This window comes from Electrona antarctica, assembly GCF_951216825.1.
Source record: "Electrona antarctica genome assembly, chromosome: 9".
Taxonomy (NCBI): Eukaryota; Metazoa; Chordata; class Actinopteri; order Myctophiformes; family Myctophidae; genus Electrona; species Electrona antarctica.
Window position 1 is genome coordinate 8,658,633 of NC_136790.1, and position 118,883 is coordinate 8,777,515.

General features: G+C 43.3%; 3 protein-coding genes across 8 annotated transcripts; 2 read left to right on the plus strand and 1 right to left on the minus strand.

Moving 5' to 3' along the window:
- The first annotated feature begins 1,415 nt into the window (after window positions 1-1,415).
- On the plus strand, window positions 1,416-85,953 carry cita (citron rho-interacting serine/threonine kinase a). Of its 5 annotated transcripts, none has more exons than XM_079510095.1 (49): window positions 1,416-1,555; window positions 1,816-1,947; window positions 3,011-3,152; window positions 3,569-3,744; window positions 5,679-5,780; window positions 9,005-9,147; window positions 9,351-9,444; window positions 9,550-9,756; window positions 11,072-11,225; window positions 12,681-12,873; window positions 17,168-17,273; window positions 17,519-17,662; window positions 21,135-21,254; window positions 24,626-24,796; window positions 25,276-25,329; window positions 25,741-25,794; window positions 31,193-31,330; window positions 31,712-31,837; window positions 32,212-32,307; window positions 32,449-32,565; window positions 34,972-35,081; window positions 40,764-40,938; window positions 41,308-41,505; window positions 43,825-43,878; window positions 45,318-45,515; window positions 45,904-46,097; window positions 47,202-47,337; window positions 48,429-48,533; window positions 49,151-49,291; window positions 52,183-52,296; window positions 52,923-53,115; window positions 56,962-57,132; window positions 65,520-65,657; window positions 67,100-67,280; window positions 68,629-68,720; window positions 69,755-69,859; window positions 70,441-70,613; window positions 72,809-72,889; window positions 73,509-73,644; window positions 75,340-75,479; window positions 76,101-76,193; window positions 76,460-76,568; window positions 79,152-79,280; window positions 80,137-80,217; window positions 81,865-81,943; window positions 82,083-82,268; window positions 83,887-84,274; window positions 84,618-84,696; window positions 84,853-85,953. In XM_079510095.1, the coding sequence occupies exons 2-48, from the start codon at window positions 1,837-1,839 to the stop codon at window positions 84,693-84,695; spliced, it is 6,426 nt and encodes a 2,141-aa protein (XP_079366221.1). In that variant the 5' UTR covers window positions 1,416-1,555; window positions 1,816-1,836; the 3' UTR covers window position 84,696; window positions 84,853-85,953. The 5 variants fall into 5 exon arrangements, with proteins under 5 accessions (XP_079366221.1, XP_079366222.1, XP_079366223.1 ...); XM_079510096.1 differs by having other exon boundaries at window positions 70,441-70,604; window positions 84,853-85,952; XM_079510097.1 differs by lacking the exon at window positions 84,618-84,696 and having other exon boundaries at window positions 84,853-85,952.
- A 9,043-nt stretch (window positions 85,954-94,996) lies between these two features.
- LOC306929544 (myosin regulatory light chain 2, ventricular/cardiac muscle isoform-like) lies at window positions 94,997-100,208 on the plus strand. Of its 2 annotated transcripts, none has more exons than XM_079510115.1 (8): window positions 94,997-95,078; window positions 96,470-96,594; window positions 97,807-97,899; window positions 98,641-98,716; window positions 98,965-99,069; window positions 99,195-99,273; window positions 99,429-99,477; window positions 99,833-100,208. In XM_079510115.1, exons 2-8 carry the CDS (start codon window positions 96,475-96,477, stop codon window positions 99,935-99,937), a joined length of 627 nt encoding a protein of 208 aa, XP_079366241.1. In that variant the 5' UTR covers window positions 94,997-95,078; window positions 96,470-96,474; the 3' UTR covers window positions 99,938-100,208. The 2 variants fall into 2 exon arrangements, with proteins under 2 accessions (XP_079366241.1, XP_079366240.1); XM_079510114.1 differs by lacking the exon at window positions 94,997-95,078 and adding an exon at window positions 95,763-95,849.
- A 9,567-nt stretch (window positions 100,209-109,775) lies between these two features.
- Window positions 109,776-115,193, minus strand: LOC306929539 ((E3-independent) E2 ubiquitin-conjugating enzyme UBE2O-like). The gene is made up of 2 exons (XM_079510108.1): window positions 115,049-115,193; window positions 109,776-113,040 (listed from the first exon to the last, which is right to left on the minus strand). The coding sequence occupies exon 2, from the start codon at window positions 113,024-113,026 to the stop codon at window positions 109,922-109,924; it is 3,105 nt and encodes a 1,034-aa protein (XP_079366234.1). The 5' UTR covers window positions 113,027-113,040; window positions 115,049-115,193; the 3' UTR covers window positions 109,776-109,921.
- Between the last annotated feature and the right edge of the window lie 3,690 nt (window positions 115,194-118,883).

The window sequence follows — 118,883 nt, forward strand, 5'->3', positions numbered from 1 at the left end:
TGTTGGGGGCAGCGGTGGCCGAACGGTTTGCGGAGCGGTCTTGTTATCGGAAGGTCGCCAGTTCGAATCCCCGGACCGGCACGTTAAAATTACCACCGCTGAAGTGCCCTTGAGCAAGGCATTGAACCCCTACCATGAAATGTTCTATGAGCAGGGTCTGGCTGTAAACAAGCATCTCGAGCTTAGTCCATTCACCCTGGGTAAACAAAGAACTTCGCTTTGCTTTGCTTTGTTGTGTGTACCAGGAGGGACATGACAAGGACTTCAGCTGTAAAACATTACAAAATAAATCTCATGCGCTGCTCCCATATACTGTACATTTGTACACCCCTACCATTGTCGGCTAGCGCCGGCTCTGATGTCAAATAAAAACAGCAAAGAAACTAAATCATCCCTGGAAAACAGCAGCAAAGAGAATGTGCTGTTGTCAGCAGGATACAGTATTATAACCTAATATATTACAGCAGTGGTTCTCAAAGTGGGGTCCGGGGACCCAAAAGGGTCCTTGATGGGTTTCCAGGGGTCCCCAGTAAATTGAGGAACAATGTATTGTAAACACATTAACTGTATTTTGTAATCTGGAATAGGTGTTTGTTATTTATTGTTTTGAAATGTTTTCAGTTCAAGTTCAACTAAAACAAATTGTCTCGGGGTCCCCAGGGACTCGCTGGCAATCATATTTTCAAGTGGTGATATACAGCCAAATAATAGGCTATCAATTTGGGGGTCCTTTCCACGAAAACGTTGGAGAACCACTGTGCTACAATAAACTGAATTAGACTATCAGCAATGGAAATACAGTCAGTGTAATGAGTACAGTAGGCTACATAATTAAATGTAGCCTACGTTTAAATTTACGTTACAGCACTGTTCGCATTGAGCTGAGCCGATATACAGGTAGGCCTATGTTTTAGCTTTTCTTTTTTCTTTATTGCTCTGTAAGGCACATCATGCATTTCATGTCACATATATCCCCCTATAATAAAATTGTTCAGACAATATTTTAGGCCAATAAAAAAAACTATACCAAATTTTCCACTTTAAACAAAAGGAACCTGTTTGATGCTGGACTAAATAAACATAGATCACATCTAAATTTAAACTGTAAATAACTTGTATAGAACTCTCTTCGTTTTGGATTTGTTGAAAGCCCACAGTACCACCATGAAAAACGTCGCCGTCCCTGGGTGGACTCGAACCACCAACCTTTCGGTTAACAGCCGAACGCGCTAACCGGTTGCGCCACAGAGACTGTGCTGACCAACTGTGAAGTTCAACAACACACAAACGTACTCATTCATCATCACATTCACATGTTTCTGTATCGTTTACATTCTACCACTAGAGGTCAGTGTTGGGCCATATATGTCTCTGTGTGCAGCTTGGAGACATGGGCGGGGACGAGGGCGGGGAGCGCGCAAACATTTGAAACTTGTCCGGAAGCAACGTTAGGGAAAAGAATACTGAACGGGTTGTGTGTGTATGTTTTGTTCATGTTTGTCAATGTTTCATTTTTAACTGGAAAGGAGAACCTTAAAGTATACATGACGCTCTGGTAAGTTATTCACTTTGGTGAATCGTTCTTATTTTGCGCGAGCGGGTGTGCTAACGAACAAGCTATACGCTAACGCTACACAAAGCTGTGTAAAAGATGTTAATGTTTACACACCATGCTGGGCTTCCTGTCATTTGAAAACACTATCTGGGAACACATCAGCTAACTGAAGTCTGAAGATAATAGACATTATACCCGCCCCTGCTATGTTTTTTTCCGCCTTTCTTTTTAATATAATCTGGTGCATGTTCTCTGTTCAGGTTGCCTGTAATACAAGAATCATGTTAAAGTTCAAATTCGAGAGTCCACTCAGTCCAGGAGGCATGAAGGTCCCGTGTTCCTCTGAAGACCCCATCACGGGTCGCATCTCCAGACTCAACCTGCTGTTCCAGGTGAACCTTCATCTTATGTCACATTCCCATGAATCTCTGATGTTTTCATAATAGAGATATTAAACATATCATTATTCAATTATTCTACATTGTTCTAATAATGAGTCTGACCATATATCTACTATATAATAATGAACACATGCTGTATAATAAACATGTACATTAAGTTTGACAGTTCAGACTTGATCAACTATTGATCCAAGGATAATCTGCTATATAATAATAAACATGTTATTATGCTGTCAGTGATTTCACAGACTCCCAGTTTGATATTAATTAGCACACATACCCCCATTTGATCCTGATACGGTTTTTATCTCTGGGACCCCAATCTATACTGTAAAATAAATCATCACTGTTACAATAGTTACCAAATCCAATTGTTTGCAGCTCTACAGTATGTCTGTCACAGGGGGATGTTAAGACTGAATGTTAATGACTGTATTTTAGTGATGCACCAAATATTCGTCCGCAGAAAATATTTGGCAGAAAATGGCTAAAAATGCATTTTCGGCCTATTCGGTTTCAGCCCAATTAGGCAGAAAATATATCACCAAATAGTGTATGCAATTAATGCATTCAAAAGAGCTGAATAAATGTTTTATGGACCCACAATAGTGATTATTATTTAAGTTTTGCCATAACCATTTATTTTGCCATAAATCAGGTAGCTTTAAGGTACGGCCATAACAGCAATGGTAGGAAAAAATATATATAATATTAATCATATTCGGTATTCGGCCAACTGTTTCCTATATTCGGTATTCAGTTTCGGCCAAGAATTTCCCTTTCGGTGCATCCCTACTGTATTTTCATTTCAACTGCCCTCGATCAATTGTCTCATTGCAAATGTAAGCTGGAGCCCAATCAGCCGAACCCTTTTTGCAAAAATAATGGCAGAAGATATTGTATTTAACGTTCAGTCTTGAAAACATTGTATTTTCTTTCGCGGTGTTTTATGATATTATGATATTATAAAAACCGTTGGAGACTATTCGCATTGTTGCTGCTTACAGTACGTGACTTCCTCATCATCCTGTGTTTGTGTGTTGTGTGTCCCAAGGGTCGGGTCAGTCTCTGTGGCCTGCAGGGAGGAGGTCATTTGGGCAGGGAGGAGTTGCTGGATGCTCTGGTCCTTCTCTACCAGGAGTGTAGCTCCCCACAGCTCATGAAGATAGAACATGTTGCAAAGTTTGTTAACAAATGTAAGTGTACCTTGTACTGTATATTGTATAACACATCGTTTCCCAAACAGTATATATATATATAATATATAATTGTTTTAAGAATAAAGAATTTTGGAGTTACTTTGAAGTTACAAAAGGTTTATAGGCTATAGGAGGGGGACATTTCTGATTTAAATTAATGAATATCTAAATATTGAATAAAGAAACTTGTCTGAGTAAAGCCAGAGTAAATGTCAAAAAGTGTTTTAATGTGAAATATGTGTGTGTGTGTGTGTGTGTGTGTGTGTGTGTGTGTGTGTGTGTGTGTGTGTGTGTGTGTGTGTGTGTGTGTGTGTGTGTGTGTGTGTGTGTGTGTGTGTGTGTGTGTGTGTGTGTGTGTGTGTGTGTGTGTGTGTGTGTGTGTGTGTGTGTGTGTGTGTGTGCGTGTGCAATAGTTTCTGAGGTGTTCTCAGAACTACAGGACTTGGTCCCTGGTCCTAATGATTTTGAGGAGCGTGCAGTGGTGGGTCGTGGCCGCTTTGCAGAGGTGAAGGTAGTCCGGGAGAAGGCCACTGGGGATGTATGTGCCCTCAAAATCATGGAAAAGACAGTTTTGCGTACACAAGAAAATGTAAGTATTGTTTTTGTGTACATGATATTTGAACATTGTAACTAGAGTTCTGATCGCAAAAGTTGCCGATACTGTCTAAAATGCTGGTTTCCGTATCCGCGAGTGTGCTATGACAAGCACGTCATTTATCCCATGATAATATTTTTACAGTAATATTTTGAATTCTTCGGCTGATGTCGCACAGCAGTTTTTGACTCTTATGGTCCCTGCACACTGGCTGCGTTTTTCGGATTTTTTTCAGAGTTTTCCCGTCGGTTTTCCGAAAAACGCGTCCAGTGTGCAACCACCTTTACTGTACTTTTTCCATTATTATTTTACTAACTAACTTGTAACTGCACTTTAACAAGTATTAATTAATGGATCAGTGGTTCTCAAATCTTTTATTACATTTTTATTTTTATCTCCCCAATTTAGTTGTTAATTGCCAATGAATTCCTCCCCACACACATTTCTGCGTGATATCGTATCCTACTGACGCACCTGCCAGTGAGGAGCCCCCACCAGGAGGAAGTACTAGAGCCTTCGTCCTACTCCTCCCGCCCAAAACTCATATAGAATTGTGTAGACTAGACGCCCGGATGCACCACGGTGGTTTCAAACCCACAACCTCCGTGGTGGTGGGCAGGGACTTCACCACTGCCCCCCCCCCCCCCAAGCGCTACAAACGTTCTAATTTCAAGGACCCTCATAACTCATAAACTGAGATCATGGATTTCACAATGCCGCGCCAGACTTCCCGATCCTACATTGCCATCCCCAGTTACAGATGCCCTTCCTAGTTTGAAAGTCCTTTTTAGAAGATGTATTTTACTTGTAGTCATCAACCCGTTTCAAATGAGTGTTAAGTGTTTTGATAATGTGGTTATTGTTGGATTCGCATATATATACTTATTCAGTTTTTGTCTCATCAGGCACACACGGTCACTGATTATGTAAGTTGTAAATTAATTTAAAAAAATTGACAGCCTAATATTATATAAGTACTAATTAGTAATTAAACACCAATCTACTCGGCGTACATGCATCATATCATCGTATATTCTATTGTTTTGAAAAACTGACATAGAATTTTGATTAACGGCTTTGTTTTGATTCCTTAGAATTTTCATGTCTGTTTCATTAATAAGTATTACTTTAATATCTTCACATTTGCACAATGGTATGCAAACACTGTCCCATTGAAATATCAGCTTGGCTTTTAAAAGAATACAAATAATTCACCCCTGAAAGTGAAGACATCTCACCCCTGGTGAGTTGTCTTCACGTTCGGGGTGAGTTGTCCTGACAACTCACCAAAAGTCTACAGTCTACTCCTAAAGTGAGTGTTTGGCAGTGGATTCTTCAATGTCTTTTATTATTTTGAGTAAAAATACAAATCAACAGTAGGGGGTGATATAGGCTTAGGGAGACCAACAAAACACAAGTACAATCTCAATGCACATTGCACAGTAGTTTTCAGCCATGCGATAAATGGAACAAGCGATATCAGTCAGAGTAGTTGATGCTGCAACATTGGATCTAAAGACTGATAAAACTAAACTGGTATGGAGAGGAATGCCTTCATGCACCCCTCTATGACCACATTTGCTTAATGTTAAAGGCATGCCTCCCAATTATAATATCCAAAAGTGAAATTTGGTTCTAAGAAGCAAGGATATGTTCATGTGCCAAAAGGCCAAAAGGCACACAAAGGCAAAATGTCATACCTCTAGTTATGCCCATATCCCCAATATCGCAATAATTACAATATGACTATGGATTCATACTTATTTTATATTTTAAGTGTAGCAACAGTGAAAACCTAACATTATTATTAGTTTCTTAAGTTTTAAAGGTTTTAAACCGTGTATTTGTAACTTGCAATTCAAGGTTCTTTTTGAGTAAAATCTACTTTTATTCTAATGTAAACTGTGTCTTTATCTGGTTCTTCTCAGGGGGTGTTCCACGAAGAGGAGCGGAGGATCCTTTCCCTGAACAACAGTCCGTGGATCCCCCAGCTTCTATATGCCTTCCAGGACAAACGGCACGTCTATCTGGTACGCCCATGACCCGTTCCCTGGAGACATAGGATACAAATGACTGTTTAACTTCAACATATGTTGTTGAACCAACAACAACATATCAACATATGTCGTTGACCAGACGGTAACAAGACAACTCACCCCTTTTGCCTCTTTTGGTGAGTTGTCAGGACAACTCACCCCGAACGTGAAGACAACTCACCAGGGGTGAGATGTCTTCACTTTCAGGGGTGAGATGTCTTCACTTTCGGCCACTTTCGGGGTGAGTTGTCTTCACTTTCGGGGTGAGTTGTCTGACTGAATATGTAGCCTTTGAGCTCTTTTATATACTTTACTGAATATTGCACAATAATACTTTACTGAATATTAGAACTGTGATTGATTGATCATACATCATTATGATGTTATTTCACACTAGGGTACATTTCAAACAAAAGCAGACCAAAAAGCACTAAGACTTGTTTACATTAGGGTCTTTCGGTTTAAATTTATCAGAACATTTACAGACGTAAAGATATACACTTCTATGAAATGAAAACAGGAAATCATCATATAAAGAACTAAATAAATAAAGGGAAAAATGTATCCAGTAATGGAAAAAAGACGTGAATTTAGAACTAATGGTGACATAGTTCCTATTGGATATTGAAGTAGTCTATTTTCAGAACTTTACAACAACAACAACAATTTCTACAATAATATATAAGTATAATTAAGTCAAGGCATGATAGCATTATAATCTGTACTTTCGTGGAAGATGGCATTTAAAAATAACAAACTATTTGTGCATGTTGAAGCGGTATGAAATGTATCAAGGCATAGCACGAGAGTGTAAAATAATTGTAACTTTTTTTTGCCACTTCTTGGTACAGTTAAAAAAAAAAAAACATTTGAATTTTTACTTATTTTGACACCAATATAATCATTTAATTAGAATGCATTGGTGGAAGATAAGAATATAGACATGATAGCGATCAGTCCCCTTTGGATAGGAATTGCATACTGGAGATTACGGATGTCTAAATCCACCCTAGTGTGACATGCCTCCTGTCAACTGGAATGACCCTGTGCTTGTATTGTACAGTATGCCATATAATAAGTGAGCATGACTTGCAGTGTCCATCTTTTCCCACAAACAGCCAGCACACACACACCAGCTTATCTAGCAGAAAAGAACAACAAAGACAAATAATTGACATAAATCGCAAATGTCATCATGATGACAGGAAACATTATTTTAATGCCTGTTTTAAGCCATAGTATTCGCATTGCCCCAATTTCCCTCTGAGCTAAACCCATCTGTACATCTGTATTCCCCCCCCTCCCCTCTTGCATTTCTCTTTCCCCTCTCTCTCCATTTCTCTTCACATCCTCCTCCTCCACTTCCACCCCCCCCCCCCCCCCCCAAGCCCCTCTTCTTCCTTACTGGGCATGGTAAAAAAAAAAAGAATCCATCTCTATCTAAGTGTCAGAGAGGCGCCCGGTCGCTCTGTTGCTAGGTAACACTGGAGAATGCTGCTGTTCATTCAGACTCCTCGGCCATTCATGCACCAGGGGCTTGCCTGCATGGCTGCGGCCGTACAACTCTCTCCTCTCACTAGCGTGCGTTCAGAATGCAGATAGCAATGCTAAGCGAAAAAATAAAAAGCATGTCCACTGAGTTATTGAATGAAAGCACAGGCTTATGTGTAATATATATATACATGGATAAAGATGTGAAACAATTTCACCCCATGTGTCTGCATAACTCTGTGGTATCTAAAAGCGTTTGACTGCAGAATCAGATAAATCTATACTAACAGTGTTACGTAACTGAATAATTGGAGAACAGCCCTATGTCTTCAGCAGTTCTAATTCAAAGAAATGCAACAAAACTTGCGATAACATTTTATGTCTTAACGATCAACTTTATTCAAGGGCTTGGAGAGTTGTGAGTCTCTTTTCTTTTCTTTAGTGAGAAAAAAATAGAGCATATAATTTGAAAGCTTATTCACACAGAATAGCCTATGAATTCTTAAAACTTGGCGATGCACACGCACGTCAATGGGTCTCGGGGTGTGTGTGTGTGTTTTTGTACAGTCACACACACTTCATGAAATTCCTGGAAATGGTTTTGATTTGGTTAATAAAGACCAAAACATGTATATCATTCCACAATATGTAACATAAGTTGTTTTGGGCTACGTGATTGCAGTCTAATGTGTTCCGGAAATGACAAAAAGAATAGGATGGGTTGTGTAGCAAACTATTTGGCATGAAATTTGGAATGGAATTATACCATTCTAAATTCCAGGGGTTCTCAACCCGTGGGTCGCGACCCCTTGGGGGGTCGCCAAATTATTTTAGGGGGTCCCCAAATTATTACAAAAATTATAATAATAATAATATTTTCACGATTTTTCAAAAATAGCAGACCTACAAGCTCATAGCGCGCCACTCGGTGGCGCGCTATGAGCTTGTAGATCTGCTATTTTTCAATAGCTAAATTATAACAATGCTTAAAACACCAAAAGGGGTTCCCGCCCAAAATGGTTTAAGGTTATTGTAGCAGTCAATTTATATTGGGGGTCGGGAGGGCGCGGGGCGGGGGTCCCGAGACATTGCCAAAATGTCTCGGGGGCCGGGGGTCCCCGGCCAAAAACGTTGAGAACCCCTGCTATATTCTATGCTTTATTTTTGCTACGTTGCCATTGTCTTTGGTCATTGCACATAGGAGTAAGAGACTTCATATATATATATTTACAATTTAGGCATTTAGCAGACGCTCTTAATCCAGAGCGATTTACATTAAGCAAGAACAAAAAAGCATGGGAATACATCACATATATAAAAAGTATTTATCGTATTTATCATGAAACATGCGTAAGCGTATATAATGAAACTATACATATAAACTATACATATATACTATACTATGCATATGTACTATGACGTGCTATTACTACATACAACATACAATGCAATTATAGTGCTGTCTACATAACATGCTATAAGTCTGTATCAAATGCTATCTAAGTCTACAGAAGTGCTATCTAAGGGGGTAGAGTAAGTGCTATGGGCCATGATGGAGTCTGAAAAGGTGGGTCAGACTATATATATATATATATATATATATATATATATATAATAATTATAATTTTTTTTAATATGGTGTGTGTGTCAGTCATGGGTCGGCTTATTTTGTACCCACTCAAGTAAAAAAAAAAACTCTTCCGAGACAGTTTGTGTTTCTTTACTAGGCAATGGAGTACTTGCCGGGCGGTGATCTGATGTCCTTACTGAACAGATATGAGGACCAGTTTGATGAATCTATGGCTCAGTTCTACCTGGCTGAGCTGGTAGAGGCTATACATGCTGTTCACCAACTGGGCTACGTTCACAGGTACTAACAACACCTTTCAGACCCTTTTACAAAGGCTGAAAGAACTGGATTAGGTAGAAAGTAAACGGTAACTGGAACAAGTTGTATCTCAGACACACAGATGGGTTCTATTCATTTCATTGCGGTAGACATTTTGTGATACATTGTAAACAAAAAGCAGTGTAAAAGCAGTATCATGTTTCCTCTAATCTATCCACTTGCAGAGATGTCAAACCAGAGAACGTTCTCATCGATCGGACCGGCCACATTAAGCTGACAGACTTTGGCTCAGCTGCCAGACTGACTGCCAACAAAACAGTGAGAGGATTTATGTGGAATCTGCTGTATAAACCTACGTAAATAAACTTGACCCATGTGTGTCAGCATGAAAATGTCATGCTATTTTGATTACGTGTGTCTCAGGTGGTGGCTGCCACAGACCCACTGGGAACCCAGGATTTCCTTTCCCCTGAGGTTCTGGCAGCCATAAATGGGGGCCCTCACAATACGTACGGGGCAGAGTGTGACTGGTGGTCCTTGGGCATCATAGCCTACAAGATGATATATGCCAGATCTCCCTTTTCTGATGGCACCTCTACCAAGACCATTCAGAACATCCTCAACTTCAAGGTACACAGCTGCTCACTGTACTGTACTAGTCACTGTCTGTAAACACATCTGATTTTTGTATGGCTGGGCACATGAGTGAAGAAATAAAGAATTGGCTGCGATAAACCAGTGACAAGTTGACAACAGATGGTTGATATGACTTAAAGCTGCTATAAGCAATTATATGTCAAAAGTTTAATGACTTTGTTTTTTATTTATGTTTTGGTATTCAGACAGCCAGCAATGAGTAAAACACTAAAAAAATTGAGGCTCTGTGACACATCTAAGGGCCACAATCTGCATTCAAAGATGTTCCTAGAAGCTTTGTCATTGGTCGAAAAAAACCCGGTTAAAATGACTAACCAATCAGGAAGTAGACAGGCAAATCAACCAATGGCAAAGCTTCTAGGAAAATCTTTGAATGCAGATTGTGGCCGCTAGATGTGTCACAGAGACAAACAAAAAATTGGGAGCGTTTTACCCATTGTTGGCTGTCTGAATACAAAAATAAATAAAAAGGTCATTGAAATGTTGATATAATATCAACCAGATTTGACTGAGAGCCTGCCATCGCGCAAATTCCAGCTTTTCACCAGAGGAGAAAAACTTTTTTTTTTCTTTTTTTTTTTTTTAAATGAGTTAATAGCACAGTCAGACTCTTCACATACTAGAGCATGTCTGGAATAAATGTCAGAGCTGAAATCGACATGAAATAAATGCCAAACATGTAGCTAGGTGTAATGTTAGAGACCACAGAAGTGAACCTTTCAAGCCTGTTTTCTCAACTCGCTGTTTTCTGCAAGACATTACTCTATAAGCCATATCTCCAAAACTGGTGGGTCAAACTGAACAACCAATATGTCAATTTGAAGCTATGATTCCCTGCTTTCATATGACATGAAAACGAAAATTCAAAAAAATCCAATGGCAGTCCCTCAGTCAAATTCACTATTATTGCTTATAGCAGCTTTAATATCTGATGAATTTGTCTTATCAAGTTAGTTGTCTACACAACTGAACACAGCACCTCCATGTATTAATCTTTTTTGCAATCTGAGGTATGAATAATGGGTTTAAAATGCGAAGCAGAGAGATAAAGTATGATTGAGGTGAATTATGTTGAATATTTTGATATTGAATTCAATCTGTGTTTAGGTCAAACTATGTCTATAGTTTAACTTAAATAGTTTATATAGTAGATAATGAAATAGAATTTCCCAGTACTACTGGTGACTGGCCAGTTCCCAGTTTATTAATATGCTCTAATTTACCACAATGATTGCCTGTTAAGGCCTGTCCGCTTTAATCAGTCGCTATCCACATTGTTTCCTCTCAGCGTTTCCTTAGGTTTCCTGCAGAGCCGCAGAGCAGTAAGCAGTTTGTGGACCTGGTGCAGAGCTTACTGTGCGGAGCCAAAGAGCGCTTGGGCTTCCAGGGGCTGCGCTGTCACGCCTTTTTCTCCAGCGTGGACTGGAACAACCTGAGACAAGGTGAGGGGAATCCCAGTATGCTCCTCTGAACTTAAGCACTGTTCTCAATTCTCATGCCCTTGTGGTTGTCTGATGATTCTCACGTGGCTGTGACTGGATGGACAGATCATAATTATGCCATTGGTGGACAGATTTTAATGTACAATCTAATCAGTGGGGAGAAAATGTACACAGCATGATGTGTGCTCCCTCACCCCACACACACACACACCACACACACACACAGACACAGACACACACACACACACACACACACACACACACACACACACACACACACACACACACTCATACACTCATACACTCATACACACTAAGCAACAGCTTTGCTAGTGGTGGTTGTGTGTGCATTGGTAAAATAATGAGATTCTCCGTGTTGCTGGCAACAGGCCAGTTTTTTCCGGAGGGGAGAGAGAGCTTAAGAGAGGGAGACCGAGGTAAAGATCTGCAGCTCATCTCTCCCTCCCTCAGTAGACGCAGCAGAAATCTTTTACGCTAGCGACAGACACGCTTGCTGTAGGGGGAAATACACGTGCGTTTGTTGAATCCCATTGTCACCCACCCACCCACCCAAACCTCAGACTCTACCGACCCACCCACCCAAACCTCAGACTCTACCCAATGAGATTATTTTGAATTCTAATTGTGACATGAATCATCAGTCATTATTAGTGATGCACTGATTAATTATGGCAACGCAGATATTTATTTACAGAAAGGCATATAGAAAGGAAACAAACCATAATAAATAAATACAAATGTTTAGCTAGTAGATTAAATAAATAATGCATTATTTTAAAATGCTTTGCTTGGTGGTTCTTCTGTACCAACAGTAGATGTTTGTTTAAAGCTATTTGAGTATGGCTTGTCTTAGTATTAATAAATTCACCTGTTTTCATTAGGTTCCATGTGTTTAAGAATCATAGACTATATTGATATGTTTGGTCCTTTTTGCGTCGGTTTGTCTGTGCATGTATGGGTGGGGTGGACGATGGGTCAATGGATTTATTGATTTCCTATGTGTCATAAATTAAAAAAACTACAACAATTCACAAAATGCGAAAGAATAAATAATAAATGAATATGTGTGTACTGTGGTGTACTGTACTGTGTGAGCGTTTCTATTATAGACATGCCATGGTTTGTTGACATGTTTGTAGATGGAGCTTTATGATTCAGGTTTGGCTCCTGCTGATTAGCTTGTGCTGCTGCAGTGAGGGAGAGAGAGCGAGCACATGTGTGTGTGAGAGAGAGAGAGGGAGAGAGAGGCAGGAGGGAGGGACGGACAGAGGCAGCATGTGCATGAGCGCGCGACTTACCGCACTCTAGGCTCACACCGCTCTGCTCCGTTACTCTCGCCTCCCTTTCTCTTCCCTTTCCCCCCTTGTTTTTCTACTGCTTCATACCCATCTGGACTCCCTTTTCTTTCCCTCCTTTAACTGTCCTCTCCTGCAGTCCTCCCCCCTTTTGTTCCTGCGCTCGGCTCCGAAGATGACACCTCTAATTTTGAGGAGCCGGAGCAGGCAGCCCCCCGGCCAACCCCAGCAGCCCAACGAGGAGCTCTACCACCGGGCTTCCAGGGCCAGGATCTGCCCTTTCTAGGCTGGTTCTACAGCAGGGTCTTGACAGCATTGACTATTAAGGCTGAGTAAGTACCATCTGCTTAATATAAGCAGATTTACTTCATTTAAAGATACCCTCCACAATCCCTTTCTGCTAGTCAGCCCCCCCCCCCCCCTTTTTTTGTCAATTGGTTAGAGACCCTCCGTTACAGGTGGCAACATCCTTGCTCCTAGACTCCTCATTGCCACGGCAACAATATCCAGGCAGTTTTGTTCCAGGGTACCTACCCGGGCCATTTGGTGTTGCGTCAGAGTGACATTGGTGGTGGTGTCTGTGTCTGTTGGAACTCCAGTGGGCTTGGCCGTATGCTGTGTCAGACCAGGAGGGAGGGGAGGGGGATGTCCCCCCCCCCCTTGTTATGTGGCTCTCCATTGAATTAAACATCGAAAGCCTTCATTGTGTTTTATTTTATTTTCTTGATTTACTATACGGGATCAAACGTGGCATCTCTCGGCGAGTACTGTGTGAGAAGGATCCCATAGATCAGTTGAATGAGTTGAAGGATATAAGGCAGTGTTATCTTCTTTGCCATCGGTGCTGATTGGTATTCCTACTGAGTGTGTCACAGAGGCTTTCTGTGAGGTGGAACCCCAGCACATACATTCATGCGCACACCCTCCCTGCTGTTAATGCTGTTATTGTGCTCGCCCGCTACTGTGTGCAGTATAATGGGCTTGTTGTGAGTTTTATTGCGCTGGCTTCGGAGCCATCATTTTACCAGAGCAGACTTTGGCGTCTCAATAATAATGCGTGAGGATGGAGCGTCATCTGATCTCTGTAGCCCTTGGCACTGCTCCCGCAGGTTAATTAAGCCACAGACTATGCGCACCACCATAGCCAGACGGCAGGAATGGAGGAGGAAAAAAAGCATGATCCCATTAGACGGTGAAAAGGATGATCAGAGCATTGGAAGGAGAGAATGTATTTCTAAACCGTGATGTTTTTCTTTTTCTGGTCCTCCCCCACCCCCCATCTTCACCCCTCTGTCTCCACTCCTCCTCGATTTATTTCCAATGTTCTCCTTCCAATCTCACCGTTCTCCCCAGAAGCATTGTTTTTAAATGAAGCCAGTCATTTTCCTTTTGTGCACTTAATGAAATGAAGATCCAAGCTAATGGCCTGTGTGTGTGTGTGTGTGTGTGTGTGTGTGTGTGTGTGTGTGTGTGTGTGTGTGTGTGTGTGTGTGTGTGTGTGTGTGTGTGTGTGTGTGTGTGTGTGTGTGTGTGTGTGTGTGTGTGTGTGTGTGTCAGACAGACAGACAGACAGACAGACAGACATGAAATCCTAATTGTTTTGGTGTTTCATGGCATTCTTTCTTCACTCTGCATGTATTCATTTCTCTGTCTTTCTGTCTCTACTTTATTTGTAAAATGAAACAATCCATCAACAGATCTACTAGGGGGCTGTTTTCTTAATGGTAATTTTCATATCGGAAATGGTTTACTGAAGGTGTGCGCTGTGTTCGTTCTTCCATATGTGTGTGTTTGTACTAAGTCTGCACAATATATTGTTATCGTATCGTTATCAAGGTATGAACATGTGCAATATCAGTATCGCAAAAAAGACAACGGTATCGCGATATATTGTCCACTTCTAAAGCCAGCATCATCCCATCCATGCTATAGTTTTCACTTACACTTAAAATATAGAATGTGACATTTTAATGGTGGTATCGATATTGCAATATTTGGCATAAATACTGAGATATGAAATGTTGTCCATATCGTGCAGCCCTAGTGTGTACTGTATATGCGTATGCTAGTCTCTATGAAGTCTTGTGCAGCTCTGTAGCACAGCAAAGTCAGGTCTTTAAATCCCATCGTCAATTATATCTGTCAACATCAAAATATATATACTTTATAATTATTAGCCTGCCTAGTAAAAATGTTAACTTGTCGGTTAGTAATTAAGTAAAGTTGTATTGGGTGAATAGAACAACTGACTCAGGTAACCAGTCTACGCCTAGTCAAATCAGTTTGACAAAGTCTCCTATGTTGTGGTGACACATTGTTGGCTCTGATCTTAGGAGTCTCTGTTTGGGTTGTGATATTCATTAAGCTTTTAAATTCTTGGGTTGTCACCAAGCCATTTTATGACAGTTTGATCATGTGTCAATAACCACCAGATCTATCTAATGGCACAGTATTTTATTTAATCCCAATGATTTTATTGCGCAGACTTTGTGTATTGTTAAATGGATTAGAGTTTCAGTCTTTACCTGAAGACTCAACCTGCGACTGCAGTGCATGCTCAGCTGTAAGTAGAGTTTCAGTCTTTACCTGAAGACTTAACCTGCGACTGCAGTGCATGCTCAGCTGTAAGTAGAGTTTCAGTCTTTACCTGAAGACTTAACCTGCGCCTGCAGTGCATGCTCAGCTGTAAGTAGGTCTTAACCTGCGACTGCAGTGCATGCTCAGCTGTAAGTAGGTCTTAACCTGCGACTGCAGTGCATGCTCAGCTGTAAGTAGGTCTTAACCTGCGACTGCAGTGCATGCTCAGCTGTAAGTAGAGTTTCAGTCTTTACCTGAAGACTTAACCTGCGCCTGCAGTGCATGCTCAGCTGTAAGTAGAGTTTCAGTCTTTACCTGAAGACTTAACCTGCGACTGCAGTGCATGCTCAGCTGTAAGTAGGGTTAGGGTTAGGGTTAGGGTTAGGGTTAGGGTGCGACTGCAGTGCATGCTCAGCTGTAAGTAGGCGTACTGCAGTAGCATTTCAAATTGCCACCAGAATTGAACAGTCATTTTCATTGTTTTTATTTATTTATTTTCCAGAGCTCTGCAGACTTTGCAAGTCTGCTTTTAAGTAAAAGGGCAGTTATAGGGATAGCAGTGTGTTTGGATTGTGAATAGTTTCTAAGTTTCTGTGTGAGTTTCTCTGCGCTGTTTGCCGAATGCTCTGTGCGCTCTATGTGATGCGAATTTGGAATGGCAACATGTACAATTTCCAATGAGCCATTCTTGGGGGACAAATCATTAAATATCAACTGCAGTCTGCAGCAGCAACGCTTGGTTCAGGGACACTATGTTTAACATTATGACAGTCAGACACAGTGTATTTGTAGACTCATTCATACAAAGAAGATACTTCTCTCACAACCTCGATTCAGAAGCACCTTTTTGCTCGGCAACACAAGGACACACAAATTGTACTCTAAACAGATTAAATATGCCTGAAGGATGTAAACAATGTCACAGCACATTACAACCTCTACAGGCCTCTGGAGGCAGACTCCTTGTAAAAGTACAGGGTATCGGTCAAAAACGGCATCTGACCAACCATGCTGTTTTGTGCCATTTCAGTTCTAGTATGTTGAAATTGTATGAATGTATTTACAATTTAGGCATTTTAGCAGACACTCTTAATCCAGAGATATTTATAGTAAGCAAGGTAAACAGGGAAAGGGCGGCTGTGGCTCAGGAGGTAGAGCAGGTCGTCCAATGATCCCTGGGTCGGCGGTTCGAATCCCGGCTCCTCCTGTCCACATGTCGAAGTGTCCTTGGACAAGACACTGAACCCTACATTGCCTCCAATGAGTCTGTTGGTGTGAGCTTGCCACCATTGGTGTGTGAATGTGGGAAGTGAGGACGCTGGCGTCGACTGTTCGCCGCTTCACCTCCCAATGTATGAATGAATGAACCATTGTAAAGCGCTTTGAGCACTTGGAAAAGCGCTATAAAAATGCAATTCATTATTAAACACAAGGTAACACATCAAATGCATAGGAATAGTAATCTAGGATCATAGGTTAACCAAGAACCTGTCATCAGTCTACAGTTAAACAGCAGTATAATATCAAACACGTGGCATCCACTCACTTTACACACACATTTGCACTTTTGACAGATTTGTACAATACATGTATGTTCATGTTTATGCACTATAAACATGAACATACAATCGTCAGACAGTCAATCATCTGACAGTATTTGATTTGTTGGGTAAATTGAAGTTACAAATCTTTAAGATGCTGTTCACAAAACAGTCTGATTTTGTCTGCAGATAAGCCGTTTTTGAAACCGCGGCGATTAGGTTTAATACTCTTTTTGTAAGAATCGATATCCTCACCCTCAGCAAATGCTTCTCAAAGTAAATAAATGTGTTTGAACATTCCCATCTGTAACCTTTTTCTTGTGTGTCTTGTCTTTATCAGCAATGCATCCATTATGACAGTACTAGGACATATTGAATGTACGGTATCTATTTCATCGATTATAGAAAATAATCGATAATTGATACTACCTGACCCTTGTGCTCTAACTGGTAATCCTTCACTAAGTACAATTATATAAATATCAATATCTTATGTTGTTGCTCCCAGGTCAGTGTCTGCAGGCCTCAACTCTCCTGCGAAGACCAACTCCATGGAAAAGAAGCTACACCTTAAAAGCAAAGAACTACAAGAAACTCAAGACAAATGTCACAAGGTGAGGGCTTTGCCTCCGGTTCCGTTTTCAGGAATGACGCTTATGTGTATGGGAATGCACTTGCAGTTCTGACTATATTCATACATATAGTATTCATAAATAATTAATACACTCTAGTCGACTGAGCTAACTCAACCCAAACTCAGCCCAAACACGCATGCAACAGGAGCATGGGGAAACTCAAAACTGTAAACCCTCATCCTGAACGGTCAGCTGCTCTCTCTCTCTCTCTCATCTGTGATCAGATGGAACAGGAGATCTCCAGGTTCCAGCGTAAGATGACTGACCTGGAGTCAGTGCTCCACCAGAAGGATGTGGAGCTCAAGGCCTCTGAGACCCAGAGGACCATCCTGGAGCAAGACCTTGCCACCTACATCACTGAATGCAGCGTGAGTCACTTACACTACTGCTGTGTGTGTTTGTCTGTGGGCGTGTGCTTGCATCTGTCTATGTATAATGTCTATATCTGTCTATGTTTGCAAGGCAAGCACATGTTTGTACATGAAAGAGAAATGTTAATTCATGCAAGGTCCCCCACCCCCCGTCCCCGTCTAACACCGGGGCTCCACCGGGCGCGTCAGCGTCGCGTCTCCATCACCGTCAGGGAATGTTCCCTTTTTAATCAATGAAGGGTGGCTCCACAGCCCGTGTTGCGTTGCGTTGACGGAGACGCGACGCGTGCATTAAAATTGAACCGGTGCGTTTTTTGACGCACGCGACGGAGACGCAACGCGTCCGGTGGAGCCCTGGCGTAACTTCTGAATGACTTTAAGTCATAATTTGTAACGTTCAAGCGTTTACACATTTTAGCAACACATCTTCTAGCTCCATTACATTACATCGTTCAACAATTTCAGTTGTCAAACATTTCGTTAATTTTGTTAATTTTAAAATACATAATAATTACACTACCAAGTTCCAACTGTGCCTACATCCTTTTGGAACGTGTGTAAAATACTGTTTAATAGCACAGAAGTTAACTTAAAAGTAAAACACATTTATGTGGAATGGTTTCATAAAAGTGAAAGAAAGACTTAAGGCCAAGCAAAATAATAGATTGGTCTCCGGTTGGCTGTCATTTTTGGGCTGAGTCGGTAGGGAATTTATTTTATTATTATTTTCTATTTTATTTTTCGCGGGAAGGATGGGTCGCAAGGATTATCTTTTCCCTACGGCAATGATGGATAGGCTTCTTTTTTAATAACTTCAATATTTGCCCGAGTATAGCTAGCTAGTGCTACAGGTTAAAAGACAAAAAACATAGCTGACGTTAGCTAGCTAGCTTACACACACTACACAGTAGAGTTCTTCACGGGTCCAAAAAAATGGTTCTGAAATCCAAAATAAATCTGTGACATTCTGAGAGACCCGACCCAGCCAGGCAGACATACATGTGGACAGACAGACAGAGAGAGGGGTTCTCTACAGGCTGCGCTGCGTGCTGCAGTAGAGGGTGAGAGACAAAAAAAGTCTCGTCTCTTAAGAGTTTTAGCAGAAGCAGATACCGGTCTTGGCTGAATGGAATATTAAGGCGCCACACTCCATGCACTTTAAACAGCTCCTACTTTGCCCTCTTCTTTATCCACGTGTGGGGAATGGGATACACAGGAGAGTTGTCATGGTTGCTTTAAACCTTCTTATATTAATTTGATTTGAGCATTGCTAGTTTGCTTTCACCTCGCTGAGGTCAACACTGTCGGGATCCGTAAAAGTATAATTGCATGCCGGTGTTTTCATTCAAATCAGCGCAAGACAAACTAGTACACAGTAACGTCAACTGTCAATCCACCCGTCGTGCTCTCCGGGACGGAGAAGCCGACTTTTCTCTCTTGTAGTAGCCTAAAGTACGTCGTTAAACAACTTGAAAAACTTTGGCTTTGGGCAGGTGTAGGCTATGTTTTGTTGGGCTGCATATATATCCATATATAAAGACCTTTTTGGTCTGGGTGACTCGGTCGGATTTTGACTTTAAAAAAAAAAAATTCAATAAAGATTTCTGGGTCGCGCATATTTAATAGAGTCGGTCGGCAACCGGAGACCAAAGTAATATTTTGTGCGGCCTAATATCAAACATAATTGAAAATGTTACACAGTACGACTTTAACTCAAACATGGGACTATTGCACACATGTAGCTTTATTGAGGTGAAAGCCTACTAAGACTAACTCGAGAGAACAGGGTTTGTCCATACAGTATGTATGTACTTATGTCTCTCAAAAGTAGACTAATCATAGACAATACCGAAACGTTACAAAACAAATGCCATCTGAAGTATGTGAACATGGTTCTTTTACTCATTCTTTTGAGCTTTTCTGAGCCTTTATTTGTTAGGTCCTGATTGTGAGTAAGTGTAGGGGAGTAACATGCAGCAAATGGTCAAACTGGGGACTTGCTGTTGAATGAATGAATGAATGAATGTTTATTTCGAACTCTTTTAAATAAAAATGACAATAAAAATACAAAATATACAATAATGCATTCAAAGAAAAGTTAAAACAAAAGCAAAACAAAATATAGTACAGTTCGAAAAGGAGCAGGAATGAAGCCTGAGCTTATCTGGTCCTACCCCTAATTATACAATTTCAAAATAAACATATGTCAAGGTTCCCTTTATATTATATTATGATTTGTCTATTTATTTTAGCACAAAGTGGAACCATAATGTACCCTCAACCCCCCTCCCCCCTCATGTTGGGCATTAGACAAAGATTGTTCTTGTGAAACACTATGGGTGAAGCTTTTATTTATAATGATGGCTAATTCAATTCAATTAGCCAAAGGATACATAGATTGTCAACATGTCCTCAAGCAGCTGTCCTGGTTGTGCAGCTTCGCCACTGAACACTGCATTACAGTATGATTTGTGCGGCTTCATTTACAAACGGCACACACAGTATCAATAGCTAAAGATTGTACATGAAGGAATAGCCGTTATTAGACTCTGACCTTGTGGGGCAGCGGTGGCCGAACGGTTTGCGGAGCGGTCTTGTTATCGGAAGGTCGCCAGTTCGTATCCCCGGACCGGCACGTTAAAATTACCACCGCTGAAGTGCCCTTGAGCAAGGCATTGAACCCCTACCATGAAATGTTCTGTGAGCAGGGTCTGGCTGTAAACAAGTTCGTCGAGCTTAGTCCATTCACCCTGGGTAAACAAAGAACTTTGCTTTGCTTTACCTGTCCTCTAGTTTGAAGGCAGTATTGTTCATGTTTATCGGCAGTGCACATGATGGGTTCAAAGGTTTGGCACAGCAATGAAATTGGTGCAGATGGCACTAAGTGGCATATGTTCTGAGTATCACTGCACTGATGCCCTGAACTTTTTCTGTGGTAAAATTCCTTCTGGTCTAATAGAAAACAGAAAAGAGGTGTGGAAAACTGCAGGATAAATTACTTTTGGCAGCTTCTTTGAAATGGAAATATCTCTCATGGAACCAAGCAACATACCCTGTTGATTGATTGATTGATTGAATATTTTCTTAGACATAAATGTAAAAACAGCAACAGTCAAACACTTATTCCAAAAGGGATACCAAAAAAAATCCTTGCAGTCTTGTTTCCATTTAGGCCCTATGAAATCAATTCATAAACATGTTGATTTGGGTTGCCTAACAACATAACCAAAACAACTGCCACCTCAACTTCCCTGGCGCTTTGTCACGCGGCAAACAATGCACACATTTGCATCCTATGATCAGTAGAGTGCAGCTTACAATACTTCAGAATCTCAGTGCTGATGATGGGGTATTTCATTGTTTCCTGTGTGAAACTTGGAGAAAGCACTACGCTTGGTAGTAGCTCTCTCAGCAGTGGCTTTATGGTTTAGTTTTTGAACTTTTTGTATGTATGTTTGTTGTTGTGCAGGGCTTAAAGCGGAGCTTGGAGGCGACCCGCGTGGAGGTCTCCAAGGAGGATGACAAGGCCTTGCAGCTTCTGCAAGACATCCGCGAACAGGGCAGCAAGCTCCAGGAGATCAAGGAACAGGTACACTTCTTGTTACACCACCACAGCAGGTAAAAGCTAAGATACCAAATCGGTACACAAGCAGGGCTTCCCTCTGAGGATACCCTCTGCACAGCAGTCCTTAATATGCCAAGGTCATCCCTCCAGATGGCACGCATGCAGATGGCTTCCCCACAGGGCACTCCTTCTGAAGCCAGAGACATGGCTGGGTAGAAGAACGTTTTGCTTGTTTCCTCGATTGTTTTTGATTGTTTTTGGCAGAGATTCTTGACAATTTAAAAGCTTTACTTACTTATACTACGATACTATACTAATCTAGAAGATATTTTGTAGAAGTTGTAGACCATCCGACCCAATATGGTTGTGTGCAGAAATTGTGTTTCCCCATTTCACATTTGCCATTAAGAACATTTAAGACAAAAGTTAAATTGAGTTAAAACAGTATAATGCACGGCGTTAGTGAGTGCCTGCCTGCATTGAGCGATGCAATGTCTGCTTCTTCCGGCTCTACACCATATTAATACATAGTATGGGGTGGGAATTAGTTATGATCCATCCTTGTCATCTTGGTACTACGTGAAAGGCGGTCCTCTGTTTCAGCATCGCACACACAAGGTACCTGACCAATGGCCCTATTAAGCAAGTGGAATCTAATTACATATAATTTTACAGTTTTTAAGACGTGGGGGCGTGTGCAATGTCATATTACAATTATGGGCCAGGTAAGAAGCGCTTTCGACACCCCGTGGTGTGAGCAAAACGGCCTTGAATTAGTCATGGGAGTGTTTCAGGGAGTTTTGAGGCTTACCCAATGAACATGTCCGTACTATTCTCTTTACGACACCAGCTGATGTCCTCATGGAATGCGCCCTTTTCGGCAAGTGGTATTACATTTCTGCAGACTGGCACCATAGACATGACATGACTTTGTCACATTTGGGTTAATTATTCATATTGCACTGCATGCTGTCACCTTTATGCCTCAAAAGAACAGATCCACAAGCTGTCACAGCCATGATGTGCATAGCTTGTAGGCCTATGTCTCTATTTTGTTAAGTAACTTGCAGTTTTCATTGGAAAGTCATTACAGCGGCGCAGCCATATGCTAAGGGAGGGAGATATACGCACATCATCACTTAATTTGTTTCTGTTCTAAGCATGAAAAACAGCTGTAAAAATCTTTATTCTAGTTGATTTGATTCATAAATGAATAACTAAGACTTTGAAATGGCACCTACCTATACCTTTCAGATCGGAATGGAACTGCGAGTAGATACGCAGCATTGGCTGGCAAATTGGCAATCCATGCGTAATGTTCCCAGAATCGTCTAACCCCCGAACATACAAGTTCGTTTGATATTGTTTAATTCGATAAAAATAGAACCATGTACCATACAGCGAATGAAAGCAAGATTCCTAAGGAATATGGGGATTTTTACATTTTAAAAAACGGTTGAGAAATGAGAGAACCATGAGTGTTTATAATATCAAATATTATAAGAATAATATGAAAGACAAACGGGCTGTGAAGAGCTCAGCTCACCATCCCGACAAGGAGGAAATATAGCCTATAGTGCATGCACGTATATGCACTGACTGTTGCACACACGCTCTTTATTTGTTTCTATTGAAAAACACCAGTAAAATAACGTTTATTTTATTTTATTTTATTCGAGTCACGACGAAGGAATGAGTTGAAATGCCATACGTGCGCCATGCGTATTGCTGCGGCCCCAATGTTATGGTCTTCGCTCGTAGCATTTTATTGAAGAAGAATTGAGTCGGGCGTGATACAGCATATGAAAGCTAACTTCCCAGTGATTATGGAGATGTTTTAATTTTATGACCCTTTACAATCTCAACGTTTGAACGTTTGAGCCAGAAAGCTCGTCTCCTGCTGTTGCCATGTCTCATAGAAACAAGTAAATAGGTCTATAAACATACTCCCTAAAGAATCGCATATAACAGGGGTCTGCAACCTATTTTAAATGAAGTGCCATGTTTTTATTTTCTAGATAGTGAGTCTGCCATATCAAGATTCATTTTAATGACACCACATTAAAATTTCCAGCATATTTTGATTGTCCACAAATAAATAATTAATAAAGTTCTTCCTTCTTTTTACATATTTTCTTGCACATTGTTATAATGATCATTATAAATATATATCCCCCTGCAGTCAGAGTTCATAGTTTTAATGAATTAATGTGATGCATTGTGAGCTGGTAGATCTGCTATTTTCAAAAGTAATCTTTGAAAAAAGTGACAATTGTGGAATATTTTTGAAAAATGTTATTGAAACATTTAAAAACACAAATCTGTCATGGGAGTCACTGGCTTAGTTGGGCAAATGCTGGGCAAATGCTGGGGGTCCTTGACATGGGAATGTCGCTGTGTGAGGATCACTGGTTTAAACAACATTAGGAGAAAAGCCCAAATAAGCACTTTAGAAACAAGAAAAGCAACCACAACTACCAATATTTACAAGCAACTTTACAGAAAAAGAAGCCGCTTATAATAAACAGCAAACAGACATGGCAACACTCCAGAGCCGCTCAAGTGTAAAATCAAACAGTGCTTTTTGCTTTTAAGACGTGGTCAGACCCAGGTCGAATCGGTATGCGCTGAGTGTTTTTAGGTCAAGGGGCTTAATAGCAAATAGCGCAAAGCGAAAATAATTAACATATGGACACTCCCCCAATGCTAAATTATGCAGGAACGTGGTATTCCATATGAGTGAGCGCTCACCACGGCTTCCATAATACGAAAAGGCGCAGAGCGAGGCCCAAATCTGTATTACCGCATGGGTTTTTCCACTTGCTTAATCGGGCCCCAAGTGTCTAAATATGACTACTTCAGTGACTAGCCAATGGCTGAATCTCAACCGAGTGGATGTATGGCGTTACACATACCTGCACCCTCGCCAAACGTGTGCCTATTACTTACGTACTGTACTTAATTCTTTCTCTGCCGGCTAGCTGTTGGCATTTATGAAGTTCCCAGTGCCACCATATGCATTCACTTTAACCCATTGAAACCGGGAAAGCATCTGTGTCATTTTAGATTTTAGCGTTGGCTATTAAATCCATTTTGGGCGGGAACCCCTTTTGGTGTTTTAAACATTGTTATAATTTAGCTATTGAAAAATAGCAGATCTACAAGCTCATAGCGCGCCACCGAGTGGCGCGCTATGAACTTGTAGATCTGCTATTTTTGAAAAATCGTTAAAATGTGCCTTTTTCTTTCCGAAAATTGTCATGATTTAGAAAACTTTTTTTTTAAAATTTCGACGTCAGGCCTGAATGGGTTAAGAGAAGGAGTTTGCAATATTGCAATATTGATACATTTACTTAAGTAACTGTAAAACATGTACTTGTCCCACCACTGCTCAGGAGTACCATGCTCAGCTGGAAGAGCTGGAGGAGACCATCAGGCAGCTGGAGGAAGACCTGTCGGCCGCCCGCCGCCGCAGCGACCTGTATGAGTCCGAGCTCCGAGACTCCAGGCAGACCAGCGAGGAGCTGAAACGGAAGGCTGTAGAATACCAACAGAGAATCCAGAAGGTATGCTGGAACATTATGGAGAAAGCGGCCACCGTCATTTTTTTGAGCGGATCAGCCGCTTCAATGCACAACTTTGTGTATAGTATGTCTGTATGTCCGTTTGAGCATGGAATGTCCGTGACATCATATCATGTTGTTGACATCATCAGATGTCATCATTGTGATGAAAGACACCGCTCACTTCACAAGAGTGTTTATTTTTTTATTTTTTTTAAAGATCAGTCATATGGGAATTGACGAGAGAAATGCTTAGCAAAAGCAAGGCATTGCTCATTCATATTTCTACTTCTCTATTGGACAATGATTTGCATAACTATTCACAACGCAACCTCAAGTGTACACCTTTCCATGAGATATTTAAGTCGAGACAATTTCTCTCTAGCCATTTAGAGAGAAATAGCGGTACATGAAAAGGTAGCTTTTGAGATTGTATGTCCTTGTGTCCTTGATGTATCCTTGTTGCACTGTTTATTTTTTAGGCCAGAGAGCAAGGCAAAGCTGAAGTAGAGGAGCTACTCACCAAACTGGAGAAGGTGAGTAAGAATAAGCTGATTTATTCATTCCGAAATGTGTATGCCCTACCAACAGTCATAAAGAAGTGTGAATCCTTACTCTCCTTCAAAACCGCTCTATAAGAGCACTTACAGGTGGGGTGGCTGCAATTCAGAACTGGTCCCTGAAATATACTTTGTAATACATTTGTCTGTCATTAAATGTTTTGATGAATTGAGTACAAAGGACCCCAATGGAAACAAGCCATAGTGCTTTCTTGGGTGTCTATTCCTGTTAGCAGACCTTGTATTGAACTGTACTTTCCTGTGCTGGTCTTTGCAAACTGTTAATAAAGTATCAATAAATCAATGCAGAGCTTCATGTACAGTAAGTGTCTCTAGTACACTGTGGTAGACTCGTCTGTCATTCACTCAGCTTGTTGTTTTATTTAGACCAATTCTGAACAACAATTGAAGATCGAAGAGCTCCAGGACAAACTCTCCAAGGTAAGTGCCTTCTGACTTTATGACCTCCATTTCTGATAAAAAAGATTTCCCTTGATGGTTTTGATTAAATACACATTTACTAGTTCTTAATGAATCATTGGTAATGGTTAACCTTGTCTGTTGTCATTGCTAATTCTGCTACCGGCTTATATGCATTTAAGTGTAATCTGCTGCCTGAACATATAGGGATCACAGGTGTAGTGGAGGGTTTGGAGTGATCATTTCGACCCCACCGGGTTTAACGTTGGTTCCCAAACTTTCCAAAACAGAAACTAGACCCAAATTAGTGAAAATAGCCGATCTGCGAGCTCACAACGTGTTGCTTCATGCCACGCTGTTTTCACTACTTCTTAAATATTTGTTAAATATTTGTTTGTTAAACACTTAATGTAAAACCTTAAAATTGACTAAGTGCGTGGCACACGACCATGTGCCATATCACCGGGTAACAATCAAAAACAATAATTTATGTTACAGCATGCATTAGTGCACTTACAGAAGGTAATAATAATAATGACAATGACATCACAGCATGCATTAGTGCACTTACAGAAGGTCCGACTTTGCCTTGAGGACCGGCATCTCCAGGGCGACCAGTAAGACCCTAGAAGTGGACAATAGAACACATTCAAATGAGTCATCATGTCTCTCACAACAACAGACACAACACAAGCTAGGAACGTTTGAGTGCTTCTTTTTTCACGTCAGCAAGCCCACCCCCATTGCACCACTACCCACCTCTTTAGTTTAGAAATGGCATTGATACCTCATGCCTGGGCTTGAACATGGATTTTATAACATTCCTAAACTGGTTAGAATAATAATAATGAAAAGGGGATATCGTTTAAACCTTCATTTCCAGGGAAGGTTTGCAGAGTATGAAATATAGATGCTCTTTCTCAGCAGCGCTCTACTTCACAATTACAGTTACACACATTTACACCTTGCTTTAAGCTTCCCAGTGCAATCACAGCCTTAATGCTGCGTTCACACACACGGGCAGATGCACATATACATACAGTCTGCCATTCATTGTCAATGAAAACACAAAGATGCATCTGACGTTTGTAGCTGCTGCAAAACTACAAAAAACACACCCGTGTGAAGTGAGTGGTGCAACTCCGTGTGGGGTCCCCCAGGAACGCGCCCAGGGGGCTGGGCCGGTTCCGGCGAGCCGCCGCGTGTCCGAAACGGTTGAGAAAGGACAGTTACCATGTGGGGGTCCCTCTACTGTACTGTACTGTCACTGTAAAGTACTGTCACACCCAAAATCATCAAAGTTAATATGTGTGTGTGTGTGTGTATTAGGCTGCACAACAGTGACACTTGGTGATGAAAACCAACCAAACGCTATTTTCGTGCTCGGACACAGCCAGGGACACAGCCAGGGACACAGCCAGGGACACAGCCAGGGACACAGCCAGAGACACAGCCAGGGACACAGCCAGAGACACAGCCAGGGACACAGCCAGGGACACAGCCAGGGACACAGCCAGGGACACAGCCAGGGACACAGCCAGAGACACAGCCAGGGACACAGGAGTGGTTGCATATTTATACTGTGTATAAAGGTCTGTCATTATGAGCAGTCTTCAAAGTACCACCCCACTCATTATTGGCCAGGATAAAAAACAACAAAGTATTTCCATTGCCTGGACTGCTGCCTTCACAGGCACATGACAGACGAGACAGATAGCCTTCTTTAGAAAAGATTATGCAATATTTTGCAACATGCTGTACTAAATGATAAATTGGTGCAGAGAATAATAACAATAATAATAATGGCAGCAGCTTGTACATTTATAGATAGAAAGACAATGAACAACCAACATACAAATAATCAAAACAAACAACTACCGGTAGTTGCTTTAGGGCAGGCCTGAGTGATAGATGTCTTTTTTTTTAAGTAGCCATAATAGAATCCAGATTTCAAGTGTGGCAAATCTCCCTTGGGATAGAGTTCCACAGGGTGGGGGCTGCCACACTGAAGGCTCTGTCCCCAAAGCTTCACATGCTAATTATTACTTACTGCAATTATGTGCAGACACCCAATCCATTTTCCTGTTTAATCTGTAGAAGTATAATTTGAACTGGCTTGTTGGCGTTTTCTGCTTACTATAAATTAGCCTCACCATATTATTGGCTGACTTGAACTCCATGGCCATCCTCTCAGATACTTTAACTTTAACTACAGCACCAGTATATAACTTTGTCTCAGATTTTAACTCTGTGGCCCCAATTCAAGACAGCAGTTGAAGAGATACAGTTGGAGGCCATCAATATTGTCCTGTTACAATTTAGCTATTGAAAAATAGCAGATCTACAAGCTCATAGCGCGCCACCGAGTGGCGCGCTACGAGCTTGTAGGTCTGCTATTTTTTTTAAATCGTGAAAAGGATTTAGAAGGATTTTTGTAAAATTTTGAGGTCAGGCCTAAATGGGTCAAATGATAAGGGACAATATCGGTGGCACCCAACTGTAAAGAGAGAGAAGGAAGGAATGCAAAGACTGGAGATGCCAGAGCCAAAGACATGGATAAAGGAGAAGGTGCAGTAAGGGCAGCTTGTTCAAGACATGGATAAAGGAGAAGGTTCAGTAAGGGCAGCTTGTTCAAAGACATGGATAAAGGAGAAGGTGCAGTAAGGGCAGCTTGTTCAAGACATGGCTAAAGGAGAAGGTGCAGTAAGGGCAGCTTGTTCAAAGACATGGATAGAGGAGAAGGTGCAGTAAGGGCAGCTTGTTCAAGACATGGTTAAAGGAGACGGTGCAGTAAGGGCAGCTTGTTCAAGACATGGATAAAGGAGAAGGTGCAGTAAGGGAGCCAAAGACATGGATAAAGGAGAAGGTGCAGTAAGGGCAGCTTGTTCAAAGACATGGATAAAGGAGAAGGTGCAGTAAGGGCAGCTTGTTCAAGACATGGATAAAGGAGAAGGTTCAGTAAGGGCAGCTTGTTCAAGACATGGCTAAAGGAGAAGGTGCAGTAAGGGCAGCTTGTTCAAAGACATGGATAGAGGAGAAGGTGCAGTAAGGGCAGCTTGTTCAAGACATGGTTAAAGGAGACGGTGCAGTAAGGGCAGCTTGTTCAAGACATGGATAAAGGAGAAGGTGCAGTAAGGGAGCCAAAGACATGGATAGAGGAGAAGGTGCAGTAAGGGCAGCTTGTTCAAAGACATGGATAAAGGAGAAGGTGCAGTAAGGGCAGCTTGTTCAAGACATGGATAAAGGAGAAGGTGCAGTAAGGGAGCCAAAGACATGGATAAAGGAGAAGGTGCAGTAAGGGCAGCTTGTTCAAGACATGGATAAAGGAGAAGGTGCAGTAAGGGCAGCTTGGATAAAGGAGAAGGTGCAGTAAGGGCAGCTTGTTCAAGACATGGATGAAGGAGAAGGTGCAGTAAGGGCAGCTTGTTCAAGGCATGGATAAAGGAGAGGGTGCAGTAAGGGCAGCTTGTTCAAGACATGGATAAAGGAGAAGGTGCAGTAAGGGCAGCTTGGATAAAGGAGAAGGTGCAGTAAGGGCAGCTTGTTCAAGACATGGATAAAGGAGAAGGTGCAGTAAGGGCAGCTTGTTCAAGACATGGTTAAAGGAGACGGTGCAGTAAGGGCAGCTTGTTCAAAGACATGGATAAAGGAGAAGGTGCAGTAAGGGCAGCTTGTTCAAGACATGGATAAAGGAGAAGGTGCAGTAAGGGAGCCAAAGACATGGATAAAGGAGAAGGTGCAGTAAGGGCAGCTTGTTCAAGACATGGATAAAGGAGAAGGTGCAGTAAGGGCAGCTTGGATAAAGGAGAAGGTGCAGTAAGGGCAGCTTGTTCAAGACATGGATGAAGGAGAAGGTGCAGTAAGGGCAGCTTGTTCAAGGCATGGATAAAGGAGAGGGTGCAGTAAGGGCAGCTTGTTCAAGACATGGATAAAGGAGACGGTGCAGTAAGGGCAGCTTGTTCAAGACATGGATAAAGGAGAAGGTGCAGTAAGGGCAGCTTGTTCAAGACATGGATAAAGGAGACAGTGCAGTAAGGGCAGCTTGTTCAAGACATGGATAGAGGAGAAGGTGCAGCAAGGGCAGCTTGTTCAAGACATGGATAGAGGAGAAGGTGCAGTAAGGGCAGCTTGTTCAAGACATGGATAAAGGAGAAGGTGCAGTAAGGGCAGCTTGTTCAAAGACATGGATAAAGGAGAAGGTGCAGTAAGGGCAGCTTGTTCAAAGACATGGATAAAGGAGAAGGTGCAGTAAGGGCAGCTTGTTCAAGATTGAAAGAAAAAGTCATGAGGGGAAAAACAACATTATTTAGTAGCGGAACAGAAAGTCAAATGATGGAAAAGCAGTTATTAAGAAGAAAGTGGTGTAAGGTCTTATATAGACTGATCAGCTGTGGTCTGACGTAATGTCTGACGTAATGAAATCACACCCGTGTGAACTGGGTGACCATAGCAACCATGCTCATTTTTTGGTACGAACAGACAGACAGACAAACAGACAGACAGACACGTAAACTAACAAAGCCAGTTGTAGGAGTGGTTTACACCACTCAAAAAAAGACAGACGGAAGCAGTGAGAATGGAGAGATAAGTAAAGTAGCGTGCAAACCACTCATCCATTTGACCAAATATGTATATCTGAATTATGTCTGAATTTCAGAAAAGGATTGATACGTAACATTATGTTACATGGATGGATACAGTATGTCAGATCAATGGCGAATGATGAAAATTACAGTTTAATAGTCAGTCACATTCTATGGTTACGGACTGTGAAAAATATACCAGTGAAACATTGTCACTTTCATTTATTTTAAAAAGTTACAAAGTATGACATGAACTTACTTTTGAATTGTGTCATTTTCATAATTCAGTAACATAATTGTCATTTTGTCACATAAATATTTGTCTCCCATGCTGTCTGTCTACTGAGACGGTTTAGCTTTACCCACCTTTTTCCCCCCAACACTCGGTCAAATTAACAAGCTTGTACTGAGATCTACTGCAGGGGTTCTCAACCCGTGGGTCGCGACCCCTCGGGGGGGTCGCCAAATTATTTTAGGGGGTCCACAAATTATTTTCAAAAAAATAAATAAAAAAAAAGATAAAAAAAACAAAAAAAAAACACGATTTTTCAAAAATAGCAGACCTACAAGCTCGTAGCGCGCCACTCGGTGGCGCGCTATGAGCTTGTAGATCTGCTATTTTTAAATAGCTAAATTATAACAATGCTTAAAACACCAAAAGGGGTTCCCACCCAAAATGGTTTAAGGTTATTGTAGCAGTCAATTTATATTGGGGGTCGGGAGGGGGCGGGGCGGGGGTCCCGAGACGTTGCCAAAGCATTTTCGGGGTCCCCGGCCAAAAACGTTGAGAACCCCTGATCTACTGTAACAGTCTTTGACCTCCTGACCTTCTCTAGGCAGTGAAAGCCAGCACCGAAGCCACCGAGCTGCTGCAGAACATTCGTCAGGCCAAAGAAAGGCTGGAGCGAGATCTTGAGCGTCTAAAGGGCAAGGACCCTAGTGACACGCTCAAACGCCGCTTGAGAGAGACCGAGGTATGAGCTTCTACAAAATGCCACAGTGCTTAACCCATTTAGAGTTAGACATGAGCCAGTTTTATGAAAGACGCCCTAAAACCCGATGACTTTCTGAGAAACTTCACAGAATTGAATCCGGAAAACTACTGAAAAAGATTAAAGCCTAAATGGGTTAATGTCACACTGTTACATTAACATACTAGTTGTATTTTCATGACATACAAGCCCAACCGTCTTATTTTAATGTTTAATTGCTGGAACCGACAGTCCAGAGAATGTTCCTGGGTATCGATTTGCTAAAAGCGTTAATGTTTGTCTGTTTATCTGTGTGTGTGTGTGTGTGTGTGTGTGTGTGTGTGTGTGTGTGTGTGTGTGTGTGTGTGTGTGTGTGTACTGTAGGAGGGCAGGAAGACCCTAGAGAACCAGGTGAAAAGACTGGAGATGGTGGAGCGAAGAGAGAACAAGCTGAAAGATGACATCCAGACGAAATCCTCACAGATCCAGCAGATGGCTGATAAGATCCTGGTGAGAGGGAGCCACAGATGAGGCCGTCTAATGCTAGCCTTTGTGCCCTTCTTCTCTCCCCCCCACTCACACACTCATTCTAGCGGCTGGCTGGTGAATCCATCCTTGGGTACTACCCTCTGTTCTCCGTCCTTTTTTATCCTGGAACACACGTTACACACCCTATGCAGGGCTTTTCTTTAGGGAGCTGCATGTAGGCTGTGCTATGCAGTCCCCCAGAACACATGTCTTACTGAACTCGGCACATGCATAGACTTAAACATACACCTGCTCCTAACTGCACTGCATGCCAGCATGAGCAGTCACATGTCTTCAGAGCATTTCTTTTTTTAATGTCTTCCATAACCCTCGTATAATAATAACGTCCCATCTAGGAACTTGAAGAGAACCTGAGGGAGACGCAGTCGACAGCCCTGAGAATGGAAACCAGCCTGGCTCATAAAGAAAGGCTTTATGAAGACAAGATCAAGGTAGGGCTGAGTAATGTCTGTTGTACATTAAACAAATAAATGCGTCCATTTGAACTCATTGCTGTAAATATCATTCAGAAGACTCAGCCATTTCATGTGACGTAAACAGTGTTGACTAAACAGTCCTGGTTCTGTGTGAAGGTTCTGGAGGCCCAGATGAAGGTGGACCTGGCTGACAAGGACAGTCTGGAAGCCAAACGCACCGAGCAGGAGGAGGAGGCCAGAGAGAAATGCAAGCTCATCAGCGAACAGAAAGCTGTAAGCAGTGGTTTTGCTTGGTATTCAGGATTAGGATTATACATTAGGGTCGTAATGAACATTAAGATTAGAACTCAAAATTATTGAAAAAAGTATTACTTGAAATATATAATGTAACTTGTCGTAACTGCAGTTGTCTGTCTGTCTGTCTGTCTGTCTGTCTGTCTGTCTGTCTGTCTGTCTGTCTGTCTGTCTGTCTGTCTGTCTGTCTGTCTGTCTGTCTGTCTGACTGACTGACTGACTGACTGACTGACTGACTGACTGTCTGACTGACTGACTGACTGACTGACTGACTGACTGACTGACCAGAGATTTGAACCCGATTTGAACTCCTATCCGTTTTACAAAATGAAAAGAGAGATGATGTGAATTACACTGTGAGAACGGTGGTAATCCCTAACATGCCTCCAGTAGAACACCATTGCTGTGCTATGTGAAAATGTGTGATTGCAAAGAAAGTGTACTACAAACTATGATTTTTGTTATCTTTTCTGCTTGAAACTGAGGAGACTGCCTGTTCGAGTTATGCCTAGGTTTGATCACGCTATTTTTTGTTAAAGAAATTCATGTCAAATAATGGAAACGGATATATTGGCTTCCACATCTATTGTTCTGCCAAAATATATCAGGGAAAATTAACAAGCTTTTTTTGTATTTCCTATTTAGATAAACAAATGTGGCTTAGCCTTGTTCCCGAGCTGATCCTCATTACATAACAACTCGATGCTGCACTTTGCTATATTAAATAAATGTATTTGTTACCAAAATAATGATTAAGATTCAAATTTGGATAAAAATCATATTTGAATCAAGATCAAATAAAATTAAGAGAGAATTGACAGCCCTATTAGATGATAATTGTAATAATAATTATGATAATAATAATAATAACAAACAGACAAAAAGCACAATGAGGGATTCACAAAGATTAAGACTGACGGTTCATACTGTGTTGTGGTGCCTGTTCCTCTTAATGTCTTAATAATGGAGTACAGTGCTTCACATCCAGTGCTTCACATCCAGTGCTTCACATCCAGTGTTTCACATCCAGTGCTTCACATCCAGTGCTTCACATCCAGTGCTTCACATCCAGTGCTTCACATCCAGTGCTTCACATCCAGTGCTTCACATCCAGTGCTTCACATCCAGTGCTTCACATCCAGTGCTTCACATCCAAAGCGTAAAAATGTATGCCTAATAGTCACCCATTGAAACACCAACGGCGGAGGCAGTGAGTTTATATAATACACCAACCTGTTCAGGTTCAGGAGCAGTTGAGGGTTCAGGCTCTTGTTCTCCAACAATTCAACATGATAGCAGGAGGAGCTAGTATAGGGAATGGATCAAACCAGGATCCTTCCCAGGCAGTGACGCTACCACCTGCTCATTCTTCTCTGGTAGTTTGAACACTATAGTTCAGTGTGTGATTATACACTCATTTAAGGCAAAGGGCAAGCGTTGCATGAGAGAAACTGATTACTTTTTTCAATTCAATTCAATTTTATTAAAGTGTCAAATCACAACAAGTTGTCTCAAGACACTTTACAACCAACAAAGATCCACCCAGAGCAAGCAATATTGCGACAATGGTAACTAAAAACTCCCCTTTAGGAAGAAACGTCAGGCAGAACCCGACTCTAGGGTGGGCGGCCATCTGCCTCGACCGTGTCGGGGGAGAGGGGGGGGTAGAGGGGGAATAGGAAGAAAGAAGAAAGAATTACTTTAAATCCTGGGTTCAAGCAGGATCTAGGATCTTCGCTCCCGCTCCACCCAAGGCCCATAGGCCCCCCCCACCCTTCCCCTCCTCCATGCTATTTTAATTGGTGATAGAATGCTCATGATACCTCTATTTACCGGACATCGACTCCTAGCTATATAATCCACTCATTATACATTAGGCCCACCTCACTAACCTAGGTGCCAGTTTAGAGATGTTAACTTAAGTTGTCTTTTATAGCCTATTTTAGTTTGTGTTACCATTACTATACTACATGCTCTTGACCCTTTCCTAACCCTAACCCTTTGTCTCATCTCATGTTGTGCTGCTCTGACAACTACATTTTCCTCTGGATCAGGTCTAACTAACGGTCTATCTACGTATCTGTGCACACGCGCGCGTGTGCGTGTGCGTGTGTGTGTGTTGCTCTCTCTCTCCTCTCTCTCTCTCTCTCTCTCTCCCTCTCTCCCGCTCTCTCTGTAGACTTGAGGCATGTTTAATCCAGACACAATGATGTGACATTAACAGTAGGAGATTCAACTCCAACACCTTAATTGACCTACGGTTGTGGCCAAAACTAGCCATTCTGAGTCAAATCTATTAATTTAGACACAGATCCTTGCATCTTTGTCATTAGTCATTTTACATGGAGGTGGTTTCCACCATGTTGTGCCTCTCTCCCCCTTCAGACCATCAATGCCATGGATTCCAAGATGAAGAACCTGGAACAGCGCATTGGGGAGCTGTCAGAGGCTAACAAGCTGGCCGCCAACAGCAGTATCTACACCCAGAAGAACATGTGAGTGAGCTGATAGGTCTTCTGCCTACTACGCCATCCTCTCATGCAAGCGTCCAGCATTAGTCCCAATTTAAGTATCCCATGTTAAAGGTGAAACTTCTGGCTGTGATGACATTTTACTTGATGATTGATTGTCAAGACGCCCTGAGGGCGAGAAGCGATCTCGCCCTAAAGGGCGACGTCACGTGCACGCATCCGCCTGGGTGACAGCAGACTGCTGGGCGAGTGCTGGCACTTTGGCATGGGGGGGTCAGATCAACATATGGAATGAATTCTGTACTGGCCATATATAAGCGTGTCTTGAGTGTACAGGGTTTGATGAGGTCAGATCCTCAAGCTGCTGGCCAGCTCCAAATATACAGATCTAGGTGATGATCCAGTCATGATCCATGTAATCATGATGATCCATGTATGGTTATCCAGGGTTAGATGAGGTCAGTGTTGTGATCTTCATATACTGTATAGCCATATAGATGAAGATAGCCATATATGGTGGCGTGACGTGTCACGAGGCGTGATGTCATGAGGCATAACCATATATGGAGGCGTTAAGGGTCTCCATGATGTCACGAGGTCAGATCCATGGAGATCTGAGGGTCTCAATGATGTCACAAGGCATGATGGATTGCCAACCATATATGGTGGTGTGACAGACGCGAGACGCAGGATTTCATAGTAAATGCGACCTTCGCTCGCAATTAATTGTAATAAAGAATAAATAAAGAATTTGGTTTGGATTTAGGCTCCTTAAACTACATTTCACAGAGCAGATAGGAAAATAACATTTATACATTCAAACAAAATATAAATAGTGCCACGTACGATGCAACGCTTTGTAAGCTTTGTAGATTTCCGCTATTTTTGGAAAATATTAGAAAATGTATGAAATTATTTACTGTATTATGATAGGCTTAGAAGCACTACTGATCAGTATCTCCCTTGTGAACAAACCTCCAGGAAACTAAAATGCAACTTTTTCTTTTTTTTTTCTTTTTTTAATACTGTTTTTGGCATTTTGTATTATGACATAACTTCAGAATATCATTGACAGATAATGAGTAATTAAGTGACATAAAATGAAAAAAAGAATAGCGACAGGTAGTGTAAATGAAGGGTTGCCATGTCTGGTAAAATCTATCTTCACTCCCTCTCAATTCAAACTTTATCTTTTCCAATTGCAAATAGTGCATAACATCTTTCATAAGTGTAGTGTGAGTCGGAACCTGTGCTTGCTTCCAATTCAACAGTATCAGTCTGCGAGACAGTAGAGTCACATATTTGACCATGTTATATTGGAAAGTAGACAATTTGACCCCGGGGCTTTTAACTCCTAGAACTGCTGTCAGTGGATCCGGGTCAAAAGGTTTTCCAACAATGTCTGACAGTGATTTAAATATACTTTGCCAATATGATGTTAGTTTAGTGCAGTGCCAGAACATATGAGCTAGAGTGGCCGGCGACTGGCCACATCTGTCGCAGGCTGGATTCACATTTGGATACATTCTGTTGAGTTTTTCCTTTGACAAATGTAACCTGTGTAATATTTGAAATTGTAGAAGACCATGCCTGGCGCATACAAAAATGCAACTTTAATCAAAAGGCTGAACATTCAGTTAGCTGAAGTCAACCAAGACATTTCCATTTCAAATTCTGCCTTCGCTCTCATCAGCTGGCAGCCATACACCAGTTCCAATAATTAAATATAGCTGCAAGCAGCGATAAGACGGGACCAAGGAGAAAAGCAATAGGCCTGGCAACTAGACATTTTGTGCATCAAGCCATTATAATATTAGTAGTAATTGTACTGTTGATGCCAACCATGTTAGATGAGGCATGAGTTATGCCTGTTCAAAGGTTTGAACAGGCAGTTCAACTGGAGTAAGACTAGTTTCAGTGCTATTTGGCTACATGTTTCATAAACATGTGGCTCTGCATGTACAGTATGTATTAGGGGCAGAAGAAGAATTTTCATAAAACTGCAATATTCATTGGCTCATAAAAGCTTCATTTTTAAACTTAAAAAACAAAAACAAGACACCAGTTTTTAGATATTGGTCACAAGTTCACGTGTAACAAGTTTCATGCATTTTGATCAAAGATCCCAGGAGGAGATCGATTTGAACTGTTTCTCATATAATTCAAATGGTGGGAGAACTAAAGGTCAGAGGTCAAAAGTCAGAACACGAAAGTTGTTCGGCATGAGGAGACGCGTATCAAAGTTCTATTGACGGCTTGGCTACCTAAAATCAGACGAATACAATAATGGACCAAGAAGTCTCTTTGGGCTTGGTCCCTTAATAATGCATTGTTGGGCTCTTATGTAAGCTGATTCTACTGCAGCACATTACATCGAAAATATATTCTATTTAGTCTTTTCACCACCAGTTGTCACTGCACCTCTCATCATGTGCCTGTTAAATGTTAGATCTCTCACAACAAGTCTTTCATTTGCAGAGATCTTATTATGTCCTCAAATACAGATATATTTATGATTACAGAGTCATGGTTGGGTCCAGGCGATTCTCCAACTCTCAAAGAGACCTGCCCACCCGAGTTTTCATATTTTAACCACCCTAGATCGGGCCATGCCGGTGGTCTAGCAATAGTGTGCAGAAACATCACTAAATGCTCCCCTGTCGACTTTGGCAGCTATTCCACTTTCGAATTATTTTGTTTTATTATTAATGGTAAGACCCCTATTTTATGTGCCTTAATCTACAGGCCACCAAAACGCGTGGCCGGGTTCCTAGAGGAATTCTCTGAGCTTTTATCAATTATTATGGCCCAGCCGTACAGTGTTATCCTGACGGGCGACTACAATACTCACGTCTGCTGTCCTTCCTCCACGTTTGTTACCGCCTTTATTAATCTTTATGAATCCTTTAACCTGATACAGCACGTAAATGGTCCCACCCACAAATTGGGACACACCCTTGACCTTGTGCTCACTCATGGCGTGTCCCTGGTTAACTTAAATATTCTAGATTTTCCTCCCTCACACCACAAAGCTGTATTTTTCCACACCATGCTGCCTCCTCCTGCTCCTCTGCCACGTATATCCTCCCGATCCCGGACATTCAACTCCAATTCCAGTCAATTTCATCAGGCCTTTTCAGCTACCACAGCCAATACCACCATGCACCCACCACTGTCAGTTGATGTTTTAGTTGATGATTTTAACAGCACCTGCTCACATATCCTCGACTCTATTGCACCTTTTAAAATCAAATACGCCAAGCAAAAATCCATGCTCTGGCAAAATGATCAGACCAGAGACATCAAAAGGAAATGCAGACAGGCTGAAAGAAAATGGAAGAAAAATAGACTCCCATGACCATCTCGGGGAATTGATGGCCAGTTATCAATCTGCAGTAAAGGATGCTAGAAACAGCTATTTTTCCAATCTCATCACCTCTCACTCCCACAATTCCAGAATTCTGTTTAATGCAATCAACTCTGTAATCAGCCCACTGCCCAGTCAGCCTCTGGAGGCCTCCTCAGAAAGGTGTGAGTTCCTCCTTCACTTCATCAATAAGGTTGAAGGAATAAGACAGAATCTTCCCCCAGTTCCTAGAGCCCCTGATAACTGTCCACCACTACCCTGGTGGACAGGCAACACCTCATTTCAACAAATTTCACTAGCAACACTCCAACAGACAATATCACAAATGAAATCATCCTCATGCCCATTAGACATCATCCCCACTAGACATCATCCCCACCACATTCCTGAAAGAGGTCCTCAAAACCATTGGCCCTGATATTCTATCAATTCTAAACTGTTCCCTGGCCACAGGCGTTTTCCCAAGTAGCCTTAAACATGCCCTGGTGCAGCCCCTACTGAAAAAACCTTCCTTGGACCCCCTCATCTTAAACCATTTTAGACCTATTTCAAAACTCTCTTTTTTATCTAAAGTTTTAGAGAAAGTGGTTTCTAACCAATTGATTTATTTTATGAATTTTAACAGTACGTTTGAAAAATTCCAATCTGGTTTCCGCACCCTCCATAGCACTGAGACTACTCTTTTAAAGGTCACAAATGACCTCCTTGCGGCTGACTCTGGGGACTGCTCAGTTTTATTTTTGTTGGATCTCAGCTCCGCTTTCGATACGGTTGATCACCACATTTTAATAGAGAGACTGGAGCACTGGGTTGGGATTAATGACCTGGCACTCTCCTGGCTGAGCTCCTACCTTAGGGGTAGGAGTTTGTCTCACACTATTGGAGAGGCCTCCTCCTCTTGGGCCCCCTTCACCTGCGGAGTCCCACAGGGTTCAATCCTAGGGCCACTCCTTTTCAGTATTTATATGCTTCCCATTGGCAACATCATTCGCACCCATAATATAAACTTTCACTGCTACGCGGACGACACCCAGCTATACTTTCCATTAAAACCCGGCTCCGGCAACATGTCACCTCTTTTGGCCTGTCTCTCTGACATCAAGGCCTGGATGACACAGAATTAAACTAAACCAGTCCAAAACAGAGATAATTTTATTCGGCCCCCCTACTTCAACTCTCCTATTACACTCACAACTTGGTTCCCTTTCCTCAAATGTTACACCTGCAGCTCGCAATCTCGGTGTGATTTTTGACTCAGACTTAACTTTTAACAAACAGGTAACAACAGTCGTACAATCATGCTACTTCCAACTAAGAAACATCGCAAAAATCAAGCCTTTCCTGTCACCTCCAAACCTCGAGATAGTCATACATGCCCTCATTTCATCACGCCTTGACTACTGCAATTCCCTCTACTCCGGCCTTAGTAAGAAAACCACATCCCGCCTACAGTTAATCCAAAATTCTGCTGCCCGACTGCTTACCAACACTAAGAAAAGAGACCATATTACACCAGTACTTGCCACTCTGCACTGGCTGCCTGTGAGCGCCAGATGCGATTTCAAAATTCGACTTTTTACATATAAAGTCCTAAATGGGCTGGCCCCTACCTACATCTTTGAAATGCTGTCCCCACCGAGATCTGAACGCATCCTCAGATCATCGGAGAGGGCCCTACTTGAGGTCCCTAGGACGAACCTAGTCACCAGAGGTGATCGGGCCTTTGCCGCCCGGGCGCCCAGATTGTGGAATGCTCTACCGGTGCATGTAAGGCTAGCACCATCTGTGCCTGTGTTCAAGTCACTTTTAAAGACTCACCTCTACATAGAATGTTTTTTTCCCTTGCTATAGGAGACTGTACATTTCCAACTGTTGATATATATATTTTTTGTGTGTCTTTTTTCCCTTTGTGTTTCTCGCTTTTAAACTGCTCTTGATTGTGACTTGCTATATGTTGTTTCTGTTTTTGTTTTGTTTTTTAACCTTGTACTGTACAGCACTTTGGAGCCTTGCTCTGAAAAGTGCTATATAAATAAAGTTCATTATCATTATCATTTTCAGAGGTCCGTATTATTGTTTTTTATCAAAATATGTCATCTTTTTTATTTTAAACGTTTTTTTTTTGTGGCTTTTAGGCTTTATTTTATATATTTTTTATGGAGGGACAGACAGTAGGCTGACAGGAAATGGGGAGAGAGATGGGGGGAAGACATGCAGTAAAGGCCGTCGGGATCGGGAGTCGAACCCGCGGCACACTGCCAGACTGGATTACCAGCCAAGGTGCCTGGACCATTGAGCCCAGGCCATCTTTTTTTATTTTGTTTACATTTTCCTGTCAGGAAAGCCCAGGAGGAGATGATCTCAGAGCTCCGGCAGCAGAAGTTCTACCTGGAGTCTCAGGCGGGCAAACTGGAGGCCCAGAATGCCAAACTGGAAGAACATCTGGAAAAGATTAGTCAGCAAGAACAAAGCAAGAGGAGTCGGCTAATGGAGCTGGAGACGAGGATACGGGAGGTGAGGAGATGGGGAGTCAAGTGGGTTTATTTTATACAGTGGCATAATCCGTTTTGTTTGGGTTCATTCCTTCCTCATTGTCTATATATGATTTAGTTGATGTGTACGTAATTCTTCCTAATTTGTTTCTCTGACTTTTTCTTGCTGCTTACTCCTTACTCTTTACTCGCTTTCCAAGTTTCAAGTCTCTTTCTCACAATCTCACTGACTATCAATAAAGGCAGAAAAAGCCCACGAAATATCTTTACAAATATATCAATGGATAGAGTTCAAGTTGCAAAATGCATAGAAAATAGCATACACACAATGTCTTACTTGGGCTGTCGCTGCAGTATCAAAGGCTTCTCTGTGGTCTTGTTTGACTTGCAGATGGGCCTGGAACACGAGGAGCAGAAGCTGGAGATCAAGCAGCAGGTGTCTGAGCTGAACCTGTCTCTGCAGGAGCGCGAGTCTCAGATCAGTGGGCTGCAGGCCGCACGCCACGCCCTGGAGAGCCAACTGCAGCGGGCCAAGACTGAGCTGGAGGAGACCACCGCCGAAGCTGAAGAGGAGATCACTGCTCTCAGGGTGAGACGAGAGAGAACTATTAGTAAGAGAAATCTATGAAAATCTGGGAACTAAATCGTTACCAATAAATTTCTTCACCAATGTGTTTCTAAAGGTGTCTAATAACATGTACTAAAAGTTTGAAATTCAACTCCCGTGGGAAATTGAGTTATTAGCATAATATGTGACCATACCCATAACATCCTATATAATGCAAAAAAGTCCAAATTTCATCATTCTTTAAGTAGCATGTGACATATGAAACTATAGGGTTTTCATGATTCTGAATCCATTCCAAGCATTAGTTTTGCACAAAAAACACTCCTTGGGAGGAAAACGGCCTCACAAACGTGATGAGGTCAGCACATTTGGTCAAGTGGATATGGCCTAATTTAGCCCAAGGAGTGTTTTTTGTGCAAAACTAATGCTTGGAATGGATTCAGAATCATGAAAACCCCCTAGTTTCATATGTCACATGCTACTTAAAGAATGATGAAATTTGGACTTTTTTGCCTTATATAGGATGTTATGGGTATGGTCTCATATTATGCTAATAACTCAATTTCCCACAGGAGTTGAATTTCAAACTTTTAGTATATGTTATTAGACTCCTTTAGAAACACATTGGTCAAGAAATTTCTTGGTAACGATTTAGTTCCCAGATTGGTCAAATACCTGATAAAATGCCCTTACTATATCGCAAACCATCTCATGATCGCATCTTCCTAGCCACTTGACTGCCCAAAACGGAGATCTCCGTCTTTTCAAATCCAACCGTCGGCTTCCCTAGACGGAGGTCTTCGTCTTTTAATGCTTTATATTCATTCAATATCAGAGGGCGTTATACTACTGTCTTTGAGCGTCTGTGTTGCGCAACGAAAAACCCGGAAGTCGATGGTGCACCAGCATTATCATTCCCCCCTCATTGACTCCAACGGTAGCCGAAATCTCCCCCCCCCCTTTATCTCTGAATAAAAATCACAGATTAAGATTCTAATCAAAATGAGCGTTTTTGATGGCCAATCTGTGTTAAGGGAGAGGTCACAACATTTAGTACTTAAAACACACATATCAGCCTAAAATACCCTAAGTAAATAAGAATGAAAATCTCTTTGCCTTATGGCTGCAGCATTATACTTCAAAGGAAAATATAGCTTTGTTCAGCGTTAGTAGGCCTGGCTGAGCTCTGCGAGCCAAGGGAAAATTCATTTTATACATCCTCCTAATATCAATTTTGAGTTCTGAACACTAGACCCCGCCCACTCTGTAGTCTGTACTCAACCTAGCAAGACTGCTGCTCGAGCCACTGAAGCTCCGCTGTTTGTTTTCATCAACCTCTGACATGCCTTGATGTCATTTGTCTCAGAGATGTCAACCATTTCTGACGACAGACACAGTGGAGAAAGTGTGGGCTATCGCACTCCATTAATTCATTGCCATCTGGATGTATTTAGTCGCTCAGAATGGGATTATACTTGGCCAGCGTTTCTTCAAAACGGTCCATGGCACGTTGCTGATAGACTGTATAAAACAATACAAATCATGAGCGCTTCGAGTGTCTGACCAATCACGAACAATGTTCGGGTAAGAGCATTTTTTTTGGCTAGTTAGAAAAGTTCAGAAAGGCTCTGCCGCAGTTCTTGTTCTTATGATGCTATCTCATTGACCTACTCTAGCAGAACGAAGGTCTTGTTCGGGTGGGTTATGCTGTGGCCTTTACTCTTCTGGGTTCAGCCAAACTGCACCTCCTGGACCTGTCGAAAGGCCACTGCCTGCTCTGTTCAGTTGTGGCTTTACTCTTCTGGGTTCAGCCAAACTGCACCTCCTGGACCTGTCGAAAGGCCACTGCCTGCTCTGTTCAGTTGTGGTAGTTGAGTAGGTCTGGGTGCCATGTACACTTATCATTAATATAGCACTGAAAGGAAACAATGTTTTATAACATCATCCTTTATAACATGATATCCGTGGCTGTAATGGGGCGTAGTTAATACATTAACCTGAAAAAAGGCAGCAATCCGAGCACTCAAAAAGGTCAAAATGAGGAGAGGGTGGATAAAATCAAGGTACTTTATTTAGAAAAGTTAAAAACAGCCAAAACTTTTATTGCACCTCCATCGAGCACCTGGTCTTTGTCGCTCTAATAAATTAACCTGTTTGACAGGATATGTTCTTCTGCTTGCACGGTCGACAATTTGTGTATCCACATATTCTCTGCATGCCTTGGATTATATATATATTATATATTGGAATGTCGCTTACCATTTTACACTTAATCGGTCTATTCACTTTTTAATTTGAATTAATAATTATAAAGTTATGTCCCCCCCTTCTTCTTCACAGAGTCACAGGGATGAAATTCAGCGCAAATTTGACGCCCTGCGAGACAGCTGCTCTGTAAGTACTGCTACGTCCTTTTTGTCTCTTCTCTCATTTGGCAGGATGGTTTTCATTGTAACACATTGTGTATTTATGGCACTTAAGTTGTTTGTAGTAACAGTAGTAACACAAGCCAAGACAACACAGATTTCACTGAATCTAAACCTTGCCACAGTTTGCATACTTGATGCACTCACATGATATATATTGCCGTCTTCCACTCTGCGGCATCTGCGTCGGCTTGGCACAGCTAATGTTGATGCTTCTGCACTAGTGTCAACCCATGTGTCATATCTAGCCTTTTGCTTCCTTACCCCTAGAGAGATTGTATCCACATGCCAGTCACTGTTTAGACAAGTTCATATGGCCCCCCCCACGGCCTGGGTTTATACAGGGTCACTCATCATGCTCTGGGGGCACACACCGTTGTGATGCTCTGATGACATGCTTTGGTCTTGACTTCATGGTTTTAGTATAACAAAGGTATTGTAGCGGTTGTAATAGAATAGTCGGATGACGCTGCACATTTTTGTTTTCTATCAAGCAAAGAAAACTGATATTGAAAACATTATGTAGCTTTGAGCTCAATACCTGAACATCGGTGTATAACAGTTATCAATAGCATTGTAAATCTGTAATTTATTATTGCCCTACTGTGCAGTTACTTGTAAAATTACGTCAGGTTCTAGGATTTACCATCCGCTGCCTATATATACACAGAATAACTCTTCCTACTTCCGGGCTGCTTCCCTACTTCCTTCACAGGTGTTAACGATTATACTAATTAAGGCTCTGTTCCATTTAGTGTACAGTGGTTTTAAGATGTTTTAATTTCAAGGACCCCCATAACTCTGAGAGTGTACAAACCAAATGGACCCTTACAGTTCCATTTGTACAATCTCAGAGTTACAGACCCGTACAGGGCCATTTGGAACCCACTCAAGGACACTTTGAGACCCACTGGTGTAGCAGTGTTCCAGTGAGCCAACACGCACAACAGCAGCACCTTGACTCTGTTTGACCAGAATGGAACAGAGCCTTCATTAGAATCATCGGTATAACACCTGTAAAGGAAGTAGGGAAGGGGCCCAAGTTCTTTCCAAAAGTGCGTGTGTGCATACTAGAGCCCATTAGCAGTAGGGCGGCTGTGGCTCAAGAGGTAGAGCAGGTTGTCCAATGATCCCCTGGGTCGGCGGTTCGAATCCCGGCTCCTCCTGTCCACATGTCGAAGTGTCCTTGGGCAATTCACTGAACCCTACATTGCCTCCAATGAGTTGGTCGGTGTGAGCTGTGTGAATGTGGGAAGTGAGGACGCTGGTGTTGACTGTTCGCCGCTTCACCTCCCAATGTATGAATGAATGAACCATTGTAAAGCGCTTTGAGCACTTGGAAAAGCGCTATAAAAATGCAATTCATTATTATTCATTATTTTACTATCTGTGTGTGTGTGGCCTCAGGTGATCACAGACCTGGAAGAGCAGCTCACACAGCTGAGCCAGGAGAACGCTGAGCTCAACCGTCAGAACTTCTACCTGTCCAAGCAGCTGGACGAGGCCTCGGACGACAGGGAGGATCGGCTGCAGCTCAGCCTTGACGTAGACCGCCTACGGAGGGAGGTCGCTGACCGCGAGATGCACCTCAATAACCAAAAACAGGTGACACACACACACACACACACACACAAAATAGTACAACTACATATTACAGTCTGAACATTACCTTTTGTCCCCAGATTGGCAGTTAATTATAGTTTTGAAATATTCACTCGTTTTAATTTAGTTGTTCAGTGTAGTGCTGGATTTGACCGAACGACTTGACGCGTGAATCTGCCGGGACGTGAGGGAGTGCGGATCCCGGTGTCGAGTTGTTCAGATTGGCGGTTGTCCAGAACCAGTTTTGGTGGCCATAACTCTGTAGGCATATATGGAGATTGTTTAAATCGACAATAATTGATAATGCCGCTGGGCAACTAGTTTTTGTTAAATCAATTAGTTTGATGAACTGTTCTAGCCCTGGTTTTAAGTGTGGTGGTGTTCCACGCAGACCATTGAGACGCTGAAGACTAGCTGCAGCATGTTGGAGGAGCAGGTGGTGGAGCTGGATGCCCTGAATGATGAACTGCTGGAGAAGGAGAGACAGTGGGAGGCCTGGAGATCTGCGCTGGAGGATGAGAAGAGCCAGGCCGAGAGACGCACCAGGGAAATGCAGAGGCTGCTTGACAACGAGAAGCAGAATAGGTAGACACTCGCATTTACACGCGCATGCACAAACTAAACAGTTAATTATAGACAAAACGACGGAAGCACCATCCCCACTTGTTTTGACATAAATTTAGACTTGTGGAGGTGTGTAAGCCTGATGGAAACACTTGAAAAGGAAAATGTGCCAGGGAATTGTGAGTAGGGGCAAGAAATGGTCTTGTTTTGATAAAAGTGAAAGACAGTCAGTTTACAGTATCTCCCATCTTCACAGTCCACAATCAATAGTGGTGTACATCTCATATAGAGCTCTTATGACATTTGCTTAATCTTGTTGTGCATATTCAGAAAATGTGTTGACAGAAACACACATTGGATTAACAATTGCCATCTTTTTGGAAATCTTCTTAATTTGTGAAACATTTACAAGGATTTAATTTCCTGGCATTATGGAAGAGACTTTGGTGTCTAGTTTCAGGTGGTAAACTGCCGCCCTCTGCTGTCAACTCCCCAGTGCACTGCTGTACTCCCCAGCCCTCTGCTGTACTCCCCAGCCCTCTGCTGTCAACTCCCCAGAGCACTGCTGTCACTGAGTTCCATGCAGGTGCTAACAAAACCTCCCGTCAGCACCTTCCGTGAGCAAGGCTGACGAATGACAGCCACGTCTAACCTGCAAACAAATATTATGTGTGTCTCTTCCTTGGATAACCACATAGTAGACTGAATAGGGCACACAGACAGACAGACAGACTGAAAACGAAATGATGAAATATTAAATATATGATGCATTCAAAGCCAGTGTTCTTGTGTTGGTTTGACCAAATAGTTCATATTACAGTAATTGGTTGGCCAAATTGTTCCTGTCAAAAAGAAAGCGAAATGGTTTAATTTTGTAAGGGAACTGGTCTTAAATTGTGGAATGACTAAATACACCTGCAAATTGGACCTGTGAACAAGAGTGAAAACTTAGCCACTAGCCAGTATGTTTAGTTATGGTTTTCTGTTCTATGATCATGGCCTCTAATGATTTGAACATATATTCAAACATTAGTTGAGTGAGACTTGGCCATTACAGTAAACAGATCCTCAGATAATTTAAATAGAGAGTATAATTGCTAAGAATATTTCTGATTCTATGTGTAGGATCCGTGCCGACCAGCGCAGTAGCGAGTCTCGGCAGGCAGTAGAGCTGGCGGTCCGAGAGCACAAAGCTGAGATAATGGCCTTGCAGCAGGCCCTGAAGGAGCAGAGACTCAAGGCCGAAAGCCTCTCTGATACAGTAAGTCACACATCTATCATTTTGTCAAGTTAACTCACATTCTTCTAGACTGCAAATCACTTTGTAATATCTGATATTTTGACAGGAAAAAGCAAACGTTTCGGTCCTAGGACCTTCGTCAGTGCTATATGATAATATACCACTGACGCTTTTTAATTGCACTTTGAGCACGAGCACTTTGAGCATGTTAAAATAAAGAAAAAATATCTTTCTAAGTCTCAGTTTAAGGAGTTTTACTTCTATACGGTGAGCGTGTCTTTTCCTGTCAAAGTTTCCCTTATGTTTTTGAGACCACCGCTACCGTAGTCAAGTTTGGAAAGAAAAAGGACGACGAAAGGCGCAACAGTTTTCTCAGTGCTTTAATATCTGATATTGCCATCTTTCTTTTTCTTTTTGAGGGGCGCTCCTATATACAGCTTTTGTCCACACACGTCTCATATTTGCCATTGACAATGAAGGGAGAAATTAGGTCAAATGTCCGCCAAATAGGACGTAAATTTGTGGCAACACAAATATTAAATGCCATTGACAATGAAGGGAAAATTTACGTCATATGTAGACGAGCAAATGGCTAACAGCGGTCCCCAATCTTTTTTGGCTGTGCACCCCCTCTTACCTCCTGACCTAGCTCACGCACCACCCAACAATAAGTCTTGTTGCATTTGGCCGACAATGATACATTATTTAATATGATTATAGGCAAATAATAACGGAATGTCACTGCACTGAGCTGCTGTAATACTCCCACTGCTCTATACATCTTACAACAGTGGTTTACCGGATTTTGCTGTTTGTGCTAAATAACACCATTAAACCGCCATTACCCTTTTCATGTCACGCACCCCCTAGAGGACATTCGCGCACCACAAGGGATGCACGCACCACAGTTTGGGTACCCGTGGCGTGGGCTAACCAATCACATAAATTCAGTTGTTCATGAGATGATGTATGATGATGTATAATGATAAGAGCGCCCCTCACTTCACACGGGTGTGATTTTTTTTTAATTTATTTTTGCTTTATATGGCAGAGGAAAACTGTTTCATAGTTTGAAGTTGTTTGAAATATAATATTAAAATGTGTTTGAACAGCTCAATGACCTGGAAAAGAAGCATGCCATGCTGGAGATGAACGCCCGCAGCCTACAGCAGAAACTGGAGACTGAGAGAGAGTTGAAACAAAGGCTGATGGATGAGGTAGAAAGTGAAATATAATCATGCACGCAAAACGCATATGGATGGATGGATAGATTTTATTTTATCATTGAACACTGTTTACACACATGTACAACGAAATTGATCTGTTGGCATCACTCCAATGCAGTACAAAAGTAATCATAATGTGTTAGTAGTAGCACCCAGTAGGTACCAATAATAAAAAAGCAGTAAGAAAAGCAGTATTTAGTGTGTTAACACAGCCTGGAGAGTTGCGTCAGTGAGGGGGCAGAAACAGTGTCGTCACGTGGTTCATGTGCGAAACTCGAAATAGTGACAAACGCTCATAGATTCCAGTGCATTCCGTAAACTTCTGGTTCAGGGCTTTGTCACTATTCGCTAATAGAAGGCTCTGTAGAAGACTGGCCCGATGAAGTGACCGGAGGTGATGTAACTCTCCTTATATGGCTCTGTGTTAACATAACGGTGTGAGTGTTCCCCCTATAGTGAGACAACAAAACAGAAATTTGAAAGGGAACCAAAGAGGCCATCTGTGTTTTAGCCAAATTAACAACTCATTTCAGTCAATTAAATGTCCTTGGAATAAATGAATCAAGCCTTTGACCATAAACTGTCCATGTGTGTGGGTTGTTCTTCAGCAAGGCAAGCTGCAGCAGCAGATGGACCTCCAGAAGAGCCATATCTTCCGTCTGACCCAGGGTCTGCAGGAGGCCTTGGACCAGACGGACATGCTGAAGACGGAGAGAACCGACCTGGAGTACCAGCTCGAGAACATTCAGGTAGTACATTCAGTACCAGCTCGAGAACATTCATATAGTACATTCATTTAGAGAACATGCAGTACATTCAGTACCAGCTGACCCTTTCGGGTCCATTTGGTTCCATTTGTACACTCGGAGTTGAAGACCTGTAAGGGTCCTTTTGGAACCCCGGCCTATAGCAGTCGTTAAAGGGAAACGTTACGGAATGGGAACGTTGACAGGGAATCGATGACGAACACGAATCGTTAAAGTCACATCCCTGGCCTGGGCCGGCTTAGCGGTCCAAAGTCAAAGTCGTACGATTAGTCGCACACTATGAAATTTGTTCTCCGTATTTGACCGCAGCGTGCGCCACACTCTGGAATCATTAGTTGATTTGACCCCCAATCCAACCCATTGATGCTGAGTGCCAAGCAGGGAGGCATTGGGTTCCATTTTTACAGTCTTTGGTATGACCCGGCCGGGGATCGAACACTTTAACCACAAGGCCACTGTCTGTCCAGGCACCTTGGCTGGTAATCCAGTATGACAGTGTGTCGCGGGTTCGAGTCCCAATCCCGATGAACTTTACTGTGTCTTCCCCCCCATCTCTCAGTCTCTCCCCGTTTACTGTCTACCTTTCTGTAATCTATCAATAAAGGAAAGGATATTATATATATATATATATATATATATATATATATATATATAATGAAAATCCTATCCCAACCCAGACCCATAGAGTGAGAGAATTACGTCACTAGCCTCCCAGTGTAAGAATGGAATGCGGAAGTTCTCATTCTATCTCAATGAGAAAGTTCCAATGTTTGGAACTACAGCCCATAGCACCCCGCTTTGTGGAGAGATAAAAGCGTAACGAGACACTATTCTTGGGCTCTGTCCCAACCCTAAGCTGGTGAACATTCATGTAGTACATTCAGTAACAACTGGAGAACATAAGGTAGTACACTATGAGAAGTGCATTTTCCCTAAAATGAAAGATTTTATATCCTTTTGCCTTATTTTAGGCCATTTCTGTCCCATCCTAAAACAGCACTGGTACATACACTACTATTCAGGAAAACATGTTTCCATACTGTGAATACACAAAGTTTGTCTTAATCTTGTTTTGCCAACAGCTTGAATATGAAGCATACTGTAGATGACGCAGATTTTCAAAAGGGTGACCACACCTGCAGCTAATACAACTGTGTCACCATTGATAATGCTGTGGTGACCTCAACTCGGACTGCGAAAAATCTGGGTGTGACCCTGGACGATCAACTGACGTTCTCGGCAAACATCGCATCAGTGACAAGGTCCTGCAGATTCCTCCTCTACAACATCAGGAGGATTCGCCCCTTCCTCACGGAGAAGGCAGCCCAGGTGCTCATCCAGGCTCTCGTCATCTCCCGCCTGGACTACTGCAACTCCCTCCTTGCTGGTGCTCCGGCATCTGCCATCAGACCTCTGGAGCTTGTTCAGAAAGCTGCGGCTCGTCTGGTGTTCAACCGCCCCAAGTTCTCCCACACAACCATCCTTCTCCGTTCTCTACACTGGCTCCCCGTAGCGGCCCGCATCCAGTTCAAAACCCTGGTGTTAGCCTATAGGGCAGTGAAAGGAACAGCTCCTTCCTACCTCCGGGCTATGGTCGATGCCTACACCCCTGCCCGACCACTTCGGTCTGCCACCTCGGGGCGACTGATTGCCTCGTCACTCAAGGGTCCTTCTGGCCGATCCACACGGTCACGACTCTTTTCTGTTCTGGCCCCACAGTGGTGGAATGAACTCCCCACTGATGTTAGGACAGCAGAGTCACTGCCCATATTTCGCCGCAGGTTGAAAACCCACCTCTTCAGGAAACACTACCCTTCCTCTCTGCCTGACCTACTTGTTGTTAACTAGTTGTACGAACGCTTGTTTTCTATTGTTGTATTGTTTATTGGATCTTGTTTAGTCGATACACTTAATTGTTTTAGCTCATGCTCATTTGATTTAGCTATTTTGTCTCATCTGGTTAAGGAAATAGGTAGCTGATATATTGCACTTTTACCTTAGCGCTAGGTATACTCTTGGTTGCTTGTTTTTGCAGAAAATGCACTAAAGACTTCTGGTGATTAGTAGTTTTTGTTCCCTACCTATGTTGAATACACTTATTGTAAGTCGCTTTGGATAAAAGCGTCTGCTAAATGACTGTAATGTAATGTAATGTAATGTAATGTATGATTTAGGTGTGCCACTTAGTGTGCACACCTAAAGTGTGCACTTTTGAATATAGTCAGTGCTTGCTCTTTGGCACACCTAAACCAAACTGACTCATTAATTGAATTAGCTGCAGCTGTCTTTACACTACTATGACATGTCTGTGAAAAGGGTCCATCAACTTTCATTATGGCCGGGCTACAGTGGGGACGGAATTGGCTCTGCAGCAATGGTACGCTGCCACTATAATCAATGTCATCTATTTTAACGTGTGTCCGCGGCAGTTACGCAGCCCTTCACTTTTTCTGCCTTTATTGATAAATGGAGTAGGAGATGGGGACAGAGAGATGGGGAGTGACATGCAGCAAAAGTCGTCAGGTTCGGGAGTCGAACCCGCAAAACGCTGTCAGGCGGCATTGGCAGCCTAGATGCCCAGACGGCTATGCCAGCCGTCTGGCAATCACTTTTTTTAATGGAACAAACTGTTTATTTTGATTGATTACTTATTTGAATCATTACTGTGCAAGACAAGTGCATAAATGCACTGCATGTGATGCAACACAATCATAACATTGGCTAGTGAGTGTCTGCAGCCAGGACTTCTACTACAGTTAAGAAGTCTCACGAGGGATCAAGTGGGATCAAATCAATCTTGAAGTTCCCAAATCTCATGAGTTCAAATTAGAAGCGAGTGTTTCTCTGAGGTTGTGTTTTCGTCCTGCTCTCAGGCGGTGTACTCCCATGAGAAGGTGAAGATGGAAGGCACCATCTCTCAGCAGACCAAACTCATCGACTTCCTCCAAGCCAAAATGGACCAGCCCACCAAGAAAAAAAAGGCAATTGTAAATATAATTCCCATAAATTATTCACAATACACCGTAACAATATCCCCAATCATGCTGTTATGACTTGTGGTATGTTTCTGAATATTATTGTAAATAAACTCAGTGGCTTACACACAGTGGTGTAACTAACACATTTACTTAAGTATTGTACTTCAGTACACTATGGAGGTATTTGTACTTTGTATTTCCAATTTCCAATACTTTTACTCCACTACATCTCAGAGGCAAATATTGTACTTTTACTCCACTACATTTTTTTCAAACTTTAGTTACTTTGTAGATTTTGATTATTATTACAAAACATAGTTACCACTTCAGCTCTATATACATTTTGAGTTTTTGACCATTTGAAAATAGCCGATCTACAAGCTTGTAGATCTGCTATTTTCAAAACGTTTGAAATTTTGAAATGATACATTCTGCATAATAATGAGTACTTTTACTTTTCGTGCCTTAGGTACATTTTGATCCCAATACTTTTGTACTTTTACTCAAGCAAACTTTGAATTCCGGACTTAGTAGAACGGAGTAGTTCTACATTGCAGTATTGGTACTTTTACTTAAGTAAAACACTTTTTCCACCACTGCTTACACTGCGTTCCTCTTGTGTCCGGGTGGGTCAGGGTATATTCGGGCGGCGCCGGGAGGACGTGGGCACCACGACCAACGGAGCGCTGGGTCCTCCGCTGCAGCCGGCGCTGCCGGTGCAGTACAGTGACATGAAGCTGGCGCTGGAGAAGGAACGCTCGCGCTGCTCTGAACTGGAGGAGACCCTGCAGAAGATGAAGATAGAGCTGCGATCCCTCAGAGAAGAGGGTGGGTGTTCACGATGCATGGATTAAAGTTCTCAGTCGCCACGACTGATTTCTGTCATTTGGATTCCATAAGAAGCCAGTGTGTCTTCTGTGAAAGCATGCTGCTGCGCACCGAAAATAGCAGATCTACAAGCTCACAACACGTCGCAGCACGACGTGTTGTGAGCTTGTGGATTGGCTATTTTCGGTCATTCGTTATTTTAAGATGAAAGAGTATTTGAAGTGATCAAACGAGCAATAGAATGCAAGTTTAGAAGCATCTTCCAGAAACATGAATGGTCTCAGAAATGTCATGATTTCTTCAGCTGGTCGGCCTAAAACATCATCATTACATTTTCAGATTGTATTTATAGTAGAGGACCTGGCTAAGATATGTATGCACTTCATTTAGGAGAGAATATCTCAACTGTTCTTGGCTAATATGACCCCCGTGAACAACTTGGGAACTGTGAAAAATTCTCTATCCGGGGCGAAATACCCGAAACTGACCACGCCCTTTTAAAAATGACCACTACTTCAAACATGACTCTATCTAAAACCATTGGAGCTACAGATTTTCTGAGGAGCTCAAAATGTTTGTTGAATCCATGCCCAAGCCAGCAACCCTCCAGGTTATCATAGTGGCCAAATCCAATATGGCCTCCAGTCCGCCACCTGAAAAAGGTGGCGGACATTTAGAAAATTAGAAACATTTTGGAATGATCATCTTTATGACTGGGTGTGGCTGAACCTCTATTTTGCATCAAAGATGGCGACTATCTGACAATTTGTTTTACTTACTTTAACTTTGTCCTTTTTTGCAAACTTGGTGCCTATTTTGTGCTTTTTGAGCATTAGAAACGCATTGGAATAATGCAAAGCTGGAATCCTTTGCACCTCGATATATATAGAAGTTGGTCAGGACAAAAAAAGGTCTTCTCCGTTTGGAATCTAAAGGATGGAGCGTGTGTGTGTGTGTGTGCTCGCGCGTGTTTCCAATTTAAACATACTGTTTTAAATTTGATACCTTTGACTAATGCTCAGCATACATTATTAAGCTATGCTCTTAGCTCTTATGCTATTATTCTATTGTTTCAATAAAATTACATCTGTAGTTTACACATTTATGTTTTAGAGATAGTCAGAAAGACAGGAAGCAGAGCTGGAGGTAGCAGAGACTAAAATGTTGAGGTTCTCTCTGGGAGTAACAAGGATGGATAGGATCATGAATGAGTACATCAGAGGGACAGCACATGTCAGATGTTTTGGAGATAAAGCCAGACTGAGATGGTTACTTTGGACACATACAGAGGAGGGATAGTAAGTATATCGGTAGAAGGACGCTGAGGTTGGAACTGCCAGGCAGGAAGACCAAAGAGAAGATTTATGGATGTAGTGAAAGAGCTCTTTCAATAAAGCCCTTTGAATTGAATTGAATTGAAATATTGGAGGCCGACTAGCATGGTGAAGTGCTTACATGTTCGTATTAAGGAATGGTATTTTTTTCCCTTTCTTCCCCCTAAGCATCCGGCTTATAAGAGCACTTATGATGTGCTGGAGAGTTAGACCTTCATTCAGCCTAGGACACTGAAGGACAGATGAAACCATAGTGGATGGAGATGGAGAAATTGGAAGACAAAACTAGCTAGAAGGACAATTCTTTCTTTGGAGTAATAATAATAATAATAATAATAAAACTTTATTTGTATAGCACCTTTCATGACATGAAATGCAGCTCAAAGTGCTTTACAGAGCAATGGAGAAAAAAAGAAAAAAAAGGACTGCTGCATTATTCTGAAAGGAAAGAGAAGTAGACATGTCTGTCTGTTTTTTTTTCTTTGTACCATGAAAATGTCTTTAATACTTTTACTTTTGATACTTAAATACATCCTAACACTTTTCTTAAGTAGCCTACATATGATGTGAGGTGTGTGTGTGTGTGTGTGTGTGTGTGTGTGTGTGTGTGTGTGTGTGTGTGTGTGTGTGTGTGTGTGTGTGTGTGTGTGTGTGTGTGTGTGTGTGTGTGTGTGTGTGTGTGTGTGTGTGTGTGTGTGTGTGTGTGTGTGTGTGTGTGTGTGTGTGTGTGTGGTCTGGAAAGGGTCAAAAAGAAAATGGAATGGAGAAAAGGAATGGATTTTACTCTTGAATACTTAAGTACATTTAATAGCACATACTTTTTCACTCTTACTCAAGTAACTTTTTAACTGAACTACTTTGTAACGGTTTTGCTTGATGTTCTCGGTTTTGGGGTGCCAGTTAGGCAAATGCCTAACACAGTTGGACCACTTTGGGACAACTGCTTATTTTTTAAGCCAACCTTACAAGGATTTAACCAGGACAAATATAGCAGATATATACACACCACATGAAGTTGAACCTGTAAACCCTAGCCAGGGATAGGTTACCCAAAAATGACCTTCACTCAATGCAGCAGAATTCACACAGACACAGTACAGTTTTGTTTTGATTGTATTGATTGTATTGATGTTTCCAGCCCACACCCAAAATCCAGTCCAGTTTCCCAGGTACACAGTATAACGTCCACAATACTCACAACACTTTCACTGTTATTCAATACTTGCATAAAATTTATTCAACCCAAAAAATAAACAAACAAAAAGAAATCCTGCGGCCTGTACCGGGGTGATAAAGCAGGTCGTTTGAGTGTGCAGCTCCGTTGCTGTGCTCCAAGATCCGGACACTCGAACAGTGAGAAGTGAGAACACCAAGGTTTAACTTCTTAGGTTCTTCTCCTAATGGATCCGATTGTAGATCCGACGCACCGCACAGACTGTACTAAACTTTAAACTCGCGTACGCGATCGCTCCTCAGTCTTCACTCCAGTCTCTCCTCTCTGTGACCGGCGCCTCCATCTTGCCTACCCTTCCATTCATAGAACGTGAACGTACGAGCGTCGGGGGCGTGTCGCTGCGCTGACGTTAGTCTGTGGGTGTGCTGGGTTGTGCGTGGACATGAATAATTGCGGTGGTGTGCGTGCGTGCGATAGCCGATCGCTACAACTTTTACTTGTAGTGGAGTAAATCTGAACAGGTCGTATTTGTACTCAAGTACTGGGGTCGAGTACTCTGTCCACCTCTGGTAAAATAGAGGTTCAGCCACACCCAGTCATACTGATAAGCATTCCAAAATGTTTCTAATTGTCAAAAAACATGATTTAGACACCAAGTTTGCATTCATAGCTCATCTGGTTCAAAAGTTGTAGACAAAACCTTTTTCAGGTGGCGGACTGGCAGCCATATTGGATTTGGCCACTATGATGACCTGGAGGGTTGCTGGCTCGGGCACGGATTCAACAAACATGAGTTTTCTGAACATTTTGAGCACCTCAGAAAATCTGTAGCTCCAACAGTTTAGAAGATAGAGCCATGTTTGAATTAGCGGTCATTTTAAAAAGGGTGTGGTCATTTTCGGGTATTTCGTCCCGGATAGAGAATTTTTCACAGTTCCCAAGTTGTTCGCGGGGGTCATATTAGCCAAGAACAATTGAGATATTCTCTCCTAAATGAAGTGCATACATATCTTAGCCAGGTCCTAGACTATTAGCTTTATTCCATGTGTCTTATTATTTTATTTTTTTATGTTTATTTTTTTATGGCTTTCGCCTTTATTTTATATTTTTTATGGAGGGACAGACAGTAGGCTGACAGGAAATGGGGAAATGGGGAGAGATGCAGTAAAGGCCGTCGGGATCGGGAGTCGAACACGCGGCACACTGCCAGACTGGATTACCAGCCAAGGTGCCTGGACCGCTGAGCCACGGCCCAGGCCCCATGTGACTTCTTATAGTCATATTGCCTATATTGTATTTTATTTTATTTTATCCAATGTTTATTTGTAAATGTTACAGCGTCACATTTTAAAGCTCTGGAGCATCAGGCGCACCAGGCCCCGTCCACCCCCGCCATGGCCCGCCAGCAGATCCTCATGTCGGCCATCGTCAAATCCCCAGAACATCAGCCCAGCCCCAGCAGCCTCCTCAACCCCTCGACTCGCTGCAAAGAGACCGCCACACCGGAAGGTCAGTCATGCGTGGCGAACACCGGCTGGTAGACAAATGCAAAGTGTAGATATAGTGTATACTGATGTTTGAAATAACAAGAACCAACATTTAAAAAATATGTTCATCGGTTATAGCAGCAGAAATATGGAATAGTTTGTTTATATTGTTGACAAATATAAAACATTATAAACCTTTTATAATCTATTATCGCCACCAAGTGATGCAATAAAATGTCTTCCTTTGTTTTGCCTGTTATATCGAAGTTTTGTTGTTATAATTATTACTTGTATAATACAAGATAAAAAGTAGGCAGGCACTAGGTAGGCACTATATAAGCTACGGCTTCAGCCTACACCTTTTCCGGTCAAAATATTTTCTGTAAAGTTTGTTGCAATTAACTATGTATATGCTTTAATGACCGAAATAAACTATTAATTCATACAGTATATGATATACTGCTGTGTCACTCAAACACCTCGCCTTTTCACCAGTCAATATGGATGATACTTGCTGCTGTGAAGCTGTAGTAGGGTTTCCTGCATGTTATTATTGCTCAAAGTAGGACTTTTCCAGTGCTCCTTGAGGGGGTTCCAGTGGGTCCTCCGTAAATAGGACTTTTCCAGTGCTCCTTGAGGGGGTTCCAGTGGGTCCTCAGTAAATAGGACTTTTCCAGGGCTCCTTGAGGGGGTTCCAGTGGGTCCTCAGTAAGTAGGACTTGTCCAGGGCTCCTTGAGGGGGTTCCAGTGGGTCCTCAGTAAATAGGACTTTTCCAGGGCTCCTTGGGGGGGTTCCAGTGGGTCCTCAGTAAATAGGACTTTTCCAGGGCTCCTTGAGGGGGTTCCAGTGGGTCCTCAGTAAGTAGGACTTTTCCAGGGCTCCTTGAGGGGGTTCCAGTGGGTCCTCAGTAAATAGGACTTTTCCAGGGCTCCTTGAGGGGGTTCCAGTGGGTCCTCAGTAAATAGGACTTTTCCAGGGCTCCTTGAGGGGGTTCCAGTGGGTCCTCAGTAAGTAGGACTTTTCCAGGGCTCCTTGAGGGGGTTCCAGTAGGTCCTCAGTAAATAGGACTTTTCCAGGGCTCCTTGAGGGGGTTCCAGTGGGTCCTCAGTAAGTAGGACTTTTCCAGGGCTCCTTGAGGGGGTTCCAGTGGGTCCTCAGTAAATAGGACTTTTCCAGGGCTCCTTGAGGGGGTTCCAGTGGGTCCTCAGTAAATAGGACTTTTCCTAGGGCTCCTTGAGGGGGTTCCAGTGGGTCCTCAGTAAGTAGGACTTTTCCAGGGCTCCTTGAGGGGGTTCCAGTGGGTCCTCAGTAAGTAGGACTTTTCCAGGGCTCCTTGAGGGGGTTCCAGTGGGTCCTCAGTAAATAGGACTTTTCCAGGGCTCCTTGAGGGGGTTCCAGTGGGTCCTCAGTAAGTAGGACTTTTCCAGGGCTCCTTGAGGGGGTTCCAGTGGGTCCTCAGTAAGTAGGACTTTTCCAGGGCTCCTTGAGGGGGTTCCAGTGGGTCCTCAGTAAGTAGGACTTTTCCAGGGCTCCTTGAGGGGGTTCCAGTGGGTCCTCAGTAAGTAGGACTTTTCCAGGGCTCCTTGAGGGGGTTCCAGTGGGTCCTCAGTAAGTAGGACTTTTCCAGGGCTCCTTGAGGGGGTTCCAGTGGGTCCTCAGTAAGTAGGACTTTTCCAGGGCTCCTTGAGGGGGTTCCAGTGGGTCCTCAGTAAGTAGGACTTTTCCAGGGCTCCTTGAGGGGGTTCCAGTGGGTCCTCAGTAAATAGGACTTTTCCAGGGCTCCTTGAGGGGGTTCCAGTGGGTCCTCAGTAAGTAGGACTTTTCCAGGGCTCCTTGAGGGGGTTCCAGTGGGTCCTCAGTAAGTAGGACTTTTCCAGGGCTCCTTGAGGGGGTTCCAGTGGGTCTTCAGTAAATAGGACTTTTCCAGGGCTCCTTGAGGGGGTTCCAGTGGGTCCTCAGTAAGTAGGACTTTTCCAGGGCTCCTTGAGGGGGTTCCAGTGGGTCCTCAGTAAATATGAGTACCAATTAACCCATTTAACCTCAAAATAAATAAAAAAAATCTTCTAAATCCTCCAGTTTTCTGAAATAAATATTTTCACAATTTTTCAAAAATAGCAGACCTACAAGCTCGTAGCGCGCCACTCGGTGGCGCGCTATGAGCTTGTAGCTCTGCTATTTTTCAATAGCTAAAGCATAACATAATGCTAACACCGCAGTCTCCACACACACAACATAAAATAAAAACAGACAGACAGTGGAATACATTATACATTAGGAAACGATTACAAAGCATAAAAACATACATACAAGAACCATGTGCAAAGGTGTAAAGTGCATCTATAAATAATAATGGTTTAGCAGCGTTTTAATAGGGCAATACAGATTTGTAACTAAAGCCCTATTTTATACTTTGTAAAAATATCCGATGGACAAGGTCACAACACATGGCATTGCAACGCGCCGATATGCCTTGACATGGAAATGTTAGAGAACCACTGGTCTATTTTGTGTCTGTTGTGTTTATTCCCTCTTATCCAGCTATCCTAGTACTTCAGGTGCTTTTCTACTAGGTCTGTTTGCTTTCACCCAGCTGCTGCTAGACCTCTTTCTTCTCTCTCTCTCTCTCTCTCTCCCTTTCCACTGCCCTCCGCAGAAAAGAGGAGGGTCACTTTTGAGAGTAAGTTCATGGGTCTTCCAGTATGGCTGCATCCTACCATGCTCATCTGCATGCATTGCCACACGTGCACATGTGTCACACACACACATATACACACACACACACACACACACACACACACACTCACTCCATGGCCAAGTGTCTGCGGGGCAGTACGTCTGCCATCAGTCTTGCTGTTCTTGTTTCATCAGGTCGTCATTAAAGACCAGTTGAAATGGCCTAGTGAAACAGGGGCTAGGACGGGTGCTTCACTGATTCCTCAACCAATCACAGTGCAATTAGGGGCAGTGGGAGCAGGTCGTTCAGTAGCCCTGGTCCAGTGTGTTAGCGAGTTCTCACTAACGCCCTGCCAGGAAAACCTCTGCTATCCACAGGTAAACATTCCACAAAGCCTGTTTTGTGTTGGTGAATGTCTATTGTCCAGGCTGGGAAGCCTCTCAGGACCCCAGCGTCTCTGTATAATATACTTTTTGGGCATACAATAAAATAAATTATTTTATTTAGAGCGCCCGCTACAGATCTGGTCAACATAAATTACCCTTTGGCCATTCCCAGCCTCTGCCTCAGATTGACATGGCAACCCCACACCTGCAAATTGATTACTTAACCATTACACTTTTCACAGTTTGCACTCTTCGGGCACAGGCAGACAGACAGAGGCAGACAGACAGATTCAGAGATCTCCATATACAGTATGGGCACAAAAGGGACACAGACAGATAGTTAAAACGTGTGCTATGACAAGTTGACAACGGGTATTATTAGGTTCCCAAGTTGCATCGTTCTCAAGTAGGCCGGTGGCCGACGGGCACGTACGGGTCTAGTAGACATAAAAAGGTAGACGCCATGGGGCGTGTGTATCTCAAGAGGAGGCAAGCTTCCGCGTGTGCCACGGAAGGGGACGTTCGGTAGGCCGGACATTGTAAACGTTAGTTTTCTCATGCCAATAAAGCTCCTTTGGATTGAATTGATATTAAGTCCCAGAAATGTAGCGCTGGGGCGACTGTGGCTCAAGAGGTAGAGCAGGTCGTCCAATGATCCATGGGTCGGCGGTTCGAATCCTGGCTCCTCCTGTCAACATGTCGAAGTGTCCTTGGGCAAGACACTGAACCCCAAATAGGCTCTATGCAGTCGACACTTTCGCGTTCAGCTTGGGCCGCCGGAACGCTTCCGGTCGGCAGAAACTCATTCACTGTGAACGTACGGTCGTGATTTTGTAGGAATAAAGTTCAGTACTTTATACAACACTATTTCATTGTCTCCACCAGGCCGAAGGCATGGGGAGAGAGTATGTTTTGCACTCTGTCCGTGTGTGTGTCCGTCCGTCCTTCCGTCCGTCTGTTACCAGCTAATCTCCGGCACCGTTAACCCGGTCGATGCCAAACTTTGCACACACACTCCCTGGATGCCAACGATGAACCTCTGCCCCACATTTTCCAGAACGGCCTGTTATAGCGCCACCATGAGGCAGCTTTTCACATTTTTTACCTAAAACTGCACCGATCTGCGTGAAACGTTGCATGAACACTCCCTAGAGGCCAAGGACAAACCGTTGACCTGCATTTTCCGCATCTGCCTTTTATAGCGTCACCAGGAGGCCGACTTTTGTAAAACACATTTTTTGATATTACTCCTCCAGATTCTGTCCAAAAATCTCACAAATCGTTACACACTATCTCTATGGTCATGTGCTCAAGTCAGAAGGGCACTTTTTCTAGTTAAGTATTGATTTAGAATGCCACACGGTAGTGTATTGTACTTACCATAGAAGGCTTATAGAACAATATTTTGTCATTCCAGCTGTTTTGAGCCATAGAGAAAAGGGGATCCACTCATAATTTCGATGCCACATGGGTCCGACACGTGGCATTGCGTGCGTTAGGCATTAGGGTTGGGGACAAATTGGACAATATTTAATGGAGCGAGTGAGCAAGCTTGCGTCAGTGTGGCACATCAACATTTAGCTCTGAGTGCATTTCCTTTATCACAAACTACCTATCAAGTTTTAGCTATTTCTGGGTCTTGGCTCTCTTGAGTGGATGTTGTTATGTCCAAATAAATGACTCACCTAATGCATCCATTAGCTCGTATGTTTTAGTTTTTTTCTTCATCTTCATCCAAAAACAGCTAATGGATGGGTGCTCAAAACACCTTAGTGGTCAGGAGGTAGGCTACACACACATCCCAGAAAATTCAACGGGAGCTCGAACAAAATAAATAAACTGAAAAAGGAGAAAGTCTGCACACCGTTTTAAAAGCTCCCAAAAAAACTTTAATTACCAGAGCAGAAGAAAACATATACAACGTTTCGGTCTCCTTCTCCTTGCTCAAAAAACCTTTCATTCATACCATTAAGGCACTAAATGATACCATGTGTCTCGCTAGATTCATTTTTGTCTCCACCAGGCCGAAGGCATGGGGAGAGAGTATGTTTGGCACTCCGTGTGTGTGTCCGTGTGTGTGTGTGTGTGTGTGTGTGTGTGTGTGTCCGTCCGTCCGTCCGTCCGTCCTTCCGTCCGTCTGTTACCAGCTAATCTCCGGCACCGTTAACCCGGTCGATGCCAAACTTTGCACACACACTCCCTGGATGCCAACGATGAACCTCTGCCCCACATTTTCCAGAACGGCCTGCTATAGCGCCACCATGAGGCAGCTTTTCAATTTTTTTACCTAAAACTGCACCGATCTGCGTGAAACGTAGCATGCACACTCCCTAGAGGCCAAGGACAAACCGTTGACCTGCATTTTCCGCATCTGCCTTTTATAGCGCATATAAAAACACATTTTTTGATATTACTCCTCCAGATTCTGTCCAAAAATCTCACAAATCGTTACACACTATCTCTATGGTCATGTGCTCAAGTCGGATCTGTCCGATATTTCATATTCCATCCTAATTGGCTATAATTAGCTTTCACAGTTTGCAAGATTGCCCCGTTTTGAACAAAAGCCTCAAATCATGAACGCAGCATGCAATTTACGTGAAATCTTTCACACATTTTCTTACTAGGCTGAGGAATATATCCCACCCTTTTCACATTGGCCTGTTATAGCGCCACCAACAGGTTGATTTTTGCAAAACACATTTTTGGAACAAAATGCCTCAAAAAAATGTTTATATTAATCCTAAACATTTTGCCAAACATCTCTCACAGTCCTATCCTCCTGGTGGAGACCTGTGCCCAGAAGGGCACTTTTTCTAGTTTGATAATGTGATGCCATAGTTTTTCATAGTTTGTATTATTTGTGTTGTGACGTTGACATGATGACATGAGTTAGAAACGTCTTAAATCTCCTGTTAAAAACGAGAGCTCTTCATGGATTTCTCCGTTGTTGCCATGTCCGCTTGTTATAAGCGACCTGATTGCTTATTTCTCTCACACAATCTGGCAACACCTACCTCTCGTCTCCAGCTGTTATACAGAGCAGTGTAACAACCCGTGTTGCCAGATTGTGTGAGAGAAATAAGCAATCATGTGTATGACAAGAAGCCAAGCCCCAAGTCGCTTATAACAAGCGGACATGGCAACAACGGAGAAATCCATGAAGAGCTCTCGTTTTTAACAGGAGATTTAAGACGTTTCTAACTCATGTCATCATGTCAACGTCGCAACACAAATAATACAAACTATGAAAAACTATGGCATCACATTATCAAATGAAATAGTGTTGTATAAAGTACTGAACTTTATTCCTACAAAATCACGACCGTACGTTCACAGTGAATGAGTTTCTGCCGACCGGAAGCGTTCCGGCGGCCCAAGTTGAACGCGGAAGTGTCGGCTGCATAGAGCCTATTCAGTATTTTAGCCGTGACGTGAGCGCGAGCACGTGAGATACTTCCGGGTCCTACTTTTGTGTCCCCATATACGCTTTTGTGTCCCCATAGAGTTATACTGTGACGCTCCGCCGGACTAAATCTGAGACGAAAACAACCACGAAAGTCTCATTTTACCGCTTTCCTCGCAACAACAAAGCTGCGCTGCTCTCCCAAATCTGGCTGTGACACGCCGTCTGCCCCACACGGAATAATATCGCCATTTTATTTCATTGTGTCAACTAAATCCTCATTAATGCAAACTAGATTCAACATACTCAAGCCTGCAAACATTCTAAATATGCCCCCGAAATGGACTGTTACCACCTTCAATAATAATGATAATAATAGTCTTTATTGTCTCCACATCATATTTTTTTTTGTCATGGAAACTTGTACAAAACATTAATAATTCTACTCGAGTTGGAAGCATTAAGACCCATTTTAACCCTCAATGGCTTCCTTTCTGAAAAATAACGTCATTGTAAAAAGATTCACGCGTTTAGATATTCTATTTACAATGAGATGCGGACGGGAGCTGGTGCCACTTGGACCCGGACGTAACGTAGCACTACAAAATGACGTCGGACTTAAATACTGAATTGCTCCCGATGTGCTGGTTGGTACCTTGCATGGCTTCCGCCGCAATCGGTGTATGAATGTGTGTGTGAATGGGTGAATGTAATGCACAATCTATGTAAAGCGCCTTGGATAAAGGCGCTATATAAATGCACCATTTAGCGCTGTGATTGGCCAGTAGTCACTTGAGCGGTAGCGACACAGCGTGCCTTCCGCACTTCCGCTTGACTCCCACCTTACATTGTATTGGACACACACGCTCTAACGAACTGCAGCGGCCAATGAGGCATCTATTTTTAATATAATAATATAATCTATGGTTCAGTCTACCGTCCCGTCCACTCGATCAATGGGATCCAAACTCCTGCACGCTGTGTCACACTGCGACAAGGCGGTACTGAGTCAAAATTAAGTTACGTTTTTTGAAATGTTTGTTTAGCTGCGTCTGCCAGCTTTGACATTCAGAGTAGCACCTCTGTCTGGCAGACTGACTGCTTCAGCCTGCCTACTGTCTGTCTGGCAGACTGACTGGTTCAGCCTGTCTACTGTCTGTCTGGCAGACTGACTGCTTCAGCCTGTCTACTGTCTGTCTGGCAGACTGACTGCTTCAGCCTGCCTACTGTCTGTCTGGCAGACTGACTGCTTCAGCCTGCCTACTGTCTGTCTGGCAGACTGACTGGTTCAGCCTGTCTACTGTCTGTCTGGCAGACTGACTGCTTCAGCCTGCCTACTGTCTGTCTGGCAGACTGACTGCTTCAGCCTGTCTACTGTCTGTCTGGCAGACTGACTGGTTCAGCCTGTCTACTGTCTGTCTGGCAGACTGACTGGTTCAGCCTGTCTACTGTCTGTCTGGCAGACTGACTGGTTCAGCCTGCCTACTGTCTGTCTGGCAGACTGACTGCTTCAGCCTGCCCATCATCACATCACTCATTTTGTTTGACGGGAAGTAGATAAGATTGGACTTTTAGGGACTTTTGATTAAGAACACTCCATATTATGACCCCGGATATGCCATGAACCACCAACATATTTTTCATTTCAAGGCGGTCTTTGAGCTACAATAGCCAACTGATTAGATGGATTAGAGTCTAATCCATCTAATCATCAGTGACTAATCATTAGACACTGTATCTAAATTGCACTCCTTCTGCCCATGAGCATACATAATGTGGACCCTGTCGGCCCTCTTTGCAGTCAATAGCACTCATTCCTGCTGCACTTCAATAGCCGATCTACAAGCTTGTAGATCGGCTATTTGAGGGGCGCAATACAATGCCTCACAACCATTTATTATACTATAGTAACTCAGGCTTTCTTCTTCCTTGTGTGTACCAGAGTTTGGCCGTCGTGTGAAAGAGAGGATGCACCACAACATCCCTCACCGTTTCACTGTGGGCCTCAACATGAGGGCTGCCAAGTGTGCCGTCTGCCTGGACACTGTGCACTTTGGACGTCAGGCAGCCACCTGTCTAGGTCTGTACCCACCCAGCACTGGTTTCTGTCTAGGTCTGTACCCACCCAGCACTGGGTCCTGTCTAGGTCTGTACCCACCCAGCACTGGTTTCTGTCTAGGTCTGTACCCACCCAGCACTGGTTTCTGTCTAGGTCTGTACCCACCCAGCACTGGGTTCTGTCTAGGTCTGTACCCACCCAGCACTGGTTTCTACTGTCTAGGTCTGTACCCACCCAGCACTGGTTTCTACTGTCTAGGTCTGTACCCACCCAGCACTGGTTTCTACTGTCTAGGTCTGTACCCACCCAGCACTGGTTTCTACTGTCTAGGTCTGTACCCACCCAGCACTGGTTTCTACTGTCTAGGTCTGTACCCACCCAGCACTGGTTTCTACTGTCTAGGTCTGTACCCACCCAGCACTGGTTTCTACTGTCTAGGTCTGTACCCACCCAGCACTGGGTTCTGTCTAGGTCTGTACCCACCCAGCACTGGGTTCTGTCTAGGTCTGTACCCACCCAGCACTGGGTTCTGTCTAGGTCTGTACCCACCCAGCACTGGTTTCTGTCTAGGTCTGTACCCACCCAGCACTGGGTTCTGTCTAGGTCTGTACCCACCCAGCACTGGGTTCTGTCTAGGTCTGTACCCACCCAGCACTGGTTTCTACTGTCTAGGTCTGTACCCACCCAGCACTGGGTTCTGTCTAGGTCTGTACCCACCCAGCACTGGTTTCTACTGTCTAGGTCTGTACCCACCCAGCACTGGTTTCTACTGTCTAGGTCTGTACCCACCCAGCACTGGTTTCTGTCTAGGTCTGTACCCACCCAGCACTGCTTTCTGTCTAGGTCTGTACCCACCCAGCACTGGTTTCTGCTGTCTAGGTCTGTACCCACCCAGCACTGGTTTCTGTCTAGGTCTGTACCCACCCAGCACTGGTTTCTACTGTCTAGGTCTGTACCCACCCAGCACTGGTTTCTACTGTCTAGGTCTGTACCCACCCAGCACTGGTTTCTGCTGTCTAGGTCTGTACCCACCCAGCACTGGTTTCTGCTGTCTAGGTCTGTACCCACCCAGCACTGGTTTCTACTGTCTAGGTCTGTACCCACCCAGCACTGGTTTCTGTCTAGGTCTGTACCCACCCAGCACTGGTTTCTACTGTCTAGGTCTGTACCCACCCAGCACTGGTTTCTGTTCATGTTCTTATTGGGGAACAAGTATAGGGCCACGGGTGAAGGAGCACAAGTCTTCAATTATTATTCTTTATTGTATTTTTTGTTTTATCTGTATGTATAAAACAAAATCGCACACGTGCGAACTGTGAGCGGTTCAACACACAAAGCTAGGGCACACACAAGTCATGATCATGACTTGGGGAGTGACGTAGAGACAAAGTCACATGTTGGAGCGCTCAAAAAAATAGACTTGACTGTTTTTTCCCCCACCCTGTGTCTTTGTCTGATTATAGAGTGCCACACCCTGTGCCACCCCAAATGTTCACCGTGCCTCCCGGCCACTTGCGGCCTACCAGCTGAGTATGCCACACACTTCACAGAGGCTTTGTGTCGGGACAAGGCTAACTCCCCAGCCCTGCAGGTCAAAGAGGCCAGCGGCCATGTTCGCCTAGAGGGATGGATGAAGCAACCAAGGTAACTCGTGCATGCAGCACCTAAAATAGTTTAGACTTTTTATTGATATTGACTGTATGAAAGATGTGTAACTAAGCTTCTTTCTACCTTTGGTGTGTAGAGCCTGACCCATACATACATCTGTCTGGCCCATATACAATATATCACCCATTATTGGACTCTTTCTTTTATGGTATCAGACTATCAGTAATTAGCCGACGTGTCACAATTTTATTAACCACTTCCAACCTGGCATCCATTTTGGGCATAAATCACAGACGGGGTGATTTATCTATCAACAATGATCACCCAGCCATACATTATCCTGCTTATTACACGGCCACTTAATACACTAATTAATACATTAAAAAAAGACAACAAAACAAAGTATTTCCTTGCTTACGGTAATGAAAGTATTCCAAGTTGGCCCCGCAGAGCGCAACGAGTCGCATCGGAAAGTCGGAAATAAGGAAGTGAGTGTTGATCAAATGGAATTAATTTTCGGGTACGGCATTGTCTATTTCTGGCTTCAAATGTTTTCAAAAACATTCTTGAAAGCATGTTGTTTAGTTAAATCACATTGTGTGTTAGTTTACATCATGTTATGTTGGGTACAGCATAAATTCCAAGCAGCACAGCAGGTGCTCCGATCCTTTGATTAGATATCGGTCTGTTAGTGGGGGGGATAGCGTGTACCTCCACATGCGTTACGCCCCCCTAGTGAGACCTTTCACTGTTGGGTGTAAAGAAGATGTTGGCTTGATGGCCCGGGTATCGGAGGAGACCTGAGGCTTTCTTCACCCTCCCAATGACTGATTGTGGGGGTTAGCAGAGATGGAGTACTTGTAGAGAGGCTGGGGAATTGGGAATTGGCTATACTAAATTGGGACTTGAAGGGGAGAAAATGTTTTTCTTTTGTCTTGAAGGGGCACAATAACAGTCTTTTCATTATGTCTGCCCACGATCTCTGTGATTCATACAGTAGGCTACGTTTGTTTACCTCAGTCACTGATACTAAAATCTGATATTTTATTTTTATTTTTTCTATGAACCTGTGACTTGACACCCATACGGAAATAAAAAGATTTTGAAAAGAAAAGATATCGTTCTGTTATAGAGCGGAGCGGTCTGTAATCCAGAAATAACACACCGCTGAATTTGGCGATTGACCAATCAGAAATTAGAATCAAGCATTCAACCAAGCTGTGTAATACAACGAGATAGAACTTTTCTGTTTGGATGTATGGGCTGTCAATGGGAAATCTAGTTACCACCTTGCTGGCAAGATGGCCATGGTCTGCATATGTTCAGTGGGGATCTGCTCGGTCAGGCTAGCTACTTTGCTCATAATGTGCATCTGCTCACACAGGCATGGCAAGCGTGGCCAGCAGGGCTGGGAGAGGAAGTATGTTGTGCTGGATGGAACTAAAGTCTCCATCTTTGAGGAGGAGCCCAGAGAAGGTCTGTGCTTATTGATATATTATTTACATTTGTATTGTATGAGTCTAATATTTTAAGGATAATATGAGAACCACCATTCCATGGATGAGAATTGTTAAATGCTTCTAAATAAATTAATTCGTTATTGGAAATAACTGTCCCTATGCAAAAAATAAAATAAAAATCAAGTTCTTTATAGTTATTTAATTCATTTGAATGTTTAAGGGGTGTTATTTTTGGAAGAATAATCGATTTTTACTAAATACAATAGCAAATAAAGAGGAAACTGCAGATCTAAAAGCTCACAACGCACCTTGACATATTGTGAGCTTGTAGATTGGCTATTTTCAAGTATAAGATACACAACATTTTGAGATAAAAAAATAATTATATAATATTTGGTATCCGTATTTGGTAATCGCTAATAAAATGTTAAATAGTTGTATCCCTAGTTTACTGGTGTTTGTCCTGCAGACTGTGAACTGTGTAGAGTTTACTACTGTTTGTTGTCCTGCAAACTGTGTGAACTGTGAAGAGTTTACTGCTGTTTGTTGTCCTGCAGACTGTGTGAACTGTGAAGAGTTTACTACTGTTTGTTGTCCTGCAGACTGTGTGAACTGTGAAGAGTTTACTGCTGTTTGTTGTCCTGCAGACTGTGTGAACTGTGAAGAGTTTACTGCTGTTTGTTGTCCTGCAGACTGTGTGAACTGTGAAGAGTTTACTGCTGTTTGTTGTCCTGCAGACTGTGTGAACTGTGAAGAGTTTACTGCTGTTTGTTGTCCTGCAGACTGTGTGAACTGTGAAGAGTTGACTGCTGTTTGTTGTCCTGCAGACTGTGTGAACTGTGAAGAGTTTACTACTGTTTGTTGTCCTGCAGACTGTGTGAACTGTGTAGAGTTTACTGCTGTTTGTTGTCCTGCAGACTGTGAACTGTGAAGAGTTTACTGCTGTTTGTTGTCCTGCAGACTGTGTGAACTGTAAAGAGTTTACTGCTGTTTGTTGTCCTGCAGACTGTGTGAACTGTGTAGAGTTTACTGCTGTTTGTTGTCCTGCAGACTGTGTGAACTGTGAAGAGGAGTTTGAGCTGTGTCTGCCTGATGGTGAGGTGTCCGTGCACGGAGCAGTGGGAGCCTCTGAGCTCATCAACACCGCCAAGTCAGGTACTGGTCTGCTCTGGATCAATCCTTCTCTAATCCTGCTGTACTCATCTTGTTGGAGGATTTAAGTGAATCTGCCTCCTCTCCAGATTTGAAATTGAACCCACAAGGCTCCTCTCTGCTCTAAATCCCCACTACACTCGGTTTGTGCACCTTATTGCGCACCGACAACTTAAGTGTTGATCTACAAGCTCACAACGCATTGTGAGCTTGTAGATCCGCTATTTTCTGTGTGTGACACTGGCGTGCAAAACAAAGTATAAATCAGGCTTCAAATGTAGACAATTCAATTTAGAATTGAAACTGGACTATTAGGATACTAACAATTCGAACTAATTTAATAACTCATTTGTGTGTGTGTGTGTGTGTGTGTGTGTGTGTGTGTGTGTGTGTGTGTGTGTGTGTGTGTGCGCGTGTGCGTGTGCGTGTGTGTGTGTGTGTGTGTGTGTGCGCGTGTGTGTGTGTGTGCGCGCGTGCGTGTGTGCGTGCGTGCGTGCGCATGTGTGCGTGCGTGCGTGTGTGTGCGCGCGTGCGTGCGTGTGCGTGTGTGTGTGCGTGTGCGTGCGTGCGTGTGTGTCACACAGACATCCCTTACGTGCTGAAGCTAGAGTCTCACCCCTTCACCAGCTGTTGGCCAGGCCAGTCTCTGTATTTCATGGCGCCCAGCTTCCCCGACAAGCAGCGCTGGGTGGCTGTTCTGGAGTCAGTGGTGGCCGGCAGTCGAGGGACTAAAGTGGACTCCGATGCTGTGAGTACGGTGTGTTGGGGGGCGGGGCACGGGGTCAGTCATTTATTCAAGCTTGCTTTAGGCTGCCTGAAGTGTAAGATGTACGACGTACGGCCCTATTGGCTGTTTCATACCTTGACGAGCTTTATAGTAAATGACATCCATCTGAAATGGCGATCTTAACCCTTCAAGTGTGTTCCGTTTGAGAGCGCATGTGTACAACATACAGTGTGTTTTGTTATGAAAATTCAAATAAGACAAAATCAAACAAAACAGCGAATGTCCGCTTTACAAGAACAGTCAGCCAGCGCCTTCACTTCTTTCTCTCCCCCTCCCTCTTCTCTTTCCCTCTTTTTTTATCCGCATGTTTTCAATACACATGTCTTCTACCTCTGTTCTGTCATCGTTCTGTCTCGCTGTGGTTACATTGTGTGTATGTCCACCCAATGGGGTTGTGTGGATCATGTTGTATAGGCAGGTGTTGCTAAAAGACAGAAGAACCTATCCCCTCTGGTTCAGGTACAGTAAGTACAGTAGCTGCACGAACGCTTGGGCTTCAGTCGACCGACTGACTGAGCATGCAGTAGGTGTATATTTGTCCAGAATTAATACAATACTGACATTGTACAGTGCGGAATTTCACACAATTATTTGGCAGCACAAATGGCTATTGCTCACAATTCTTACTATTAGCCAATACAAGCTCAGAACGCAACGCTTTGTGAGCTTGTATATCTGCCATTTTCAGGGCGTGCAACTATTGAAATAATGTGAGATAGCCATGCCTGTGTTTATTTTTTACAACGGAGTGGCTTCCGTCTTGCTTCGGTGGTAGGAGCAGAGCACGAAAACAAAATCTTGCTCTCTGCTGCCTCCAGGTGGGCAGGGTGTCCTCGACGCAAGGAACGCAACGCAAGCAATTTGGTTGCGCTTGGGATCAGATCTCAACCCGACGGAGCGAGACGCAAGACGTAACCGACGCAACGCAAGGGAGGAATTTCTCTCACCCAGCGTTGCTTATGTATTCTTGCGTCGATTACGTTCGACTCTGTCAAGCACTTAAGTATAAATAAGGCTCAACTTTTGATACGCAACTGCATTCAGTTTCTCACACGCACGCACTCACGCGCGCACACGCAGTGCATGGATGTGAAGAGACACTGCTGTGCAGTATTGGCCTAGTGTCTCATGATGTCTTGCATGCTTCTCCAAAAGCCATGCTCTGCTTCAGCCTCTTCATTGAAGCACTTACTGTAGAGGCACATGTGCAGACTGTTGTAGCATTACCAAGCTTCTCCTGTGCTCGCTCACTTCTGTTACTCACTTACTGTAGAGGCCCATGTGCACAGTGTTGTAGCATTACCAAGCTTCTCCTGTGCTCGCTCACTTCTGTTACTCACTTACTGTAGAGGCCCATGTGCACAGTGTTGTAGCATACCAAGCTTCTCCTGTGCTCGCTCACTTCTGTTCTGGGTGTTTTTGTGTATTAATAATGTTGCTGCCAGCATTAATGTCGTTTTTCATCCTAGTCATTCTCTGCTTACTGAGCCTTGGAAATTGTATTATGTCTTTACTGGGACGTATGATACGCCTTTTTCTGAAACGTGACATTTTACGGTTCTCCTTACTGAACTGCCCTTGAAAGTGGAAATGGGTGACCAGTTGGAGATAATATGTAAAGTGTTTGGGATATCTGTGGAAATTCTTTAGTGACCTGAAAACGGCAAAAATAATTGATAGATTTTATAATGTGATTTACAGTAGTGATTTACAGTAGTGATTTACAGTAGTGCTGCAGTGCAAAAATGTTGATGTAAATGTGTTTTGCGATGAACACTAGCGTCCCTATTCAGGGCATGTCATAATTAGCTAACATTTGGCAAAAATAAGCAAATATTTGTCGAAAATTGCAGCTCTACAAGCTCACATTGCATCGCGTTAAGACACATTGTGAGCTTGTAGGTCGTCTATTTTCAGCAAGACATTTGGTGTGACGTACCCGTGTGACTAAAGTGTCGTCAAAGTAAATGTAACTATGGGAAGTCGAGATCGAGAACGTGGATTGAAATTCACAGACACTAGATAACGATACCATTTCTAAGTTTGTACAAACTTTGTGGTCATATTCCATAATGACTAACCCGTCTCTGTGCTCAAGTGATTGCTGAATAACCTGTCCCATGTGATGCTCCTTTGTTCTCTTTGCCTGCTTCATATCCTGTTAGAAGCTGCTGGGCAATTCTCTGCTGAAGCTGGAGGGCGATGATCGTTTGGATATCAACTGCACTCTGCCTCTCACAGACCAGGTATCAGTGCTTTGAGAACGAAACACCATGAATTCATAGTCCATGTTCATTGTAGATATCATATTTGAAAGTTGGATTTTTGACTTTTTGTACAGTAGGCCTATAGCTGCTGTTCTTTCCCAGGAAGTCTTGTCATGTATTGGCAGCCAGTGGTTCAGTATGTTGTTCAAGCCCAAGAGTTTCTTGATTTAATTAGACAGGAAATTAGAAAGAGATAGATTATAGAGATGGGCAATTATCAAAAATGTATCAACACTGACATTTATAACCTCTATTGATTTATTTTTTACATAACTCAACACAAATAATTGTTTTTTTTATCGCCCGTTAATCGCGATCGAGGCAAGCATTTGAAACAACTGATATTTATTTGAACTTGAAGTCAAATCTTGAGCCTAGCCCTAACGGGTACGTTTGGGGAGAGGAGGGATGAATTGCAACACAGGCCCTTGCTCAGCTGGCAATCAAACTTAGAGGAAGTGGTTATTACTGTATGTGGTCCGCTGTCATAGTGACTGAACTTTCTCGAGCAAACGTGTGATACCAGGCTCTCTCCAATTTAAAGGACAACTCTGACACATTGTCCACCCTCGTAATCTGTCACTCTCATCTCTCCTAGATTGTACTGGTCGGTTCTGAAGAAGGTCTGTATGCTCTCAACGTCATAAAGAATTCTCTCACCCACATCCCGGGCCTGACCTCCGTCTTCCAGATCCAGATCCTTAAAGATCTTGACAAGCTGCTGATGATCACTGGTCAGTATTACACAGATCACTGGTCAGTATTACACACCAAAACATGATCACTGGTCAGTATTACACACCAAAACATGATCACTGGTCAGTATTACACACCAAAACATGATCACTGGTCAGTATTACACACCAAAACATGATCACTGGTCAGTATTACACACCAAAACATGATGATCACTGGTCAGTATTACACACCAAAACATGATCACTGGTCAGTATTACACACCAAAACATGATGATCACTGGTCAGTATTACACACCAAAACATGATCACTGGTCAGTATTACACACCAAAACATGATCACTGGTCAGTATTACACACCAACACATGATCACTGGTCAGTATTACACACCAAAACATGGTCACTGGTCAGTATTACACACCAAAACATGATCACTGGTCAGTATTACACACCAAAACATGATCACTGGTCAGTATTACACACCAAAACATGATCACTGGTCAGTATTACACACCAAAACATGATCACTGGTCAGTATTACACACCAAAACATGATCACTGGTCAGTATTACACACCAAAACATGATCACTGGTCAGTATTACACACCAAAACATGATCACTGGTCAGTATTACACACCAAAACATGATCACTGGTCAGTATTACACACCAAAACATGATCACTGGTCAGTATTACACACCAGAACATGATCACTGGTCAGTATTACACACCAACACATGATCACTGGTCAGTATTACACACCAAAACATGATCACTGGTCAGTATTACACACCAAAACATGATCACTGGTCAGTATTACACACCAACACATGAGTGCTTTACTGGAGAATCCCTGGTTTTAATTTGAAGTCAATTGACACATGTTCTTCAGACCCTGGGATGAGGAAAATCATGCATTTCTTTAACTGATTAAAAATGAACACCGGAAAAAAAAACATCCACTGTTGCTGATATAAAATTTCACCAACATCGGGTTTGATCTCTAGAATCTGTGAAAAATGCGGAAGGAATTTGGCAACCAAATGCTTTTCTGTTGATGATTCTCCCAGCAAGTACTCTATCCGCCCCTTTTCTGAACGGAGTTGGCTAATATTAGAATGTAGATGAATTACTGTGTGTTCTCCTTGGCTGGCTCTTGTCTCTCTGTTAGCTCTAATAAGAGCTTCAAACACAGTGCCGTTAATGAAATAACGTTATGAATTAATGTTAGAATTAAATTCACAATGTTTTCTACTTAATCTACTAAAAGTCATACTGTGTATTAATATTTTCAATCAAACAAATGTTATTTTTGATGTAATCTTGTCCACAATAACCATTCCACATACGTCTTTTTTGACAAGTCCTCTAAACACTATTAAATACTCTTTGTAGTTGCGAGTGTTGGGGCCGACACGCCAAAATGACGCTTGCACCGGAAATATAATGTACCAGAAATGTGTTTGTTTGTGTTTTTTAACGTTAATAAATACAGTTTCTGATGACGTGTCGTTGCGATATCCTCGAGCAGCATCCCTGCAGCATTCATTTGTCATGGTTCCTTCGGTACAGACATTATGCTGTCAATAGCTACCAGTAGCTGTCACCAAAAGAGACAAAAAGAGTATGCAATGAATTGAAGGTTACACAGTATGACTTTAATCAGCTCCTTGAAGCACAGCTGAAACACTGATGGAGCCCTGCGTGTGACTGATGGTAATGTGTCCTGTAGGAGAGGAGAGGACTCTCTGCCTGGTGGACATAAAAAGGGTGAAACAGTCTTTGTCTCAGTCTCACCTCCCAGCTCAGCCTGACCTCAACCCCTTCTTCTTTGAGACTGTCAAGGGATGCCACCTCTTTTCTTCTGGCAAGGTAGAATACGGCTCTTACTTACATTATGCTAACCGCTCTAAACAGTACCTGTACTGCACTTATCTTCATATAATTGGTCCTCACTATGTTCATGATAAAATACCACCATTTTTTCCCTAAGCAGTCTCATATGAGGGCTGTGGGCAGTTCAGAAACCCGTCCACCAGTGACATCATCGTTAGGCAGATGTTTTTTAACAAGATTTTTCTTATTGTGAGAACTATGGCTTCCATTATCGCATTGCAACTTTTCAGGAATAGAAATCCTGCCGTTAATTTTAGCTTGGATTCCCCAAGCTAAGTGATGATGTCACTGGTGGACGGGTTTCTGAACTGCTCACAGCTCTCCCATGAGACACAGACAAAAAAATATCTATTTGTAATGAAATAGTGAAAATAGATCTGCTATTTTCACTACTTTTGTGTCACACTTGTATGACCAAATAGGGCATTAATCGACAGAAATATAGAGGGTATAATATACCCTCTATATTTCTGTCGATTTATGCCCTATTTGGTATATATATATACCCGGTGTATACAGTGTATAAATATACAAGGTTTCTGCACGACGCCGGCAACAAAATGTGTGTTATTTGACAACATTGTTCTCCCCATGTAGATTGACAACGGATTATGTATATGTGCCGCAATGCCAAACAAGATCACCATTCTCCGCCACAATGAAAGCCTCAACAAGTTCTGCATCAGACAAGTGAGTTATGTTGACCCTATACAGTATTTTAATAATGCCAACAGTGAAACTACCTCTCCATGGTCACTGCCTAATAAGGGGGAGGATACCTGGGTGACGTCATGTGCCCAGGGATTGTCCGTTTTGCCACCCCGCAAGTGCAGATTTGCAAATGATGCAAAGAATTGAGTGACGTGGGGGAAGCTGTGTTGTTAGGACATTTCTCCCATAAATATGCTTCACATGGTCTGCATCGCAAAGCCTAAAACCGGTGTGTATTTTTGCAGGAGATTGAGACATCCGAACCATGCAGCTGCATCCACTTTACAGGCTACAGCATCATCATCGGAACCAATAAGTTCTATGAGATTGAGATGAAGCAGTATGCACTTGAGGGTAGGTCATCTATTAGGATTTACTATGCTACTATATTGCTGCAGTATACTGTAAGGCTGCAACGACGAATCGTAATCAAATCGATTATTCAATTAGTTGCTAAACTAATTTATTAATCGTAATCGTATTAGCAACTAATCTTTTTGCAATTAATCGTGCACTTAACCATAGTTTTTAGTAGTAGTGAGCCCTCTCTCCTCCCTTACAATGTGCTGATAGTTTCACATGCACAGTAGCGACTGTACCTAAAAGTTAGTTGCATTGCAGCCCTAATATACTGCATATTATAGCACGCACTGATCCCCTGGACCAATGCTATTGGCAGTTTCGCAGGATTATTCTGCCCATGTCAGTATTGACGGGATGAAATGTGAACTAATTTAGCTTAAAGTGACGATCTGTTCGAAGACAGGACTGCTGCTGTGTACTTTATTTTATTGAAAGGATAGCCCCTTGAGATGTGGCATCTCATTTTAGAGGGGGTCCCGTACACAGGTAAAAAACATTACATACAGTACAGTGCAGTTACACAAATAGACAGTGCACAATAGACAATACAGATACAGTTAGCTTGCTCATCCTCTCCCACCCACTCCCCCATCCCCCCAACTTTTTCTGGATAAGCATATTAAGAGTACAGTACAGTGACTTGAAACAGGGGTCAGAAGTAAACAGCAGTACGGGCAGTGTTAGTAGCATGAACAGGTTGTTTTGAGGTGTGAAACATCGACCGATATTGTCTTGCCACGAGTGTTGGCAAGTAGAGACAGTGTAGGCGCTCATATTTATATAAGGAGTCTGCTTTGGGCTGGGCCACTACTTTCACATCTACTTTCGCACTACTTTCCGTCCAGGTAGATTATTCAGCAGGGGTTCTCAACCCGTGGGTCGCGACCCCTCGGGGGGTCGCCAAATTATTTTAGGGGGTCCCCAAATTATTTTCAAAAAAAAAAAAAACCTACAAGCTTGTAGCGCGCCACTCGGTGGCGCGCTATGAGCTTGTAGATCTGCTATTTTTCAATAGCTAAATTATAACATAATGCTTAAAACACCAAAAGGGGTTCCCGCCCAAAATGGGTTAAGGTTATTGTAGCAGTCAATTTATATTGGGGGTCGGGGGGGGGGGGGGGGGGGGCGGGGCGGGGGTCCCGAGACATTGCCAAAGCATTTCCGGGGGTCCCCGGCCAAAAACGTTGAGAACCCCTGGATTATTGCACTGCTCTTTCACATAGACTATTGGAGATGGGCTGTGAGAGAGGAAGTCAGTTTGGCATAAATTAGATTTAGATCCTTTATTTAACCAGGCAATGTATATCAATATTTCAAAACTACTATTGGGAGAAAATAAAGGATGACCCTAGGCCTTGAGATTTGTTCTGCAAGACATTCACGCAATTATTATAAAATTGGCAACATGTGCAGCAGATGTATGACCTTACTTTACTAATTTACTATGGAAATTAGTTGCCCTCAACAATAGTACGTTCAATTGGAGGTTATAATCTTTTATAGAATGTAGCATAAGACAAAATATTAACAATTATATACCAAAACTCGTCTTATAATAAAACATCCAATGGTTTAAAATGTATTAATTTATATGTAATAATGGCGACTTTATATAGCACATAGTAGGAACCCTGGTCTGAATTTTCTATTGAGAAATGTAGAGCCAGCACTCTAGTTTACATGGAAAAGAACCACTTTATTTGCAAGACAGCATGACAGCAGCGTTTCAATCCTCAAGGGATCTTCTTCAGGTACATTTTAGCATGGCTCCAATGCTCCATGGGGAGCTGGGCACAGTGTCTCCTCTTTGAGCCATATCCATAGAGCAGCATGGTAATATTACCCCAGAAGTGGGGGGGGGATGGGTGCTTCTGTGGAGCTGCATTCTGGTGGACATGCATTTGTCCTGGTGCTATATATGTACTGTATACTCTGTATGTGGATCATACATGGGCAACTGGCGGCCCGCAGGCCACATGCGGCCCCCACCTTCACTTAATGCGGCCCTCAGGTTAATATCAGAATACTGATATATTATTGAACATAACTAAATTAATTAGAATTTTTCGGGATTCCAATAAAAAGAAATTGCCAATTCTTTTTTCCAGTATTTCAATTCAAATTTAGAAAAAATAGCCGATCTACAAGCTCAAAACGCGCCGCACCGCGACGCGTTTTGAGCTTGTAGATCGGCTATTTTTGCTACGACAACAATATGCAACGTGGCCCTCTGGAGTGAGTGTGGAAATATAGTGGCCCTCTCCATCGTCAAAGTTGCCCTCCCCTGATGTGGATGTTTCTTTTGTGTTTTTGTGTACGGCTAGATCCGGTCCTAGCGACACAGTGGGGGATGTAGACATTGGGTGGACGAAGGGCTTTAAAAGGACTGAACATGTGCACTGTGTTAAGCTTTGCAGATAAAGTGGTTATCTTCCTTGTAACTGGAGTAACTCTACGTTTCTCAACGTTACTCCTTTCGGCTGAGCGCCCATCGTCGATGTGTACGTTTGCTAGGTATTTTGTACTGAATTTTCTAATAGCCAACTAACTGCTAGAGGTTCTGTCCATCCTCAGAGTTCCTGGATAAGAACGACGTGACGCTAGCTTCGGCTGTGTTTGCTGCCTCCTCGCACAGCTTCCCCATCTCCATCATCCAGGTCACCATGGCACCACAGAAAGAAGAGTACCTGCTCTGTTTCCATGGTTAGCCATTGTGTGTGTGTGTGTGTGTGTGTGTGTGTGTGTGTGTGTGTGTGTGTGTGTGTGTGTGTGTGTGTGTGTGTGTGTGTGTGTGTGTGTGTGTGTGTGTGTGTGTGTGTGTGTGTGTGTGTGTGTGTGTGTGTGTGTGTGTGTGTGTGTGTGTGTGTGTGTGTGTGTGTGTGTGTGTGTGTGTGTGTGTGTGTGTACACCGGAAAGAATGTTTAATTCAGACGGCTGTTGTATTTGTTCAGTATAGAGCGTCGCAGTCCCCTACCAGGGACCAGGAAATGAATCTCCGTTCATTTTCCTCATAGAAGAGTCGTGACAACTCATGATAACACAAACAATATTTTGGACCAAACAAATAATTACATAGAAGAAAAACAACAAAGAAAGTTTTTCTTCTTTCTAATTATTTTTTTGGCCCCAAAAATTGTGTTTGTTGTCATGATTTGTCACGACTCGAGTTGGCTTTGTCCGCGGCGTAAACGTCTATTAAATAAATACTTTCTGAAATGTCTATGAGGAAAATTAACGGAGAATAATTTCCTGGTCCCTGGTAGGAGGCGGGACTGCGACGCTCTATACTCAATCATACGATGCTTTTACGTGCCAAAAATAGCAGATCTACAAGCTCACAACGTGTTGCGGAAGCGACGCGTTGTGAGATGGTAGATTTAATATTTTTTGGCACAGAGCAGGAATGGGATTTGTATGTCCATGGACATACAAATCCAATTCATTTCTTATTGGGTATTCATTTCTAATGGGGACATTATTTCCCTGTATGAAACGGATGTTTTTCCACTGAATGACATTGGCTCCATAACCTAATTGATGCCATTTGTTATTTGTGCAGAGTTCGGTGTGTTTGTGGACGTGTACGGCCGCAGGAGTAGAAGTGAGGACATCAAGTGGAGCCGACTGCCTCTGTCATTTGGTCAGTGCATAACGACACCTCCTCTGTGTCAGCCTTAGAGCTGTTGTTGTGATCACCATTTAGAGCAGTGGGCCGCAAGGATATTGCAAGTGGGACCCCCACATAATTGGCAAAACACAAAGATTTGAGTTATAATAAAACATTAACATTAATTAAAACCTTGAGAAATGTGTTTTCATTGTGATCCTGTTAAATAAAAAAAAACAGCAATACTGTCTGTTCCATTGAACAACTGCCAGAACACGATCCATTGATTGATCTTTAAAAAAATAAACATGCTCTGAAAATGCACTCGGCCCACCCACGTCAGATGACTACTTGGCACATGGTTAGATAGGTGAGCCACGGACACTTTTGAGATGTTCAAGTGGACCTAGTGGCCTGGCCTAGTGGCCTGGCCTAGTGGCCTGGCCTGACCAGGCTGAGAACCACTGGAACCACTGGCCCTTCTGGCCCCAAAACTGTGGAATGCACTCCCCGTTGCAATCAGAACTGCAGCATCACTCCCAATCTTCCGCCGTAGTCTGAAGACCCACCTTTTCAGACTCCATCATGGCCCATAGCACTTATCCTACCCCCTTAGATAGCACTTTTTAGACTTAGATAGTATTTGAAACAGACTTATAGCATGTCATGTAGACAGCACAATAATTGTATGTAGTCATAGCACATCATAGAACATATGTATAGCATAGTATAGTATATATGTATAGTTAATATGTATAGCGTCATTATATAGATATGTTCTAGTTACGTTCTTAGCTTACGCTTGTTTCTTGATAAATGCATTTTATATATGTGATGTATTCCCATACTTTTGTTCTTGCCTAATGTAAGTCGCTCTGGATTAAATGCCTAAATTGTAAATTGTAAATTGTATAGTATACTGTATAGACTCTATACAGGGACTGCGACACTATAGAGCGTCGCAGTCCCGCCCCCTCGAGAGACCCGGGAAAAGAAATCCCTGTTCATTTTCCTCATAGACTTTTCAGAAAGTATTTATTTAAAGACGTTTACGCCGCGGACAAAGCCAACTCTTGTCGTGACAAATCATGACAATAAACACAATGTTTTGGGCCAAACAAAGAATTAGAAAGTAGAAAAAAATGGCAGGTTACAACACTTTTTTTTTGTGTTGTTTTTCTTCTTTGTAATTATTTGTTTGGTCCAAAATATTGTGTTTGTTTGTTATGATTTGTCACGACTCGAGTTGGCTTCGTACGACGCTTAAAAGGTCTTTAAATAAATACTTTTTGAAATGTCTATGGGAAAAATGCATTGGGATTCATTTCCTGGGCCCGGCGTCGTCATGAAAGCGACTGCGACGCTCTATACACATCATGGATAGTTCTGAAATAGTTTGGAGCATGCAGATAGTCCTTCATTTTGTGAATAATGGCCCCGGCGTTTAAACGGACGGGGCTATTATTTGGACGAGGCGTTTATTACGTAAAATGGTGTCAGACCCCGGGCTGTTAATAGGTAGTGGGTGGCTATTTGAGTCAGGGCTACTATTTAGAAATATATGGTAATCCTCCTCACAATAGAACGATTGGATTCAGGTCAGAAATAGGCAAAGTTGCTCTTTAATGCATCATATGTGCCACTGTGTTTAATAGAGCTTTGTGTTGCACTTCTTCTCAGCCTACAGGGAACCATACCTGTTTGTGACTTACTTCAACTCACTGGATGTGATCGAGGTCCATGGACATGCAGCTCTTGGGTAAGACATGTACATTGCCGCTTTGGCCAACTAGGTATAGCTCTACCAGAATCACCAAATATGGCTCTACCTGTTAGTTCAGACGCTGGAGTTTGGCATCTAATCTACAGCTGCTGCTGCTGTTGTTTTTTCTCTGGAGTCCCCACTCCTATGCCCACCTGGACATCCCAAACCCTCGCTACCTGGGGCCAGCCATTTCCTCAGGTGCAATTTATCTGGCCTCGTCTTACCAGAACAAGCTACGAGTCATCTGCTGCAAGGGCAACCTGGCCCAGAGCAGAGAGGATGTCGGTGGAGACCTACAGCGGAACAGTTCTGGACGCAGGTACGTTTACACACTATAGACTATTATTTAACCACATGAACCCTAGCATCCCTATTCTGGGGCAAACATTCATAGAAAATAGTAGATTGTGAGCTTGGTATTTTTTTATGAAAATATTTGGTGTAGATGGAGGGGGGGGGGGGGGGGGGGGAGACTCCAGTCAATTAAGTATAGTGTTAATAATAAGTGTTTAAATTCTGTATGTGTGACTATACCCCCTTACATTTCCTGTTATCATTTTTACACTATTCTTCTGGTGATGTTTTATGAACCATCCCCAACACATTTAAAGCTACTGATCTTATGTATTTAAGATCACTATAACGGATACTGTTTGGTAATGTGATGCATACCACTCCTCCCTTGAGTTCTGCACTGCACCATTCTGTTGTACTTGTACGGTGAGGTGTGGTTTAAGTGGGCTTGCAGTAGTGTAGTGCTTTTTGGCACATAGTACGGCATATTCCAATTTACTGGTGTTGTCAAAGGGCATAGGTGGTAATGCTTGGCCTCCATAATTAGATTCTAGACCAGGGCAGTAATGCTGACATTTTCTTATTTGCAGGAGGAAGAGTGCATTTTTTATTTGTAACAAACAGAAAAGAAAATAGAACAGAACAAAGAAAATGTATATACTGAGATATATATTATTAAAATTACGTTGTGCCTGTCAGACGGAATTAATTGAATAAATAATAAAGTATTCTTTCTTTTGTTTTTGTGACTCTTCTGTTACATGCAAACAATGATCAGTAACAACCAAGCTACATTTGTGCATTATTTGCCTTGCTTAAAGGTATATTCAGTGATTTCGCTTCATTCAAATATCACTTATTTTTTCTTTTTATTTGGATAATCCTCCCTACTATAGAGTGTGCTGACCATATAAGGAGTATATATTTGGCCCCTGGGGTCAAAAAAACCCTAGTTTCAGTTTTGGTGGCGGGTGGCAAAGCCTTCATCCAATCAGGATGAGAGGGGCCTTCCTCCAATCATGTGTGGGGGGCAGGCCTTGGTGAACATGCTGTTGCACTTCCCCCCCACTGTAGAACGTGTGCATGTGCACATTTTGTTACCGGGGTGGACTGGGTGGTTTTCCAAATCACCCAAATCACTGAATGCTCCTTTAAGTTGCTCAGATTGGTTTTGAAAGACATTCAAAACGGACTTCTCCGGTGGGCATTTATTGTTGGTTAAAGAACCTTAGCCTGTCCCTGACCCTATCCTCACCGCAACAGAACCTTAGCCTGTCCCTGACCCTATCCTCACCGCAACAGAACCTTAGCCTGTCCCTGACCCTATCCTCACCGCAACAGAACCTTAGCCTGTCCCTGACCCTATCCTCACCGCAACAGAACCTTAGCCTGTCCCTGACCCTATCCTCACCGCAACAGAACCTTAGCCTGTCCCTGACCCTATCCTCACCGCAACAGAACCTTAGCCTGTCCATGACCCTATCCTCACCGCAACAGAACCTTAGCCTGTCCCTGACCCTATCCTCACCGCAACAGTAAACAAATGCTGAGCTGTACTACAGCATTAGCAAAAACCATGATCCATGAGACAAATCCCCTTTCTTTTGACAAACGGACTTTGCCACAATTTCCTCCCCCCACAGCCCTAACAAACGTGGGCCTCCCACCTACAATGAGCACATCTCCAAGAGGCTGGCAGCCAGTCCTGTGGTTCATGGGGATCCTGGCACACCTCACCGCTACAGAGAGGCCCGCACTGAATTTCGCCGAGACAAGTCCCCCAACCGTCCGATGGAGAGAGAGAAGTCCCCTGGCAGGATGCTGGAGGGCCACATCATGGGGTCACCTGGTCGGGCCTTAGCAGACCCTCGCATGGACCGCTCCCCAGGCAGGGCCATGGCAGACCCTCGTATGGACCGCTCGCCTGGCCGACTGATGGACGTACGCAGGGAGAGGTCCCCTGGGCGCTTTGAGGAGCGCCAGAGACTGCATACTGGCTCTGGACGCACACCCATCAACCCTGTTAACAAGGTGTGTTGAACGTATTACTATACCTGCACTAGTCTCGCGTAGCCAGGCAACAATTCCACAATCTCCCAATGCTATATACTGTAGAGAGAGTCTGGAACTACACCCCCCGAAATCCGAGTAATCTGTTTGTCATTCCCGTTCACAAAAATATATTTTAAAATATCTTAGAACTTATTTTTTTATTTCCATTTCTGCTAAGCTGAGAAGCCATATATGCTTAAATGACTTCGATTTGTATTTGGATAAATTTGCGCGACTGTAAAGACGAAACGGAAGTGGGGAGGAGGCTTCACTTCGTCTTCCGCTTTATATTTTACTCATGATCAGAGCTTCCGTTCTCCAGAGTCCAGACTGTATGACGGAAGCATTTGAAAATTGCGAGAGGCAACAGTCTGGCAACGCGAGACTATACCTGCACTAAGGTCATTCATTTTCTTTGTTGATGATGCACCAATATTAACTACTATTATTGTGTGTTTTGTCAATTTTTTCCCCCACATTTCATACTAAATGTTCATCACTAATCCTTCATTCTCAATGCACACAATGTGATAACATCATTGTGAATCTTCCAATAGGTATGGGACCAGTCATCTGTTTGAATCACAGCAAAACATCAATCAGAATGGAGTACCATATACTCTGCACAACCATGAACAGAGCTCGTTATCTCTTGGGGGATGGGAGAGTGGGCGCAGGGTACGTACTGAGAATGCCGCCAACTAACAAGGAAACACTGCCACGCATCTGTTCTATCTGACCTAACAATGGAGAAACCCACCGGTGTACCTGTCAGCAGAGAGGAGGGAAATACCATACAATGTAGATGTCATTAAAATCAGGTTTATTTGTGTTTTTCCTGAATTATTTGACCTAGGTCAACAGAATGCCACATGAGCAACGTTTTAAGCAGGGTGAACTCGTATCTATTTGAATACGTGCTTTGTCCCGTGTGGGCAGACACCGGGTATCTCGTGCTCCATGAGGCATCTCCAAAAGTTGCAGATCAGAATTTCTCAATTCAAGACCTGACTCCGCGGGTTTTGTAAGCCTTAGTGAAATCAGAGATAACAGATAAGCACACCTGTAGCAGTTTTATCTTGCAAGTCGACAGCAAAGAGCCACATTTAGCATATTAATGAAAATGTTATTTAAAAAATGGGAAAGATGCACTCTGTAGTATCATACTATTACAAAATGTCTTCGACCCCTTTGTTGGCTCTGTCCACAGTACGGTAGAGATCAAGACATGGTAGTCTATTTAATGGCAATTCAGGTTTTTGCTCCAGCCTAGCATTACCATAGTCAACATTCAATCATCATCAGCTTGTCACAATCATTCTATATACTAATCTGAGTCTTGTATCCAGACTGTGGTTAGGGCTATGATAAGACTTGGTTGGAGCAAAACACACCTGCTCTGCCCAGTAGAGCCCTACTCACTCACCACAAGTTGTCTGCCCTTGAAAAGGTTGACGACCAGTGGCGTGCACAGACATTTAGAGGGGCAGGTGCTCAAATTAAAAAGGGCACCTTGTGCAGCGCGTGGAACCGGCCGGTTGCCTTAATCTATTTTGGGCGGGAACCCCTTTTGGTGTTAGCATTATGTTATGCTTTAGCTATTGAAAAATAGCAGATCTACAAGCTCATAGCGCGCCACCGAGTGGCGCGCTACGAGCTTGTAGGTCTGCTATTTTTGAAAAATCAAAAGGGCACATTGCCAAAAGGGCAGGGGGTGCTCTAGCACCCCCTAGTGTCTATCTGTGCACGCCACTGTTGACGACATAACTGCACTACCCACAATCCCCAGCAGCAATGGAACAGGTCCTTTCTAACTCTCCAGAATGCTATCTGATTGTAAATAGGCAGACTTAATTTTATATATACCAAGAAGGAATTTCAAGGCTGGATAAGCCATGTCTATTTTTGTTAAAGAGAAAGTGATTGTTATGTGTCCTCTTGAATGTCTATTCAGTATTCTTTCAAATATAGGTAACTGCCAAAATAAAGTAAGCTCTTCAGTAAATAAGAGAGGCTTAAAAGGCTTTGGAACGCAGTAAAGCTCCATTGTGCAATAGGACTCCTACCAATAATCAGTGGGAATTATATTAACAAGCCTTTGTGTTTAAAAACAAGCCTACTACCCCCCCCCCCCCCCCCCTTACTTTTACACAGACACAGATTGTTGTTAACAGCCATTAAACTATGGTAAAGTTAAGACAATCTTGTGCTGGATTATATGTTATGTTGCATTTAAAGAGATTGGGAGCTGCCACAGTGTTTCAACAAACCTGGCAGCAGGAGCTTTGGGATGGGAGACTGGAGTCATTGACCATGCAAGGTCATTACTCTTCACAAGGTACATACTCTCCACAAGGTGCACATGCGCTAACAAAAGTGCACGGCATGCACAAGCTCTATGCATTAGTAACTGTGCGTAGATTGACTTCCGTGGGCACCGTCTGAGGTTCTAAATCACTAATTGACATGGGGGACGCAAGGCCAATGTGATGCTGTAGTAAATTTAAAAAAGACTGGCCACCGTAGAGGAAGGGGTTAATTCATTATTCTCAGTCTTTCTGCATGCAGTGATGATGAGGTATCATGCCTGTAGACACAGATGAATCCCTGCCCCACTCTCTGGCTGTCACCATTTGTTTACACGGGACATTATTTGTTCTTCATTGGTAGTTGCTTGTCGAGTAGTATTTTCCATGTAGCATTTAATTTGTGGAAACGCCTCTAAAATAAGACTTCGTGCAGGTGCATAGTTTGAATACAATAGTCCCAAATAGCCAAATGTAGCGCCCCTGAAGGGCATGATATAGTAGCAGCAGGTGTGGGAAAATATTGGACTGCACATTTTGCTATACAAGAATACATAGAACACCCCTTATGTAGCCCTCTGCACACATTGCTTGGGTTGAGTATGTAATGTCCCCATGATGAGCTGCTTGGGTTGAGTATGTAATGTCCCCATGATGAGCTGCTTGGGTTGAGTATGTAATGTCCCCATGATGAGCTTATTCTATCTGGCATGATGTTAACAACATGCAGAGGAGCCACACATGACAACATGCAGGAGGCACACATGACAACATGCAGAGGAGGCACACATGACAACATGCAGAGGAGGCACACATGACAACATGCAGGAGGCACACATGACAACATGCAGAGGAGGCACACATGACAACATGCAGAGGAGGCACACATGACAACATGCAGGAGGCACACATGACAACATGCAGGAGGCACACATGACAACATGCAGGAGGCACACATGACAACATGCAGAGGAGGCACACATGACAACATGCAGGAGGCACACATGACAACATGCAGAGGAGGCACACATGACAACATGCAGGAGGCACACATGACAACATGCAGGAGGCACACATGACAACATGCAGAGGAGGCACACATGACAACATGCAGAGGGAGGAGCCACACATGACAACATGCAGAGGAGGCACACATGACAACATGCAGAGGGAGGAGCCACACATGACAACATGCAGAGGAGGCACACATGACAACATGCAGAGGAGGCACACATGACAACATGCAGAGGAGGCACACATGACAACATGCAGAGGAGGCACACATGACAACATGCAGAGGAGGCACACATGACAACATGCAGGAGGCACACATGACAACATGCAGAGGAGGCACACATGACAACATGCAGAGGAGGCACACATGACAACATGCAGGAGGCACACATGACAACATGCAGAGGGAGGAGCCACACATGACAACATGCAGGAGGCACACATGACAACATGCAGAGGAGGCACACATGACAACATGCAGAGGAGGCACACATGACAACATGCAGGAGGCACACATGACAACATGCAGGAGCCACACATGACAACATGCAGGAGGCACACATGACAACATGCAGAGGAGGCACACATGACAACATGCAGAGGAGGCACACATGACAACATGCAGAGGAGGCACACATGACAACATGCAGGAGGCACACATGACAACATGCAGGAGGCACACATGACAACATGCAGAGGAGGCACACATGACAACATGCAGAGGAGGCACACATGACAACATGCAGAGGAGGCACACATGACAACATGCAGAGGAGGCACACATGACAACATGCAGGAGGCACACATGACAACATGCAGAGGAGGCTCACATGACAACATGAAGAGGAGGCTCACATGACAACATGCAGAGGAGGCACACATGACAACATGCAGAGGAGGCACACATGACAACATGCAGAGGAGGCACACATGACAACATGCAGGAGGCACACATGACAACATGCAGAGGAGGCTCACATGACAACATGAAGAGGAGGCACACATGACAACATGCAGGAGGCACACATGACAACATGCAGGAGGCACACATGACAACATGCAGGAGGCACACATGACAACATGCAGAGGAGGCACACATGACAACACATGACAACATGGAGAGGAGGCACACATGACAACATGGAGAGGAGGCACACATGACAACATGCAGAGGAGGCACACATGACAACATGCAGGAGGCACACATGACAACATGCAGGAGGCACACATGACAACATGCAGAGGAGGCACACATGACAACACATGACAACATGGAGAGGAGGCACACATGACAACATGGAGAGGAGGCACACATGACAACATGCAGAGGAGGCACACATGACAACATGCAGAGGAGGCACACATGACAACATGCAGAGGAGGCACACATGACAACATGCAGAGGAGCCACACATGACAACATGCAGGAGCCACACATGACAACATGCAGGAGCCACACATGACAACATGCAGAGGAGGCACACATGACAACATGCAGAGGAGGCACACATGACAACATGCAGAGGAGCCACACATGACAACATGCAGAGGAGCCACACATGACAACATGCAGGAGGCACACATGACAACATGCAGAGGAGCCACACATGACAACATGCAGGAGGCACACATGACAACATGCAGAGGAGGCACACATGACAACATGCAGAGGAGGCACACATGACAACATGCAGAGGAGGCACACATGACAACATGCAGGAGGCACACATGACAACATGCAGAGGAGGCACACATGACAACATGCAGAGGAGGCACACATGACAACATGCAGAGGAGGCACACATGACAACATGCAGAGGAGGCACACATGACAACATGCAGAGGAGCCACACATGACAACATGCAGAGGAGGCACACATGACAACATGGAGAGGAGCCACACATGACAACATGCAGAGGAGGCACACATGACAACATGCAGAGGAGGCACACATGACAACATGCAGGAGGCACACATGACAACATGCAGGAGGCACACATGACAACATGCAGGAGGCACACATGACAACATGCAGGAGGCACACATGACAACATGCAGGAGGCACACATGACAACATGCAGAGGAGGCACACATGACAACATGCAGGAGGCACACATGACAACATGCAGGAGCCACACATGACAACATGCAGAGGAGGCACACATGACAACATGCAGAGGAGGCACACATGACAACATGCAGAGGAGGCACACATGACAACATGCAGGAGGCACACATGACAACATGCAGAGGAGGCACACATGACAACATGCAGAGGAGGCACACATGACAACATGCAGGAGGCACACATGACAACATGCAGGAGGCACACATGACAACATGCAGAGGAGGCACACATGACAACATGCAGGAGGCACACATGACAACATGCAGAGGAGGCACACATGACAACATGCAGAGGAGGCACACATGACAACATGCAGGAGGCACACATGACAACATGTAGAGGAGGCACACATGACAACATGCAGAGGAGGCACACATGACAACATGCAGAGGAGGCACACATGACAACATGCAGAGGAGGCACACATGACAACATGCAGGAGGCACACATGACAACATGCAGAGGAGGCACACATGACAACATGCAGAGGAGGCACACATGACAACATGCAGAGGAGGCACACATGACAACATGCAGAGGAGGCACACATGACAACATGCAGAGGAGGCACACATGACAACATGCAGAGGAGGCACACATGACAACATGCAGAGGAGGCAGGCACACATTACAACATGCAGAGGAGGCACACATGACAACATGGATGGCCGGCATGCAGGGCCGGATCTACCATATGGGCACTTTGGGCAGGGGCCCTTGGGCACCAGGGCCCCCTAAAAAAAAAAAAGGCTCAACAGAAAATTTCCCTGCTAATCCGAATGAAATAAATGGTGTCTAAAAAGATTAGTGTTTTATTGTTGGAATGCGCTAGATTGGCTGTCACTCTGGGGGGGGGTAGGCGACCGGAAATAGGCCAATATAACGGCTCCAAAACAGCAAAAATGTTGCATGTATACACAAATTGGTCAGTGGTGTTGAGTCTCAGTGAAACCTACTGTAGGACTATTACAGTTTTGCACAATGCAGCTTTAAAGGAGTAGTGTAGTGTTTTAGTAACAACAAGGCTTTCTTTACTTTGGCAGCAGCCTCTATATCCAAATGTCCTTGAACAAGTGAGTGATTTCATCCAGGTATCAACTTGCGTATGCATTTCCGTCTCTCAAAATAAAACTTATGCTGCTGGCTATGGGGGGAGGGGAGGGGGGGGGGTCATGATTGAAGCTTACATAGTACATAGTACTTGAACATTTCTTTTTGTACATTGTCCCTTGTATTGTACTGTATATAACCCAAACTGTTGTTCGGGTTGACGATGAGAATATTCTTTGTATTTCTGATACGTAAATGGCATGGATATGTATTATGATCTGAAATGAAACGGAGTGTTGTCTTATGCTTCTGCCTCATTTGGGTTATAGTTTAATTCCCAACATTTAAACAGTGAAGCACGTGAATGATGAAAAAAACAAACAAAAAAAAAAAAAACACCCTAAGACATCTTTCTTGTTATGGTATCCCTGTTCTTTTAAAAAAGTATCCATTTGTACAGTAGCTTGTATGTAACTAACTCTGATCTTTCTTTTATAATTGCACACTTGGCAAGTTAAAGAGCTGCTGCAGTCGGTTTCACAAAAGCACCTCAATCTGCCTCAATGGATCTTTGACTCATTGAATGTCCATTGGTCAGTGTTGTATATTGTACTCATGCTTCCGCTTGACAAAAGTGATTCTATTTCTGTATATCAAATTGTAATAGTATATGATATGTATATTTTTGTGATTATAGCTGAAATGATCAAGACCATAGATTCATGAAATTCTATAGTTTTAACTTGCCCAGTGTGCCTCCAAGTTCCAACCTCCCTTCCCTATAGCACGTCTTTTGGCCCAATAAGCCAAAATCAGCATACGTTTCCTGTTTCCTCTCAAATGTAACGTGTTCTTGAATGTAAAGCCAAGATGACAGGAACTGACCTAAAGGTCATTAATGGTCAACGAGGCACCCAGCATTACAGATTGCACAAGTTTTATACTGATTTCCAGATGATTTAGGGGAAAAAAGACTGTATTTGAAAGGGATACCTTTTGTTTTATTTAGCTGTTATTTTATTTTGTCTTCTGTTTTTAAATTTCCTTTCACATGCTCCTGAAACATAGCACTCAGTATGATGTTGATGTTTGCTAACAAACCTTTTATTAGCTTTCCCTGTAGTTTTTGTCAAAATATTAAATATAACCAATGTAATTACATTCTAATTCTCCTTGGTATGCAGTGCTTTTTTTCTGGTCAATCTAGGTTCAAGAGTAATTATGCCAAGGTTGATTGAATAAAATGTATTCTGGTGAAGAAAGCGTTGCGCGTTAAGCCATTATATCCTGTTTTGAAGGACAGAGGGATGTTCTTTCTCTACACTATGCTGCAGAAAGGGCTGCCCGTATGATGACTGATTCATGTTCATTGAAATGGTGTCGGTTTTGTTAGTCTATTTATAGGTGTCTGATCCCAACTGTCAACCAATGAACGACCACCTCCGGTGGAGCTATGAGCTGCCACTCTGTGGCGCTACAATCAACTTGCCGATTAATTGTTTTTCCAATAATTGTGATTAACAATTTTAAATTTAATTGTATTTTTGAACACTGGAACGGGAAAAATTAAGCTTTTTTTTGTGCAGTATAAGCAATTCCACATGGTAGATATGACACATAACTTAGAAGTAAATGACGACAATGAAATTAGATAATGTACAATGGGCAAAACAGACCACATTTAATAATTGTATTCTTTAAAAACGTGTGTGAATAGCTCATATACAAGCTCACAACGTGAGCTAGATCAGCTATTTGAATATGTATCAACATTTTTCATTTCAAACAGATTAATTTATGCAGATACCAGATGAATGGAAACGATTCTGATGATTATGCAAAATAAGTGCGAGGGCGATTATGTAATAGTTGTGACAGGCCTACATGCCGCCGAAACTGAGAATCTAATGCTTCATTATTGCTCCATCGTACGAATGTAGACGTTCTGCAAGTCCACAAGGCGTCACGGAGGAAACATAATTGTGAACTTTTAGATCTGTTCCTTTTTTGTGGGTGGTGCGACACTGCCGTACGACGAAGCATATATATTGGGCATCAATCAGGCTTAAAATGAAGAGGCAGCTGTCACTACTTTTCGGTCACGGCCGAGGAATGGGCCTACGCTATGAATTCCATCTTCACTGGTACTGTCTGCGTGTGGTGTTGCGCCACACTGGGTATAGAGATGATAACGAGGCCAACACTGATCTTGTGCACACAATGTCATGAAGTGACGCCTGTGAGATCTGCTCGTGGTCCATTAACTCTATGTGACACTCACACGGAAGATGATGACATGCTGGAGTCAGTGAGGAGAGGCTTTCAGCGCCACTCTTTTTTTAGACTGCACATGTAAGGCCCCTCCTATTCAATAGTGTCACAGTCTTGTCTACCACTTTTCTCTACCCAGGGAGAAACTGCCACATGGGAGGACTTGTGAATGGTGTAGTTCAAATTGACACATTATAAGGTGATGTTCACATGGGGAGGTGTTGTCACTGCAATACAGGGGAGGTGTTGTCACTGCAATACAGGGGAGGTGTTGTCACTGCAATACAGGGGAGGTGTTGTCACTCCTACTGTAACACATTATAAGGTGATGTTCACAGGGGAGGTGTTGTCACTGCAATACAGGGGAGGTGTTGTCACTGCAATACAGGGGAGGTGTTGTCACTCCTACTGTATTGCTACCAACATCATAGGCTCAACTTCTTAAAGATGGAGTGCCGTGATTTTTTGTACCTTTTCTGTTTTGTATGTACATTACTGGAGTCTAATAGAACCCCAGGTGTGGTTAGAATATACATTGTCTTTCTTGTGTATTTTTGGTTTCTTCCTGAAAGTCGAAAGAGTCAAAAATATATAGTAAAAAAATACACAATTTTTCTGACATAACCCTAACCCCTCGCCCATTATCATACAACACACATGTGTGGGCGAGGCTTAAGTTCAGGTAGGTTGTGCTAAGGTGATGGCCACAATTTAAAAAAAGTATCTATATATTCCCCCTAGTATAATCATAGTACCTGATGATCATGTTTTAGGGGAAAAGATCACTGCACTCCTCCTTTAACCAAAAATAGCTGATCTACGAGATCAGAACGTTAACGCATTGTAAACTTGTAGCTCTGTAGATCTTCTAAAACAAAAACAAAACAACCCCAAGACAACATATTTCGATGCATTTCTAAATCTTATCCGAATATGTATTAGTGACAGACTAGTTATAAACTGACAGGTGTTAACTCCCATCTAGTTAAATGGACATCCTACCACTGATCCTCTGTAACAACCATACTACTGATCCTCTGTAACAACCATACTACTGATCCTCTGTAACAACCATGCTACTGATCCTCTGTAACAACCATACTACTGATCCTCTGTAACAACCATACTACTGATCCTCTGTAACAACCATACTACTGATCCTCTGTAACAACCATACTACTGATCCTCTGTAACAACCATACTACTTGAGGCCACTTGAGGATGTTTGTAGATTTATAGCGTGCTGCAGTGTTGGACGACAGTGCCAGTGAAAGGTGGGAGCAGTAATGCTGTTCATGCAGATAAGCATGTGAGAGATATGACTCATTAATCGAGAGTGGCAGCCACACACTTCCGCTGACGGGTCAATAAATTAGATTTAATGAGCTGTAACTGCTGTGTTACATCTCATATCAACTGAAATCAAAAGGCGGGGACACAGGTGTACTGCTATTATTGTTAAGTAGTGTATCCGTACCTGATTTAAAGGTAGGGCAAGTGATATTTTATGGTTAAAACTAAAGGCTTTCTTAAAAGGTTAATATTCTGATGGTAATCATTGCTATAGAGTGTTTGTTCAGTAACAGGGGTCTCCCTGTCTCTCTAGGTCTTTAAAGGACCACTTCACCGCTTTTCAACCTATCTTCATATAATTAGTCCTCGCTAATGTTCATGATAAAATGCCACATTTTTTTCCTACTACTCGGTCTGTGTCTCATAGGAGGGCTGTGGGCAGTTCAGAAACCCGTCCACCAGTGACATCATCGATGGGGAATCCATGCTAATAGAAACAGCAGGCTTTCTATTCCTGAAAAGTTACCATGCTATAATGGAAGTCATCGTTCTTGTGATAATAAAAATCTAGATATATTTTTTAAAAGGCATCTTGTTTAATAGAAATCGGCCTAACGATGATGTCACTGGTGGAATGGTTGTATTTTATCATGGACATTCGTGAGGACCAATTATATGAAGCTAAGTTGTGAAGTGGTCCTTTAATAAAGAATAATAAAGGTAGGTGACAAAATTTCGGCCAATCAAGAGAGAGTAGGTATTTATGAGCTTCATTTTTTATAGTGTTCCATTTCCAATTTTGTCTGCTCATTTCTTTGTGTCATCACTTACAATTCCACTTATTTAATCTGTATACTGACTCCGTTTTCTATCCTGATTAGATACATTTTGTATCCCAGTTTCAGTTTCTGAAAATGCATTTTCTGTTTAATAAAAAGTTGGAGAGACATGGAGACTCCTGTTACTCAACAAAGACTATAGCAATGAGTACTGGGCAGGGGTTGACACTAAGGTCTCAGAAGCACTTGCCTGTCGGGCAAGTACAGGTCATGTTCTACTTGCCCAAAGTTCATGCCCACTTGCCCTTGTAGAAAAACCATTGTTAAATCCAATTGATAACTGTTGAGTGGCGACAGTCACTTGCCTGTCGGGCAACCTGGAAGCAAACTCCACTTGCCCGAGCAAGTGGAGTTAGAGTGTCAACCCCTGCTGGGTCCGTATACACGGACCGTACTGTATCACAATATAGAGCTTTTTAACACTTGTGCTGTTTACTTTCTATGTAGTTTACCTTTAAGCCTTGTATGTGTAATGGAGACCAATGTTCCTTTGCCTAATTAGTAACTCTCCTCACCTGGTAGCCTCACCAGGGTATTTAATAGGTGATTAGTTTGGTCAGAGCCAGTTCAGTGTAAACCAGCACTCTGTCAAGAGCTCACCCACTGCAGGTTGAGTGTTTCCTTTCTCTCAGGCCTTGGACAGGATAAGTCTGTAAGTCTTTTGTTAAAGTTTATGGCTCTTAAAGCATATCTTAGCTCTTAAAACAATATGCTTGTAAGTTGGTTTGATCATTTCTAAAAGTGATGCATAAAAAGGACTAATGTTTTGGTTTATGATTGTACTGTATTTGACACAAATGTCTGTTTTTTCTGTATTGCAGTTTTACAAATTTATTCACCAGTAAAGAACCTAAACCAAGTCACTGCCTAAGGAACTTTATTGGGAACTATGTTAACTGTCTGCCAAGCCATACACCAACGTATAGTAAGGGCAGAACAACACTTATTTTAACCAAAGAAAATCACTTACTTTCAATCACAAAGTATACAACTAGATGGGGAGGCTTTGGTCTCCAGTCCAGTAGATTTAATATTTTTTCACTCCCAGTCCTTGATACCTCTAAAAGTCCAAGACAAACAGGAGGGAGGAGACGTAAGGTCTTTTAACCTTTGGCGAGCCTTTTGATATTCTAAACCAGCCTTTGAGCCAATGTCAACTACTGGGGATCGTGGCCCCCAAGGGAGGGTCGTATTTACAGTGCATGTGTCTGTGGTTTATGTGTACACATAATGTATGAAGTGTGTGTCTAATTTACCTGCCACTTCCTAAAGAGGACATGGTTTATAAATACCATCCAGTAGAGCTGAGGATTGGGGGCTACAAAAGGCCACCACGATGCTCCCCATTGTTCATTGGAGTCCTTGTCCTCCTGATTCCCCTGCCTGTCTCAGCCATGGTAAGTCACTGTTACTGTTACTGTTACAGACGTGGTAAACCTCTCTTGGAGATGCTTTTGGAACACAGATGAATGGATGCATCAAATACTGTCAACGTTATCTGCAAATTTATGTAATTTATATTAATCTATTTTTAAGATCAACTAAGTAAATGGAAACTAAATGTTTCAAGATGCTAATCGCAAAAAGGTGTAGTTTTAAGTGTAAGCTGTTCTTCATATCTAAGACCTCAGTTGTTACCAATTACTTTTTTGTTTTGATTTTGAATTGATTCTAAATTGTGTGCAGGCTGTCTTGATTAGGCTGTATAATTTATAATGGTATAGCATGGCAGCATCGCTCCAAATATCTTGTTTTCTGCAAGCAAGTAGGCATGTTAGGCTAGTTGTGTCAGTAGACAGTGGTGGAAAGTAACTAAGTACATGTACTCAAGTATTGTACTTAAGTACCATTTTGATGTAGTTTTACTTTAATGGAGTATTTCCAATTTTCAATACTTTTCTACTCCACTACATCTCGGAGGCAAATATTGTACTTTTACTACACTGCAATTATTTTAAAACTTTAATAGTTACTTTGTAAAACATAGATTATCCACTTCAGCCATGGATATTTGTGCCAATGTACAAGTTCACAACACAATGCGCTGTGAGCTTGTAGATCTGCTATTTTCAAAATATTTGTATGCATTTGGAAACATGTGAAATAGGATATTGTGCATAACGAGTACTTTTACTTTTTGTACACTTATAGTATATTTTGACGCCAATACTTTTGTACTTTTACTCATGCAAACTTTTACTTGTACTGGTAGAGTACTGGCCGATTTGCTATTTAGCTCACATATTAATGGTAATGATGGCTAGTGAGGTGGTCTTGGTGAAATATCATTTCTGTTGAACCCCTTTTGGTGTTAGCATTATGTTATGCTTTAGCTATTGAAAAATAGCAGATCTACAAGCTCATAGCGCGCCACCGAGTGGCGCGCTACGAGCTTGTAGGTCTGCCATTTTTTTTAAATCGAAGAACGACTGACACAGAAACATAGCTTTTTCAGAAAACTGTCAGGATGTAGAAGACATTTTTAGAATCTGATCTCAGGCCTATAAATGGGTTAATTAACTAGTATCTGCATTGCAGTGTAGCTTATTCATGTGAACATAATCAAATGTATTTCTGTCTATGTGGTCATTTGTCTTGCATGAATTAAGGCCCCTAAAAAAGCCAAGAAGAGGACGGCGGAGGGAGCCAACTCCAACGTGTTCTCTATGTTTGAGCAGGCCCAGATCCAAGAGTTCAAGGAGGTGAGAGAAAGAGCATCCAGCTCACAGCTTGATGTTCTTTGGCATTTTACCATTCTACCACTATCTATCTCATACCCATGCATAAATACCACACTTCCTGTTATCTTGTCACAAACGCTGAGGAAGGCCATACAGGCCGAAACACGTCCGTTTTTCAGTCTCAGAGGTAAATAAAATCATGTAAAAGGACATACAATGAGTGCTGGCATTCTTCTCTGGCATTCATCTCTACTTATATCTTCGAGCCTTGCACCTATAAGGATTTTGTTTGAACCTGGAGTGCTGCGGGTTGTCTGCTACGGCAGTACTATTCTACCTTCTACCACTAGAAATCACAATTCTTCTTGTTCAGTAACGATATGTGTGTGAGGGTATACAGCTCAATCATTGCCCCTTTGGTAGATAAAAGTCATATAACAAATGGAACAATTCTGTCATCTTCATTGTCCAAATATGCCCACCTGTCTGTTGTGTGGTCCCTGACATGAGGCTTGTGGTATGAGGTATGAGGGTGGCTGGTGCCCAGACACTCCAGGCTGTGTCATCAGTGATTAGGCTGCAGATAAACTGCTGGACATACCCTGAATTCCAGTCTAAACCGTGGGGACTGTCGGGTTATAAATACTAAAATGCACCCCATCTATAAAGATGGAACTCAGAAGAAGAACCGGGGAATGTGAACTGATATATATTTTCATTCTGACAAGTGGGTTGAATGTTTTTATTGTGTGTTGACGTCAGGCCTTCACTATCATGGACCAGAACAGAGATGGATTCATTGACAAGAATGACCTGAGGGACACCTTTGCTGCTCTGGGTGGGTTATGATCATATCCCATGAATTGAATCTAGTACAAAATTGTGAATTGATATATTTTGTAATGACCAGTCCTCAAAGTTCAATATCTAATGAGACATATAATATGAAATATAAAAGATATACGGTAAATCTGAAACATAAAAATCGATATTAAAAATACAAGATCTACAAGCTTATTGAGTTTGTGGATTGACTATTCTTGGCCTGTTCTTTACACAACATTAATCAGGCTTTACCGAATGCAGGGCGGCTGAATGTGAAGCAGGAAGAGATTGACGAAATGCTGAAAGAGGCTCCCGGTCCAATCAACTTCACCGTCTTCCTCACTATGTTTGGAGAGAAGCTGAAAGGTATGAGGACAGAAAGAGAGAGAGAGAGAATTTGAAACTTCCAGGGAAGAACCTCCAATACATTTACAGCGTTTCCACAAATTGTAACTATATATATATGACTATTGAATTGTGAACACATCTAGGTGCTGACCCAGAGGAGACCATCCTAAACGCTTTCAAAGTCTTTGACCCTGAAGGGAAAGGAGTGCTTAGGAAGGACTAGTAAGTTGCCTAACTGTTACACTTTTCTACCACACATGCTTGACTCATTCAAAGAAGTGTCATATGGTCTGCAGTGCAAAATATGACCAGCTGTAAGCCTGAAGTGGTGCTAATGTATCATAAACTGTACTTATTCTCGCTCATTTTCTGTCCAGCGTAACACAGATGCTGACGACACAAGCAGACCGGTTCACTCCTGAAGAAGTAAGTTCATTTATCACTTCAAATGATGCAATAATTTACTGTACTCAGACAGACATAATTCTATAGAGGGTATGCGCATGCATAAAGTCAGTGGCGAATTGAGTGGCAAAGTGTGTGGTAAAGTGAGTTTAACGTTGTTTAATGCAATCAGATAAGACTTTTCTGTTGGGATGTATGAGCTGTCAAGGCCAGAAAGTTTCCACTCGGTAGGCGTTCCCGCATGATGATGATGCCACACGCATCCCGCTATAAAGAATAGCCTGCAAAGATGATATATGCAGCTACACTGGATTTAGTATTTGTGAGGCTTTCTTCACATGATCAGTGTGATTTTAATATCTTCGTTGTTGATTAGATGGAGCAGATGTTCGCTGCCTTCCCCCCTGATGTAGCAGGGAACCTGGACTACAAGAACCTGGTTCATATCATTACCCATGGAGAAGAGAAGGACCAGGAGTAGGACGTGCATATCCAGACCATCTGTGGCTTAACACCTGCCTCTGACCTTCGAAGCCAATATGGACTATAACTTACTCATCTATATTGTACATTGTTTCTATATACAACTCCCTTACTGCCTAATGCTGCTTCTCTGTTAGCCATCAGCCACGAGCCAAGAGGACAAAGCCTTGTGCCATCATTTTTTTTTACAAATTCACCCAAGACTAAACGGATTACTTTGTTTTATGATACCCCTTGTTCAATAAATCCAAAAGCATTTTTTTTTCATAGAGGACATCTATGTTTCTGCATGTTCGCCTAATATACATTTTTAAAGAGTGTAGGGAGTAGAAATGTCCCCATTGATGTTTGGAACATTTCATTGGATGTGCCACTAGTAAGAGAATGGGGCAGCTCACCACAGTGTCCTAAAGAATGTGATCCTCTCGCTGCTGATTCTAGAACAATAGGATTAGTGGTAGAACACATGGGTATGCCCACCGTATACTTGAAATTCCATGTACAGTAGTCAATGTCTGCACTTAAGAGAATAGGGAATACATTAGTATCCCCAGAGGATACATTCAGAACACGGATGCCTTTTATGAGCATGCATTGTGTTTGGGTGTATCACATTTTGGGCTACCTAAAGAAAGGGGGTTAGTAAGCCAAAGCCCTGTTATTATTTTAGTGCAGTGATGATTTGAAGGGGGTAAGGTTACAACACCATGGGTTACGGCCCCAGCCACACAATGGGATGCCTCGCCATGCTAACCAACCAGATTCAGAGACCTTGGCAGGAGGGCACAAATCCCTGGTTGTCCCGGCAAGAGGTTGCAGGGGGTCTGATATGTATGTCAGCCCCAGAGCAAAGCATTGTTTCTGGGAGGCAGCAGCCAAGGATAAGTGCCTGGATCAACGTAGACATATGAGCACTCATCCCTCCTGTTTTAACAGTCTCTGGGAATAGATTATGGCCATTGACGGAGTGGAACACAAGGGAGAAATAGAACATTAACACCATGACCTTAACTGTACCTACAGTCACAGATCAATGGTCATTCTCTTGGTATTCCTGTAGTTGCTGTGCTCTCTTAGGAGCAGTACAAATGGACGCGCATTAGTCATAAAGTTAATGCTTTTCTTCCCCCTTTTAATTTGAAAAGTCCAGTAGCACAAGTCTGATTCGAACAAACCACTATACATTCCATTTTATGGCAGGGTATCCACACAAAAATCTAAACATTCCACACGCTGTACATTCACATGGAGACTCTGACTCCCATTGATAAGGATATCCTGTAATATCCACTTCCCCTGTAGTACTGTATTTGGAGCTACAGCGTGTGCAGACTTAAATTTTCTGTTTTCGGCATCACTGATGCTAGACATGGGATTAATGAGAAAATACATGAAACAATCAGGGAAAGTATGAGTACACATAGTACCTAATAACAGTAGTACATAGTAAAGGTTTGATTAAAAGAAAAGCTAAATAAATAAGATTAACACAAGAACCCATAAAAAAGTGAAACATCGACTACCAGCAAGGAAAACATGGTTCAAGCTGGATTAAAAGCCAAAGTATAAAAACAAGTCTTAAGGCGGCATTTAAAATATTCACCAGTAGGGGCCACTTTGATATGGAAGGTTGGATCGTCCTATAAGATTCGAGGCTAAAACAGAAAAGGCACGGTCGTATGTTACACATGTACCGTAGCAGGATGGCGTCTACAGTGTCTGATCGGCAAGACTTGGAGATGAAGTACCACCCAGCTTGGTCTGGTTACAGGTCAACGCTTAAAGATGAGAGGTTAGGTATTCAGAGTGCATTCGTGGGTCCAGCTGATCTCTGGTACTGCTACTGTATAGTGCCAGTTCCATCAGCCATCCTCATTGTTGCTTGGGGTGAATCAGTAGGTTATAGATGCACTTCTCTAGCCTAGAGAAGTGCATCTATAACCTAGGATGCCTGAAGTTGACAGAGAAGATTAGCAATTCATTAATTGTAGCAGAGGATTTGCTGCCTGCTCAAATGTATTGCTCATTTCAGCTACTGTATATAAGTAACTGATCTGTATGGCTCCAAGTCAGTCTACACATGCATATAACAATGAAGTTGAAGAGACTACATTGAGACATTTTGGTGTTAAGCATTGGAACTTGTAGACGACAAGAGAATATATTGCTCCACTGACTGACTCTTGCTCACATAACATTAGCTAAAACCATTTTTATTCACTCATTACATTGAAAAGAGATGTAACTTTTTGACCTACTATAAGGACTTCATGAGATGGCATTACAATGTGCATTACATTCTCTCATTCACACAAACATTCACACTTTCACACACAGACAGCAGAGGAAACCAATAAGGCACCAACATTTCCAGTATCACTGAAAAATGTGAAGAAAATAAACCGGATACCCCTCCCCACACACAGGCACACACACACGCGCACACACACCAACACACACACCAACACTCCTGGATCATGCAGGGGTCTCCTGCATTGTCATCTGCAGTTATGTCTATGTTAAAACGTTTATGGGGGAGGACCCCAAAAAAAATGAGTGGTTATTATTAGAGGTAAATACAATGGTAAATGGTGCATTTATATAGCGCCTTCATCCAAGCCGCTTTACATAGATTGGGCATCAATTCACCCATTCACACACACATTCATACACCGATGGCGGCGGAAACCATGCAAGGCACCAACCAGCACATCAGGAGCAATTAGTCATCAAATCAATTTTTGTAGGCTTACTTTTTGCATTTTTATGGATCATCGTTTTCGTTAAAGCAAGCCTGATAAAATATCAAACTCCCAAAACTCACCAGAATACAGGAAATTACATCTACTATATGTTAAAAGGTTTCTGGGGGAGGACCCCCAGGGCCCAGAGTACCCCCCCCCCCCCCCCCCCACCCTCCAAAGAATTACTCCGGGATTCTCTTCTCACAGTCCAATGTTGGCAGCCCTGTCGCACGCACGCACGCACGCACACACACACACACACACACACACACACACACACACACGCACACACAGTTGTTCCGCCTTTGCAGTATCTCTGTCCTACTGTAAGCCTAAACCAGTAAGACGCATCCGCCTCGGTGACGGCAGACTGCTGGGCGAGCGCTGGCGCTTTGGCATGGGGGGTCAGATCAACATATGGAATGAATTCTGTACCGGCCATATATAAAGCGTGTCTTGAGTCAGTGTACAGGGTTTGATGAGGTTTTGCTGGGTGGCTCCATATATGCAGATCTAGGTGAGGATCCAGACTTCTCTCCATGTACAGTATGGTTATCCAGGGTTAGATGAGGTCAGTGTCGTGATCTTCATATGTGATGAAATTTTGAAAGCATGGAATCATAGCTTCAAATTGATTATTGGTTGTTCAGTTTGACCCACCGGTTTTGGAGATATGGCGAGTTGAGAAAACAGGCTTGAAAGGTTCACAGTTCACTTCTGTGGTCTCTAACATTACACCTAGCTAGTATAGCTACATGTTTAAGCATTTATTTCATATACATGTCGATTTCAGCTCTGACATTTATTTGAGACATGCTCTCTAGTATGTGAAGAGTCGGCCTGTGCTATTAACTCATTTTGGATAAAAAATTATTTCAGCATTTAAAGCTGGAGGCTGCACGATGGCAGCCCCTCAGTCAAATCTGGTCACATATATGGAGATGATATATGATAAAAAACTAAAAGTCTGCCATTGTGGCTTACAGGGCTCCCAGTCAACCAGGAACCTTCCGATATACAAGCGGCCACTCTACCTCCTGAGCCACTCACTGCCAGGACCACATTAGAATTTGCCAGTGCATTTAGGCCAGCTCCGCAAAGGGAGGGGATTACGACTAGTCCACTCCACCTAATGATGAACTGTGTGACATTGTCATTATTGATTTGAGTTTCACTCAGTGATGGATGCTGGGTCACAGTCCATCTTGGCAAAAAGGTGAACAATGTGCAGTAGTACGTCTTCTGCTGGCCAGAACCATAGTGTGCTGTTTCTCCAGGGAGTTGGCTAGGCTGTGACACACTTCCAGCAGAACCTACAATGTAGTACAACACTGAAACAGGCAGCAACATACCAGTAAGACGCCTGAGGGCGAGAAGAGTGAACGCATCCGCCTCATTGACGGCAGACTGCTGGGTGAGCGCTGGCACTTTGGCATGGAGGGTCAGATCAACATGGAATTAATTGAGTGTACAGGGTTTGACGAGGTCAGATCAACATATGGAATGTCAGAACGGGTGAGCTCCATACAGTATATGGAGATCTAAGGGTGGTAGCGGGGACATTCTCTTGAGTGTACAGGGTGAGCTCCATACAGTATATGGAGATCTAAGGGTGGTAGCGGGGACATTCTCTTGAGTGTACAGGTACAGTAGGGCCGGGCCTTAATTTTTGGGCCTGTTGAGAACTCTAGTTTTCGCCTGCTGCCGAGTGCGGCTGAACTAATAACTTTGGGGCAGGCCCGTCTAGAGTTTGAATGGACAGGTGGGCCTGTTGAGAACTCTAGTTTTTGCTGGCTGCCGGGCGCATGCAGTTGCACCATTTTTTTTTTATGATCAGTACTTTATTTGGAACATTTGCACTATTTTTTGAGGACCCCCAGACCCCCCAATTGGGTTGCAATCATAAAAAGATGATCACAAAAAAAATGAGTGGTTATTATTAGAGGTAAATACAATGGTAAATGGTGCATTTATATAGCGCCTTCATCCAAGCCGCTTTACATAGATTGGGCATCAATTCACCCATTCACACACACATTCATACACCGATGGTGGCGGAAACCATGCAAGGCACCAACCAGCACATCAGGAGCAATTAGTCATCAAATCAATTTTTGTAGGCTTACTTTTTGCATTTTTATCTACCCATCGTTTTCCAGTGCTTATAGTAAAGAAAGCCTGATAAAATATCAAACTCCCAAAACTCACCAGAATACAGGAAATTACATCTACTATATGTTAAAAGGTTTCTGGGGGAGGACCCCCAGGGCCCAGAGTGGCATGGGGGGTCAGATCAACATATGGAATGAATTCTGTACCGGCCATATATAAAGCGTGTCTTGAGTCAGTGTACAGGGTTTGATGAGGTTTTGCTGGGTGGCTCCATATATGCAGATCTAGGTGAGGATCCATTCTTCTCCATGTATGGTTATCCAGGGTTAGATGAGGTCAGTGTCGTGATCTTCATATGTGACCAGACATGACTGAGGAATTGCCATTGGAGTTTTTTTAAATTTTGAAAGCATGGAATCATAGCTTCAAATTGATTATTGGTTGTTCAGTTTGACCCACCGGTTTTGGAGATATGGCTTATAGAGTGATGTCTAACAGAAAACAGGCTTGAAAGGTTCACAGTTCACTTCTGTGGTCTAACATTACACCTAGCTAGTAGCTACATGTTTAAGCATTTATTTCATATACAGTACATGTCGATTTCAGCTCTGACATTTATTTGAGACATGCTCTAGTATGTGAAGAGTCGGCCTGTGCTATTAACTCATTTTGGATAAAAAAGAAATACGGTAAAATAAGGTTTTTCTCCTCTGGTGAAAAGCTGGAGGCTGCACGATGGCAGCCCCTCAGTCAAATCTGGTCACATATATGGAGATGATATTGTGGCTTACAGGGCTCCCAGTCAACCAGGAACCTTCCGATATACAAGCGGCCACTCTACCTCCTGAGCCACTCACTGCCAGGACCACATTAGAATTTGCCAGTGCATTTAGGCCAGCTCCGCAAAGGGAGGGGATTACGACTAGTCCACTCCACCTAATGATGAACTGTGTGACATTGTCATTATTGATTTGAGTTTCACTCAGTGATGGATGCTGGGTCACAGTCCATCTTGGCAAAAAGGTGAACAATGTGCAGTAGTACGTCTTCTGCTGGCCAGAACCATAGTGTGCTGTTTCTCCAGGGAGTTGGCTAGGCTGTGACACACTTCCAGCAGAACCTACAATGTAGTACAACACTGAAACAGGCAGCAACATACCAGTAAGACGCCTGAGGGCGAGAAGAGTGAACGCATCCGCCTCATTGACGGCAGACTGCTGGGTGAGCGCCAGGGCTGGACTGGGACAAAAATTCGGCCCGGTCATTTTCGCGTGAATTTGGCCCAGACCGGCCCACCACAACCAGCGTGCAGATAGCAGAAACTCTACCGCCCACTCCGTCGAGGCACACACAAACATACAAGCCCTTATACCACCACTTTTACAGAACAACATAAATGATACAAACCAACAGACAACTACACAACCCTTTGTAGAGGGTTTATTTACTCACTGATACAGGTACAGTGAAATTATCATGATGGCACGGGCACTTTTCTTTTTTTTTATCATGGCGGCCCCCTACGGTCGCGGCCCACCGGGAATATGCCCGGTACGACCTGTGGCCAGTCCAGCCCTGGTGAGCGCTGGCGCTTTGGCATGGAGGGTCAGATCAACATGGAATGAATTGAGTGTACAGGGTTTGATGAGGTCAGATCAACACAGGTGAGCTCCATACAGTATATGGAGATCTAAGGGTGGTAGCGGGGACATTCTCTTGAGTGTACAGGTAGGGCCGGGCCTTAATTTTTGGGCCTGTTGAGAACTCTAGTTTTCGCCTGCTGCCGAGTGCGGCTGAACTAATAACTTTGGGGCAGGCCCGTCTAGAGTTTGAATGGACAGGTGGGCCTGTTGAGAACTCTAGTTTTTGCTGGCTGCCGGGCGCATGCAGTTGCACAATTTTTTTTTATGATCAGTACTTTATTTGGAACATTTGCACTATTTAACTTTGGGGCAGTTAAAGAGTTTGAAATTTGAATGGACAGGTATAAGTCAAAAGGGAGACATCAAAGTGGAAGGATGGATGGGGAAGGATCAACATAAGGAATGTCAGAACCGGTTCTGACATATATCCATATATGGAGATCTAAGGTTTTGAGGTCAGATGTAGAGTTGCTGGCCAATCAGGGACCTGTATACATAGACATCAAAGGGGGCTTCAGCCCCTGCCCTTTTAGCCGCCTGTAAAACAACTGCCCTCTCCAGACCACGAATGCAGCATTTACTGTGGTAAAATAAATGAAATGCCACTCCTTTCCATGCCATGCTGGAAGGCAGCATTAAGGAGCATTGCGTTTATTTCCGAAGTCTCCTGAACTTGAACACAGCATTTTGCGTTGAACAAATTTGTTTAGAAATCCATGCCGTACACCGCATCTCCACTAGCTAAAGAGTGCTGGGTTGCGCCCCGAAAATAGCTGATCTACAAGCTCACAACGCGTCGCAACGTGGCGCGTTGTGAGCTTGTAGATCTGCTATTTTCGTCCAAAAGTGCCCTCTTACGGGATTTCAGCCCCTGCCCCTCTAACACTCTCTGAACGTCCCTGTGGCCAATATCGATGACATCAGGGATCTCCATATACGGGCTTAACTGCGACAGCAGGTCGCATTTGCTATGACATCAGGGTCTCCACATCTCCATCCCTGATGATGTCACGCGACCTGGGCACCATATATGGTGCCTGACCAACACACTGACGGGAAATGCACGATTCCATAGTTAACTGCGACCTTTGGTCGCAAAAACTGACCAGGCACTGCACAGTAGTGCACACCTATTATTTTCTAATAGTGTGTCAAATCTACCAACCTGCTCAGCAGGCATGGGTTAAGCGTCTTGCTCAAGCACACTTGGACACAATCCCAGGGGAGCTGGGGATCAAACCAGCAGGAACCCCATCCCCAAGCGGCCGCTCTACCTCCTGAGCCTCCTGAACTGCCCCAATACATCAGACACCATTAAGTCTTACTCCTATTTAGTCTTCTGAAAAGCCAATGTCTTTTAGTCTTTGTCTTAGTCAACAAAACTAATACTGCTTCATACAAGTGTTATTTCTTGTCTATAGTGTATACACTTATAGTTTCATTAGATATATATTCCACTGTTATATACGTATGATTCATGACTATTATTCTGCCCCAAATTTAACGGCCTGTTATACTTGATGTTAATTTTTGATATTACTACTCCAGATTCAGTCCAAAAATCCCGCAAATCGTTACACACTATCTCTATAGTCATGTGTTCATGCCGGATCTGTCCGATATTTCATGTTCCAAATTGGCTAACATTGGCTTTCAAAATTTGCAGGATTGGCCTGTTTTGAACAAAAAGCCTCAAATCATGAACGCAGCGTACAATTTACGTGAAATCTTTCACAGACTTTCCTACTACGCTGAGGAATATATCCCACCCTTTTCACATTGACCTGTTATAGCGCCACCAACAGGTAGATTTTTGCAAAACACATTTTTGGAACAAAATGCTTCAAATCATCCAATTGCCATGTAAGAAGAAATGGCACCCTTTTCACATTGGCCTATTATAGCGCCACCAGGAGGCCACAACCTGACCTGTCCTGGTGGAGACCTGTGCCCTGAGGGGCACTTTATCTAGTTATTTTTTGTATTTGATGTATTAGACCTGTGCCCTGAGGGGCACTTTATCTAGTCATTTGTTGTATTTGATGTATTAGACCTGTGCCCTGAGGGGCACTTTATCTAGTTATTTTTTGTATTTGATGTATTAGACCTGTGCCCTGAGGGGCACTTTATCTAGTTATTTTTTGTATTTGATGTATTAGACCTGTGCCCTGAGGGGCACTTTATCTAGTTATTTTTTGTATTTGATGTATTACCATGTTTTTTGTTCTTGCTTACTGTAAATCACTCTGGATTAAGAGCGTCTGCTAAATGCCTAAATTGTATGTCCAGCTTTTAGTGTGTGTGCAAACACAAACTTTGTCCTAACACAAACATTAAATGCCAGACAATGGACAATTTGGAGTGTTTGTGTAAACACAAACATTGCGTAACACAAACATTGAAGACGAAGGTGAGGACGCAAATTCAGATTGGCCGGAATGAGATGATGTATGATCTACGATGATAAGAATGAGATGATGTATGATCTACGATGATAAGAGCACCCTTCACTTCACGGGTGTGATTTTTTTATTTGTAAACTTTGTAATTTGAAAACTTGTGAAATGGGATATTCTGCGTAATGAAGACTTTTAGTTTGGGTACTTTAAGTCAGTGTAAATATTATGTTGACCTTTTACAGGGCTAGTATAGAATCAATCTTGATATATGGTATGTCCAGCTGGTTTGGAAATCTGACTGTGAAATATAACTCTCAAATAAATAGGCTAGCAAATATGGCTGGGAAGATCATGGGCATCATGGGATTATGCCCCCCCCCCCCATCACTCCCCAGGCCATTTTTGAACAAGCAGTGATAAGACACACAAGCTCGGAATATTGTATCTGACCCTTTGCATGTATTGAACAGAGAGCATGAGCTAATGCCATCCGGTAGGAGATATAGAACTCCACAGTGTGTGTATAGATTTAATTTTAAACATTCATTTGTTCCCGTCAATCAAAATGCTCAATCAGATTGCCGAATGCCAGCAACCGTAACTGACTTAGATGCAGCTGTGACTCTGTCTCCAAGAGAAATTTCTCCTTAGGGAGACAAATAAAGACAACCTTGAACCAGAACAAACTAAACTACTGAAGAACAAACTAAACCGGAATTTAAACATTGATGTGCAGTCAAACAATTCTATGAAGATATCTTAAATCTAGATACATTTTATGGACTAATACGTGTTAGCTTGTAGATCTATTTTTTGAGGGGCGCTAGCCACTCCTATACCCAGCGTGTGTCTGTGTACCACAGAATGTGATGATTTGATTGACTGAGCACGGAATGTGATGATGTATGATAACAGCACCCCTCACTTCACACGAATTTCATGTTGAAATATTAAAGAAGAGTACCTCAAATTACCATTACTATTTTAATACATTTTGATGAGAAATATACTTTTTTTTTTAAAGGAATATATTACATCAGGTAAAATATAGTGATGGTTTGACAAAAGTTGGATTGACCTAGGGTTAATTGTCCTTGGTGTCCTCAGAGATCCCGGCAGTGAGCAGCGCGGCGCGGTACTGCGTGGTGTCCTCAGAGATCCCGGCAGTGAGCAGCGCGGCGCGGTACTGCGACAGCACGATCGTCACGCTCTTCACGAAGCCCTTGGACATCGGGAAGAGGGGGAAACCGATGTCCGGGAAGTCGCTGCGCTCAGGAACGCCGCCGCATGCACTCTTTCTCTGCGTCTCGTGGAGCTCCAGCCAGTGTTCCAGACGGCGTGCGAGCCTCCAGCCGCTCGTAGAGAAGTGCTGCTGGATCTCCTGGCTGAAGACCTCGACGGGCGCCTGCAGAAGTCGGGTCATGGACTGGACCATCTTGATCAGGGCCATCTCATCGTAGCAGCGGCTGTTCTCGTAGCATTCCCGCAGGCCTCGGTGGCTCTCGTAGCCCGCCTCATTGTAGTAGGGCTCGTTGACGAGGACCAGCCCTTGTATGGAGATAAGGACCTGCATGAGGTTCGACTCGTTGGTCCATCTTTCAGTGCCATGGCCAGACCAGGTCCCCAGCAGACTGACGCAGACCTTGCCGTCGGCGTAGAGGTTGGGGTTGAGGCGTCCGCTGCACTGGGACAGGTAGTGGAAGAGAGGCGGAGCCGCAGGGTAGGTGCTGGGCAGCTGGATGTCAAACAGGAACAGGCCGTCCTCGTAGGGCGTGCGGGTCGGACCTTTGATCAGGGCGGAGAATATATCCATGCGATCTTCGAAGGTTTTGACCACGATGCCCTCGGGCAGAGAGGTGGAGAACAGAGACATCTCTTTCCTCACCGTGTTGAAGAACTTCCTTGGCTCTGCTGGCTGGTTCTCTGTCCTCTTAAAAGTGTGCTCGTCGGGTGCATGCTCCAGCAAGGAGACTGGCATTTGTCCAGCCTTTTGCACTTTCTTCCCCGGGTTCTTCTCGTCATCCGGGAAGTACTTCCACTCTGATGTGGGTGTCGCTGAGGCGGTGGACGCGGGTTCGGGGGAGGACGCAGGCAACAGTTCTTCCACCGCCATGTTCTCCAGATTCTCTGGGATCTCTGGCGCCACACTGCCCTCCTTTGCATCCTCGGAATCGATCTCATCCTCCACTGAGTCATTTGGCGCCACACTGCCCTCCTTTGCATCCTCGGAATCGATCTCGTCTTCCACTGAGTCATTTGGCGCCACACTGCCCTCCTTTGCATCCTCGGAATCGGTCTCGTCCTCCACTGAGTCATCGTCCATCTCCTCCATCTCATCGATCTCCTCCTCCATGTTGTATATGTGCCATGGAAGGACGATGGTCCTGGAGGCATCGGACCATACCACCTCCACCTTGCCGCTCTTGTCCACCCTGGACACCTCGCCCACTACTGGCGTCTGGTTCTTGTCCACGCTGGACACCTCGCCCACTACTGGCGTCTGGTTCTTGTCCACGCTGGACACCTCGCCCACTACCGGCGTCTGGTTCTTGTCCACGCTGGACAACTCGCCCACTACCGGTGTCTGGTCTTCACAGCCATTGGTCTTTCCGTTCAGAAAATACTGCACTTTGACGACAATGGCATCCGTATTAAAGACGTAGACTGGGTGGGCCGCAATGTCATAGACACTCACGTCCTCCTCTTCCTCGCCGATCGCCTCCACATCGTCGCCGGAGGAGTTCGGTTTGACCCACTGGACGGTGCACGTCCTGCCCTCGTGATCCACGGACTGGATCACGCCGTACACCGCTGGGTCCTGGGAGGCATGAGGTCGCTGGTCGACGACGAGGTCCCGGGGAAACAAGTCGCCGACGCCGTGCTCGACGGGGATCAGGTCGTTGGAGCGGATCTCCTTCTCCGCCCGGCCGTCCTTCCACGTCACGTCCGCCAATGTCTTCGTGGACACCACCTCCACCGGCACCCAATCCCCGGCCCGGAGCTGCCTTTTCTGCCGTCTGCCCACCGGGTGCTCAGGCAGGACAGTGTCTTTGGGTCGTTCGCAGGCGATGCTTGTGGAATCTCCCTCGGCGGGGGGGAGCCTGCAGAGAATCCTGTCTCCCATACACCTCTTGCTGTGGTCGTGCCAGCCCAGCCGCCTCACCTTGCTGAAGTGTTCCTGTGTCAGGGTGGAGGGAGGGGGGTCCACGCCGTCTGACCTTGTGGGGGAGAGGCTGCTGATGTCAAACCATGTCACGTACAGCTCGGCCACCTCGACCTCCTCAACCACCGCCCTTAACTTTCCTTTCTTTCCGAGGTTGGGTTTGACCCCGGACAGCCATCGTGCTTTGGAGAAGAGTTTTGCGCGACCTCTCAGGACCTGTCCGGGGTGGTAGTATTCCTCCACAGAGAACTGACCGTGGTCGCTGACGTGCGGGTAGACGTCGCGCAGCTCATCGCCCTCCTCCACGCTCATGGAGCATCGGACTCCGTTGGAGAGCTTGAGGACGATGCGATTGTCCAGGTCGTGTACTCTCCCCAGCCAGACGTCATCGTAGGCTATTATGTCACCCTGCGTGAAAGGCCAGATGTTACGGAGGTCCTTGCTGTTGACCGAATACAGCACGCGGTTGGTCGCCAGGAGTTTCACGGCACACTCTGTGTTGATGTTGGTCACAATACCTCTCTGGTTGTCCTCGGAATCCATTCGTCGCACGATGTCGCAAACGCCAATCGATCGATCTTCGAGAGTCAGCTTTGTCTCCTCGACGTCTTGGTCTCCTCCGTCAGGGTACCAGGTGACACGCACAAAACCCCTCTCGACGGGCTGACCATGCCGGTTGTCCACCCCGCCATCGTTCGGGTGCGGAGAGTTTTCTTCTCCGTCGCCTTCTGTAAATGTACTGTCGTCTTCTCCGCTGTCGTCTTCTCCGCTGTCGTCTTCTCCGCTGTCGTCCGAGTCCGAGTCTGAAGAGTAATCGTCATCGCCATTGATCCTGTCCACGAGGCCGAAGTGAAGGGCCCCGCGGCGGTGCCCCGACACCAGGTCGTTGGTGAAGAGCAGCCGCTGATAAGCGTCGACCGTGGGAGGGAGTGCCGCGGGCCGAGGTTCAGATGGTGGGCCGTCTGAGAGGGAAAGGGCCGAGCTCAGTAATGCTGCCATCACATCCGTTTCCACAGATTCCGCCATATCGCTGCTGCCGCCTGGAAGACAGAGTTATTAACAAGCATTAGGTGTCAACCGAAAGTACTTATTGGCCAATCTGGAGCCACGCGGAACTCCATATTTGGGCAAGTCTGATGTCATCAACACGACATCAGTACTTGTAGACCAGTCTGATGTCATCAACTCCATATTTGGAGTTACACTAGCCCCGCCAATGCATGGCTTTTGAAAGTTATGTCATACTAGAGCGGTGCTCGTGGGGCCTCTACAGCAGTGCCCGGAGGGCTGCACGACTTTGCCTAAAAAAAATCGTTTGTCTCAAACAAATATGTTTTTATTTTTTTTAAATGCAAACAAATGTTTATTTTCCTATTGGAATAAAGTCCAAACCTTAAAAGGATCCCTGGCTAATTAGACAAATGCCTTAAAACATTATAGTTGCCCTCTATGAATACAAAATAAAAACACCAATATTTTATTTCTTTCATAAATTGAGTGAAACAGAATGTTTCACTCAATAGGGACTGCTCCCATCGCAGGTTGATGATAATTATGTCCATGTGTGGTCCAGCCCTATGGAATGCATATGCTAATAAAGACAACTTAATAACCTAAGAATAATATGAGCATCAAAGCAATATTTAAATATACGTTTTATTAGCATGTGCATTCCATACATTCCCTGTGGCTGGACCACACATGGACATGTGACATCATCAACTTGCGACAGAAGCAGTTCCTACTTCCTATTGAGTGAAAGATTCTCTATTTATGAAAGAAATAAAATATTGAAGGTGTTTTAGTTATAGAGGGCAAGTATAGTGTTTTAAGGCATATTTGTCTGGCCAGGGAAGCAAAAAGATAAATCCCATTTGGGATTAAACAAGTGAAAACGTTTACAATTATGTCCATTAACATTATCCAAATTCATTCCTTGTCTTGTCATATGGGCCATGTGAAAAATAATGCCACATCTCTGATGCTTTTACTGTGAAGGCAAGTTTCTGAACGTCTCATCCTCCATATTTCCGCGTGCTGAAAATAGCCGATCTACAAGCTCACAACGTGTTACAGAGGCGACACGTTGTGAGCGTGCAGATCAGCTATTTTTTAGCATGCGACACGTCGTACGGGTACGGCGAAGCATAAGTCAGGCTTCACTTTGTTTTTAGCCGGCGATGTACACACTACACAACAGAAGACAGTCAGACACACATGGCTCGGGCTCCTCGATGTAAAATAAACAGTGCACACTACCCGACTTTACGATAATATGGGACAGTAGGTCAGGACACGGTATTGATAGCCCTGGTCCAGTGAGTCAGCGAGTCTCTCACTGACACCCATGCATGCACTGCTCTGTAGCAATTTTCCCACTGCCGTGCGAGGCTTTAGAATTCCCCGAGAATAAACAAAACGACGTAGCTACTCACCGAAACAAAGCCTGCTAGACATTGGTAAAAGTCTATTCTCAAAGCTGGGACGGGTCTCAGGTCCCCAGCTTCTCTCTAAAATGCACTTTTAATAAAAGCAATGTACCGGACAGAGTAACTTCTTCTACGGCATTTCCGGGTTGTGACTCAACCCGGTCCACTTGGATGCATTTTATTTCATGACTAAAATAGTGCATTTTAGAGAGAAGCTGGGGAACTGACACTTCCCGGCCTTTGAGAATATACATTTACCAAGGTCTAGCAGGCTTTGTTTCGGTGAGTATTGATAAGCGTCATGTTGTGCGTCAAGCCACTCATGCCGCCGTCTCCCACAGGGACCGACCCCATGTCGGAAATAAAGCCTCCCTGTACCCGTAAGCTAAAGTCGGTGCCTCACTGCCTAGGCAGGGCTGTGATAGACGGCAAGACGAGCAACCTGCTCTAGCACCCGGAAAACAAACAGCGGCGAATGGGAAGAGTGCACAGCGCGTGTGCATCCTTTTTACAACTTTCACACCGGGGACAAGTTTTCTCCACATCTGAAACGGAGAAGCCGAACCATTTCCAGACGACAGACATTGTCTTGCCATTTTTAGCAACTAAATCCTCGTACCTATCGCTCCCTGTCTGTGGCAGACATATGATGCAATGTTTAACGCTCCTTTCTTCAGGTTTTCTCTCTGCGCGGCACTGGCAGCAGAGGGAGGACTCCAGACACAGACAGTCCTTGGACTAGGAGGAAGTAACTACGGTAGCCCGCGAGCGAGTGGAGGAGTGCGAGAGAGATTTACCGTAAACACCCTAGTTAACGTGAACAACGATTTTCGTTTTCCTTTTTTTGACATCGTCCAAATTCAAAAATCGCGATTTCGATTCAAATTCGATTAATTGTGCAGCCCAACTGGCCTACTTGGAACGATACAAGTTGGAAATGCATGCCCCACCCAGATATTATGTCTGTGTCCCTTTCATGCCCATATAGAGAGTTCTTTGTCAGGCATGCCCAAATATGTGATGTCCCTTTTATGCCCATATATCATATGGAGTTCTTTGTCAGGCATGCCCAAATATGGATATGCAGACAACAGAATGATGTCAGAACAGGCCACTGAGGCCAGCTCCATATATGTGGACACTGGTCAGGGGCCCTGTCCAGAGCCCGGGCAGGCCTTTTTGGGATGGTTCTGGACAACCGTGGGTCAGACCGACTCGACACCGGGCACTGTGGTGGGGTGGTAGCCTGGCTAATAAGCCAGACTCAAATCACACTGTCGTGTGGTATTTGAGTCTGGAGATGCTGTGTATGGATCTTGTTTCCCGGGGGGTGGGTTCAAACATTTTCTCTTTGACGCAATTGGTTAGAGGTACTGTCAGTCCAAGGTCTCAACCATTGAATGTCACTGTACCAAAGCCCGCCCATATTGCATACCGTGTCCCGATTGGCCACACCAGTTCTCTGGTGTAGGAAATGGGCGTACAATTGAGCCTCTCCAGACCGTAATCCGCCGGCAGGCAATTTTGTTTTTGCCAACGGCTGATTCGGTCTGGCTTATTAGCCAGGCTAGTGGGGTGGAACCAAGGGGCCAGTGAGGCGCTCCAACGTTGAAGCTCTGGGCCCTAGTGGTAAGAGGAAGGACTGCAGGCGGACCCGTGCACGGACACGTAGGACCATCACTCCCTATGTCACCCATACGTCACCCCTATGTCACCCATACGTCACCCCGGACCTCAAATTTGAGGTCCGGAGGAGGTACTTCCGGCAGTCTTCCGGGTGCTTCAAAACGCCACTGAGCAACTTCATCGAAATGAATAGCTTGGGGGCGGGGCTAGTGCTCCAGTTCGGTCTCTATCCTTTATATACTCTAACTATGGGTGGAACGCGTGTGTCAAATTTGAAGTCGGTGGGGCGAACGGTTCTCGAGTTACGTGGATTACAGATGTACAGACGTACACACAGAGAGAGTTAGTGCATTTAATAGAAGATTAGAGCACTGGCCTACTTGGAACGATGCAAGTTGGAAATGAATGCTTCACCCAGATATTATGTCTGTGTCCCTTTTATGCTCATATATGGAGTTCTTTGTCAGGCATGCCCAAATATGTCCCTTTTATGCCCATATAGTTATTTATCAGGCATGCCCAAATATGGAGTACTGTCTATCAGAATGATGTCAGAACAGGCCAGCTCCATATATGGACACTGAGGGGCCCTGTCCAGAGCCCGGGCAGAGGCCTTTTGTTGTGGTTCTGGACAACCGTGTGTCCAACCGACTTGACACCGGGCACTGCACTCCCTGTGGGGGTGTGGAACGCGTGTGTCAAATTTGAAGTTGGTGGGGGGAACGGTTCTCGAGTTACGTGGATTACAGACGTACTCACATGTAGGTGCATTTATATTTATAAGATGGCAGCCAACTCTCGGCAGACTTTAAAGTTTGTTTAGGACAGCAGTTAAACAAACATTGACGACATGAGACATCACGTGGCCAATATAAATACAGTGGGCGCCCCTCACTTCACACAAGTGTGATTAAAAAACAAACAAAAACGTTTTAATGTTATTTTTTGGACATGTAACCAACCATTGTTGTTTACACCTTTCCTTTTGATGGATTCAAAGTCCACATCTTTCCTGTAACCTGAACCTTATAGTAAAAACTTCCCGAGAAGAACCTTTGTTTTCCTAAGACATCGAAACATAGAGAATATCTTTGTGTTGTGAACTTGTGATACATTTCCACAACTCACTTGTTTTCCATCCTCAGACAGTATAAGGTAGGGATTTGCTGTATCAGGGTCCAGAGTTACATCCACCTCGTATTGCTTGATCCTCCTCAGCTCAGCATCACACAGCTTCTACGTCATCTCTTGACTGAGTGTCTTCTCAAACTGAGCCACATCTGTCCTCCTCACTGTCCCCACATGTGAAGACTGATGGACATTGACCTACATTGACTCTTTATTAAAGTTTAATTTATCCGTATCGTATTGCAATATCGTTTGGGGAGCTACATTATCATACACATCTTCACAAACTTCATATGTTGCAAAAAAGATTCTGCAGTATTTCTACATACAGTGTCTGCTCATTCTGCTCCTCTTTTCAAACAACTAAATATTTTTTTTAATCTAAATAAATTATTTTCCAAAGTCCTTGATGGATCTCCACTCCACCCTGTGTTGATGGATTTGAAGTTCTAGGGCAGGTGGAGGTGGTCTTCAGTGTGTGAGAGCTGTTTCAGAGCTTCTCTTCTCTAATTAAGTGACTGACTTCCTGTTGCAGCTCTTTAATGAAACAGTCGGCCTGTTTCTCTATTTTGTTCTGCTTCTCTTCAACCACATCAATGAGCTCAGCCTTAATGCTTCTGTCAATACAGCTGATCAGAGCAGTGAAGACCTGCACACTGTCTGCTATGACTGTATCTACATTTTCCTGCTGATCTTTGTTTGTTTATTTGCACAATGCACATTTAAAAACAACACATTTGGAACAACAACATATTGTAGGGTTGTGTAGGTGAGATTTAGAAAACCCTGTGGTTAACCCTGTTTATAATGTTAATCTCACCTCATTTAACAACAAAAATACAAATAAATCATAAAAATCAAACTTTTTTATTTGGCAACATAAATTATACAACAAAGTTTAACAGAAAAAAATCACACTCGACTCGTGTGAAGTGATACGAGCATCATAATACATACAAATCATCACATTTTGTGGTACAAACACAAAGCTGTGCATAGGCCCCTCAAAATGTGCATGTGTGGGTATTGGAAGACACTGAATTGTTCAATTTGATTCATCAAATCACAGTATAGCTGTTCCATATAGCTGGGCCCCACTGTACCTGATGGAAAACTGACACAGACCAGTACGGAACTTTTGGAGAACTTCTTGTATTGAAATGTTGCACATCACTGTTGAACTGAAAGAAGGCTCTACGGGGGAAAGGAAATTAAACTGGTTGAAACAATACTTTGAAAATAAAGTTGGTAGTTATTTAAAAATTTGGTAAAATATTTAGTTGTTTGAAAAGAGCAGACACTGTATGTAGAAATACTGCAAATATTTTTATATAACATATGAAGTTTGTGAAGATGTGTATGATAAGTATCTCCCCAAATGATATTGCAATACGATATGGATAAATTAAACTATAATAAAGAGTTAGAAGACACTTGTAATGAATCAAACTACGGAATTTGCCAATATATTTTGAAATAATTACAGACATGGCTAATGTGTTTTTCCAGCTTAGCTGTACTTTCATTGAACTGTACCCATACCCATCAAATTTACCCCAACACACAACCGCCCTCTACTGGTCATTTTGATGAATTAAAACAGTAGATGAGGTATTTTCCTCCATTCCAGGTCTCAAACATTTTCATGTCAAGGAGTGGACGTGTTGTGGACCCCCAAATGATAGGTCTATATGTATTGG

Bases quoted from the DNA above. Each gene is read 5' to 3' on its own strand.
- cita (XM_079510095.1), top strand. From the start codon at position 1,837: ATGTTAAAGTTCAAATTCGAGAGTCCACTCAGTCCAGGAGGCATGAAG. The intron at 9,757-11,071 runs GTACACAGCTGC...GTTTCCTCTCAG, and splicing joins AGAACATCCTCAACTTCAAG to CGTTTCCTTAGGTTTCCTGC. The intron at 80,218-81,864 runs GTCAGTGCATAA...ACTTCTTCTCAG, and splicing joins CCGACTGCCTCTGTCATTTG to CCTACAGGGAACCATACCTG.
- LOC306929544 (XM_079510115.1), top strand. From the start codon at position 96,475: ATGGTTTATAAATACCATCCAGTAGAGCTGAGGATTGGGGGCTACAAA. The intron at 99,070-99,194 runs GTATGAGGACAG...GAACACATCTAG, and splicing joins GTTTGGAGAGAAGCTGAAAG to GTGCTGACCCAGAGGAGACC. The intron at 99,478-99,832 runs GTAAGTTCATTT...GTTGTTGATTAG, and splicing joins ACCGGTTCACTCCTGAAGAA to ATGGAGCAGATGTTCGCTGC.
- LOC306929539 (XM_079510108.1), bottom strand. From the start codon at position 113,026: ATGGCGGAATCTGTGGAAACGGATGTGATGGCAGCATTACTGAGCTCG.